The sequence below is a fragment of the Natrix helvetica genome, assembly GCF_964273705.1.
Source record: "Natrix helvetica genome assembly, chromosome: 3".
In the NCBI taxonomy this organism is placed as follows: domain Eukaryota; kingdom Metazoa; phylum Chordata; class Lepidosauria; order Squamata; family Natricidae; genus Natrix; species Natrix helvetica.
In genome coordinates, this window is record NC_138549.1 from 161,041,254 (window position 1) to 161,185,432 (window position 144,179).

At 42.9% G+C, this 144,179-nt stretch overlaps 2 protein-coding genes across 2 annotated transcripts; both read left to right on the top strand.

The window, feature by feature from the left end:
* Window positions 1-207: 207 nt before the first annotated feature.
* On the top strand, window positions 208-5,120 carry LOC309388567 (uncharacterized protein). Its single transcript, XM_081945975.1, has 2 exons — window positions 208-322; window positions 3,849-5,120. The coding sequence occupies exons 1-2, from the start codon at window positions 232-234 to the stop codon at window positions 5,018-5,020; spliced, it is 1,263 nt and encodes a 420-aa protein (XP_081802101.1). The 5' UTR covers window positions 208-231; the 3' UTR covers window positions 5,021-5,120.
* Window positions 5,121-18,322: 13,202 nt separating this feature from the next.
* Window positions 18,323-68,713, top strand: RBM38 (RNA binding motif protein 38). Its single transcript, XM_081946544.1, has 4 exons — window positions 18,323-18,930; window positions 30,228-30,351; window positions 40,148-40,202; window positions 67,232-68,713. Exons 1-4 carry the CDS (start codon window positions 18,763-18,765, stop codon window positions 67,530-67,532), a joined length of 648 nt encoding a protein of 215 aa, XP_081802670.1. The 5' UTR covers window positions 18,323-18,762; the 3' UTR covers window positions 67,533-68,713.
* The last annotated feature ends 75,466 nt before the right edge of the window (window positions 68,714-144,179 follow it).

Here is a 144,179-nt window from a genome sequence, read left to right on the forward strand (position 1 = left end):
CTCTGGGCTGCCCAATCTTCCTATTCCAGCTAATTCTTATGTTATAATTGCAGGAGTTCTGGGCAGTCACCTAGATGGAAAATAACCACAGCATCATCTCATATAGTTTGACTTAAGTTCTTCCAATTTTACTCAAGAGCACCAGAAAACTTGGTTGGGGGTCTGATGAGCAATGAAACATTGGGAAAAGCCCGAAATATTTCAGTATGTTAAGTTACTTAATTTAATGCCATGCTTTCTCTCTCTCTCTCTCTCTCTCTTCAGTTATGGATTACCTTTCCCCCATTCCTGAGGAAAATATATGACTCTTTCTTCAAGAAAGGTATTTTATAGATGCATAAAAAGTAGTAGGGAAGCAACCAAATTCCCTTTTCTTTTCCCCCAGCCAATCTTTTCTCTTCAGCCCTCAAAAATCATCAGCTAAACTCACATATGACACCAAGTTGTAATGAGCTCTTGTGGGTTTTGCTTTAACATGCTGCACAAAATCACACAACCGTAGCTTATTCAATACAGCATTCAGTAAACGTGGCTTAATACAAGCTATGAACTAGGTCACAGAAAACGGGGGCAATTCATAATCAAAAATACCAAAGATCCTAGTCAAAGAAACAGCTGAGGAGTGAAGAGTCTCAGTAAATTGTGCATTACTTCACAGGGGTTCAGGAGAACCTCTAGCTAAGATTCTTTGCAATTCGGAGAACCCCCAAATCCCACTCCTGGCTGCCTGCCAACCCCGCCCCTCCCAGGAGTCTCTACGTCGCCCGTTTTGGATGCAGGTAAGTGCAGGGCGCGCAAAGAGGCTTGGGGAGGGCAAAAAACGGGCCTACTGGAAGTTCGGGGAGAGGGCCTCCAGAATCTGGAGAGGCTGTTTTCACCTTCCCAGAGGCTTGAGGAAAGCTTCCGGAGTCTCGGGAGGGTAAAAGTGCCACACACACACCGCCGTGGTGCAGGAGGCCGACTAGGCCACACCCACTCAGCAACCCTTGCTAAAAAATTTGAAGCCCACCCGATTTTAACCATGGCTAAAGCTAAGGAAAACCCAAGGTGAGGGGTCCTTGGTGCTTTGAACTTGGTTGTTTTCTTGCAGACATTTCGTTACCCAAAATGTTAATCAGAGCTAGCAGTCCAGCCATCCACTCTCCACTGCAGAACACAGAATTCCACAGAAAGGCCTCCACTACAGAGGTGATGTCAATGACCTGAAATTCTTGGCAGCCTTAGAAGGAGCATTTAAAACTGCTAAACTTCCCAGAGGCCCAAGAAAGCATCAGACAAACCAGAGGTGGGCTTCTGCCGGTTCAGACCGGTTCAGCCGAGTAGGTAATAACTTGGCCTGCCACGTCCCCAAACTGGCCTATGGCGCTACCATCTTGGTTTTTGCTTCTGCGCATGCGCAGAAGCTGTTTTTTTTTAGTACTGAGCATGAGCAGTACTAAAGCAGTGTAAGCGCACCCAATGCACAGCGCATCTCTGAGCGAACCGGCAGTAGCAGCAGCCGGAACTCACCCCTGAAACAAACCATCATTCCACAGACCAGAAAGATGACGAGAACTGGATCAGTTTACAGCAGAGGATAGAGCAGCCCTCACAAGCAAAAAGAAAAAAAAGGGAGGGGGACAGACCACCATCATCCTACTAGCAAAGGCTGAACCACGGTAATTGTGGACAGATCACAATACCTACAAAAAACCAAACGAATTAAGACTGCTATCACTGGCGCTGTTACCTAGTTTGGGTGATGAAATATCTGCAAGAAAACAACCGAGGTCAGAGACAGCAGCCTCATTTCACCCCTGAACTGAAAATATTTCCCTTTAATGAAAACCCAAAACTATCTTATCTCATCCTTGAACTGGGAACAAAATTGAGGCATCGTGGGGAACTCGGCAGAAAGCAATTGCCCAACGCATGCTTGTGTCACCACGAGGTGTAATGCATTAGGGAAAATGACCCGTGGGCCTTTCTCTACTGCTGATACAAAGGGCTGTTGCTTGAAATGGCAAAAAAATAAATAAAAATTAGGCAGTTACCCCTATTGCAGATCCCTATCCTGCCTCTGCCTTGACTCACTGCTGAACTGTGCCATCCTGATTTTGTCTCTGTGTGTGATAAGCAGCAAGTGGTTAATTCCTCGGGCTTTGCTCTTCTCCTCCTGCTTACATCCGCCAATCATGGGGCTGCAGTAGAACAGGAGAAATGTCTGTGGCTGCAGGACCCTGTCATCTTCCGTCTCCCCTTCACTCCATTCGGATAAAGTTGACTTGTTTGAAAGAACGAGAAAAATAGGTCAGAGTAATGAAGGCAGCTGAGTCATAGGGACGCTTATTTAGAATACTTCAGTTCTATTCAATTCACACCCAAACACACACCTTTCTTCATATAGGCAACCAATGTCAAATTCATGGGTATTTTGGCAATGGGGAGGTGAGGGTCAGGAGGGTTTGGTCCCATCATTCCACTCTTACTATTTTAGCTATGTCCTTTAAAGCAAGGGTCTCCAATCTTGGCAACTTTAAGCCTGGAGGACTTCAACTCCCAGAATTCCCCAGCTTAAACTTGTCAAGGTTGGAGACCCCTGCCTTAAAGCACTTATCACACAGCCAGCTGAACAATGTAATGCTACTAGCATCATAATGTTTCTACTCTTTGGAAGTAGAATAACGGGGCAGATGAGATTGGTCAAGGAGTGGTGGGGGGGGGGGGGAGAGAGTTTCCCCTATTAGCCTGAAAGAATAAAGTTTAATTCCAACTCCACCCACAGTTGTTCACCTTGGACCATGATTGGTGACGAAGCGTAATAGATCATGCACAACTTCTATCTGAATAGGGGAAATAACTATTCACCGCACAGTTAAGGATGGCACACAGCTGTCCCACTCAGGAGTGAGGGAGAAGATTGGAAAAGTTTTAGGGGACAAAGCCAGGGGGAGGGTGGGGGGAAGGATGCTTGACAATGGTGGCATTGTGGTTAGGTGCAAATGGGAAATGGCCTTAAGATTAGATTGTGAGCTAATCGTTAAGATCCACTTTTGCCACACGGATGCCTTGCAGATGCTTAGACTACAATGCCCATCACATCCTAGCCAGCTGACTGGTTAGAACAATGGAACGAGCACATGAGTGATTCAGAGAGTGTGAATAAGGAAGTATCTACATTGTACTTGCTAATTTCCAATGGTGGCTCATGGCCATTTTCCACAGTCAGCAATTAGCCCCACAGCTAGGGGTCATCAGTATAGTAGGTGGCTTAGCACATGATCCCCCCCCCCCAGGTCCAGGGAGATCACCCTGCTGAGCCTATGGATCAACTGTGGGTTTGTTTCACGTTCTCTTCACTGCTCTTCCAGAGAATTCTAGGAAGAACGATCTTTCCTGTCCCACCAATCTCACATTCATTGCTTTCCATAATAGGCAAAATAATATGACTAGCTCTTGACTGTCAAAAATTCAATAAATTGTGGGTACACAGCTCTATCAGGCAAGTTCCCAGAGATGCTGGGAGAGGTAACTCAGCAAGGATATTGCTGAATTACACCTCTAGCTGTTCCAAAGGTACCTCTTATTTTTTTTCCAAGAGACAACCGGATTTTCTGGTTTTCCTATGAAGACGTTTCCCTTCTCATCCAAGCATCTTCAGCTCTGACATCCATTCCCCACTATCCTGTCAGAACTGAAGAAGTGTCTTGGATGAGAAGCGAAACGCCTTCAAAGAAAAACCAGGAAGTCCAGTTGCCTCTTGAAAAAGCCCCTTTGGGACAGCCATACACCTCTATCTGTGAGACGCCTTTCGTGATTTTCTTGCCCGTTTTCGAGGTTTTTTTAGGCTGCTTCTCCTTGGTTCGCAGGCAGCCGACTGCTCAAAACCATGAAGATTCTCTCCAGCAGCAAGAGGCTATGGAAAGAATCGGCTCTTTTCAGGAGCCAGAAAAAGCCCTCAACCCTGCGCTTCCGTTGCATTGTAGATCCTGTGAAAGTGACTGTGAAAATCGGCAACCCCCACGAGTCCAAAGCCTTCTGCACTCAGCTGGGCAGGAAAAACAAGGCCTACTATTCTGGGGAATGGTCAAGCCACCATGACACAGATGACAAGAAAGCCAGTTGGCACAAGAACCAACAACACATCCACGACAGCCAAGGAAGCTCCCACCTGTCTGACCCCGAGACTCCCCAGCCAGCATGTCCCGTGGGATCGGTGGCTTCCTGGGTCCGCTTCAGCTTCAGCTCACCAGTACGCACCCCTGACACGGTAAACAGTTCGGCCAACTATGGCGTTTTGGCAAGGGGTCACCAAAGGGCCACAGGCGATAAGCTACAGAGTTCAGAAGTGACGGGAGGTAGTTCCCACGGGCAACGCTTCTTGACTCGCTCGGTGGGCCTAAACACAGACGGGCCTGCTCCCCACCACTTGACTCAACCCCATGAGCCCTTTCATCATCCAACTAGCGAGACCAATTTCATCCCCAGCCCAATCTTACCTGGTCCCCGGCGGGTGCTGTATTCTACCTTTGCTCCAGATATGGCATCTAGAACCCACCTCAATGCTGAGGAATATGTCTACCCACATTCTCCCAGAGGTCATCAACCTCGTCTTGGCCTAGAGTGGCATCAGCACTTGCCAGCAGCGCAGCAGGCAGAGGTCTATGTCTATCTGGTCAGTCCACCCCACCCTAGAGCAGAACACCGTCCTGAGCAACCCAACCCAGCCTTTCCAACCTCTCAGACCATCTCCAGGAAGGAAATGCTGGAGAACAAAATCTCCCTTAACCAGAGCAGGGGCGGCAGTAATCAAGGCCCTGCAGTCCACGGGGGCAGCGATTCCAATAAGCCGCGCAAAAGCATCTGGGAGAGGAAGCGCCAGAGAAGATCACTGCAACCAACCTCAGACCATGAGAAGTTAGTAGGAGGCAACGGTGGAGTCAACGCTGGGACCCATGAGCCGTTTTCTCATAGCCCATCTCTCTTAGTCGATAGAGGGAAGGAAAGTCATGATGCAACTCCACCCAACATTGCCAGCTGAAGATATTTGATGGTCCTTTTAGGCTCCGGAAATCAGGTGGAGTTCTTGAGAAAGGAAGAAAGAGTCAGTCTTGCTGCTTCCCTCAACACTTTGGTGCATATCTGGGGTCATTAAAATAAAGGCAAAGCACAAAGCATTTACAGAGCGTAATTAACAAAGCACCATATTGGTGTGGCAAAGGTACAGAACCTGTCCCATTGATAGGCTAATCCCCAATGATAGCCCAGATCCTCAGCAACTAGGTCCCAAAGGAGCTTTTTTTCCCTCCCAGGACGCAACTGGACTTTGCTTTTCTTTGAAGACGTTTTATCATCAACTGACGACATCATTATCTCCAGTCTACAACGCAGTCCTTTCAACAGTTCCAAGAAGGCTCCACGCCCTTTTGCATCACTCAGGTGTCCTTAATGACACAGATAAACCTCCAGGTAGCCTTAATGACTTGACTCGCTAAAAGAATGCAAAAATGGTCAATTGTCTGCAAGGAGTATAAATCCTTCCATTCCCCACCATCCAGTCAGTGCTGAAGAAGCTTCTTGGATGAGAAGCGAAACTTCTTCAAAGAAAAACCAGAAAGTCCAGTTGCCTCTTGGGGGGAAAAAAAAAGCACCTTTGGGACAACCATGACTTGGATGACTGAGAATCTCCATAGACATTCAGCAATGAGGTCCTTTGTTGCAGAAGTTATCTGAAGGGAAAGGAGACTCTGAAGCTTTTAAAGAAGAAATAATAATCATCTCACCTCCAACTTGTAAGAACACACGGAGTCCTGCTGTGTTAGGCTAACAGACAATCTAACTCAGCATTGTGTCTCACACTAGTCAGCTAGATGCTTTCAGAAAGCTCACAAATATAGGCAGGAGGGTTAAAAACTCCTCTTCCAGGGGTTCTTCACAGCTGTTGGTGTTCCAGGAATGCCTATTTTTCTCATGATAAGAAAGAGTTGTCAAGATCAATAGCTACATGCAGCCCCATCTCACTTTGAAGTCAGCAGATTCCACTTGACCATAGAATTTTAACTTCTCTTTATTGATCGTACAACCAGTGACGTGCGGTGAGGTTTATGGCTGGTGAGGCACTGACACAGTGGTGGGTTTCAAATATTTTTAGACTTGTGGACTTCAACTCGCAGAATTCCACAGCCAGGCATGCTCAGTTCCGATTTAAAACGACAGCATTTGTTTTTATCCTTTGCAAAATAAGTTTCCTTTTTTTCATTTTCTTTTTCTTCTCCCTTCCCCTCCTCCCTCTCTCTCTCCCTTCCCCCCCCCCTCTCTCACACACACAGAAGTTGGATTGGACTATCTCTCCTACCCCCTTCCCTCTCTCACTCACTCTCAAACAAACACACACACACACACACACACACACACACACACAAGTTGGATTAGATATCTTTTCCAGTGGCTTGAAAGCAGCTCCTCTGCCACCCCCACCCCCCCCATTCCCCTGCTGCCTTTCCCAAACACCTCCACCATTGCAAATGCAGCCTGCTGTCTGGGTAGGATAATAATAATAATAATAATAATAATAATAATAATAATAATAATAATAATAATAATAAATTTGAATTTATTAGCCGCTCCCTTTCCAGACAGGACTCGGGGCGGCGTACAATAGAACATATAAAATATAAAACATATGTACAAACACATAAACATACATAAATACAAGGACATACATGCACGGAGGAGGTAACAAATTACATCACATGTAGACAGTTAAAAATCACCGTTAAATACCCCAGTTATAATAACACAATTTAAAATTTAAAAAATTTAAAAGGACTGTCAGGAGGAATAAGAAAAAATTTACGGTTGAGCCAGGCCAGATAATTGAAAGAGGTGGGTCTTCAGCTGTACACGGAAGGAGCGGAGATCGGAAATAATCCTGATGTCACGGGGGAGGTCATTCCACAGGGCTGGGCCCATCACAGAGAAGGCTCTGCTCCTGGGTGTCGCCCCCCGACACTGTTTAGCGGACGGCACCCGGAGAAGTCCCTCTGTGTGTGAGCGGATTGGTCGTAGGGATGTATGGGGCAGGATGCGATCCTGCATGTAACTAGGTCCTGTGCCATGAAGCGCTTTAAAGATCATAATCAAAACCTTGAAACGCACTCGGTAGACTACAGGAAGCCAGTGCAGCTCGCGCAGGAGAGGTGTTACAGGGGAGTATCTAGTCCTCCCCATAATCACCCGCGCGGCCGCGTTCTGGACCAACTGCAGTCTCCGAGTGCATCTCGAGGGAAGCCCCATGTAGAGAGCATTGCAGTAGTCCAGGCGAGACGTCACTAGCGCATGGGTGACTGTGCGTAGGGCATCCCGGTCCAATAAGGGGCGCAACTGGCGCATCAGGCGAACCTGATGGAACGCCCCCCTTGCCACGGCTGTTACATGGTCATCCATGGACAGCCGGGCATCCAGGAGGACGCCCAAATTGCGCACCTGTTCCATGGGGGCCAGTTGCACGCCCCCAATGGCCAGAGATGGAAGCAACTGGTTGAACCGGGAGGCCGGAAGCCACAGCCACTCCGTCTTGGAAGGGTTGAGTTTTAGTCGGTTGCCATCCATCCAGACCCGTACGGCCTCCAAACACCGGGACATCATTTCAACGGCCTCATTGGGGTGGTTCGGAATAAAACCCACCCACTCACCTCCTGCTGGCAGGCTGGGGTGAGAGGAGAGGCAGAGAAGCCGCAGGGGAGCTTATCCGAGCCTTCCAAAAGAAAGAGGCTGGGGGAAAGTGTGTGTGCTACAGCATGGCTCTTTGCCTGGCTTTCGTGGATGACTCTGCTTCACTGTTTTAACAAAGCCTCTTAAAAACCGCCCTCTACTATGAGGCAGGAGAACTGCTGCCTCAACTATGTCAGGAATTTTTAGGCTTTTAACCCTTGCTTAACTCTGCTCAAGTGATCATAAAACGCCTAAAGTTAGACTAGAGGAGGCATGCAGTCCTCCAGCCTCATAGTAGAGGGCGCTTTTTTAGAGGCTTTTTTAAACAGTTAAGCAGAGTCATCCACGGAGAGGCAGCAACTTGCTCAGCTTTTTCCTTTTACATTTTTTTTCTTTTCATGATGAGAGCGGTGAGGCTCTGCCTCACTTGCCTCACCTGACTGCACGTCACTGTGTACAACCGTCCACACCGACAACTAACCCTAACTTCTAACTTTGTGAGTGGGGCGGATTCCATCCACGTTTTCCATAGCACGGGCAATTTTGTCCTACCTGATATAGAGCTTCTCACATCACCAAATATACCGTATTTTTCGGAGTATGAGATGCACCTCCACCCCCACCCCCCCAAAAGAGTGCGGAAATGCATCTTGGTGCATCTTATACACCGAATACAGCCATTTTTGGCCTCCCGAAGCCCTGCCCTTGCATCCCATTTTTGCAAAAAACAGACAAAAAACGGAGGCATTTTTGCCTTCCCCCAGCCCCCAGCAGCACTCTGCAGGCTTCAGCAGGGCTGGGGAAAGGCAAAAACACCTACGTTTTTGCAAAAAACAACCTGAATTTTGCAGTTGCAAAATGAGGTTGGGGGATGAAGCCAAGGAGATTCTCAGCTAGATACTCCTAAGTTAATTGTTTCTTCATAGTGAACTGGTGAAATCTACTGCTTCCCTCACATTAAGCAGAGCAAAGAAACCACAGGGGTCTCTGATTTTCAAACAAAAACATCTCAAATTGCAGGAACCATTAAGGGTCCTCCGTGAAATGGCCTTGGTGGCATGTTCCCATTCAGATAACAACAGACATGAGCAGAGGTGGTATTCAGACGGTTCTGACTGGTTTTCGCGAACCGGTAGCGGAAATTTTGAGTAGTTCGGAGAACTGGCAAATACCACCTCTGGCTGGCCCCGCCCCCATCTATTCTCTGCCTCCCGAGTCCCAGCTGATCAGCTGAGTCTTCTTTTGTTGCCCTGCAGCTTTTGTTGTCCTGAGCTGGAAAACAGGTTAGTAGGCTGAAGAGGGAATGGGGATTTTGCAGTATTCTTCCCAAGGAGTGGGGAGGGAATGAAGATTTTGCACTATTCTGCCACGCCCACCAAGCCACACCCACCACACTATGCCTACCAAGCCACACCCACAGAACTAATAGTAAAAAAAATTGAATCCCACCCCTGGACATGAGTTATAGAATTCAAAAGTTCTGGTTTGTCATGCTACCCCCACATACTCCCATACCCAAACATCTATACTCATATTCTACTACACCTGCTCATCTGTCTTAATTCTAGGTAAGTAGACATACCCAACTAAGCAGTAGATTGTATCCATTCATCTTTTTTATTTATTCAGAAACCTTATGAAATTCACCTTTCTTTTCATATACAGGTAGTCCTCGACTTACCACCACAATTAAGCCCCAAATGTTTGTTGCTAAGTGAGGCATTTGCTAAGTGAATTTTGCTCCATTTTACGACCTTTCTTGTCACAGTTGTTAAGTGAAACTGGCTTTCCCCTTTGACTTTGCTTGTCAGAAGGTCACATAAGGGGATCACAGCTTCTTGGCACACTGCAACCATCATAATAAATATGAGTCAATTGCCAAGTATCTTGAATTTTGATCGCGAGAGTATAGGGATGCTGCAAAAGTCATAAGTGTGAAAAAATGGTCACAAGCCACTTTTTTCAGTGTTGTTGTAACTTCGAACAGTCACTAAATGAACTGTTGTAAGTTGAAGATGACCTGTACAACTCAAGGTGGTGAATATACCTAATACTCCTTCCTCTCCTATTTCCCAACAGCAATCCTGTGAGATAAATTAGGCTGAGAGAATGACTGGCTCAAAGTCATCCAGATGGTTTTTCATGCTAGGCTGGGATCTTAAACCACTATATCAAACTCAGGGGTGAAATGCTACTGGTTTAGACCGGTTCGCCCAAACTACTAGTAAAAATGCTACCGGTTCACCTGAACCGGCAGTAAAAAAAATATGGTTCAGGCGGACCAGTATTTCCAATGATCAGCTGTGATGCGCAATTTGTATTAGCTAGAATGTTGGATTTCCTGCTTTCTAGCTAATTTAAATTGCATGTCACAGCTGATCGTCAGAAATCGAAGGTCCTGCACATGCGCAGAGGTGGGGACATAGGAAAGGAAGGAGTATTTGCTTGCTCATATTGCCCGAACCGGTAGCAAAGGTAAGTTGATTTCACCCCTGACCAAACCGACTCTCATTTTGCAGCATGCCAGCTTGTCAATTTGTTAATTAAAATAATTTAAAGAAGTAAAAAAAGTAGCAAACGAGCTATTAAAAAATAGCAAAAAATAGCGAACGGGTCCCACGGAGATACTGGGATACCACACATAACCAGTCAGATCTTCCGTATGTTCAGTATGGTTTATTTTTCCTAATGTCTTTCCTCCATCTTTAGAGGACTTCTCCAAGAATCTACAAGGAAGCTTCACATGTTCACAGCCCCAAATTCTAACGCTAAATCTCTTTCCTAAAAAGGAATGTAAGACTATAATGATGTAATAACCCCAGGGGCAGCAGTTATGAACTCCACTACGAGATTTAGTGGGAAGAACACGAGATCTAGATGGATGTTAGTCTCCATGCTATCAGGCATCTTGAAAAAAGGTACTCTAAATCCTTTTCAGTTTGAAGCAGCAGCCTTTGCTGTATCCAAGGGGTTTTTCTTTTTGTCTCTGCTTTTCTGATCGCCTTGAATGCACTATGCCCTTTGAAATCTCAATGCTGCTGCTATAAATAATGATGCGGGGGGGGGGGGGGGAATCTGGTTTGTGAACTAGAAAGATGAAAAAAAAACATTAAAGCGATCTTAACTTGATTCAGCTATTCTTCTTCTGAAGAAACTGGTTTCTTCATCCAGTCATTTCAGGCTATAAATCCCAGGAAGGCAGATTTAAATGAAGAATTATAAAGATTTGCAGCCAGGAATGTAAGTAAATTATAAGCACTCTTTTTCTGCTGAGCCCAAAGTCTTAGATTTCTGCTACGCAAACCATGCATTATGCAGATGTGTAAAACTAAGAACTATAGCAATTTCACATAAAGGTAAAGGTCCCCCTCGCACATATGTGCTAGTCGTTCCTGACTCCAGGGGGCGGTGCTCATCTCTGTTTCAAAGCCGAAGAACCAGCGCTATCCGAAGACGTCTCCGTGGTCATGTGGCTGGCATGACTATATGCCAAAGGTAGTCCCTATTTTTCTACTTGCATTTTTTACATGCTTTTGAACTGCGAGATTGGCAGAAGCTGGGACAAGTAACAGGAGCTCACTCCATTACGCAGCGCTAGGGATTCAAACTGCCAAACTTTCTGGTTGACAAGCTCAGCATCTTAGCCACTGAGTCACCGCATCCCTCAATTTCACATAGCCTGTCTCAAACGTCTTTGGCAAGCAAATTATTTAGATCTCCAATTAAACATTGGAGCCTGTCCCTCCCATGGCAGAGGAAGAAAAAATAAAGCCCCTTTCTATCAAGCTACATATGACCCTTCCATTTTGGGATCTTGGCAAAATAGAGAAATTGTTTGTTATTTTCTTCTAAGATGTTCCCCCATCCACCCAGGTCCAGTTTACCTAATGATGTCCCATATCCAAGTTCTAATCAAGATTTGAAGCTGTGCCTGATGTTTACTTAGGTTTCATCCATGTCCCAATTTCGTAACATGCATAAGAGCAGGATCCCATTCCTGCTTGCAAATTAGATTTTTTAAAATAAGTCGTGCAAGGCAATAATTAACCAAACCCTCCATATTAAGTTAGTTGGATAGTTAGGTGCTCTAAGTCTGTTCCATCAATGCCTGATGGCTGCAACTTTTCTTCAAGCTAGACAAAAGAAAGAAGTTTGAAAATTATCTCCCACAAACTAGTGCAAATGGAAGTTAAAACCCACCCTTCTCCTAAAAAATGAAATATCCTGGGAAATATTGAAAAGGCAGAATTTTATATTTGTCTGGATAAGAAATGAAGAAACAAGTTTTTAGACAGGAAGCAGACTCACTCTTAATAGCCCCCACTGTAACCCTAGTCTTGGCTTGGCAATGTATATAAGCCATGATTGTAACAAATGTATCTGTTACTTTAAATGCTAGAGAGATGTAATTGGATGCTAATTGCTTTAAGCAGCCATATAAGGAGGAAGGAACTATTATGGTTTCCTCTCCGTATAGCTACTGATGTTCCTGATGTTACTGTATGAGCTTTGCATTAGAGAGAAGACCTTGGATTGGATGGTGGCTAGTCTGTAACTAATCAAGGAGAGAAGCAACTTAGAACTGAGGAGAAACTTCCTGACAGTTAGAACAATTAATCAGTGGAACAGCTTGCTTCCAGAAGTTGTGAATGCCCCAACACTGGAAGTCTTTAAGAAGATGTTGGATAGCTATCTGTCTGAAACAGTATAGGGTCTCCTGCCTAGGCAGGGGGTTGGACTAGAAGACCTCCAAGGTCCCTTCCAACTCTACTATTGAATTGAATTGTAAGTTACCTGTCTACATGGTGAATTGTGAGTTGTGATAGACTTCACAGGCCCTTTGTTAATGGGCCATTAAAAGGCCTGAGGCAGTCTATTCTACATAACAAAGATCTTCCCCCTTCCTAGGGTGATGGGATTAAGGCATGATAGTATTACCCATCTCACCACAGGGCACCTGGGAAGAAGCAATGCTCAACCAAACTTGGACTCAAAACACAGCCTAGAGAGTTGTCCCTGCATGGCCCCATGGGAGTCCGAAAACAATCAGAATACAAGATCAAGATCAAAGGTCAGAAAGGGCATAAAACCAGGAATTTTCAGCATTTCGCCCTCTCTTCTTCACCCAACATCTGGAAGGATGTGACCCTGTCCACCATCAAACCATCTTTCCAAACAGCCTCTATATTTCTAGTGTCTTTTTCCCACTTGGAGCTGAACCCAGGACATTTATTCCAACAGGTTCAAGGCAGTAAGTCATGTATCACACTAGCCCTGGGGTCTTAATCATAGGTTCGAATTAAGCAAAAATGAGTTGACACAAACCACTGAGAGCACCATGTGAACCCAAAGAAAATTAAGAGGAAGTGTTAATTCTCTTAAAATAACTTTGGTGTTGTTTTTTTCCCTCGGTGTTTTTGTGTGTTTCTTAAAAGTCCACGTGCTGTTGTACCATATAGCAAGTTTATAAATTGCAGCTCTTTAATACCAAGCCCTGTAGGAAAAATACGCTTTGGGCAGCCCCCCCCCACTTTTCTCTCTTGCCTTTGTAATTAATTTAGAATTTTTAAAAAAGGAGGGGGAGAAGGCGGCCTCTCCTCGCGATCCCCGTCCCGCCAAAATCTCCCTTTGACCTTCTCCAAATATTATGCAAATATTGGGCATCGCGATTTCCGCAAAATTTCCCCTTTATCCCAAAAAAACCAACAAAACGATTTCAAACAATGCCTCTCCTAAAGCGGTTTCCACCGGCGGGCTTCTAGACCAAAAAAACAAACAAAAACACACAATTTGCTTTGCAAAAGGTACATTTCTTAGTCAAATTAGGCGCTCCTTCCCCACCTCCTCTTCCCCCGCCTTCTTGCAAATTGCTCGGTTGATTTTTCTGCTTGCAAAGCGACGTTTCATATTCGCCAAGTGGGGGGGGGGGGGGAAGGAGACGAGCCGCTCTCGCAGTGGTTGCTGGGGAATGTAGTTTCAACGGGAGAGTCCATGATCCGCAGGCGCGAAAGTCCAACAGTTCAAACCGCTTTCCGTTTTAAGCTGTAAATTGGAGAATGCCCCACCACTGTTCAACGCGCGGGTGATCTGGCTTGCATACAAAGCCAATTGTCTCCCATTCTCTCCACCTCCCCATGTTCACATAAACATTCGTTCCACAAAAGGGGGCTCTTTAATTGTAATTGTGTTTAAAAATTAATACAATTGAGCAAGTCCAGATATGTTTCAGGAAAAGTCCTCCACTCCTCTGTTCGCAACAGAATCCTTTATGCCACCAGGCTTGGGATTTTGGACTTAGACAACAGAACTTCACCGTTTTCGATCCGACCTAAGCGTAGTACCTAAAACTATCTTCTGCAATGTCCTACCTATCAATGACTACTTCAGCTTCAACCACAACAAGAGCTCACAATAGATAAAACCTTAAGGTAAACCGCTCCAAACTTGATTGCAGAAAATTCGACTTCAGTAACAGAGTTGTCAATGCCTGGAATGCTCTACCTGACTCTGTGGTTTCTTCCCCAAACCCCCAAAACTTTAACCTTAGACCAGGGGTGTCCAAACTTGGGAACTTGGGAAGCATGGCTGGCTGGGGAATTCTGGGAGTTGAAGTCCACAAGTCTTAAAGTTCCCAAGTTTGGACACCCCTGCCTTAGACCGTCTACTGTTGACCTCACCCCATTCCTCAGAGGTCTTTAAGGGCATAAGCGCACCAATGTGCCTACCGTCCTTATCCTAATATTCCCTTGTATTCGTATTCATTTCATGCATTCATAATCATGTTTATACTTATATCTGCTATCTTATATTTGCTTGACAAATAATAAATAAAAATAAATAAGTAAAACCTGATGAAATGTAGCTACACGTGTCTGCTCAGGTTTTCTTATGACCATTTCCTGCGCCATCTCCTTACCCTATCTTGTGAAGTAGGCAAGGATCAACTAGCACAGAGGGGGGCTTGGGGACGATAGAGAGGGGAACTGTGTCAAACGACCAAACGTGGCTTCATTTTTCAGGGTTCCTCCACCCGTTTTATTTTTCTTCCATTTTTTTCCTGCATCAGTTCTATTTTAGAGCATACAGTTTGATTTACCAAGGAACCTCTGCTTCAGGTTCAGTGATCCAATTTGTGCCCCTCACTGAAACACATCAGTAGAAGTTTTTGTGTCATCCAGGTGGAGTTGTCTAAAGTTGAGTCATAGTGACTGAGCTTTTCCTTTTTGGTTTGAAACATTTCCTGCTTATCCGAGTAGCTTCTTCAGTCTGTTTAGGGCCACCCTGTGTGAATCCTTAATTTCCCGCCTAATCCGAATAGGCTTGCTAGGAGAGTAGGCAGAGAGTCATTAAGAGTCTGCTAAATCCTTCATCCTAGGTGGATGGTTAGGTGTGTCCTCTCTGGTAAACCTGTTGTGGGAAGCCACCCACTGCCCTAGAAGAATGAAATATCTTGAGAAATATTTTAAAAGCAGAATATTATATTTCCCTGAATGAGAAATGGAGCAGATGTCAGCACTTAAGAGATAGATAGCTCTATTCATAAGCAAATACCCTCAGCCAAGATCCAACACAGGAAAAAGTCATTAAGCCACAATAGGAATTACATAACACCCTTTCAAAACACAAGCCTCTTCACTGTATCACCCTCAGAAACCTCAATCAAACCTGGGTGCTCAGACAAACTCCTAGGATTTGTACTTTAACCTATACGAGCCAGCTATAACCCCTACATGGCGCCATAGGAGTCTGACAACCAATAGAATACATGTTCTTGCACAGGAACAGGAAGCTCAAGTGCAAAGCCCAAGAGAAGGTATAAAAATCCTTCACTCTCAACTCCATGTGGTCAGTTGCTCAGAACCCATGTGGTTTTGCTTCATCAATAAATGGACCCTCTTTCCAATCAGCTTCCAGCCTCCATTTTGTCTCCAGTGCCTTTCTCCCAGCTTGGAACTGAACCAGATGGATATTTCTTCCTACAGCATGAAGTCGTCTTAATTTTCCCAGGGAATGATGAAAAAACAGCATTAAAAAGGGACAGGTTGAGTCTGAGGCCTCCACCTCTATTAAGTGAATGATTTTCTACTTGGCATCAGTAGATTCCTTCACTCATCTTTTAAGCCATCTGTCTTCTGTGTCCAAAATATGGACTTTATTGTCCTCAAAAGAGTGTCCTTTTCTTTAAATGAAGGTATACTGCTGATTCTGGTCCTATGGTGTTCCTTCCCTAACACACCTAGGAGAAAGGAGTTAGGAGCAATGACTCTCTGCCTACTCACCTAATGGGCCATTTCAAATTAAGTGAGAAATGAAACCATGGGGGGGGGGATGTAATGGAGTTCTCCTAACCAACTTGCGCAGACTGAAGAAGCTACTTGGATAAGCAGCAAAAAGTTTCAAACAAGTCCACTTGTTATAGACTCAACTACATTGAAAGACAGGCACGTGAATAAGGTGTTTTGCCCATCAGACTAAGCCAATGTTTCTCAACCTTGAGAGATTTAAGATAGGTGGACTTCAATTCCCAGAATTCCCCAGCCAGCATGTTACGTATTAGACCAGTATCTTTCAACATTAGCCATTTTAAGATGGGTGGACCTCAATTCCCCAGCCAGCTTGAAGCCCACCCATCTTAAAGTTGCCAAGGATAACAAGACGCTGCCTCTTATGCAGCACTGCAGCTGTGAGGAACGTACAGGTAGTCCTCAACTTACAACAGTTCATTTAATGACCGTTCAAAGTTACAGCAGCACAGAAAAAAGTGACGTATGCCCATTTTTCACTCTTAACAACCCTTGCAGCACGCGCATGGTCAAAATTCAGATCCTTAGCAACTGACTCACATTGATGACAGTTGCAGTGTTCCAGCGTCATGCGATCCCTTGGGGTCTATGGGGTCGCGATGGGTCGGACGCAACTTCACAACTAACAACAACAACAACCTGTACTTAGCCAGAAACAATTGTCCCTCCCCTTAGATGAGAACCCTAGCAACTCCCTTGGAAAGTTCATTTAAGGTTTCTGAGAATTCAAACGGGGAACAAGAGATGGCCGAGTCAGGTTGGGGAACCCCACGGGAAGGAATAGGGCTGCTGTCAAGGACGGTTCCCTGAAGTCTGAAAGGATGCCGCTCCTATGCTGCTCCAGAAAGACCTTGACAAACTTGAACAATGGGCCCTATCCAGCAAAATGAATTTCAATGTGGAGAAAAGCACAGTTTCACATGTAGGCAGGAAAAACCAAAGGTATAAGTACAGATTAGGCGAGATCTGGCTCAAAAACAGTAACTGTGAGAGGGACTTTGGGGTCCTAATGGATGATCACTTGAATATGAACCAGCAGTGTGCAGCCGCCGCCAAAAAAGCTAATACAATCCTGGGTTATAAAGAGGCATAGAATCGAGATAAGTGAAATATTAGTACCGCTTTATAAAACCCTAGTAAGACCACACCTGGAATACTGCAACCAATTTTGGTCACTATACTACAAAAAAGATAGACAGAGCAACTAAGATGATTAAAGGCCTGGAGACTAAACCATATGAAGAACGGCTGCAGGATTTGGATTTTGTTAGTCTAAAGCAGTGTTTCTCAACCTTGCTGACTTTAAGTCTTGTGGACTTCAACTCCCAGAATTCCCCAGCCAGCTGTGCTGGCTGGGGGATTCTGGGAGTTGAAGTCTACAGGACTTAAAGTCGCAAAGGTTGAGAAACACTGGTCTAAAGAAAAGAAGAATTAAGGTAAGTAAAGGTTCCCCTCACACATATGTGCTAGTCATTCCCGACTCTAGGGGGCGGTACTCATCTCTGTTTTAAAGCCAAAGAGCCAGCGCTGTCCAAAGACGTCTCCGTGGTCATGTGGCCGGCATGACTAACCGCCAAAGGCCCACGGAACACTGTTACCTTCCCACTAAAGTGGTCCCTATTTTTCTACTTGCATTTTTATGTGCTTTCGAACTGGTAGGTTGGCAGAAGCTGGGACAAGTAATGGAAGCTCACTCTGTTATACAGGCTAGGGATTCAAACCGCCAAACTGCTGACCTTTTCTGATCGACAAGCTCAGCGTCTTAGCCACTGAGCCACTGCGTCCCCTAAAAGAAGAATTAGGGGTGACATAATAGCAGTGTTCCAGTATTTGAGGGGCCGTCCCAAAGAAGGGGGGGTGTGTCAAATTATTCTGCAAAGCACCAGAGAGCAGGACAAGAAACAATGGCTGGAAACTAATCAAAGGGAGAAGCAACCTGGAATTAAGGAGAAACTTCCAAACAGTGAGAACAATTAACCCGTGGAACAGCTTGCCTTCAGAAGTTGTGGGTGCTTCAACACCGGAGGTTTTTAAGAAGAGACTGGACAGCCACTTGTCTGAAATGGCATGCTTGAGCAGGAGGCTGGACTAGAAGACCTCCAAGATCCCTTCTAGCTCTTATTCATTCTAGCCTAGCTCGGCCAGAAGCATTTTAAGAGTCCCCTGCCCGTCGCCCTTGATCGAGAGCGGCGAAAACTACGAAACCCAGAGTCCTCTGCGGTGCGGTTCTCCCTCCCTCCCTCCCTCCCTCTCCCCCCCCCCCTCGGCCAGAGCCCGGGGAGGCGTGGTTGGATCTTAGGTGGAAGCGGGCGGAGGGGCGGGGGGAGAAAGAAGGATGGGTACAAAGCCCGCTGGTTGCATCTGCCAGAAATTACTTTCGTCCTCGGCGGCTCGGGGAGGCGATCTGGGCGGGCGGGCGAGCGGTGCGCTTTTGCCAAGGGCGCCGATGCTGCTGCTGTTGCCGCCGCCGCCGCCGGTGCATGGGACGCGGGGCTGCAGGTCCGCTCCGTAAGCCTTGCGCCCGATCCCCCGGGGGAGCAGGTTTGCCTTCCCCACCGTGGCCGAGAGCCAGGAGCCCGGCTGCGTAGCGCCTTTCCTCCACCCTGGAACTTTTCCCTGGCGTTTCGGCTTCCCCGCGCCTCATTTGGATGCTTTTGCCAGCCTCTCTTCTTCTCCACCACCACCCGCCGCCGCCGGCGCTTTCTCCTCCCGGAGCCACAGCCTTCGCTGCTCCAGCCGCCGGGCTTGCTCCGCCCGAGGCAGCGCCATGCACACGGTGCAAAAGGACACTACTTTCACCAAGATCTTCGTCGGGGGGCTGCCCTACCACACCACCGACTCCTCGCTGAGGAAGTACTTCGAGGTCTTCGGGGACATCGACGAAGCCGTGGTCATTACCGACCGGCAGACGGGCAAATCCCGAGGATATGGCTTTGTAAGTGCGCGGGGCGGAGGGTGGAGCGGCACATCGCTCGCCGGGAATCTTTTCCCCCTCCCGGGAGTCCCCGGAACCGTCGGGACCGGCCCCGCAATCGCCAAACGCTTGTTAACAAAGGCTGGGAGAGCCTGGGACGACGTTACTGAGTCGCCTTTTCCCTGCCGGGTCCTGTACGGATGATTTGGGCTATATAACCCATCATCCCCAGCTGGGCATATCGGGCTCGCTCCCTTTTGCACATCTGTACCACCTGCCCTTGGCGGGGGGGGGGGGGGGAGAGAAACAGTTGAAAGATTTGTCCAGAACATCGCAGAAAATGCGCCTCTGAATCTCCTCTTCAGCTCCCCTCTGGCTTTAAGCAACCATTTGCTCTATCATCTATCTATCTATCTATCTATCTATCTATCTATCTATCTATCTATCTATCTATCTATCTATCTATCTATCTATCATCATCTATCTATCTATCTATCTATCTATCTATCAATCATCTATCATATTTCTATTTATTTATTTATTTCGTCAAGCATGAATTAGATAACAGATATAAGTATGAACATGATTATGAATACATGAAATTGATAAAAATACATGGGGACAGTAGGACAGGGATGGTAGGCACATCGGTGTGCTTATGCACGCCCCTTACAGACCTCTGTATGGAATGGGGTGAGGTTGACAGGAGACAGTCTAAGGTTAAAGTTTTGGGGGTTTCGGGGAAAAAAACCACAGAGTCAGCTATTTGGCTTTCCTGTTTGCACAATTTGGGAAAACCTAACTCCTTTCTTCTTCTCCTTCCTCCATCCTGGATTGGAAACGAACGGCATTTTCATTGTGAGAGGCTTTTCCAAGTGACCCCTCGCTCCTTTTGCACAGCTCTGCTTAACTGAATCGCATTTTCAGCCCAATTAATGCTAACTTTGCTCAGTTTAGCTGTGGCTTAGTGGTGCGTTTCTTTGTGGCTTAGTTTTGTGAAACCACCTCATCTAGTTATAACATCTAAGATGTTATAATGAACTCAGACAATGAAGGAAATCTGTACAGATAGTCCTCAACGTACGACCGCAATTGAGCCCAAAATTTATGTTGCTAATTGAGACGCGTTAAGTGAGTTTTGTCCCATGGTACGACTTTTCTCGCCACATTTGTTCAGTGAGTCGCTGTAGTTGTTAAATTAGTAACACCGTTGTTAAGTGAATCTGGTTTCCCATCGGCTTTGCTTGTCAGAAGGTTGTAAAAGGAGAATCATGTGACCCCAGGACACTGCAACCGTCATAAATATGAGTCAGTTGTCAAGCATCCAAATGTAAATCACGTGACCATGGGGATGCTACAACGATCGTAACGGTGAGAAACGGTCATAAATCACATTTTTCAGTGCCGTTGTATCTTTGAATGGTCCCTAAACAAACTGTTGTAAGTTGAAGACTATCTTCACTTACATTAAACTTGTGGTCTGAACATGGACTCATTCCAGTTCATGTTTGTGCGCCCCGACTGGATTGTGTTTCTTGTTCTGAACTGTAAGCAGATAGGAAGCAACTGGGGAGGGAGGAAGGGAATGTAAAACATGAGAAGGAATACATTGTGCATTAAGCATCCCCAGAGCTGCAACCATCCTTTTCAAGTTTTCTGAAACGGATTGAGATGTGTCTCTAGAGAATGAGTTTCAGAAGTGCCGGTGGTTGGCATAACAGAGGTAAGATGAATCATTGATGCCGGGTGGGGTAGAGGAGAGGCAAAGATAGTTGGCTGCCAATTTTAAACAGAATAGAAAGTGAACAGTTGGGTTCAGTGGTTGCTGCTCTGGAAGATTCTTTGGAGATCAGAAGCAGCTCCCTAGATCTAAAGAGTTGAGTTCAAAAAGGCCGTTTATAGTCTCACCGGGTTCCATTTAATTGTAGATCAGGATTATTGTCCACAATAATAGAAAGGAGACTTAGAATAGAATAGAATAACAGAGTTGGAAGGGATCTTGGAGGTCTTCTAGTTCAACCACCTGCTTAGTCAGGAAACCCTACACCACTTCAGACAAATGGTTCTGCAACATCTTCTTAAAAACTTCCTGTGTTGGAGCATTCACAACTTCTGGAGGCAAGCTATTCCACTGATTAATTGTTCTAACAGTTAGGAAATTTCTCCTTAGTTCTAAGTTGCTTCTCTTCTTGATTAGTTTCCACCCATTGCTTCTTGGTCTACCATCAGGTGCCTTGGAGAATAGCTTAACTCCCTCTTCTTTGTGGCAGCCCCTGAGATATTGGAACACTGCTATCATGTCTCCCCTAGGTCTTCTTTTCATTAAACTAGAATGAAAAGAACTTAATGACAGCGTAGGGCAGTTTGCTGATCTAGTAAGTTTCAGAATAAATAGGAATGGTTGGCTCATTGCTGTATCACCTAATATCTGTATAAGCAGCCTTGGGAGCACGGTCTGTCTTCTGTCGGAAAGTTGTCTTCTGAAATATAGAAACCCCTTCTAATGTTTCCAGATAGCAACTGAACTCATTTTGCAGAACATTGGAATGATGGATGATGGGCCTTAAAACTGGACAAAGAGATGGGATAACACCAAATGTGGATTCTTTGTAATGCTATTCTCTTGGAAATTGGTACATTCTTTGTCTTGAAAACTAGAGATGTAACTGCAAATTGGTGGTTGCTTTCCTTGATCTCTGAACAATTGAAAGATGTGTTTGTGAGACAGGGTGACTTTATATCCTCCTTGATGCAGTTGTACTCCAGTTTTGTAAACATTGGTAGTGGTGTTCTTCCATATCTCACAACTGTCCATTCTAAGCCAGGAAGTTTTTGTAATACAACACTATACTGAATATAGGTTCCTTGCCTGTAGTGGCTCTTAACCATTTTCCACTACCGTTTCAAAAAAAATTACAGGATAGGAAACAAAAACTTTCTCCGAAGTGAGTTGCGGATCATTCAAAATGGTGGAGAGATTGGATTGCAACTGCTTATATATTACTGTTCTGTCTCTACATTGTTGAGCTTCCAAGGAATTAATATCAGGAAAGTATTTTAGACACTATGGTGAGTGGGAAACTCTGTATGCCATGAGATGTTAATTTGGGGATGGAGATATGCCTGTCCTTTCAAGTAATAAGCAAATACAGGAAATCTTACTTGAATAAAGTTTGTTTGGGGGCTAGAGAGATACTCCTATTGCTACTTTCTAGGATGTATTTTCACCTTTTCGAAAAATCTACAGCTTGGAGATTCACTATCAGTCTCCCACCCAAGTACTATCTGACTCTCCTTAGCTTTTTAATGTTGGCCAAAATAGCAAGATATTCTCACCTTCTTGTTGTTAGTTACGAAGTTGTGTTCGACCCCTCGCCACCCCATGGACAACTTTCCTCCAGGACTTCCTGTCCTCTATCATCCTCTGGAATCCATTTAAGCTCACGCCTACTCCTTCGATGACTCCATCCAGCCACCTCATTCTTTGTTGTCCCCTTCTTCTTTTGTCCTCCATCTTTCCCAGCATTAGGCTCTTCTCCAGTGAGTCCTTCCTTCTCATTAGGTGGCCAAAGTATTTGAGTTTCATCTTCAGGATCTGGCCTTCTAAAGAGCAGTCAGGGTTGAGTTTTTTAAATATTTATTTCTTAGCCGCACCCTCTCCCGAAGGACTCGGGGCGGCGTACAATGAAACTCAGGTTGAGTTCCTCTAGGACTGGCCGGTTTGATCGCCTGGCAGTCCAAGGGACTCGCAGGAGTCTTCTCCAGCACCAGAGTTCAAAGGCTTCAATTCTTTGGTGCTGGGCTTTTCTTATGGTCCAACTTTCACAGCCATATGTTGCAATTGGGAAAACCATTTGCAATGTATGGCTGTGAAAGTTGGACCATAAGGCTCAGCGCCAAAGAATTCTCACCTAGCTGAACAATAAGAAGAATGGACACTTAATAGTATTAGAACAAAAGTTTCTATCGGAGGTTTTTCTCCTTTTCTCCCTGGGAAGAAGGAAACAAAAATAGCCAACCATCAGAAGGGAGGAAGATGCTAAATCTGATTATTGGAGAAGGGAGGAAGTGTAGGAAGCCATGAACAGCCAGTAACAAAGGTTGGCTACAGAGGAAGGAACATATACCATACTTCAGTTTAATTCCAAAGAAGCGGTTGCAATAAAAATTGTTGACTATTTTTTGATAATTAAAGCATGACTAAGGAAGCACTGAGATATCATAAAATCAATTTGCAGATTAAAATGCATTACAAAGAGGCACAAACACATGCAGAACACGTTTAAGCTCTTTTTTCCCTTAAATGCACTATGTAAAACAATTGCAGTCAGCCAACACAAATACTGTCACTTGCTTTTGATCCAATCCAGGGCAGTAGTATGAAATCTGTTAGTGGGTTTAACCATATAGAGAAACTGAATGAAAAGTAGCCATATTACAAACATCGGCCTCTAGTATCTTTATTTAAAAGAGTGCCTCTGGATTTCCCCTAAGCATTCATAGAAAAAAAAAATTAAAAGTTAGGTTTTCTTTGCCCTGTGATTATTTTGGAAGGGTGCCATGTAGCAAATTCTCTTTACTCTCTAATTGTACGTTGATCTTTTTTGCCAAGCAAAGATCAATGTAAGATTAGATAGTAAAGAGAGTGCCAAGGAGTAATTCTGGCAGTTTACCTTCCTGGTAAATCAGTGTTTTGTGACTGGACATGTCTACCTTGATATTCATGTTTTAAACAAGCAGCCCTCACTCCCTGAAGCAGCCATTTTATGAATACACCTGTGACATTCCCTCAAACTTCCAAATCTGCCTATAGAAATGGCCATGAAGTCTACCTTTTCCTTCTTCCTTGATCAGCTGTAAGTCTATAACGTCACCTACCTCATCCTCAACATAATAACACCTGAAACCTCAGATATTATATGATATTACTGTCATTATGTTGTTGTTGTTAGTCGTGAAGTCGTGTCTGACCCATCACGACCCCATGGACAACGTTCCTCCAGGCCTTCTTGTCCTCTACCATCTCCCGAAGTCCATTTAACCTTACGCCTACTCCTTCAGTAACTCCATCCAGCCACCTCATTCTCTGTCGTCCCATTCTTTTTTTTTTTTTGCCCTCAATCTTTCCCAGCATGAGGCTCTTCTCCAGTGAGTCCTTCCTTCTCATTAAGTGGCCAAAGTATCTGAGTTTCATCTTCAGGATCTGGCCTTCTAAAGAGCATTCAGGGTTGATCTCCTCTAGGACTGACCGGTTTGATCATCTTGCAATCCAAGGGACTCACAGGGGTCTTCTCCAGCACCATAGTTCAAAGGTCTCCATTCTTTGGCACTCAGCCTTTCTTATGGTCCAACTTTCACAGCCATATATTGCAACTGGGACAACCATAGCCTTGACTATACACACTTTTGTTGGCAGGGTGATGTCTCTGCTTTTTAGTATGCTGTCTAGATTTGCCATATCTTTCCTCCCCAAGAGCAAGTGTCTTTTAATTTCTTGGCTCTAGTCCTCATGTGCGGTGATCTTGGAGCCCAGGAAAATAATATATATTTCCAAATAATTATTAGCAATGACCAACCTTTGCTTTATTGTGAGTATTGTAGCCAAAGGCCAAGCAAAACAGTGTCTTATCGATAGAGTTGCTGGAATGTGGAATACAAGAATTAAATTCTCCAAAACATGGAGCTTGATAGGAGATCTAAATTTTTCAGTGATGTTAAATGCACTGACTGCTGGGTGAGTTTCTGGGGGAAAACTCAAAAGCATAAAGGCATGAAATGTGTGATGACATGGAATATCCTAGGATAGAACAACAATGTTTTGCAAGCAGCACTTGCAAATAATGTGCTCCACTATGCTGTGTTGTGACTGTCCCTGGAATCTTTTTATACAGCAAATGCTCTCAGCCAGTCATCGGTATCAAAGGGCAAGAGATTGGTTCTTCCATGCATGATGAGGGTACAAATTGTGGTGATGTATTATCCCAGGTTCAGAAATAGTACATCTGTAGGCATGAGTCGTTTAGAACGTGCAGAAGGGAACAAAATGGATGTTGCTCTTGGGCTTCTCAGAGAGTTATTATTACTGGAAAGAAGGTGTAGTTAGAAGAGTCTCGTTCAAGGAAGCATGCCGAATTAGGAAGGTAGAGCAGACTGCAACATCCTTGTTGACCAGTGCCCCATGTTGTTCTATATTTTCTCTGGGGACCTTGTCCTCATAGTATGCAACCTGGTCAAATGTCATAGTTCTGTAGCTTATAGCCCCAGTAACTGGGTCAAAAGTTGATATAGTGCAGGGCAGTGATGGGATTCAAAAATTCTACTACGGTTCTGTGGGTGTGGCTTGGTGGGCCTGGCAGGGAAAGGATACTGTAAAATCTCCATTCCTTCCCATCTCCAAGGGAAGGTTACTGCAAAATCCCCATTCCCTCCTGATCAGCTGGGACTCGGGAGGCAGAGAATAGAGCGGGGCGGGGACAATTAGGGTTCTCCGAACTACTCAAAATTTCTGCTACAGGTTCTCCAGAACTGGTCAGAACCTGCTGAATACCACCTCTGGTGCAGGGATGTCAGATCCGGCCCACGGGACTGTCATGGTGTACCTAATGCAAAGAGGAAAGATCAGACCAGTGTGGCTTCGGCCCAGTCTACCCAATGCAAAGAGGAAACATGCCAGCAGTTTGGGGAGTGGTGTCAAGCTGGCCACACCCACCAAGTTGGCCACGCCAAACCCCCCTCCCGAGGTCAACCACAGCCTTGATACCCCCCTCAGTGAAATGGAGTTTGACACCCAATATAATGGGACTACAGAGCCCTCGTTTGCTTTATTCAGGAAATGCCTGCTCACTCCTCCAATGTTGTGCTTGTTCATTATTGGCAAAATTTTATTACTCCTCATGAAACGGCCCCTTCCCAATAGGCATGGCTTGACCATGACCGTTGAGTGAATTGGTGCTTGAGAGAGGTGGCCCCTGGCTGATCTCTGGTTTTAACAGAAAGTTCAGTAACAGAAAAGCTCCTTTGTGTTCAGCCAGTACATATTGCCAACGCTTTTTTCTTATCACAGTGTTTTTCAACCTTGGCAACTTTTAAGATGCGTAGACTTCAACTCCCAGGATTCCCCAGCCAGCATGCTGTCTTAGCAGAATAACTCGATAAGGGTTGGAAAATAGCCCACTTTTGATCAAGCAATAATGTTCACAACAATGTAACTGACCAGATGAATGTAGCTTCACCCTGAAAAACTCAAGGCTGTTGGGATATTAAAATAAACTCTCTCCCACCCCACTGCTGACTGAGGTTCGGGTGATGGTGTGACTCATCCTGCAACTGATTTGATTTAAGTGTGTTGTGCAGAGAAAGCCAGTTTGCTAGGAATTCAAAAAGGAACACATACACACACCCCTTCTTAAAGATGCTGGGGATTGCAGCTAAAGGCTTTTTGTACACTTCATCCCTTTCTCTTGTTCTGGTTGTTTTCTTAAAACCCCTGACCCCCCCCCCCAAAAAAAAAAGATTGTGAAGAGGAAATCTGTTGTTAAGAGCAACAGGTGAGGCTCAGTTTCCTGACCAGCAAATGAACTCTTGCCTCACCCCATGCAACTGTAAAGTTCCAACGAATAAAGTTTCACTTTCTTGTCCTGCTGGGGGAAACACGAATGAATAATGAAGCCATTTGCTGTTCTTCAAACCCACCCAGTGGAGGATACTTAATCTACTACAATGGGGGAGGGACGTGTGCTCCGAGTCTGTGTTGACTCCTAGTGACTTTCCTGGGCCACTATTCTTGGCAAGATTTTTAGCAGTGATTTTCCCTTCCTTTCTTCTTTGTGAGGCTGTGAGAGGGGGACTGAGTGAGGTCATCCAGCTGGCTTTGTCACTAAGGTGGGACTAGAATTCACGGTCTCCTGGTTTCAAACTTTGCGTCTTAACTACTACACCAAATGGGCTGCCATACCTAAATAGCACTAGCAAGAGCTCTTAGACTTACATACTACTTTACAGTGCTTTACAGCCCTCTTTACAGAGTCAGCACATTGCCCCCATCAATCTGGGTCCTCATTTTAACCAACCTCAGAAGGATGGAAGGCTGAGTCAACCTTGAGCCAGTCAGGATTGAACTTCTGGTAGTGAGCAGGGTCAGCACTCCATACTGCATCCTAACCACTGGACCACCAGGGTTCTTCTAACCATCAGTGTTTTATTGATTTAATTTGCATTTCAACAAGTGCTTTTGTCTTGTTTGTGCAGGTCTAGCCATAAATCATGGTTTATAAATGTAATGGTTAAGTTATCCATTGTGCTTAGCTCAGATCAGTGATGCACACACTAGAGCAGGGGTGTCCAAACTTGAGAACTTTAAGACTTGTGGACTTCAACTCCCAGAATTCCCCAGCCAGCTGGCTGGGGAATTCTGGGAGTTGAAGTCCACAAGTCTTAAAGTTCCCAAGTTTGGACACCCCTGCACTAGAGCAATTTGGAGCCCAGGCAACATATTGTGCTTTAAATGTCCTTTTTAAATTCCAGTTTTAGGAGCAGGCCAGATGGTTTTAACTTCCAATGTATTCAAATTTGACTTGGGTTTCTCAAAAACAATTTTTACCAGACTTCCCTTATTTGCCTCGTCAGAATCTTTATTTGTTGTTAGTTGCGAAGTCGTGTCCGACCCATCACGACCCCATGGACAATGTTCCTCCATGCCTTCCTGTCCTCTACCATCCCTCAGAGTCCATTTAAGCTCACACCGACTGTTTCAGTGACTCCATCCAGCCCCCTCATTCTGTCGTCCCCTTCTTCTTTTGCCCTCCATCTTTCCCAGCATGAGGCTCTTCTCCAGTGACTCCTTCCTTCTCATTAGGTGGCCAAAGTATTTGAGTTTCATCTTCAGGATCTGGCCTTCTAAAGAGCAGTCAGGGTTGATCTCCTCTAGGACTGACCGCCTGGCGGTCCAAAAGACTCGCAAGAGTCTTCTCCAGCACCAGAGTTCATAGGCCTCAATTCTTTATTTAGCATATTATAATAATCTTATAGACATAGTATATTTGATTTCCACAGACTATTTGACAAAGTAACTCGTGACATTCTGTTAGCAATCCAGCTAAATTGTGGGCTGAATGGATTAATCCTGGGGTGTCAAACTCACATTAGCACAGTGGTGTCACATGATGTATTGCGACTTTTCTCCCCTTTGCTAAACTGGGTGTGTGACGCAACTGGCCCGTGGGCTGGAGGTTGACAGCCCTGGCTTAACCAATAGAGGGATATATACTTGGCTTTAAAAGCATATTCAGAGAGAACTCATAAATAGTTCCTCATCAAACCGGACTATAATATTGACTAATGTCACAAGATACTAATCAGGTTTCACTCTGATTTAGCTTTTTCAGATCAGCCAAATCAGGCTCGAAATAAGCTTTTAAGATATATTTGAATTGTTTTAGTAAATCATAGTTTAGTCACCACAGTTTATGGTTTGAAAATTATTTTGAGCTGAGTCATAAATTATGCTGGGCAAACCACAATACAGGTGGTCCTCAATTTAGGGCTGTTACTGAGCCCGGAATTACTGGCAATAAGTCATTGTGAGCATAAGTCAAAACATCACATGAATGGATCCAATTTTTTTGACATTTTTTGGTGGTGGTTAAGCAAATGCCATAGTCGTTAAGTGATTCAGTTTTACATAATGGGCGTTTTTTGTTGGAAACTAGAAATAAATGCCGGAAACCAACCTGCTATCATGTCACTCCTAATTTTTATTTTCTCTAGACTAGCCAAACCCAAATCAACCGTTCTTCATGTGTTTTAGTTTCCAGGCCTTTGATGATCTTAGTTGCTCTTCTCTGTACTTTCAATATGTTGTTTGTAGTGTGGTGACCAAAATTGGTTGCGGTATTCCAGGTGTGGTGTTACTAGAGTTTTATAAAGTGGTACTAATACTTAACGTGATTTTGATTCTATGCCTCTGTTTATACAACCCAGGGTTGTATTAGCTTTTTTGTGTGCTGCCACACACTGCTGGTTCATATTGAAGTGAACATTAGGACTCCAAGGTCCCTCTCGCGGTTACTGTTTTTGAGCCAGGTCTTGCCTAATCTGTACTTACACCTTTGATTTTTTCTGCCTACATGTAAAACTTTGCTTTTCTCCACATTGAAATTCATTTTGTTGAATAGGGGCCCATTGTTCAAGTCTGTCAAGATCTTTTTGGATCCTGAACTTGTCTTCTGGGGTGTTGGCCAGGGGTGGGATTCAGCCAGTTTGGAACGATTTGGAACTGGTAGTTGCAAGGACTAGCTGGCCCCGCCCCTTCCAGGAGTCTCCACGCGGCCCATTCATGATGCCAGTAAATGCAGGGCCCACGCAGAGGCTCTGGGAGGGCAAAAAACAGGCCTCCTAGAACTTCCGGAAGTCCAGAAACGGCCCTGTTTCCGGTGTCCAGAGCTTTGGGGAGGCCATTTTCGCCCTCCCAGAGACTCGAGGAAAGCCTCCGGAGCCTGGGGAGGGCAAAAATGCTCCCCCTCATGGTGCAGGAGGCTGAGTAGGCCACACAGCAAGCGGGCAGAGAACCAGTTGCTTACATTTTTCAATCCCACCCCTGGTGTTGGCTATTCCTGCCAGATGATTACTGATAAACAGCATCCAAACCAAGCCAATATTTACATGCACGGAGGATAATCAGGTTAAGATATATTTTTTTAAAAAATGCCAAAGTGGGATGGGTATATGAAGACCTCTCTGGTTACAATACTGTAATCTGTCAAAATGGACGGTTGTGTTGCCTGCCTTTGATCTTTGCATGGTTTTTTGAAATTGACTCATTGCCATGACACTTACAGTTAACAGATAAGTATGGGTCTTATCTGCAAATTTTTTATCAGGGACGATCTGTGGAGGTCTGAAATAAATCAGGGTGGTGGGTATAAAAATGGGCCAGGGCTTTGATCATGCAGTAGCACCCGTCACTTTGGCTTTAATTTTATTTTTATTTTGTCATGTATGACTGTATAATTTACAAGAATACCTGCCAAGCATACCCAGAGACAAGTCTTATGGGCTCTCTGATTCCATCTTATTTGATGGGAGCTACACCTGTGCCATGCTAACGCCCTACGTGGGGGGGAAATGTAAAATTTAAATTTATCTAACGTAAAACTGGTTATGCTTTAATTTTAAGGTTTGCTTTTCCTACATCTTATTTTTAATTGTTGCATCCATCCCTTGTCCCATCCATTGGGAGGGAAGCTGTGCTACGCCTTTCTAAAACAAAATCTGTGCTTGATCTGTATTTCTACAAAGGGAAATTGTCTGCTTCTTTCCAGGTCACCATGACTGACAGAGCTGCAGCTGAAAGAGCCTGCAAAGATCCCAATCCCATCATTGATGGGCGGAAAGCAAACGTCAACCTAGCCTATCTGGGAGCAAAGCCAAGGAGTATTCAAACCGGTGAGACCAACAACTCTTCTCTTACCGTCACTTAAGTTATTTCACCTTCCATGCCAGCGTTTCTCAACCTTGGCAGCTTTAAGATGGGTGAACTTCAACTCCCAGAATTCCCCATCTTAAAGCCTGCCAAACTTGAGAAACACTGTTTAATATGGACTTCTGTAGAGATAATCCAGTATAGAGCTCTAGCCCGCTTTTCTCAAAAGGCACCTGGGCTTTCTGGGTTTTTTTTTTCTTTGAAGACGTTTTGTTTCTCATCCAAGAAGCTTCTTCAGCTCTGACTTGGATGGTGGGGAATGGAAGGATTTATATTTCTTGCAGACAGCTGGTCATTCGCATTCTTTCAGAGAGTCGTTGAGGCCGCTTGGAGGTTTATCTGTGTCCATAGTCATCTGAGTAGTGCAAATGGGTGTGGAGCCTTCTTGGAATTGCTGAACGGACTGTGTTGCAGACTGGAGATAGATGATGCCGTATCCCTTTCCCTCTGTTGAGAGAGGGCTGTTCAATGTTATTCCACTCTCATGCTTTACGCAGCGTTCAAGTAAATCCTGCAGTCTTTTCTTACTTGTTTTCTACTGCCAAGCTTGCCGTATCCAAAGCCACAAACAGACTCCCTGTCCATCAGTGGAGGTGCTATTATGCAGGAGCACTGCAGGAGAAGCCCCAATAAATAGCCACAGATTAGGTTCAGACATTGCACTCAGCCGTTGTTTCTCAACCCCAGCAGCTTTAAGCCATGTGGCCTTCCTAGAATCCCCCACCAGTAGAGCAATAGCTCTTAGACTTATATACCACTTTACAGTGCTTTACAGATCTCTCTGAGTGGTTTTTATCACCCCCAACAATCTGGCTCCTCATTTTACCTATCTCAGAAGGACGGAAGGCTGAGTCAATCTTGAGCCTGGTGAGATTTGAACTGCCAAATTGCAGTCAGCCAGCAGTCAGCAGAAGTAGCCTGCAGTTCTGCACTCTAACCACTGCGCCACCATGGCTCATCGGTATGCGTTCAATACAGCTTAAAGTTGCTGAGGTGGGAAACTCTGCACTAAGTCAGAGGGCTCCAACCCACAGGTCATGGACTGGTGCTGGTCCATGGCTTGTTAGGAATTGGGCTGTAGAGGTCGAGGTGAGCAGTGAGCGAACAAGCGACAGTTCATCTGTCTTTGCTGCCATCCCCCAGTGCTAGCCTCACCGCCTCGTCTCCACTCAACAAATCAACAGACTAGTTCCTCCTAGGAGCGTGAATCCTACTGTTAACTGTGCATACTAAGGAAATAGGTTGGGTCCTCCCCCCCTCCCTGGTCCTCCTCCCACTCCACCCTCCCTGGTCCATGGAAAAAATTGTCTTCCACAATACCAGTCCCTGGTGCCATAAAGGTTGGGGCTGCTACACTAAATCATTATGGAGTTTCCCTGTTTTCTGGCCTAGCTTTATTGATTTATTCAAATATTTATAACCTGTCATTCTGTGTAAGAAGTTTTAAAGTGATGTACCAGAGGATTCAAATGCAACCTTTATCTGCAACCATAATTTGCCAAATGCAGCCTATATAATTGAAAGATGTATTAATTTGTATGAAACAGACCACTGTGGGTTGTTCAATAAGCGTGGTTAATAATCTTGGTTTAGTGTTTTGCATTACTGACTGGGTCTACACCCTGTCCTAAACCATGGTTTAAGTAATCCAAAGTAGCTGGATGTACATATGTATATACATACCTATTGTACTGTTCCTTGCGGGGCATGGACCAGATGTGTCACATGCTGGCCACACCCACACCCGGTTTAGTGAAGGGGGGGAAGTCCCGATATGTCACGTGACACTGCCATGACAATGAGAGTTTGACACCCCTGCTTTAGGGCATAAGTAACATTATTCCATGCATAGGGGGGGGGGAAGTAAAAAGTAATAAACCAACAGAAATTAAAGACAAAAATAAAGGAAAAAGTAACCAAATCTAGATTATACCTTTATATTTTTCTAGTCTTGCAAACCATCCTTATACCCATCACATGTATATATTGATTCAAACATTCACTTTTGTTCCTCAAACGCCTCGCTTCTATGTTTTTGAGGATCTCAGCAGCTCCATCCCATTACACAAGTTTCTCCATCTTCCCTTTCATCTTGACTCATTAATTCTTCCTACACTTGTTTTGCAATTGGATTATTAGAGGACCTGACATGGGGCGCTCACATTGCAGCACTGGTCAAAAGGGCCCAGCAGAGATTATACTAGCTGAGACTTCTCAGGAAACATGAAAGACTGCTGGTGACCTACTGCTGCACCATAGAGAGTATTTTAACTTACTGCACTTATGTATGATTTGCCAATTGCACAGTGGCAGATAGGACAGCTCTCCACAGGGTCAACGTCATTGCCCAGAGGATGATTGGTTGCCCTCTCCCCTCTTTGGAAGAGCTTTATAGCTCCCGCTGCCTTAAGAAAGTTCAAAACATTCTTAAAGATCCATCTCATCCTGGGCACCTTTTTTTAAAAACTATTACCATCTGGCAGACAGTACAGGATAATAAAAAACAAGGACAAATAGGCTGAAAAACCGCTTCTATCCCAGGGCTGTAACTATATCTTATTGCATTCTTTGACAAAGTGACAAAATTAGTGGACCAGAGGAATGCCGTCAATATAGTTTATTTGGACTTCAGTAAGGCATTTGATAAGGTAGACCATAACCTACTACTAGATAAAGTAGAGGAATGTGGGTTAGACAGCATCACCACCAGATGGATTCGTAACTGGCTGACCAACCGCACTCAACGTGTAGTCCTCAATGGAACTGCATCTACATGGAGGGAAGTATGCAGTGGAGTACCCCAAGGCTCTGTTTTAGGCCCAGTACTCTTCAACATCTTCATCAATGATTTGGATGAGGGAATAAATGGGGAGCTCATCAAATTTGCAGATGACACCAAGCTGGCAGGAATAGCCAACACTCCAGAAGATAGGCTAAAGATACAGAAGGATCTTGACAAACCTGAACATTGGGCACTATGAAATTCAATGGTGAAAAAGAGTAAGGTTCTACATTTAGGCAAGAAAAACGAAATGCACAGGTACAGTATAGGTGGTACCTTGCTCAATAGTAGTAACTGAGAGGTATCTTGGAGTCCTAGTGGACAACCATTTAAATATGAGCCAGCAGTGTGCAGCAGCTGCCAAAGAGGCCAACACAGTTCTAGGCTATATAAACAGAGGGATAGAATCAAGATTATGTGAAGTGTTAATAACACTTTATAATGCCTTGGTAAGGCCACACTTGGAATACTGCATTCAGTTTTGGTCACCACGATGTAGAAAAGATGTGGAGACTCTAGAAAGAGTGCAGAGAAGAGCAACAAAGATGATTAAGGGACTGGAGGCTAAAATATATGAAGAACGGTTGCAGGAACTGGGTATGTCTAGTTTAATGAAAAGAAGGACTAGGGGAGACATGATAGCAGTGTTTCAATATCTCAGGGGTTGCCACAAAGAAGAGGGAGTCAAACTATTCTCCAAGGCACCTGAGGGTAGAACAAGAAGCGATGGGTGGAAACTGATCAAGGAGAGAAGCAACTTAGAACTGAGGAGAAACTTTCTGACAGTTAGAACAATTAATCAGTGGAACAGCTTGCCTCCAGAAGTTGTGAATGCCCCAACACTGGAAGTCTTTAAGAAGATGTTGATTAGCCATTTGTCTGAAACGGTATAGGATTTCCTGCCTAGGCAGGAGGTGGGACTAGAAGGCCTCCAAGGTCTCTTCCAACTCTGCTATTGTATTAATTAATTGTATTATATTGAATTCTACTGTATAGTTCAATATTAATGCAATATCAGGTTTTCAATTTCAATTATATAGCATGTGATGGATGAGTGTTTGTGTTTTTATTTTTTCAGTTATAATGTACACCAAAGATGGCATTTAATTTCATTGTACGATGTGCAATGACAATAAAGTAAACTAAACTATGCATTTTTTCCTGCAATGCCATATTTCACGCCCTTCATGACGAGACATATGCAACAGTCCATTGGCTTGTAAGATAGACTGCAGGTTAGAGATTCTAGCATGCTCGGGATAAAACAACATTGTTTTCACTTGTACAACTTGCACTTGTTCACCATCCAGAGTCACTGGATTGAGATGGGCAGCTATAGAGATGAAGTTTAAATAAAATACTTCGCAAAATCGACATGCGCTGTCCTTACTGTTAGTAGGGAATGTTGCCTAAGGAATGAAGCTGGTATGGCTGAAACATTTCTCAGATGATAACAGAAGATCAGGATCTTCCAAGCAATGAAGAGAATAGGCAGTATCTTTTGAATCATAAAGTTTGGAGTGAAAACCCTAGAATTTTAATCCAGGAGCATAAGATGTATACATGTTTATTGATTTCTGAGTCCTGAAATGAACATATATTTTGTTTATATGTGACTTTCTTCTTATTGAAAAAAAGAAGAAGAAGCTAGTTCAATCAAACCATCTTAATGCTGAGTAAATTGTTTCCTGAATAAGGTGTAATCTGTCTGGAGAGCTGAGTTTTATAGTTGAGTCTGACATGAAGCTTAACAGACATAGGACAATGATTAAGGTTATGTATCTTTTTCTCTGTCTTTCTAACAAGTGTTATATGAAAGCTCAGTTGACCAAACTCATGATGGGGAAACGAAAAATGTTCACAAAACCAATGTCCGGAATTTATACTTAAATAGCAAAGCGTGGCAGCCTTTTCTAGCAGTTGACCAGTGTCCGATGGTAGAATGGGGTGTGAATGTTCCCTTTTTCATTTTTGTCCAAACTTTATCCTTTTTTTGTTTGCTTCAATCAGAATTGGTTGTACCATCCAAAATGGGCACATTTGAAGCAAAGCAGGAATTGGAATTAATCCATCGTCCTCATGATCTCACAAGGGACGCAGTGGCTCAGTGGCTAAGACGCTGAGCTTGTCGATCACAAAGATCGGCAGTTTGGCGATTCAAATCCCTAGCACCGGGTAACGTAGTGGGCTCCCGTTATTTGTCCCAGCTTCTGCCAACTTAGCAGTTTGAAAGCATGTAAAAATGCAAGTAGAAAAATAGGGACCACCTTTGGTGAGAAGGCAACAGCGTTCTGTGCTCCTTCAGCGTTTAGACATGCTGGTCACATGACCACGGAGAAATCTTCGGACAGCGCTGGCTCTTCGGCTTTGAAACGGAGACAAGCACCGCCCCCTAGAGTCAGGAACAGCTAGCACATATGTGTGAGGGGAAGCTTTACCTTTACCTCATCATCTCATTAATTTGATGCTTTAAAATTACTCGCCTTTAGATAAAGTTTTCTTGCTAAGTATAAGCAAACATTTCAAATTTAAATCTCTCTCTCACTCTCTCTCTCTCTCTCTCTCTCTCTCTCTCTCTCTCTCTCTCTCTCTCTCTCTCTCTCTCTCTCTCTCTTTCTCTTTTAAGTACAAACCAGTTGTTTCAGGTTTGACACAAAACTGGTTTTTGAGCCCTTTCAACAGGCATCAAGATTGACTGTTCTGAGCATGAAACTCTCAATGGCAAACTTGAAATGTTTCCAAAACACTTAAAAGGTCTGTTTTGTGCTCAGAATAGAGTGTTTTGAATTTGGGACAGTTCAGTTTGCAACGCTTTGCCCATCCTTCATTTGCTGTTCAAGAGAAATTTAAAACCCGGCAAAATTCCATTGAGATGCGTATTTTAGAATATGCACATCTAATTGATTTTCCACATCTTGCAGAGTTAATGTGCAAATTTGAACTGGTGAGAGCATGTCACAAGCACTTTCATGTCACAAGCACCTACACAAAATGGCGGCCACAATGAGTGGAACCAATCACCTATCACTCATTTCTTGGAAGGCAAGCTGTCTGGATTGCTTCTACCAATTTATGTCATTTCCCAGAATCCTCTGCACCACTTCTCTTCCATCTTCTTTCTCCTGGTGGGGGGAGAGTAGGCACACTTCCAAAGAGAAGACAGCCTAAAAGTCCTGTCAGTGTATTTTCCGAGAAAGCTTCTGAGCCCAGAAACGTTCCTGGAAATGATGATAATGCTTGAGTTGGCACTTTGCTTTGATGCATGTTAGCTTCTCATTTAATTTCTTAAATTTAAAACTATCTGACCTTTGACTTTCCCCCCAATAGTAGATGAAGACACTTCCTAGGACAATTTTGGGCTGCAACCATCTTAATTTCTTGAAATGCCCCTTAAGGCATTTGGGCTCTGGTCAAAAAATTGAGAAAATGCCTAATTTGACAGTCCAATCTTGCATTACATAAAGAAATGTCAAGTAATTACAAAAATGAAATACAAGCAAAATAAAGACCAGAGACCATGCAAAAAGTACACCCCATTCCCGTGTGGTCCCTACAGCCTCCAAAAATTGTGTTGAGAACCAGGCATGCTTCTGAAAATAATTGTTGGGTGTTGGGGATTGCTGGTTCACCATCATTGGCCTAGCAACATTAAGGTGAGAACCCATGGGCACCAATAGGGCGATTGAAGGAACTGAGTATGTTTAACCTCAAGAGTGAAGGGGGATATACTAATGCATTCTTCAAACATCTCTGCTAGACAGAAGAACATCAGAACTTTTTGGTTGTTTCAGATGCAGGACACAGAATCTATCTAAACAAAAATGGCTCTGTGTGTGTTTGTGTTCCAGCATAACTCTGGAACGCCTCGAGCAATTTCAACCAAATTTGGTACAAGATGACTTACTCTCTGGAAAAAAATACTGTGGGGATAAGGCACCCCTAACACCCCTCGGGTTGTGTGTTCTGTTAAGATTCAGCCTGTTGGGCCTTAAAATGGCTTCTACTGTACTGCCGTAAAATGGCTTCTAATGTACAGCGCAGTGCAGTTGCCATGGTAAGGGCTTCACAGTATTCCACAAGGGGGCTCCCTCTGGTAAGGGGGAAAATCCAACATTAGAAATTATGTTTGGCCCAGACATTTTCCCCCTATAAATAAATGCCGGTTTATCAGCTAGTAATAAATTTAAATTTCAGAGGTATCAAATGAAGGTTAGAAATATCTTCCTTGGAGAAATGCAGGGAACCCAGAGAGGTGCTGACTTTCTCTTTCTTGGTGTGATCTTGAAGGAGACTTTAATTTGGATTCTTGCATGAAGGTGAGGGTGGAATTTTGTGGATTCATTAGCCCATCCCCTTCCAGCTCTGTGTTTCTATGTCCCATAGGGTATATGCAGCTGAATCACTGCTTCATTAACAAAAAGTTCCCTCCTATGTAGAAAGCTAAATTGTGAGGTTTCTGAAAACAAGAGGATTGCTGGAAATTTCACATTTGTAAATAAAGGCAAAACGAGGTGAAACTATAGAAGTTCACACCTGCAGATGGGAAATCAGCAAGAGAAATCTTGAGCCCTGCACTTCAATTTAGATTCTGTTTCCTCCGTTTCTAGCATTGTGTAAGACATGAAATAGAAACTGCAAAGATATAAGCTGAAGATCTTAATTGTTTTTTTTAAAAAAGAAAACAGAAAGTATATTCAAGTATATTTTAGTGCGTGGAGTATATTTGAATATATATCTGCAATTTTGAATATGCATTAAAAATAAATGTATTGTAAAAACAGAAAGAAATGGCTGTAGAAAGAGGGAAATGATTTCAATTTGTATACAGAGTTGAAAAACTACAGCCAAATATTTTCCAATTAGGTAGGAGTGATTTTGTATAAATCAGGTTCACGTCAATGCTGCATTTAAGGAAAGGGTCATTTGTCTGAATAATACTCTATTCTGCACAATTTCTTCTTTAATCATCTTTTTTTTAAAAACATACAGAATAGGCAGATTATGAATATGGTTTTCTGCAATGCATGGATTTTTCTACAAAGCATAACCAGCTCTTCCCATGGTATACGTTAGTTAAGTTCACAAAACATACTAAACCTAATTACTGAATTAATTTTGTTTTAGACAAAGTTTTTTTTGTTACATATTTTAACTTCTTTTATAAACAAAGTGTTGCCTGGATTTTCCCCCGTTACATCTTCTCTTGTGCACAGTTCATTTTACATCATATTTCCATTTCAAATTTCAGCCATCTTATTTTCTTTCCATATTTTCCAACTTAACTTTAATTTCTTTTTAATATATAAACAACATCATTATTTGCCCCTACAAGTTAATCAAATTTAACATTTCATTTCCATCTATTATTCTATTTTACTATCAATAACATATATCCTCAAATTTAATTTTGTATAGTAAACATTTCACTTAATTAATTATCCACAATTAATAATATTAATATTAATCTATTTCCCACACATCCTATTAGCTATATAGCATTGACAATATTACCATATTTCATTCTATTCTACTAGTAAATCCTTTTCCTCCTTTCAACCATTTTCTCTTATTCTCCAGGAACTCCTCTTATATTCTTTTCTTTCCACGCATTTGCCCAGCTTCTTCTTTTTCTTGTTTTTGTAGTTTCTATATTTTTTCTTCACACTCTTTTTTCTCCCTTTTAGTTCTATTGTTTTCGTAATTTTCCCTAGTTTTTCCCCCAGTCTTTCCCTATTATTCCCACCTTTGCTGTTTAAGGGGGAAAGTGGCCCCCCAAAAGAGAAAACTAAACAAATTAAACTGAATTAAATTATTTTTGTTGGTGTGCACAGTTTACAGAACTATGAATTAACACAGTGGATGGAGTTCATAGCATAGTAAATAATTAAGGAAAACCTAATTAAGATGGATGCCAATAAAGCTTAGGCTGTGATTTAAGTACATCTCCGCAGTATGTACTATTTCACCCCGGGGGCAATATTTTTGAAACTTTCTTTGCCAAAAATAGAAAAGAGCAAGGAGAGACCCTATTTTGAGTTAAAACACTTCCACAGTTCATACTGAAGTTATTTTAAATGTTTATTACTCTGCTTCCAGAAGGTGTACCACAAGGAAACAAAGATGTAAATGCAATGCAATCTCAAGGTGAACATTAAGAGAATTGAATTTAATCACAATCTAAATAAATAAATAAGCTGGAGGCACTTGAGTAGAAAGTAATAAAAGATGCAAATATGAACATCAATCTAGACCAGCGATGGGGAACCTTTTTTGGCTCGCCTGCCACAAGTGGGGGGAGAGCAGGGGGGTCGTGTGCGGGCGTGCCGCACCCATAATGCAACGTGCAACCCCCCCAGTGTGCATGCGCACACAACGCGCGACCACCCCATTTTTACATGCTTTTTTCGCCCTCCCCAGGCTCCAGAGGCTTTATAGGAGCCTGGGGAGGGCGAAAAGAGCCTCCCCCGCCCCCCCGGAGGTCACTTCCGGTTTGCTCGGAGGGTGGTTTTAAGCATTCCGAAGGCTTCAGGGAAGCCTCCGGACGGTCCCTGAAGCCTCCGGAGGGCCTCTGGGGGGGGGGCGGGGAGGCTCTTTTCGTCATCCCCAGGCTCCTATAAAGCCTCTGGAGCCTGGGGAGGGCGAAAAATGGCTTTTAAAAAGGTGACAAATGGCTACGCGTGCCACTTGTGGCACACGTGCCATAGGTTCGCCATCACGGATCTAGACATTTGGGGAGGATTGATCAACTGCAGTACCATTATTCTACTCAAGTCATGTTGTGTAAGAAAGGATGGAGTTTTAAAGAAAGGGAAGACGTGCATATACATCTTTCTAGCACAATCCAAAACAGCTTAGTGCATATTAACAAGTGCAATATGAAAGCGATAAGATGCATATCCTTTAGTTGGGTTTCACTGTTGAAGAAGCCAACAAGTTGCATGATTTAGTTTAACTTTCCTTCAACCATTTTTCCCTAGGTTTTACCTTAGGGGTGCAGCAGCTACATCCAGCTCTGATTCAGAGACCCTATGGGTAAGTGGAACGTTTCTTTTTTAATTGGGTTAACAACCAATCTGGGTATGAATTCATAAAGCATCAAAGACAGAGGAAGCAAGCTCTAGGTTACAAAACTTAGTATGGCTACAGTATCTCAAACAAGAATTCTTGGTCCTCACTTAGGATATGAAGCAAACCTTTTGAAAACTTGCTTAGATTGGGGAATTTATTTGTTTGTTTGTTTGTTTGTTCATCTGTTCATTCTATTTGTATGGCCAACTATGTCAGCAATTGACTATAGGCAGCGGATAATCTTAAAATACATTAAAAACAAGTTTCCTTCCTGATATAGTTCACCATTTCTATTTCTCTGGTCCTCTTCATTATGTCTTGTGTATGTCTCGGTATATGTCTCTGTTATATGTTTGTTTTGTCCATATTTATTTCATATGTTTCATTGTACGCCGCCCCGAGTCCTTCGGGAGAGGGTGCGGCTAAGAAATAAATATTTATTATTATTTATTATTATTATGTCCCAGAATTGTTACAGGGATTGATCATCTGTAAGCTCATTCCATGATCTCCACCAGAAGTGGTATTCAGCAGGTTCTGACCAGTTCTGAAGAACCAGTAGTGGAAATTTTGAGTAGTTCGGAGAACTGGTAAATACCACCTCTGACTGGACCTGCCCCCATCTATTCTCTATCTCCTGAGTCCCAGCTGATCGGGAGGAAATGGGGATTTTGTAGTACCTTCCCCTGGAGTGGGGAGGGAATGGAGATTTTACAGTATCCTTCCCCTACCACGCCCACCAAGCCACGCCCACCAAGTCATGCCAATCCTGCCAAGCCACACCTACAGAACCTGTAGTAAAAAAAATTTGAATCCCACCACTGATCTCCACTTTTGGTAAATAGAGCTGAGGTGGTGCAGTGGTTAGAGTGCAGTACTGCAAGCTACTTCAGCTGACTGTTAGCTGCAGTTTGGCAGTTCAAATCTCACCAACTCAAGGTTGTCTCAGCCTCCCATCCTTCCGAGGTGAGTAAAATGGGGATTCAGATTGTTGGGGGCAATAGGCTGACTCTGTAAAGCCCTAAGTGCTAAATTGAATTCCTCTATTTCATGATCATAGGTGATGAAACAGAATGGAGGTTCTTACCCTATTCTGGGAAGCAGAGCAGCTAGATTCATACATTTTTATTTATTTAATCAAATTTATTGGTCACCTATCTTACTACAGGGTAACGCTATATATACATACGTACACTATGCTAAGTTCAAATGGGATTGAGTGATCTTTAAATGTTTTGAAAGTTAGACCATGATATTAAGCTTTAATATATTCTGTTATTTACTTAGGTAGAATGTGTAATGTATACCCAGTGGTTGTGTGACTTATGCTTAAGATTTAATGGGTTGTGTGTACCCATCCAGTCTTCCCATAATGCTTCCCCCACGGCGAGATTGGGTTTGATCAGAGCCTTAAAGTCATAGTTTAATTATTGTTTATTTGAACAAACCACGGTTGACTGGATTTATAGACGAAAAAATAAATAAAGCCATTCACATTATGACTTAGCTTTTATGCTTACATATCTCATGCAAAATGATTGCATTCCCATAAAATGCTAGCCCTTAATGTGGCTTAGTCTACTTTAGCCTAACATGCTACATCCTCCCAACATGAAAAACTCAACAGATATTTTTAATTTGGGAATTTCTAGGTCATTATTTTAACTTTAACTTTTTGGAGTATTTTTAGGGTTATTTTAATTGCTTTACTTTAAGATACAGTTTTTTATAGCCTCCTCGTCTAAGTATTTAAGGATCTGTGTATTTATATATCTATTCTTATGTATTCTTTGTGTTTTAATTTGACTGTACACCGCCCCGAGTCCCTTTCGGGAGAGGGGGCGGTCTAGAAATTTAAAATAAAATGGATGTTTTTTCAGCCAACTCATTGCTTAACCTGACATGTGAACTCATGCATTTGAACTATCTTATTCTTATCCCTGGAGTTGAAAGGATCCTTCATATGATTCTCTGAGATTGTGTTTCTTATGGGCGACAATGTCAGGCCTGGAAGCCATCATTTACATTGGGCCATCAGGCCTGCCACATTTTCGACTGTGGGAAAATGGGAGGGGGGATTATATAGAGTAGGAGAGATATATAGTCTAAATAATATTCCTTTCTCAGAGAGTCAAGGTCATCTTGCCCTGCACCTGGAGTGGCGTGACTGGGAGGCATCTCTGGTTGGGACGGTGCCTGATTGGACCATGTGAGGGACATGTGGGTGCTGGGCAGAGGCTTGAACTTTCACTCGGGTGGCGAAAACCTGGAAGCTTTCAGATTAAGGTTTTCCCCCATGTGCCATCATGACATCTCTAATAAAATGGAACTTTGAGGAACTTCAAGCCTTGGACCCTTCTTTCATTGGGGATGTTACTTGAACCTTAGGCAGGTCTCTTTCCTGAGGTCCTTGTCCCATAGGACTGTGGCCTCCCTGCGTTTGAGGCACCCAAAGGCCTCTTATGAGGAGGACATGCCGTGTGAGTTTTATAAAATCCAACAAAAGCTTTGTTGTTTGTTTGTTTGAGTCCTAATTTAAATGGTGCCGATGCAGGAGGCCTTGGCAGTGGGTTGCCTCTCGTTGCTTTGGGCCCCACGCGGCAATTCCAGGCCAGAGAATAAATTGCATTCAGATAGTAAATCTAATATTCAGTGAAAAGAAACATTAGGTCAAAAATTGATTCTGGACAGATGTTATACAGGACTTGAGGAGTTTGTAGAAATCGGCTATTGTCTCCCCTTTTCAATAGAATAACAGCTCTCTTTGGCCTAAAGCATCCTCTTTTTATACATCTAATAGGATCTGGCAGCTGCTTTGGAAAAGCCAAGAGTGCTTAGAGACAACAATAGCGACTGTCATCCTAACTTCATTTAACTGTTTAATGATTGATGTAATTTTCCGAATCGCTCTCTTTCGCTCTCCAGCACTGCTTTCTGAAAATGGGAATTTGTGGGTATGTCTGTGTCTTTTAATGAATTTGGGGAAGTTCGCTTCTCTTGGGGAGGGGGAGGGGCAGAAAAAACTTTGGAAGGCTGATGGTTTAAGAAACAATGGACCATTTTTTCCTTTGCCAAGAGGAATTAATATTTAATCTCCTCTGTGTCTCTCCCCCGTCTCCCCCCACCAGAAACCCACACATAGACTGTCTTTCTTTAGAGCTTCCCTCTCCAACTTTCCTGCTTTGGATAATTCAACTCTTCTGAGTTTATGATTCCAGTGGTGGTGGTGTTTTTTTTGTTTTTCCTCTTGCTGCTCTGGTGGCATCATAATAGGGAATTAATAGGGAGCCATGGTGGCCCAGTGTTTGCAGGCTAACTCTGCTCACAGCCAGGAGTTTGACCGGCTCAAGGTTGACTCAGCCTTCCCTCCTTCCTAAGTTGGTAAAATGAGGAACCATATTGTTGGGGGCAATGTGCTGACTCTGTAGAGAGGGCTGTAAGACACGATGAAGCGGTATACAAGTCTAAGGGCTGTTGCTATTGCTAATATCTGTATGGTTTGTATAGAGCAGTGGTGGTGAACCTTTTAGACGCCAAGTGCCAAACAGCTCGTGCGGGCATGCCCAAACTGAAAAGTGCATGCGAGCGAACATGGACATGTGCATGCACGGACATGTGCATGCGCAGCAGAGATTCGAAGACCAGCTGGCTGGCAGGAGGCAGGGCATCCCAATACTGGCAGCACATCAAGCGGTAAGATCTTTTTCTTTTGTGAGCTTCTGTTTCGTCGTTTGCAGAGAAACAAGCTCACGAAAAAAAAGCCATGGAGATCTGACCTGGGGCAACTGTGCACGTGCTAGCAGAGAGGGCTCTGCGTGCCACCTCTGGCACACTTGCCATAGGTTTCCCATCACGGGTATAGAGGGTTCAAATAAGTTTTTCCACAGCATTCCTAACGCTAATTTTGGAATGTTCATTTTATTCTGGAGGAAAAGTTACTCTTAATAGCCAAGTGGAAAGATACTCAAATTTCCAATGTGTTTTCTGTTTGTCATCAGCAACAGAGCAGCATTTTCATTCAGTAAAGTCTGTTACAACCTAGAACTAAGGAGAAATTTCCTGACAGTAAAAAGAATTAATCAGTGGAACAACTTGCTCCCAATCTGGAGGTTTTAAAGAAGTGATTGGACAAACATTTGTCTGAAATGGTGTAGGGTTTCCTGCTTGAGCAGGGGGTTGGACTAGAAGACCTCCAAGGTCCCTTCCAACTCTGTTATGTTCTGTTATGGTGAAAAGGTTGTTCAAATTTATAACAAGAACCCAGTTCAATTCACTTGGTGCTTTCTGTAGCTGCTTTTTTTTATAGCCACATTTCTCAATTGTTGATGTTTCCTAATTCTGCAGTTCCTCAAAAGAAGCCCCGATAGGCAGGCATTTGCACAATGACTTTGAGATGTTGAATCCTGACCTGTCTATGAATATGTGCTTTACATTTACAGTGCCCAGGAAAAAAGAGGAACAGTCAGAGGCCATGAATATGAATCCTGCATTTGTTTAAGACTTTTTTTTATGAAGAAGCTTTTTATGGCATGTTTGATGCTACGTAATAAGAATTGGCTCAGTCCCAATTTTTATGGCTTTGGTTATTATAGCTGATGAAGCCACAGTGGCAAGAAGGACATGCAGAGTAAGAATTGTAGGAGGAGGAGAAAATGCAGGTCAAAAGTCACTGTCATTTCCAGCCCACTCTGAAATTGTCTAGAAATCAGGTGCTGCAGGTGGATTTGTTGATGGGCAAACGGAGAAGAGGAGAGAAGTGTTTGATGGTGGTGAGAAGAGTGCTTATACAGGTAGCTTGCATGACTGTGAAAACTTAGGGAATATTTTAGAGGACCTAAACTCTAAGGTTTAATGAAAATAGTGCAAACCTCCTATCCCTGACAAGACTAGCAAGAATGTTCAAGAACAAATAGGAAAAGTGTTGGAAATGTCATCAAACACCCGGTTCATATTACCATATGTGGTGGACTTGCATAGAAGCTAAAAGATATTGGACTAAAATCCACACTTGGTTGGAAAAAATGATACAAAAACACATAGACTTTAAACCAGAGATTTTTTTATTGGGAATTATAACAGTTGTTAAGTGAGTTTTGCCCTGTTTTGCAAGGTTGTTTTTTTTTGCCATAATCGTTAAGTGAACCACTGCAGTTGTTGAACTAGTGAGAGTGTTGTTAAGTGAATATGGCTTCCCCATTGACTTTGCTTGTCAGAAAGTCGCAAAAGGTGATCACATGACCCCGGGACCCTGCAGCCGTCATAAATACATGCCAGTTGCCCAATGTTTGATTTTGATCATGTGACCATGGGAATGCTTAAGTGTGAAAACAGTTGTAAGTGCCTTTTTTCAGTACTGTTGTAATTTCAGACGCTCATTAAATGAATGGTTGTAGGACAAGGGCTATCTGCATATATTTTAGCAACTGAACCCAGGATACATTTAGTTAAAGAGTCTGCATTTTGCTTCTTCCATCAGGTCTTAGGAAAATAGCACTGTGCTTGGTTACAACAAGAGAGTACGTAGCTTGATCTGTATGTTCTTTGAACTGGGATCTTCCATGTATTTTGTAGCGTATCATACACATCAATTCCAGGATAGACATCCATATTATATACTACCACTTTAAAGTCATTTGTGAGAGTCTGAGAAGAAGAGCATCTTTCTAGCAAGATTCCATATTTGACTGTGTTGCATACAAGCGACGACTGAATGGACTACGTGGTGAATAGCTGTGACACTGTTCCTTGTTTCTAGTGATTAATGGTATGACAGTGTGATAAGGGTGACTCTGAGCAAAGAGCAGGTGTAACCATTGTGTAACCATAACAGTCCTTTCCTTTAATAGCAGCTTTCATTAATTCCAACGTATACTTTGAACTTAAATGAATAAAGCATAATCAAGCTTTCTTTACAACACTCTGCAGAACAGAATCGGGCAGTCATGCAAATCCTGTCCCACCGGCTGAATGAATCCCAGTAAACCCATTCATAACTGGTCTTCCAGCATACTGCAGAAAGTTGGACAGGGTGATTGTTGTGGCTCCTTTCATTTCTAGGACTGTGTGCATCTTCAAAGATGCCAAGAGTGACTTGAATTTAATTTGTCACATTTCTAGGTCACTCAACTCTCAAACAGTTCTTTCCTTGAAGCTTTCAAAGCACAGACTCCTATATGCTAGTTATTGTAACCCCCCCCCCCCCAAAGGATTAAATAACAGGGCAGCCAAACCGAGCTATTCTTTCAGAAGGCATCTTGCCATGGACTTCCAAGGAGGACAGGGAGAAAAGGGATTGAGGAGGATGAAGACTTTGGAAAAATAGCCGAGTTGAATTCCTGCAGATTGGCTGGGCTGTCCCGACAGATGGCTTTAAGATAAGAAGAGCCATTTTAGCTGAGGGCAGAAAAGGAACAGAGGAGTGGAAGCACTTACATAAGAAAAACGTGACAAGTAACTACCAATAGCCGTATTTCCCCCAAAATGTGTGTTATTCCTTTTTTAAAGCTGTCCTACTGTTTTAAGAACCATATATAGTACTAAATAGATTGTGCGGTGCTTCAGATTAGTTTCCCAAAAGGTGCTTTAGAGCAGGGCTCTCCAATCTTGGCAACTTTAAGCTTTGCTGGCTGAGGAATTCTGGGAGTTGAAGTCCACAGGTCTTAAGGTTGCCAAGGTTTGAGATCCCTGCTTTGCAGCATACATGGCCCAAACACAGCACCTGTCTGCATCTTCTTAAGTCAGCTGTAGGATTGTACAGCTGCCAGGTGATTCCAGGAAAAAAAAGCACAGCTCCTGTAACAAGTTGCAGACCGATACGACATCTGCATTCCTGTGGGATCGAGTCTGAAAAGCCACAGTAGCAAATTCTTCTTCTTGTTGTGCCATATCCGTTGGCGATCATGTTGGCGATCCTAGTTTTATCAACCCCCGCATGAAAAAGTTTTGTTGAGTTTTGTCCAAACCAGTCCCTTAGGTTTTGAAGCCATGTTGTTCTTTTTCTGCCTGGATCTCCTTTGCCTTCAATCTTTCCCCGGAGGATTAAGTGAAGTATGCCGTATTTTTCCGAGTGTCTCATCACACGCCCAAAATATTCTAACTTGCTTTTTTATGGTTTTGATTATTTCCCTTGGCTTTCCCAGGCAGCTTATCACCTCCTCATTTCTGTTTTTGTCAGCCCAACTCATACGTAACAGCTGCCTGTAAATCTACGTTTCAAATGCTTCTCGTCTCTTCAAGTGGCTTTCTGTCAGAGACCAACTCTCCACTCTGTAGAGCAGGATAGAAAAGATGTAGCATCTGACAAGCCTCATTTTCAATCTTAGGCTAAGGTCAGCGATGGCGAACCTTTTTTAGCTCACGTGCCACAAGTGGGGGGAGCGCGGGGGGGTCGTGTGCAGGCGTGCCGCACCCATAATGCAACGCGCGATCCCCCAGTGCGCATGCGCGCACAACGCGCCCCCCCCCCCATTTTTACATGCTTTTTTCACCCTCCCCAGGCTCCAGAGGCTTTATAGGTGCCTGGGGAGGGCGAAAAGAGCCTCCCCTGCCCCCCCCCCCCGGAGGCCCTCCGGAGGCTTCAGGGACCATCCGGAGGCTTCCCTGAAGCCTTCGGAACGCTTAAAACCACCCTCCGAGCAAACCGGAAGTGACTTCTGGGTTGCTCGGAGGGTGGTTTTAAGCACTCCGAAGGCGTCAGAGAAGCCTCCGGATGGTCCCTGAAGCCTTTTTCATTTTGAAGAATGCTGTTTGAGCTTTCTCTATCCTTTTTTTTACATCAGTGGTCATGTTCCAGCTTTCATGTAAATTAGAACCGAGGTATGTGATCCTTTCAACTTTTTCTAGTGGTATTCCTTCCAAAGTTATCTATGGTAAATTAATAGGTTGTTTGCTGACAACCACGATCTTGGTTTTTGAGGAGTAGTAGTAGTAGTAGTAACAGCAGCAGCAGCAAATACCATAATGTATTTATTCACTATAAAAAAGCTGCTCCACCCTTCACTTCACTGGATGACACAGGATGGCAATTCATCACTTGATAGTTTTTTTAAAATTGCAGCCAACTACAATACACTTACCATAGCAGAAATTGCATCTGTCCCTTGATCTTTTTTTCTCCCAGTTGCTTTTTCATCTCTTGGTCTCTACTTCCAAGCACCACTTGGCTTCGAGTGCAAGTAGACCCAGCTAAAGCAGCTGCCAGGATACCATTTGCACATGGTTGCACAGATTGTTCAGTGTGGAACAACAGTCAGCCTAAATAAGGCAATCCTAGAACATGCCGAGAATTCATACGTGGTGTCAGGGTTCCAAAAAACACCCCCAACGAAATAAAACTCCGAGGCTTGTGTTTCCTCAAAGTTCCACTTTATTAGAGATGTCATGTTAGCACATCTGGGAAAATCCGAATCCGAAAGCTTCCAGGTTTTCCCACCCAGTTGAAAGTTCAAGATCCTGTCCCAACACCCACAAGTTCATCACATGGTCCAATCTTCCAGTGCCACGAAGACAGATTCCACCCATCCAGTTCGGGCCAGGTGCAGAGACAAAGGATGACCTTGATTTTCTAAGAAGAATGTTGTTATGGCTACATATCATCCAATTCCATATAATCCCCCCCCTCCCATTTTCCCACAGTAGAAAGTGTGGCAGGCCTGAAGTCCAAAAAGGAAAGATGGCTTGCTTGCAGGCATGACACGTGGTTGTGAACAGATCTCTGCCCCCAGAACTTTCTGCTCACAGGTTCAAGATTAGGGATTCAAAAAAGCAACAAAGGCCCTTTGAAGGAAAAGTGCACCAGTCTTCACATGGAGTGTATCACCTGTGGATAGGCTTGGACATATAGGTAGACCTCAACGTACAATCACAATTGAGCCCAAAAATGTTTTTTTTTCCAAAAAAAAAGCAACTGGACTTTGTTGGAAAAATAAAGTCCAGTTGCTATGAAGGTTCTCAGTCATGCAGGTTGTCCAAAAAATGCTTTTTCCAGAGCTGGACTTCCCTTTTTTCTTTGAAGACATTTTCGCTTTTCATCCAACAAGCTTCTTCAGCACTGAAGAAACTTGTTGGATGAAAATCTTGGATGAGAAGCGAAACGTCTTCAAAGAAAAAACGGAAAGTCCAGTTGCCTCTGGAAAAAACACCTTTGGGACAAAGCTAAGTGGCCTTTTGAAGAAAAATATCACAGTTGAGATAACCATGACCTGGATAACTGAGAATCTCCATAGACAATTGAGCTCAATATTTCTGTGGCTACACAAGACAGTGAAGTGCGTTTTGCCTTATTTTGCAACCATTCTTGCCATAGTTGTTAAATGAATCACTGCAGTTAAGTTAGTACGATGGTTATCTGGCTTCCCCATTGACTTTGCTTGTCAGAAGGTCGCAAACAGGCGATCACATCAGTGGTGGGTTCCGGATCTCGTTGCAACCGGTACGGTGCAATGGGACCCGGCATCCCCTATATGCACGCGCATAGCACAAGTGTGCAGCTTGCACATGTGTCCTTACCTCCACGACGCCTCTGCGACACTCCAGCTGCTCGGCGGAGCATTGCATAGGCGCCGTACGCTGCGTGCGCAGAAGTGCCAAAGAGCTCAAATACAGGTAAGGAGCTCGGGCGGGCGGATGGGCCCTCCGGAGCACTGTACCGGAACGGTACCCAGTGCTCCCAGCAGGCACTGGTACGCCTGTACCGGGGCATACCGCGTGCAACCCACCACTGGATCACATAAACCTGTCATAAATGCATGCCAGGGACCAGGCATCCAAATTTTGATCATGTGATTATGGGGATGCTTCAGTGACCATAAGTGAGGAAATTGTTTAAAAATTTTTTTTACAGTGCCGTTGTAACTTTGAACAGTCACTAAACGAATGATTGTAAGTTGAGAAGTACCTACATTCTTGTGAGGGAGCTTGGCATGTTCTGGAAATGATTTGTGACTTCCTTCTTGGATGTGTTTTGACTTTCCAGTTGAGCCAACAAGCTTGGAGTTCCCAGGCAATCTTCTTTTCAAGTACTAACGGCTTTTTTCTTCTTCTTAAACTGCTCCTTATTTCAGCCAACATTGGCTAAATGTGGCCACGTTCTCAAGTACATTTGTCCATATATACACTTATAAGTTTAACAGATTAACAGAGTTGGAAGGGACCTCACAGGTCATCTAGTCCAACCCCCCGCTCAAGCAGGAGACCCCACACCATTTCTGACAAATGGCAGTCCAATCTCTTCTTGAAAGTCTCAAGTGATGAAGCCCCCCAACTTCTTAAAGCAACTTCTGTTCCATTGGTTGATTGTTCTCACTATCAGAAAGTTCCTCCTTATTTCTAGGTTGAATCCTTGGTTAGTTTCCATCCATTATTCCTTGTCTGATCTTTGGGTGCTTTGGAAAATAGTTCGATCCCTTCCTCTCTGTGGCAGCCGCTCAAATATTAGAACACTGCTATCATGTCTCCCCTGGTCCTTCTCTTCACTAGACTAGCCATGCCCAGTTCCTGCAACTGTTCATCGTATGTTTTAGCCTCCAGTCCCCTCATTATCTTGGTTGATCGTCTCTGCACTTTTTCTAGACTCTCAACATCTTTTTAATAGTGTGGTGACCAAAACTGGGTGCTGTACTCTATATGTGGTCTCACTAGGGTTTTATAGAGTGGTATTAGTACCTCTCTTGATCTTGATTGTATCCCTCTCCAACATGTAATTAAGGATTTTTGCAACTTGTTTTCTATTCCTGTATGCAGAAAACTTAAGTGCATGAATAAGAATTGTTCAGGCATGTATTTATGTCTGTATAAGAGTCATAAATACCCATACCTATGCCTTTAGCAATTTACCTTTCTAGATTTTAGACAACCACTTCCCCAATCAAAACCATCCCAGCTGCCCCTTGGGCCACTTGGACAGTGTTTGTTATCAATTATTTATTGGTTGCTGAGAGATGAATTGAGGCAAGAAAGCAGGGGATGTATTGTTAGTATATTTCATTTGGATCAGTAAACAAGAATTTCACCACATTCTGTTCCAGCAGTGGTTTAATTGTGAGAAATGCAGATTGGCAAGGCCCCGTGCCATTTGCTTGAGCAATCTCGGTTACTATGGTGCCTTTTTTCCTAGCAAAGCATCAAACATTCCCCTAGCAACATAGGCTTGGCCACTGGCTCTATTCTTGTCCAGTTGAGACAATTGGTAATACATAGTCTTCAACATTAAACCAACATTCCTTGAACACTCAAGGCTTCTTCAATCTAGGGGGGGGGGGAGATCCAAATTTCTAAGCATTGTATGGTTACACATCTTTTAAAACAACTGTTAAAACAAATTTGCTAAAGGGTTAGAGTTAAGGATGCTTCTTTTGTTTAAATAAGGAAGGCAAAAAGGAACCAAATTTTGTCTTTTTGGAGCCTACTTAATGATCCCATTGTTGTTGCTGTTAGTTGCAAAGTCATTTCCGACCCATCGTGACCCCATGGACAACATTCCTCCAGGCCTTCCTATCCTCTACCATCCTCTCGAGTCCATTTAAGCTTATGCCGACTGCTTCAGTGACTTCATCCACACCCCTCATTCTCTGTCATCCCCTTCTTCTTTTGCCCTCCATCTTTCCCAGCATTAGGCTCTTCTCCAGTGAGTCCTTCTTTCTCATTAGATGGCCAAAGTATTTGAGTTTCATCTTCAGGATCTGACCTTCTAAAGAACAATCAGGGTTGATCTTCTCTAGGACTGACTGGTTTGATCGCCTTGCAGTCCAAGGGACTTGCAGGAGTCTTCTCCAACACCACAGTTCAAAGGACTCAATTCTTTGGCGCTCAGCCTTTGATCCCATTAAACTGAAATAACTCTTTTTTGGAAGTCCCTCCGACGCTTGTTTTAAAACAAGGGCTCAGCACATTCACGATTCCAAAGAAATACAAATGAGTGTATGAAGGCGGAGAGCTTAGTCGACAGATTAGGCTGGTTGCAATGGCTGGATCTTTTTTGCCAGTTGGTAGATTTATTTACTGCATAAAGTGATATTGTTGCAATTGTTTTATCACTAACCAGTAGGAAATAGAGATCCTGGAAATGGAGCTCTTAACTAGGTGATCTTAATTCTGAGGAGAGTAGAAAGTTGATCCTGTGGCAGTTTTCAATCACTTATTAGCTGCTAGTAGATTCTGCTTACATGTTAGGAAGAAACTTACTTAAGATTATGTGTGATGATGAAGCCAATTACTAACAATCTTTCTTAACATTAGATATCTTCAAACAAAGACTGTACAATCATTTTCCAGAAATGCTTTCATTTGGATTCTTATAGTGATCAGGGACTTGGGTTTGATGAAGTTGCTACCTTATTCCAGCTATGTGTTCTGACCTAGGCTTCCTGATAAAGCATAAATCACATGCTTAGTCCCCAAAACCCTCTTTTATTTAAACAGCTGTGAAGTATGGTCATTCACACCCCCTAATGATTCACAAACAGTCTGTGAAGAGTCCGACAGATGTCTGCCACAGTCTTTCATGGTAATGCTGATAAGCATCAACCTTTATCTCCCTTGAATCGCTGCCAGAGACCTAATTGCCAATGAGTTTAGCAAGGTCAAACTGAGCTTCTCAGAGTTTGAACCAACAAAAATGAACAAAATTGCTTCCTGCAAAGGCTCACATCCGTTTGCTCCTCTTTTATGTCTTTTTTTTTTGGGGGGGGAACATCTCCAAGCCTTACTCCCGAGTTACCCCTTTTGTCTTAACTGTTCTTGCCTTCTGGCAGCTCTGCGCATGTGCACACTGGGAACAGGCTCACACTGTTCTTTTGCCTCGCTGATGTCAGACTCCAGAGGCTCCGGAGGCAGCACATCGCTACCAGATGGCCTTGGCCCTCTCTCGGCCTCCGATGCAGAGCCCTTGTCCGAGCCTTTCCCAGACTCCAGGACTGACCCATGTTCCTCCTCAACCTTCTCACTGTCCGACTCTGCTGCCAGCTCCGGCAGACCACAACACTATGATTCCACAAAAGACAACTACAGCATTTTATGTTGCTTTTCCCAATCTCCACATGTGTTGGGCTCTATCATCCCATTTTCCTTGCTAGAGTATTGACCGGTTGTGTTTCTTGAGAAATTTTGAGCGTTGTTGTCCAATACTTTAGAAATGGTTAATGTAGTTTTTCTGGACAGCATTACTCATAATGGTAACTTCTTAGTGCTGCAGGTTCAAATGTAAGCTTGCTACCAACATTTTTGATTGAACTCTGTGGTTACGAGATTCTCAGTCATCCAGGTCATGGTTGTCCCAAAGGTGCTTTTTCAAGAGGCAACTGGATTGTCTGTTTTTTCTTTGAAGGCGTTTCGCTTCTCATCTAATAAGCTTCTTCAGTTCTGACTGAATGATGTAGAAGGTGTTGTTGCTCTGTGGCATGTGTAAAATAATAGATTAAGAATTCTAGGAAGTAGTATGAGATCATGAAGCTGGTGGGCACATTTGAATTTTTCAGAAAATATTGTAGATACATTCATAAAACGATTGTTGTAGATGGCTTGCCTCTGTATAAAATGACTGCATATAGCTCTGATTCATATTCCAATCCTTATTCTTATATCTAAAAGCAGTACAAGACCACCAAAACATCCAGAGACATAGGTTAGGCTATGGGAGAGTGACTGACCAAGATAAGAGAGAAACGATATTAAGCTAAAAGAAAATCAATTTTCTAGGACCTAAGCACAACATCTTCAAAATGTGAAATAATCCTTTTGATCTCTTAGGCCTCCTTTTGCTCTTCAGTTTCAAGAAGAGAGACTAATTCTCAGAGGTTCAGAGTGAGTTCAAGAAACAGCCACAAATACCAACAGTTTGCTGAACAAATCCCTCATTTCCCAGAAAATGGGAAAATACTAAAAATATTCTTAAAATGCACATGTACACATATGTGCACAAGTTCTCCACTCCTCTAATTCTCTCCTTAGGAAGATTCAGTCCATGAATCTAAAAGAGAAGATTTGCTGGTGATAATAAGTGTATTTATACCAGGAGTGTCAAACTCGATTTCATTGAGGGCCGCAGCAGAGTTGTGTTTGACCTCAGGGGGCCGGGTTGGGTGTGGTGATAGCAGGCGTGGCCTGCTCGATGTCACTTATGTTGTGGGAGCCTATGGCGGCCCGAGTGCTCTGCCAGCAAAAACGGGCTTCCGAGCTCCGTTTCTGGCTGGGACGGCTCCTGCAACCCTCTGCCAGTGAAAATGGAGCTCCGTTTTTGCTGGCAGAGGGTTGCAGGAAGTCATTGCAGCTGGAAATGGAGTTTGGGAGCCCATTTTCACTGGCAGAGGCACCATGGGCTGGTCCCTCACTATTTCCAGGGTGACGCCGCAGGCCAGATCTAAGCACCCACGGGCCTTGAGTTTGACATCCGTGATCTATACCAAAGTAGAGGGGCCACTAAGTGTCTTGTTTCAACTAAAGCCTTTAATTGATATTTTACACATGCATATTTTGAAGATGTTCCATGTGAATGAATATATATGTATGATTTGGCGAATGGATGGATAGATGATAGATGATAGATAGATAGATAGATAGATAGATAGATAGATAGATAGATAGATGAAAAAATAGATAGATAGATAGATAGATAGATAGATAGATAGATAGATAGATAGATAGATAGATAGATAGATGGATGATAGGCCAAATCATGTTACTTCTTCCCATTCCTTTAAGATGGAAGAATCACATAATCTTGCCCTCCTAATGTATAGCCATATAACTGATCACATGGAAAACATGTTCATACTTGCCCTGGAGACTCTGTGTACCCAGGTGGACAGAAGAAGCACCATCTTCTTAGAGAATAATGCATGCCAAGAAGCAGCTAGAAACCATTATGACGTTGTAGATAAATTTGGTGCAGTTGGAGGAGTCCTCTCCAATTAGCCTTCCATTTTTTTAAGTCTATGACTTCACTGAAATTCCCATACCCTCTTGCTGTCTGGCTTGTTTTATTGGGTTTAAGGATTATAGTAAATAATTTAGAAAAGGGGTGGAGTAACAACTGTATAAAATAAAAGTAATTAAGTCTTAGTCTTGGCACTTTGCAAAGTGCTTTGTGACTCAGAGAAAATATCTTGTGACATTTCATACCACTAAGAGAAGTGATGAAAGCTCAGTCTTACTGTACTAGGGATATAGCATTAGCCAATAGCCAGGCTGTTTATTAAAAATGAGCCACAAAACTGGTGGCATAATAAAGCATTGGAAGCTTAAGATAAGATGAATGGTATGAGCATATGGTTGGACCCATCTTCTATATATTAAAAAAATTGTGCGTGTGTGTGTGTACGTTCCAGCATAACTCTGGAACGCCTTGAGCAATTTCAACCAAACTTGGTACACAGATGACTTACTCTCTGGAAACAAATACCGTGGTGGTAAGATACCCCCAACACCCCTGGTGTGTGTGTGTGTGTGTGTGTGTGTTCCAGCTTGGGCCGCTGAAATGAAAAGGACTGAATTATATCTATAGTGTCAAGTCACAGTACTTTTGACAGTGGTAGTGTGCATTTTGGATTTAAGTTCTGTTAAGATACAGCCTGTTGTGCCTTAAAATGACTTCTACTGTACATCACAGTGGAGTTACCATGGTAACAGCTTCGCAGTACTCCACAAGGGGGCTCCCTCTAATACAGGATTGGGATAAATAGATACTCAGGCTACACCAGGTTATCAGCTACTCGGCTTATAAAGAAACTTGGAGGAAAGGGGAAGGAAAGTATCCTCAGGAAGATCCATTGGTATCTGTCAGGCAATGTGACCTACATTATTTAAAGTGTTTTAGATGTTTCTTGAAGTTAATGAAATAAATAAAGTAGAAACTGGAAGGCTACAGAGTGCTAGCGCCACTCTTACTTTCATAAATATATCTTAGCCTTAAGACTAAACTATTTTAAACCAATAGTTTTAAGGTCATTTCAACAAATAGTATTCTTCATGCAATTGTGCTTATGTGTAACGATTCGGATGGCTGAAACAATTACTTGTTGCCGTCCCTGGTAAATGGAGCCTTTTATTTAGTTTGCCATTCCAAGTTGCTCAGGCTTAAACTGAAGGAGTCAAATTTTCTTCCGTTGCATTGCCATCAAACGTGCTCTTGGTTCAACGTTATTTATTTTCATGTCATTGAAAGAAAGATTGGAGCTGATTGTCTTAACGCAAGACTGCTTTGTAATGGCCAACATCCAGAGTTGTGTGATCAGTACATTCTGCATTGCACGTGCTAATTGGGAAGCCTTTTGCAGAACTTTCCAGACGGAGATATCTGGATCAAGCTGAAAATTCAACTGGTCAATGATCAGTCAGATGCTCCAGACGTTGACAAAACCGAAAGCCCAGCTCCATAGCTCGGAGTTCCATATTCCAATATCTTGAAGGAAGAAGGAAAAATGGAATTTAAAAAGGAAGGAAATAAATTACGATTAACCCCAATTAGATGTTTTGTTTGGAAGTGTGCCTATTTGCTTACTCTTCAAGTAAAAGGATTGTAGGAGAAGAACTTTACCTATTTGTCTTCTAACAAATAGATATTGTGTCCACATATATGCCTCATTGCCCAGAAAAGGTACACCATTTGAACAGATACTTTTTCTCTCACATCCACACCAGAGATGGTTTTCAGCCGGTTCGGACCAGTTCAGGCGAACTGGTAGCGGACATTTTGAGTACTTTGGAGAACCGGAAAATACCACCTCTAGTTGGCCCCGGCCTCCCACCCCTGTCATTCCCTCTCTTATATTCCCTTGTTTTTTACCTCAGCTGATTCCTGCGGCAGCTCATCTCACCAGCGCTCACACAGCGCGCACAAAGCGTGAGTGTGTGCACAAAACGTGCTCTCATAGAACCAGTAGGATAAGATTTAGAATCCCACCACCGATCCACACGAACCATTTTGTTACAGAACAGATAACGTGCTCTCAAGAGTCAAAAAAAAAGGATTGTTGCTTTGTTAGAAAATCCAGTGGTACTAATAGAACCCAGCCTTAGAAATGGACGTTGGGATTGTACCACACGCACGAGTTGTTTTGGAAGAAGCTATAGCAACCATCAAGATAATGTACAACGAACCCACGTAAAAACATCATAAAACCTAAAAAAAAAAACGTGCTAGCCAGCCAACATAAAATATTAAAATGGCAATCAAGCCACTAAAAGCTATTAAAAGCAGATTCCTAATAGCCTTTCTGAAAACTAAGGAAAAGTCTTTCCGGGGCAGACTTCTCAGGAGTTCTCATTTTCAAAGCTGTAATATAGATATTGAGATGGGAAGACGAGATGGGAACTATGAGAGAGAAAATAAAGCGTTGTGGGATTGAAAGAATTGGTTCAGACTGAGCATGTATTAAATCAGTGATGGCAAACCTTTTCGGCATCGAATGTCCTAACCGGAATGCATGTGCATGCATGCACGCCCACCAGAGCACCAGACACCCAAAGATCAGCTGGCCGGTGCGCATGCACACGCCGGCCACCTGGTCTTTGGGTTTCTGGCATGCGCATGTGCGCCGGCCAACTGGTCTTTGTCCACGCTGGAGCGCATGCACACCAGCTAGTTGGTCTCCGGGTTTCCGGCACTCCTGAAGAGCAGCTGGCGACGGCACCCATGCCCACAGAGATGGCTTGCCATAGGTTCACTATGACACTTGCCAAAGGTTCGCCATCACAGTATTAGATCTTCTGTCAGAATGGCCAATTGCTGAAATGTTTAAAGCTACTATGATAAATCTTGAGCTCGCCGGGTTTTTTTAGGAAACTGAATTTAGCTGAACCAAATCACTTCTACAACTTATACAGGAGCTCTCTGAAGGACAGAGATTGACACGGAGACCTCATAAATCAGAGTATACAACATTTTGTCAGACTTCAGTGTCCTACCTGGCATTCAGGGCCACACCTAGGTTAGTACAGCAAAGCAGAAGTAGGTTCAGAATGAACAAGTGGGAGTAGCCAGAGCACATACTAGCTTTAATTCTGCAATGCAGATCAAATTATTTAGTAATTTTCTACCTCTAGCTCACGAAAAATGAAATAGTAATGACAGCTTTTGGAGGGCGATTGGTGACCGTTCCAAAGCGTTGGGCGGGGCCACACGTACCCAAAGTCTGCACACAACAAGCAGATGCCCTACTATTAAGATACTCACTCCTAATCAACTAATCAGCCCATTGTTACAGGCCCACTCAATCTTCATTTGTGTGAAAAGAAATTCAGTTAACCAAAAAAAGCAGATGGGACATAGAAACTGGAGCTAGGCAAGGGAAGTACTTGGCAAGAGCCAAGTTAGTGAAACAAATTGTAATTTTGTTTATGAGTTCCTGTGTTTGTGGGAGGGTTCTTTTTCCATGCATACACGAGTGAGTGTGTGTGTGTGTGTCAAAAAAAGTCAGAATGGTTACTAAAATCACAAAACCAAAACCACCAACTTGACTGTTTGATGTACCACCTCCTCACCCCCACCGACAGTCCAGATTGCACAGGTCAGTTTTGTAACTTGAGCGTTGGAGTAGAAGGAGTGGTGATGATAATGCTACTATTGACAGACATGGAAGTGAAAAACGTTTTCATCTGTTTGTTCTCCCCTCTCCTTTCTCTCTCTCCCGTGTTGTAACCTTGGCTTTGTTGCAGTGTTACAAGATCCACTTCCTCCCTTGGTATGATGTTTTCTCTCCAACTCTCCTTTGCTACGCCCCCATCTACTTCCTGTTTAAGTTTACCTTCAAAAATAATAATAATAATAAGCTCCAGCTATGATTAAAGTGGAAGGTTTAAAGTCACGGGCAACTCATTTTCAGAGGAGTTGTAATCAACCATTAAATAGCCACAGAGAAATGGATGGTTCTTCCACTAGTATCAACTATGAAAACGTCTGGTTTCGTAACTATCTTCTTAATTCTATGGTGGTGTCCACATTTGAAAATTATTTTTTCTGTCTCTACAGACTGGAAGAGTCAACTCTATTTATTTATTCTCTTCCTTCTTAGAAAAGAGGACAAATGCCCTTCCTTCCTTCCTTCTTCCCTCCCTCCCTCCCTCCATCCCTCCCTTCCTTCCTTCCTTCCTTCCTTCCTTCCACTTGGCTGACAAACTGTCTCTGCCTTTGTATTTTGTTGTTTCATGCCTATTGTACCTTCCCTTTGGTTGCTTAACAACCTTTTATAAACTTCCTAGAATCATTTCTAATTCTTCCAGCCTTTAATGTGGCTCACTGTTGCAGCGGATAACATGGATCTAGAAAGGAAACGTTGAAATGTCTGGCTGGAGGGGAGGGAACGCATTTACTGTATTGATGAACTGACCTTTTAAATATGTATTATAGCCCTTCCCGTTGGCGTAGCCTTGCACATGTTGAATTTCTAAGAAAAAGCTGAGCATGTGTTTGGAAAGGTTTCAGTGGTTAAAGATTGGAGAAAAGGGAGATGTTTCTAGGATTGAAAGGATGGCAGAAGAAGAATGAACGTGAAGAAAAATGAGAACTTGGAAACTGCACAAATCGTATGATGCCCTCATGAGACACACACACACTTCAGGGCCCTGTTATGGGCCAATGAAAGAACCAAAGCTGGACACAAATCAAGGCCTTAGAGCCAGGATGGCGAACCTATGGCATGCGTGCCACAGGTGGCACGCGGAGCCATTTGTCAGGGCACGTGAGATGTTGCCTGGCCAGTGTGCATGTGTGTGCTGGCCAACTGAGTTCAGCCTTTTTTAAAGCCATTTTTCCCCCTCCCCAGGCTCCAAAGGCTTTATAGGAGCCTGGGGAGGGTGAAAACAGCCTCACTTCCCAGAGGCCCTCCGGAGGCTTCAGGAGCTTCCCTGAAGCCTCCGGAGCGCAAAAAAAACGGCCTTTAGGCAAACCAGAAGTTCAGGAACGGACTTCCAGTTTGCTCGTACGGCCGGTTTAAGCCCTCCAGAGCCTTCAGGGGCCTTCAGGAGGCTTCCTTGAAGGCTCCAGAGGACTAAAAACAACCCTATGAGCAAACCGGAAGTCAGCAGAGCTGGCAGCAGATTCGGACAGTGAGGAGATTGGGGAGGAACATGGGCCAATCCTGGAGCCTGGGGAAGGCTCTGTTGAGGGCTCTGTGTCGGAGGCAGGAAGAGGGCCAGAGCCATATGCCAGTTATCAGCTGCCTTCAGAGTCAGACACCAGGAGCCTCTTCCTAGTGTGCGCATGTGCAGAATTGCCAGACAAAGGGAACAGGTAAAGAACAGGGTCAACTTGGGAGTAAGGCCATAGGAAGGAAGGAAGGAAGGAAGGAAGGAAGGAAGGAAGGAAGGAAGGAAGGAAGGAAGGAAGGAAGGAAGGAAGGAAGGAAGGAAGGAGATAAAACATCCCAGAATTCCTTGCATATTCCACTTCTTCAGTTAGATGCTTGGAGAGTATATGTACTAGCTATTTTAGAAATGGAATTAAATTTTCTATAAAATTAACTGATCTTAAGTTAAAACTAGGTATGTCTTATTTTTACAGGTATTACAAATTTCCTGTAAATGTGTATGTCCTGTTTTTGTGTCTTGATGTTTTGTGCATCATCCAGGCCTGCAACTCCTGTCTCACCTTGATTGTGGCCATATGCTGCCTTCCTCGTCTTGTTCTCCTGGTAGCAAGAGAAACCTGGCATGAGTCTCTACCACGAACTTCAATGGTTCTAATTTTAGGTTTGAGTATGTTTCTTGGTATGTGCTCGAACTGTTTGTGGTCTTGGCCAGCAGTTAATCAGTAACGCTGTGAAAAGCTCCCAAGCTCCCATTCAGAGGGAAGATCTGATGTGGGTTGATGGCTTCAAGATGGATGTTTTTCATAATTGCATTTCAGATGAAATGTTCTTCTGGCATTTAGAGTTGTTATCTTGGGCTCTCTTGGATTCCCCCACGTTTCGAACAGAATTGCAAAACACAGGAAGCTCATACTTTCATTTTCAAAACATGAAAAATGAAACCTTTTCAGGTTTCACTCTTGTGCTTTTAACACATTATGATGCATCTTTAATAATTTAGCCGGAAGATAATTTCATCACAAAATTGGTGTGTTCTTTGGTCAGAAAGAAAAGTACAACTCAATCAACTTAGCATATCAATGTATTTTCTTTCACCCAAACATTTAATCCAGACTTTAATTCAAATAATTGCTCTTATTCTAGGGGATGTTTAGGTTGCCATTTCTGTTTGATAATTTGTTTTCTCCAGTTTAAGGCTTCCATCAACTCGCTGTTAAATCAAGAAAGGTTTGGGATTTGGGTCACATTAAATTAATAACTATGCTTGGTGTAAGAAGAATTGTAAGATTTGTTCTAAGCATAGGCACTGGAGATAACATCCATTATTCCTAAGAAGCATAGCTAGTGGTAAGAGATGCCAGGGGTTGTAATACAGTAACACTTGAAGTGCTGCGAATTATTTAACTTGGTTAAGACGTTTGCTTGATTAGGGAAAAAGATATGCAATCACGTTAGAGCAGTACGTGAATTGCTATGGTTAGGAATGTAGAGCAGAAGCTAGTCCAGGGGTTCTCAACCTTCCCAATGCCGCAACCCTTTAATACAGTTCCTCATGTTGTGGTGACCCCCCAACCATAAAATTAGTGTCTCGGTTCCTAAGACCATCGAAGATATGTGTTTTCCAATGGTATTAGGTGACCCCTGTGAAAGGGTCGTTCGACCCCCAAAAGGGTCCCGAACCACAGGTTGAGAACTACTGAGCTAGACTCAAATTGTCAAAACAAAACGGAGATCCTACACATCTAAGAAAAAGGAGGTGCGGAAACTTTCAGACGCATAAAAATATATTTATTATGTGGAATGTAATTCTAAAGAAATTACGGAGACATCCCTGGGCACAAATAGCTTCTACCTTTGGCTCTTCTCTGCCTCCTCTATTCCTGCAGCAGGCTAAATATAAATTTGTTTAAAGTGCAATCCATATGAAACCGGCTGTCTCTTACAGATGAATAAAGGAATTGTTTCTCTGTCTGGTCTAAATTAAGACTCCCACTATCCCATTCCTTAACAGTATTTATGGCTTAGTTGCCAACATTGGTTATTATTAATGGCTAAGGGTTGCTACTAAATAAGAGATGGAAACCACTTTTGAAGCTACTGTACTTAACAGAATAACAGAGTTGGAAGGGACTTTGGAGGTCTTCTAGTCCAACACCCTGTTCGAGCAGGAGACTTTATAACAGTGATGGCTAACCTTTTCGGCACAGAGTTCCGAAAGCGTGTGTATGCGCGCACACTCATAAGGCAATGTGCGTGTTCCCCCCCCGTGTGGCCTGCCCCCGTGCATGCGCGCACGATCCCCCACACACTCCCCGCCCCACACACATGCACGCACAACCCCCCATGTGTGCCCCCCCACAGGCATGCGTGACCCCCATGTGTGCACCCTGCCTCCACGCATGCATGCATGTCTGCCACATGCGCCCCGGCCCCCTGTAGGCATGGCAGAGATCCAAAAGCCAGCTGGCTGGTGGGAGGCGCATGCACTGCGGAGCTGAGCTGGGGGGATGGCTCGTGTGCCATACATTCACCATCACAACCCTATAACATTTCAGAGAAATGGTTGGCCAATCTCTTCTTAGAAACCTCCAGTGTTGGAGAATCCACAACTTATGAAGGCAACTTTACAGCAAATCTAGGTCATTCTTTTCTATCATTTAGGACAGTGGCAGAATCAATTTCAGATTTTTTGCGAGGAGGGTTGTATGTGTATGGAGAAATATTATGATTGAGTAGTATAGTTGCAATCAGTTGACTATGATGAAAAAAACTAAACTGGCCTACCAAATTCTGGGTGTCCACCAGATGTCAGGTATTAGAAGCTTCTCTTGGGCAGTCCCAAATCCTTGAGAAAAACCTTTTATACGAAAATCCACAGAACTGCAAAAATGTATTCCCTGATCTTATGATTTTGAGCGCTATGGCATTCACTGTGTGACCATAGCTGACAACTCCAGACATCAGAATAGCACTTACATTGGAACATCTTTCGTAGAAGATCCATATACAAACTGGCACCTTCTAAAATCTTTTGCCACTCATTTCCAATCATTTTCCTCTTTTCTCCTGCTTTCTGGAAAGTTTGGAAGTTGTAGCCCTAATACTTTTGGATGGTGCCATATTAGGAATGGTTGACCCTCAAAGATGCGTGCAACAGATAATAAACTGCTCAGAATCATAAGAACAGGGGACAGGCCTTGTGCAGATCTATGAGCTCCCATATCAATTTTTCCCAAGGATGTGAGATGGCCCAAGAAACCTGTGTGATCAATGCCAAATTGGTACAGATGAAAAAATATTTCTGCCTCATCAAAGGATTCTTGCCCATTGAGAGGTGTGTGTGTGTGTGTGTGTGTGTGTGTGTGATGTAGAATGTAATAGGTTGTACATATTATTATATATTGTACGCAGATACCAAAAAAGCCAATACAGTACCAGGCTGCCTCAATAGAGGGGTAGCATCAAGATTACATGAAGTGTTAGTGCTGTTTCATACTGCTTTGGAAAGATGATACTTGGAATACTGCATCTAGTTTTGGTCACCGTGATACAAAAATACGTTGAGATTCTAGAAAAAGTGCAGAGAAGAGCAACTAATATGATATGGGGTCTAGAGCAGGGGTGGGCATTACTGCTGGTTCGGTGCAAAAAAAATTTATGCACGCCAAACGTGTGCTCTGTGCGTGTGCGTATAGGCAGAACGTTAGAAAATGGGGGGAATACATTTCTGCAATGGACATTATTCTGCATATGTACAGAACCAAAAATCAAGATGGCACCACTGACAATAGAACCAGTTTGGGTGTGTGGGTGGCCGAGTTACTATCTACTGGGCCGAACTGGTCCGAACCAGTAGGAACCCACCTCTGGACTAGAGGCTAAAACATATGAAGAAACTTTGCAGGAATTGGGTTAGTCTAGTTTAATAAAAAGAAGGACTAGAGGAGACATGATAGCAGTGTTCCAATATCTCAGGGGCTGCCACAAAGAAGAGGGAATCAAACTATTCTCCAAGGCACCTGAGGGTAGAACAAGAAGTAACAGATGGAAGATTATCAAAGAGGGATCAGGTCTAGAATTAAGGAGCCATTTCCTGAGAATGAGAACAATTAACAGTTAACCAGTGGAGCAGCTTGCCTCCAGAAGTTGTGAGTGCTCCATCACTGGAGATTTTTAAGAAGACATTGGACAGCCATTTGTCCAGATTGGTACAAGCAGGCGTTGAACTAGAAGACCTCCAAGGACTCTGTTATTCTGTGTTATCACTTTGGTCATCAAATACTGAAGAAGCAGATAGGCCTTCAGACAACTGAAGTACTATGTTAAGGTCTGTGCAATAATTGCATGAGCGATACAAAGAGTTTGGCACAGATAAGCACCACTTAATGCCATCCGGAAATCTGAAAGTAGATGGGCCTTACCCTCAGAATGGAATCTTGGAGAGAAGAGCTGCTAAATCAGTTAAAATATACCATTTAACCAGAAAACCTAGTAGTGAAGATGTTCTCTGCCATCCCTTCTAGACCCCACCTCCTCCAGTCTATTTTTAGCCATTTCTTCTGAAATAGAATTAATAGAGCATAGCGTGAAATGCTTAGCTACACTCGGTTACATTTCTCTCTCTCTCTCTCTCTCTCTCTCTCTCTCTCTCTCTCTCTCTTTGGTGCCCTTTCAGCTGAAACCTGTACAGGTCTCAGCCTGTAGAGGAAGTAAGAAGGGTGCTTGCTTGGTGATTTCATGAAAATAGGAATAGGGAGGCACGAGGAAGAAAATTGAATAGAATAAGCATTTCATGCTTGACAACAGATGACCCCTGAAGTCACTGCTGTCCTGCAAAAAAAAGCCTTCAGCATTGCGCCAGTACATGTCTAAACATGCAACAGCCTGACGTTTCAAGTTATATAAACTTGAAAAAGGCACCTCCTATCATTCAAGGCAGAGTAAATTAATCTGTGACTATCAGACTGTATCATCATAGGTATTGCAAAGAGGAAAATAGAAGAGACCATTTGGATGGAAACCTCAATCTCAACACCTAATGCTACACAAACATACATACATACCGTATTTTTCAGACTATAAGACACACCAGTGTATAAGACGCACCAAGATTTCGAAGAGGTAAGAAAAAAAAGTTTCTGCCTTCCCTCAACCCCCTGCAGCCTCTGCAGGCTTCAGCAGGGCTGGGGCAAGAAAACGGCCTGTTTTCCCGCAAAAATAGGATGTGGGGGTGGGGCTTCGGGAGGCCAAAAATGGCTGTATTCGGTGTATAAGACGCACCAACATTTCCACACTCTTGGGGGGGGGAGGTGCATCTTGTACTCCAAAAAATACGTTGTGTACATGTACACACACACACACACATAGACATGCACACATACACACTATTGGGAAATAATTTATACAGGATTAAAAACTATCAAATCAAAAGTGAAAATTCAGAATAGAATAGAATAGAATAGAATAGAATAGAATAGAATTCGTGATTGGCCAAGTGTGATTGGACACATAAGGAAGTTGTCTTTGGTGCATATGGTCTCTGTGTATATAAGGAGAATAAAATACATCTATCAAGAATAAAAAGGCACAACACTTAGTGATAGTCAAGGTTACTAATAAGCTATCAAATCATAATAGGAAACAATAAAAACAATATAAGTTGAAAGATACAAGCATCACGGTTATAGTCATAAGTGGGGAGAGATAGATACTAGGAAGGAAGAGAAGAAGAATACATTCTTGGTAAATTATTTGACAGTATTGTTGTGCGAATTAGTTGTTAAGCAGAGTGATGGCATGTGGGAAAAAACTGTCCTTGTGTCTAGTTGTTCTGGTGTGCAGTGCTCTATAGCATCGTTTTGAGGGTAGAAGTTGAAGCAATTTATGTCCAGGATGTGAAGGGTCTGTATTTTCTCAGCCCTCTTTTTGACTCATGCAGTGTACAGGTCCTCTGTGGCAGGCAGATTGGTAGAATTTTTCTTTTTAGAAAAAGAACTACGAAAACAGAAAAGAAAAGTAATAAGTTGTAAAAAAATCAAAGAAGAGAATGAAACAACCAGAAATATAAAATATCTAAGGAAGCTATTTCCAACCTGCTTCGCAGCAGTTGCAAATGTACTGGGTGGAGTGCTTGGCGCTGTCTGAGTTTGGTTGTTTTCTTCCACGTGTTTCATCATCCAACCTCATCGGTGTTAGTGAGTGTGGGGTTTGTTTGACTGACCTAAGATGAAGGAATGAAACAGGCTGAAGGAAACATCAAGGTTTAAAGGAATCCATGTGGTATTCCTGTTAAAGAGTAGTCTCTTTTGGTGAACATGTGAGGAATACCATGTCTGTCTGTCATCTATCTATCCATCCATCCATCCATCCATCCATCCATCATCTCTTGCCAAGGCAAGAGATGTGGGCTAACTGTCCTGCAGTTATAATACCATTTAAAACATTAAAATATTAACACAATAAATATGAACATACATTTAAACATTCAGGCAAAGGAACTTTACTGACTTTCACGAATGTCGCAAAAGTGAGTGTCCTAGAATACTTCCGAAGCCGTTGGCTGATTGTAAGTGTGAACAGGAGCTTCTGCGTTGCATTATCCATGGCCCATGTCTTCCCAAGAATCTATCAAGTCAACCATTCCGTGATTTCAGTCATCCTTATTTCTTATTTAAACCTCAGCTGTGTAGTAACAGGAAGGAAATGCAGAAGGGAGAATTATAAAAGCTAGGCAGGAGAGCCGATATTGAAAGCTGTAAAATTACTCTATATTGTTATGTATGTTCCGTGTTTTGTTTTATTGTGTTTTTTTTTCCTTGTTGTGTCTTTTTTACTGTTTTTAAAGATTAAAACATTCAATAAAAATTATAAAAAAATAAAAATAAACCTCAGCTGTGTTGTTACTTTCCCAGTTATGATTTGACTTAATGTTTAGAAAAACAATCTGATTATACCTCTTTCTCTCTCCTCTTACAGGCTTGCCCACCACTTTATCTACCCTCAAGCAATTGTTCAGCCCAGCATGGTCATTCCGACTCCTGTCCAGTCCATCACTTCTTACATAGACTACACAACGGCGAGCCAGGCCTACTCGCAGTTCACCGCTGCTGCCTACGACCAGTATCCCTATGCTCCTTCTCCTGCTGCTGGCTTTGTGGGATACGGGTACACGGGCGCCCTTCCTCAACCTACCACAGCTGCCGGTCTACCGATAGCGGCACCCACAACTTTTGTGCAGTATCCAGGGACACAGCTGCAACCAGACCGTATGCAATAGAAACCCATCTTCGGAAAGACCTTTCTGGCTACGAAGGACGTGGAAGGGGGCCGAGAAAACAAAGGAGAAAACAATAATTTATTATTTTTTTTAAAAAAAAATCAAGCTTTTGTAAAAAAGTAAAAAACAGAAAAGAAAAATTGATCCTATTAGGAAGGATGCATATCTATACCTAAGCTATTTATAGTGTTACAGACTTTTAAAAACATCATTGCAAAAAAAAAAAAAGACTTCTTACAACGAACGTTGGAAAAATCTCTTTTTCCATCTTTCCCTCTCTTCCTTTTTATCGAGACAGATATTATTGCAAAGATGGACTAAAATGACATACATCCCCCCCCACCCGCGTGCTTATAAGTGAAAACTGCAAACTGTTGAACACTTCCTGGCAGTTTCATTTCATCACCAGCCATTTTCTGCTTTATTACTTAAGTTGCTTATGCGCCATCCGACTCTTGCCACCTGTTATTTAGCCTTGTTGCAAAAGGTATTTGGAGAATATAATAAATGAGGGGGGGGAGGGGAAGGAGCAAATTTTGGGGGTCAAGGGGTGGGAGGATCCTTCCATTAAAAACTTTGTAATACTCAAATGCCTTACAAGAAAGAAAAAAGAGAGAGCCTATTTTAATATTTATTGTGATCTCTCCTTATTCACAGGAGCTGTGAATTGCAGGTGAAAAATATAGTAATATCTGCCTTGTCTAATACTCACACCTAAATTATTTGTGTGTTGGGGAGTTCTAAATTGCTTTCGACATGCAAAAGTAATATTGGCTTTAAGGACGGTGCAATATTCAAGTCGATGCACTGTATTTTTTTCTTATTTGTAATTGTTACTCTTAAGATTATCTCAAAGTTTTAGGTATATTTTTAAAAGCAAGAAAAGCGAGAAAAAAAATTATTGAACACATTGTCTACTTTAATAGATCTTTTGTTTATGATGCTGCAGATCTAGAGAAATTTCACAGTATTTATATAAAAACTAAGCGTGGTCCTCGACCAGCACTGTTTAGGTGAATGTCAGGGATAAATCTGAGCTCTATTATGGTGTTACACACTTGAATAAGAGAGTTGAAAAAGTTACGTTTTGACACCCAGTGGTACAAAGTGCTGAATAGGTAAAAGACAGTGTAAGAAGTGCATTTTTACAAAGAAGAGCAATAAACTATTTTGAATTTTAAGATTGTGCTGTGCTTTGGCTACCTTATGAGAAACTGGGAGATATCGATGGGTACCTCACTGGACTGTACAGTAGTACAGGTTTGATGGCTAATAACACTTCCTTTTTCGGAGAGTAGTATCATACAATTATATATAAATGGAAAGATAATTTAATCAAGAACTTTAATCAAGAAGTAATGCAATAACTTTTATGAAAGAATTGCTATTAGAATAGCAGTCATAAAGAAGAAAAGTGAAACAGGTAGAAAAAAACGAGATATATAAAATTTATCACCATAGAAAAAATGAGATATACAAAAATTATCACCATGTCAGTTAATACTTAGCTGGGTAACCTTTAGCATGAATTACGGCCTTGCAACGTCTTCCCGTTGAGTGAACCAAGTCTTTTAGTTCGGCAGCTATTATAATGTGAAACCAAGATTGAATGATTGCTTCTATTAATTGGGTTTTATTGCTGGATCGCTTCTGATCTATAACTTTTCATAGAACACAGACAATTGAACAAAATTTGTTGCATCACATTCTTAATTAAATTATCTTTCCATTGATATATAATTTTATGGTACTACTGCAAAAAAAGTGGTGTTGTTAGCCATCAAACCTCAAAAATACACTTTCCCTCCCAAAAGGTTGGCCACTACTATATATCTGATCCTGTATATCCTATATATCTTGGTTTAGAGCGTCCATGGAGATTCTCAATCATCTGGGTCATGATTGTCTCAAAGGTGCTTTTCAAAAGGCAACTGGACTCAGAACTGAAGAAGCTTTTTGGATGACAAGCGAAATGTTTTCAAGAAAAAAAAAACCAAGAAAGTCCAGTTGCCTTTTGAAAAACACCTTTAGGATTTGAATTAGAGTGCTCTGATTTGTGCGTTCCATATTGTGTTAGATGCTAAAGTAGAAAACTTTACTGAAGGTCAGCCTTTGTGGATCCTGTTGGATGTAGCAATGACGCTATTCACATGTTTCCTCATTTTACATGGAGATGGAGGGGAGATGGCCTTTAGCAAAAGAAGTTGCAGTAGACCTATCTAAAGCCTAACACACCTCCCCTGTTTATCCATAATAAAGACAGACCAACCAAGGAAAGTCAGAAAAGCACCTGCCTCCATTACAAAAATTCTCCAAGAATTGAAAAAGATCCATTTTACCTGCCTAAGCAGGGGGTTGGACTAGAAGACCTCCAAGGTCCCTTCCAATTTCTGTTATTCTATTCTATTACCTCATTTATATCCCAAATACATGATCACCGAACTGGTTGTTAAACCGGCAGAATCCCACCACTGAGGATGGGCTGAGAGAAAAAAGAAAGGAAAACAGCAACTTATCCAGAGAGCTTCCATGGCTGAGAATCTACTTGCACTTGAGTTTTCCCAGACTCAGTCCAATATCTTAACAATGACATGAATGAATGAATGAATGAATGAATGAATGAATGAATGAATGAGGGGAAAAGTTTCCCTTTCCTTTCAGACAAGTAGAAGAAAACTGAACAAGGTAAATGTATTTTTGCATTCTGCCACCGGGTTTCTATTGCATTTATGGGATTGCTGTAGTGGCAGGAAGGCAGAGAAGAAACCATGAATTGGTGTAATATGTGAGTCAATTTAGGATATAAGCAGATTGGCCTCAGGTAATAGGCAACAAGCTGTTCATGGCTGCCAGAGAATGCAAACAATATATTAATGATAGATAAGATGTCCTTGGCTGAGCCAGGAAGAAATTCCTTGCAGTCTTGCTTGGGTTTCAAACATTGCAGAAAGCCATAATGTGGTTTTACCTTAGAGTGTTATATGAAACTAGTCACAGTCAATGCGTGGCACTAGCTATGATATATGGTTTTGTCCAGAAAAGCACAATTGGAGGACCCAGACGGGTGTCTGCTTGGTGGTGGATACCATCTTAGCATTTTTTGAAGTCCACCTTACAGACAGCCCTGGTCCCCAGGCTTCATATTGTTCTGACTTAGGCTTCCCAAGAGCATGAAGCAAACTCCTTGAAGTCTTTCAAGGGAGGATTTACAGTCAAAGACCTTATCTGGTTTGGAGAGCTGACAGGCCGATATCTGCAAAACCTGGCGAGTCTTGGAGAGTCATGAACCAATTAAATGAATTAATTGTCTCCTACAAACTCCACTCCCCTTTTGCTCCTCATTTATTTCCTCTGGGAGGCGCCATCCACCTGTGGCCTTACTCCCAAGTCGACCCCTGTTCTTTAACTGTTCCCTTCATCTGGCAACTCTGCGCATGTGCACACTGGGAACAGGCTCCAGCTGTTCATCTGCCTCACTGATGTCTGACTCTGAAGGCAGCTGATAACTGGCATATGGCTCTGGCCTCCTCTCTGCCTCATCAGAGTCTTTTCCAGACTCCAGGACTGGCCCATGTTCCTCCCCAACCTCCTCGCTGTCCAAATCTGCTGCCAGCTCCACTGGCTGCTGGCGGGCCACAACACATATATCCATTCCCCAGTTATTCAACTGTAATTTGCCAATATGACAGAAGATGAACATGGTTAAATACCCAAGTGCAGAGTAATCATATCAATATATTAAATTTTAAATCAGCAGACTCAAATTTATTTTTTTTGTTGACTGGTCTCTTGCTTTTGGAAACCTGTTTCTTAGTACATCATACCAAACCTTAACTTAGAAAAAGTTGATGACTTCTGATTTAGGGCATAACATAAATTCTGCTAATGATTTGTTGTTTGGTGTCCTTGGTTGCTGGCTAACTCATCGCAACCCAATTTCTGAGGATGTGCTTTATGTTCCCTTCAGCTACTTGGCAGAGGGGACAGGCTACAAACCAGGGAGCCACATGGACATTATTTCCTGGCATTGGAGAGTCCAAATATTCACACACACACACACACACACACACCCAATGTTTGAGCAGAAAAATCCTGTAAAATAGATCGGGGCAAGAGAAAGCAACAGTAGCCCAAAATGCTCGCTCGGTTTCTGGGGCCCAACTTGGATTTGAATATGGGCCTTCCCAATCCTGGGTGGGCGTAGTGGCTCAGCGGTTAAGATGCTGGAAAGTTGGTAGCCCAGGTTTGAGACCCCAACAGGGTGAACTCCTATCTTCACCCCAGCTCCTGCCAACTTAGCAGTTCGAAAGTATGCAAATGTGAATAGATAAATAGGTACCACTTTTGGCAGTGATTTGCTCTCCAAGCTTGTTTCGATTTAGTTTCTGAACGTTTCGTTACCAGACTAGGTAACGCCATCAGCAGGATTTTCTTGTCCTAAAATGTCTTGTGTACCACTTCGTTGGGAAGGTAACGATGCTCCATGACATCATGCTGGCCACATGACTGTGGAAATGTCTTCAGACAGTGCTGTCTCAATGGCCTTTAAAAGGAGATGAGCACCAACCCCTAGAGTCAGCAACGACTGGTGGAGTAAAATCCACAAGGATTCCTTTACCTTTTATTCCCCAATCCTAATCTATTTGGCCATTACAAGTAGTCCTTGTCTTATAACCATTTAGTGATTGTTTGAAGTTATAACTGACTTATCACCAGTGCTCATACCTACAGCCATTGCAGCATCCCCTCAATCGTGTGATCTAAATTCAAGCATTTGGCAACTGGCATGTACTTAAGACAGTTGCACTATCCCGGGGTCATGTGATCGCCACATGTAACCTTCCCTGCTGGTTTCCAACAAACAAAGTCAAAGGGTAAAGCTAGATTTACCTAACAACCACATAATTCACTTAACAACTTCAGTGATTTGCTTAACGACTGTGGCAAAAGGATTGTAAAATGGGGGAATACTCAACAATCTTGCTTAGCAACACAAAGTTTGGACTCAATTGTAGTTGTAAGTAGGATGCTATTCCAGTTCATATTCCAGTTCATATATATATACTAGCTGATACTCGTACTTTGCAACGAAACTATGTGATCGGGCAATGCAGGAGAAATTTGGTTCACTCCAGTTCAATACGTTGGCTCAGTGGTGGTTGGTAATTGAAACACATAATGGAATCATCGCTCCTGCCGTCTTGAGTCCAGAAGCAGTTCCATAGGTGGAAGGCGTAGACATTTTGGTGAGTTACCGACTTTAAGTACTGTAAGGGGCCCCAGACCTCTCCTGAATGAAAGAGTGGAATGTCTGCCAGTTTGAACTAACGTAAAAGAATGTGAGACAACTGGCAGTTGGAACAGAGTTATTTTCAGGTGGGGAGGGGGAGTAGAATGTCTTAACTCCTTAGCATCAGAGCATGTTAATATAAAGCAACTGGCAATTAGAACAGAGTTCTTTTAACATGGGGAAGGGGAGTAGAACTCCTTAGCATCAGAGCATGTTAATTACTGTATAGGAAATACTAATAATCTGATTGTCATTTTGAAAAATATTTTCTTAGCGAGCACCTAGAAGCCAAGAGGAACATACGTGCCAAAATTCAAGTTTTTAGGCTTTACAGTTCTGGAGATTTCGGGATGAGTGAGGGGTATTTGGATTAGATAGATGATGATAGATAGATAGATAGATAGATAGATAGATAGATAGATAGATAGATAGATAGATAGATAGATAGATGATAGATAGATAGATAGATGATAGATATAGATAGATAGGTAGATAGGTAGATAGGTAGATAGGTAGATAGGTAGATAGATGATAGATAGATACCACTGTTTTTTTTCAGATCCAACCAGCCTCTTCAATCTGTTGCAGAAATAGACCAACAGTTAGAACAGAGCCTCAGTTACAGGCTGTAAAGTTCACGCCATCTATAATAAACATTTTTTTAAAAAAAAATCTCCATAGCTTGGTTGGGGTTCGGTGAATTTTGGGGAAGGCAGTTTTTGCAACAGGAGAGCAGCGAAGAGGGAAATTTCTCCATGCGTTTTGTTGCCGGGATATTTTGATGGATGGGATTGTCCAAAGACCATTCATGATGAACAGGAGGAAGATTATGCTGGAATGAAGAGAACAATATAGAAGGAATGCTTATTAGGCAGTAACAGGGCATTCTGGCAAGGGCGACTCTAGGCTCAGATAGTTGGCAAGCGAGCCAACTGTTGATCAGCATAGCTTCAAGTCATAACTTTTCAACAATTCTCCGGAATGGAAACTCCCAGCACAGCCTGGGCTGGCAAATAAAATGTGCTTTCATTTTTACATTAATCAAGATAAAGAAGTCTCCAAATCATGTTCAACTCTTGGAGACTTCAAAGGCACAATCCTGCAACTTTCTTCCAGATTTCTCATGACTATGTTTCTCAGCCTGCGGTCCTGGGATTTCCTAATAAGTTTTTCAATCGAGTACCAATCCTGGTTACTTCTAAGTTCATTCAAGGTTGTGTAGATCCTGCTGCTTGATGAGACAACAATGTTTTATAGTGGGTCTTTAAAATGAACACTAATAGATTTGTTTAATTGACACAAAGGGGAGGCGGGGGGGGGGGGGGAGAAATTGCTAATACTTCAGAAGAGATGCTTAAGATTCAAAGGAATCTTGATAGACTTGAACATTTGGCCCTATTGAATAAAAGGTGGGGAGAAATGTAAGTTCTGCACTGTAGGAAGTTAAAACCCACACTTCTGCTAGAAAAATGAAATGCCCTGGGAAATATTAAGAAGGCAGAATATTATATTTCCCCGGATAAGAAATGGAGAAATATGTTTTTAGGCAGGAAACAGACTCACTCTTAATAGCCCCCACCTATAATAATACTTTATTTACAGTCACAGACCAAAACACGACCACTACAAAAGAGACACAGCAGCCAGTCACCAAAAGCCCAACTAAGGGAGGTTACAGCTCTCTCCTCTAATGGTCACAGCTCTCAAGAAAAACCTGGAAACCTGAGAGGTGATGTACGAGGAGACATTCCCAAGGCAATGCACAAACAAATCACAGCCATCAGGTCCAGAAGGGACGATTTCAGGAAGAGACAGTAACCATAGGCCCCACCTTTGTCAATGGGCATTTAAAATGCCTGAGCCCATCTATTCTACATAACAAAGATCTCCCCCTTCAGCTCCAGGGTGGTGGGATTAAGGCATGATAGTATTAGCCCTTTACCCATCTCACCACAGGGCACCTGGGAACATAACCAAGCTTGGGACTCAAAAGACACACAACCTACAAAGTTAGCCAAGACACACACACCCGCCCATGGGAGTCTGACAACCAATCAGAACACATTTCGTACACAGGAACAGGAAACAGAGAGGTGGGGCCGAACAGGGGTGGATTTTAACATCCTACAGCACTTTGGCAGGAAAAAAATACCCAGAGGAACAGGTACCAAGTATTACCTTGTTTAGGAGCAGCATTTGTGATCTGTATTTTTGAACAGTATAACAGAATTGGAAGGGACCTTGGAGGTCATCTTGTCCAACCCCCTGCTCACACAGGAAACCCTATACAATTCCAGATAAGCTGTCCAGTCTCTTAAAAGCTTCCAGTGATGGAGCACCCATAACTTCTGAAGGCAAGCAGTTCCACTGGTTATTTGTACTTACTGTAAGGAAATTTCACCTTAGTTCTAGGTTGCTACTCTATTTGTTTAGTTTCCATCCATTGTTTCTTGTCTTGTCTTCTGGTGCTTTGGAAAACGGGCTGACAGCTTCTTGCATCCCCTCAAATATTAGAATGCTGTTCCTCCTAATTTGTGGTCTTGATAGACCACAAATTAGGATGAGCCAGCATAGTGAGGCTGTCAGCGTTCCTGAAGGACCCAACTCCAATTAAAAACTCAGAGACAGGCATTTTCTCAAAATTCCCATTTATTATTTTAGGCACATCTGGGAAAATTCGAATCTGAGAGATCCGGGTTTTTCCTCAGTAAGTCAAAAGTCCAAACCCAGCCCCTGCACCCATCAGTCCATCACATGGTCCAATCGAGGGGTGAAATCCAGCAGGTTCTGACAGGTTCTGGAGAACCGGTAGCTGAAATTTTGAGTAGTTCGGAGAACCGGTAGCAGAAATTTTGAGTAGTTCGGAGAACCGGAAGTGGAAATTTTGAGTAGTTCGGAGAACCGGTAGCAGAAATTTTGAGTAGTTCGGAGAACCGGAAGTAGAAATTTTGAGTAGTTCGGAGAACCGGAAGTGGAAATTTTGAGTAGTTCAGAGAACCGGAAGCGGAAATTTTGAGTAGTTCGGAGAACCGGTAGCAGAAATTTTGAGTAGTTCGGAGAACCGGAAGTAGAAATTTTGAGTAGTTCGGAGAACCGGAAGTGGAAATTTTGAGTAGTTCGGAGAACCGGAAGTGGAAATTTTGAGTAGTTTGGAGAACCGGCAAATGCCACCTCTGGCTGGCCCCAGAGAGGGGTGGGAATGGAGATTTTGCAGTATCCTTCCTCTGCCATGCCCACCAAGCCACACCCACCAAGCCACACCATGCCCACCGAGCCACGCCCACAGAACCAGTAGTAAAAAAAAAATTGAATTTCACCACTGGTCTAATCCCAATCCATCCCAACTTGAGACATCGCTTCAACCATTCCTCATCCAGGTGCAGGAATACCATGACCTTGACCGAAAAGAAGAATGCTATTATGTCTAACTACATTCCCTCTACTAAATCCCCCCTCCTAATTTCCCAAGCACAGGAATGCGGCAACGTGGAAGCTTCTGCTGACAGACACAGCTGTATGAGTTTGCATTAGTAGAGATATAGTATCAATTTCATGCGAAATGATAGCATGGTTCGACGCTGCACTGGTCAAAGCACACCTAGAATGTTGTTTCTAATTCTGCCACCACAATGCCAAAAGGACAATGAGGAACTGGAAAGACTGCGGGGAACATTGAAAAGACGGTAAGAGGTTTGGAGGCTAAATCCTACAAAGAGCAATGGAAGCAACTTGGCATGTTTAGCCTAAAGAAGAGAAGGGTGACGTGATAGCGTACTCCCCACAGATGATGGGATTTCATAGGGAAGGTGTGAATTTATCCCCCATAGTGTGGGAGGCATAAGCAAGAAGTAGTTGGAAGCTCTACAGTAAGCGATCCAACCTTGAAATAAGAAGGAATTTCTTGTCTATTAAGCAATGGAACAGGCTGTCTCCTGATGTTGCGGCTGATCCATCAATGGAGATTCTCCAGAGAAAACTGGAGAGAACCAGATCTCTGGGATGGTATGAAGATACCTGCATGGGGCTGGGTTGGACTAAAACACCCCCAAGATCGCTTCCGACCCAGATAATTTAATGATTCCATGAGTTATGACTACCTTGTAAATAAAAGTGCATTCATCAGGAGGATTGTTATTCAATTTCTCCTTGGTTGTGAAGGAATGTTTGAAGTCTGCTCTCTGCCATCCACCAAATGTGATGTTGTTTAAAAGAAATGCAGAAGAATCTCCATGACCAGCACCAACCCTTGTGTTACCAGAGAGAAAATGCTAACGAAACTCCCTCCTTACTTCTCTACCCTATTTGTATCCCGTATACTTTATCGCCAACTAAGCGATTTGCTCTGAGGGCTTAGAAGCAAATGCAAGACTGGTTTCTTTGTTACTGAAGATCCTTGACGATTACTACTACTACTACTACTACTACTACTACTACTACTACTACTACTACTACTACTACAACATCTCCTCCTCCTCCTCCTTTTCTCCCTCCCCCTCCTCCTGCCATTTGTCAGAAATGGTGCAGGGTCTCCTGCTTGGGTGGGTGGACTAGGTGACTTACAAGGTCCCTTCCAACTCTGTTAATTTCTTAGTTAAAGTGTATTATGCAGCTACCAGCCACCGATAGGTTATAGATAGCTACCACATGATAAAAAGAGATGTTCTCAGAAGAAAAGGCAATGTTGAATCTCCTCTTACCACTACCCCAAAAACCCCAAACCAAAAGAAGAGAAGATTTTTTTCCAGTTCAAGAAATAGATTTTATTTCCCTTTCCAATTTCCCCTTGCGATACTTTCATCAGGCAGGGGAGGTTGGGGAAAAAAAAACCCTCCTATTTAGCAAAAGAGGAAAATTGGTAGAGAAAGAAACAGCAGTGCTATAAATCTCCCCTGCCCTGACTGCCTGCAAGGTACCGTAAAAAAAAAAGAAAGGTCCAGATGGAAGTCACTGAATCTTCACCAGTTCTTACGTGTGTGTCATTTGAAATGAAATGAAATGCTACTACGAATTTTACTACCGATAAATAATAATGGATTTGCAGTGTTTCAGATGTGATTTAGGAAAGGGTGTTTGGGAACCTGCAGGACTTAATGAGTAGTTCATTAAAGCAGCTGTTCTTTATGCTGGGATTCTGCATTGCAAAAATCAGTACAACCACTAGATGGCAACCTAGTGATCAGAGTATTCTGAATGTATTTGCTGCCACTAGTAGTCGCATTGGTTTTCTGCAGCCCAGATCTTGTAGCCCAAATATACCTGGCTCTGCTTATTCCTTTCTCATACTATTCTCATATTATTTAAATTAAATATTCATATTATTTAAAGTGCGTGCTCTCTTCCCTTCCACTTCTTAACCATGAGTGAGTAAATGCGTAATCTGTTTTTAAAGACAAGGCAAATAGCTGTTGTCATTGTCCATTCTTGTCACATTACCAGAAAATTCCTAAACCCCTACTTCTACTCCAAATAGAGAGAACATTGAGAAGCCAATTCAATGTTAAAATAAAGACAAATATTTAAGAAATTAGTTTTTCTGGCTTTCCCCCCCTCCCTTTTATTACTTGAAATTCATCGGGTAGCCTAGCTCATGAAACGCTAGGCCTCCAAAGCCCACAATTAGCTTTAGGGTAAGGTGACCAACTGTCCTCCTTTAGGGAGGACAGTCCTTCTTTTGTAAGTTCTGTCCTCCCTCGAAAAGTGTCCTCCTACATGTCCTCCTTTTTGATATTTGAAGGCTAATCTGTTGCGCGTTATGTGACGTATTTTATTAAACAGTTTTTAATGGGTTTTTTTTTTACTTCATCGCAAGTATATTGAACAGATATTGAATCTTGTGTTGAATTTTTATCTAAAGAAATTCTAGACATTAAAATAGACGGCAATAGTCTCTTTGAAGAAATTAGAAGACTGAATGTATATTTAAATTCTGAAAAATTAATACAATGGGAAAATCAACATATTGAAATTGATAAAAGATGGGTGGATATTTTCAGCCATTTCAAAAATGAACATATTCCATGTGAACATTTATTTATACTTGTTCAATTTACGTTGTGCTGCCCTGGAACTAATGCAGCAGTTGAAAGAGTTTTTTTCAATTGCCAATGATTTTTCGACAAGTGAGAAATCGAGATTGAATGTTGATACTCTAGCTGCAGCACTTGCCGTAAAATTCAATATGAAGGATATTTCTTGTTCAGATATTTCCAATATATTGTTAGAAGATGATACATTGACAAAAAATATTAATTCAATGGAAAAGTACTCATTTAAATAATAATTAACAGGCATGTAAGCATAATTACAATATAAAATGTTGCAAATATTTTATTATGCATATATCATATTTTAGTGTATTATTGTTGCAATGAATAAAATATTTCTTTTATTTACGATATATTTTTTCCAATTTATTTGTCCTCCTTTTCATTGTAAAAAAGTTGGTCACCTTATTTAGGGCTTTTCTAGAAACTGAGTTTTAATTTGCATGTCATTCGGCAAATGTTTTCGTGAATAAGGCCTGAAGAAGAGAAGCAGCTTTTTCCATCTGTCTCTCCAATGGTAGTGGACAACCATTTAAATATGCAAAAGAAGATTTTTTTATTTATTTATTTGCAAGATTTACATCATTTTTTGAGTAGAAGCACAATGTGGAAATTTGCCCCAGAACCCTCAAATATAGCCAGTATTGGAGGAAATGTCCATCTGAGTTCAGCTCCAAGTGAGGAAAAAGACACTGGAAACATGGAGACTGTTTGGAAAGATGGTTTGATGGTGGACAGGACCACATGGCTTGGAGCTCCTGGGTGAAAAAGGGCAGAGATGCTGAAAGTTCCTGGGTTTTATGCCCTCTCTGGCCTTTGAACTTCCTGGGGCACAGGAAGAGTATCCTGATTGGTTGCTGTCAGAGGTCATATCTAGTTTTGAAGGTTGTATGTGTGCTAGGTTTGGTTGAAACTTGGTGGGTGGTGCAATGAAGGGCAATGAAATGGCTCTGCCTGAAAGGGGTAGATCTTTGTTATGTAGAATAGACTGGCCCAGGCCTAACTGCCCCATTGATAAAGGTGGGAGGGGGCTATTAAGAGTGAGTCTGTTTCCTGCCTAAAAACATGTTTCTCCATTTCTCATCCAGGGAAATGTAATATTCTGCCTTTTTAATATTTCCTAGGATATTTCATTTTTCTAGTAGAGGGGTAGGTGCTAACTTCCTTCACCAGCAAGATTTAGTAACTGGATTCACACATTGCACTAACCCATTGTTTGCTGAACCATAGTATACCAAAGGCACCACAACTCACAAAGCCCGCTTGAAAGGAACTGCTAAACATGCCAAGTTGCTTCCATTGCTCTTTGTAGGATTTAGCCTCCAAACCCCTTACCGTCAGGAATAGCCAACACTCCAGAAGATAGGCTTAAGATACAGAAGGATCTTGACAAACTTGAACATTGGGCACTATCTAATAAAATGAAATTCAATGGTGAAAAGAGTAAGGTTCTACATTTAGGCAACAAAAACGAAATGCACAGGTACAGTATAGGTGGTACCTTGCTCAACAGTAGTAACTGTGACAGGGATCTTGGAGTCCTAGTGGACAACCATTTAAATATGAGCCAGCAGTGTGCAGCAGCTGCCAAAAAAGCCAACACAGTTCTAGGCTGGATAAACAGAGGTATAGAATCAAGATCACATGAAGTGTTAATACCACTTTAAAATGCCTTGGTAAGGCCACACTTGGAATACTACATTCAGTTTTAGTCACCACGATGTAGAAAAGATGTGGAGACTCTAGAAAGAGTGCAGAGAAGAGCAACAAAGATGATTAGGGGACTGGAGGCTAAAATATATGAAGAACGGTTGCAGGAACTGGGTATGTCTAGTTTAATAGAAAGAAGGACTAGGAGAGACATGATAGCATTGTTCCAATATCTCAGGGGTTGCCACAAAGAAGGGGGAGTCAAACTATTCTCCAAGGCACCTGAGGGTAGAACAAGAAGCAATGGGTGGAAACTAATCAAGGAGAGAAGCAACTTAGAACTGAGGAGAAATTTCCTGACAGTTAGAACAATTAATCAGTGGAACAGCTTGCCTCCAGAAGTTGTGAATGCCCCAACACTGGAAGTCTTTAAGAAGATGTTGGATAGCCATTTGTCTGAAATGGTATAGGGTTTCCTGCCTAGGCAGCGGGTTGGACTAGAAGACCTCCAAGGTCCCTTCCAACTCTACTATTGTATTGTATTGTATTATATCACATGAACCCAATCTAAGTTTTGGCCAACAGCTGAGGGAGACAGGCTGTTTATGCTCTGTTTTAGATAAGGAAATAAAAATATAAATATATATTGGACTGATGATACATCTAATACCGTTCTTTCCTTCCTTTGTTGAATGTTGAAAGAGAAGAGCAACAAGAATGATTAAAGGACTGGAGGCTAAAACATACAAAGAATGGTTACAGGGATTTGGTGTGTCTAGTCCAATGAAAAAAAGGACTACGGGTGCCATGATGGCAGTGTTCCAATATTTGAGGGGCTCCTACGATAGTGAGCATGCACACAATTTTGGCACCCCTTTAGAACAAGGTTAGCCGCCACTGTTCTAGAATGTTATGTTTGCAAGAAGACATTCACAAGAAAGTGTTGGATTTGACCTCCAAGCTTGCCAGGTGAAAACACAGATAGATCACGCAGAACAACATTTTTGGTCCTGAATGCCAAGCAGAGCCCAGGGCTGGCATTTGCAACAAAGAAATTAAACCTCTCGGCCAATGTCGTTTGGCTACTTTCACCCAAAAAGGACAAAGCTGTTGAAAGGAAAAGCAACTCTGGCTGAAAGGAGAAAGCCCAGGGCTGGGGGCGGGGGGGGGGGGGGGGAGGCGGAGGAACAGAAAGAAACAACATTTAAGAAGAGAAAACATTTTTGCAAAACCTAAAGCCGCCCCCTTTTTCCCCTCTGTTTTATGTATCGCCATGCTGACACTCTCTTAGCAACTATGCCTTTTGTTTGCTAGGATGAATTGCACAAGTTTTGCAAGGGCACATCAGACACTGTATGCTGGCTTAGAAGATTGCCGGGGTGGGTGGGGGGTGGGGGGTGAGGGATCCAGTCTCTGTTATGAAAGGCCATTTCAGTTTGCTTGGAGTATGCAGCCTAATTTTTAACTCCTCCTTCGCTGGCTGTGAAAGGGCCACAATTTCTTGTTTTATACATACAGTAGTTGATTTCTTTCTTTGGGAAAGAAAATACCCAGCTTGCCCCAAGAATGAGACAGAGAGCTGCAAAACGGACAGGGTGCTACTTAGGAGCAGGGCTGGATATTTAAGGAGCATTTAATAGAGGGAATTCTGGTTTGGTTTTGTTTTAAATCGAGCTCAGGTTTTTTTCCCACTTACCTTCCCTACCGGTTCGCGAATGTGTGTGCCCATGCATGCACACGGCCTCCCACGCGTGTGCTTTGCTCAAAAAACGTTCCTAAATAGGATGAAACAGAGCAGTGGGTCTCAACCTTCCTAATGCCGCGATCTTTTAATACAGTTCCTCATGTTGTGGTGACCCCCAACCATAAAATTATTTTATGTTTCAGTATTTTTTCAAAAATATGTGTTTTCCGATGGTCTAAGGCAGGGGTGTCCAAACTTGGGAACTTTAAGACTTGTGGACTTCAACTCCCAGAATTCCCCAGCCAGCATGGCTGGCTGGGGAATTCTGGGAGTTGAAGTCCACAAGTCTTAAAGTTCCCAAGTTTGGACACCCTTGGTCTAAGGCAACCTCTGTGAAAGGGTCGTTCGACCCCCCAAAGGGGTCCCGACCCACAGGTTGAGAACCACTGAAATAGAGCCAGGGAGGGTGACAGTGGTTAGAGTGCAGTATTGCAAGCTACTTCTGCTGACTGCTAGCTGCAGTTCGGCAGTTTAAATCTCACCAGGCTCAAGGTTGACTCAGCCTTCCATCTGGGTGTGTGTGTGTGTGTGTGTTCCTACCAGCATTACTACCAGTTTGGTGCCCAAACATTTTTGCACGCACACACCCATTTGCACTTAAAAAGGTCTGTACATGCGCACACCATTTAAAAAGGAAAACCTTTTACATTTTTTAAATGAAGATTGTTCTTCGCATGTGCACAACATAAAATAAATATGGCAGCGCCCAGGATAGAACTGGTGTGGTCACGTGTCCGGCTAAGCTACTACCTATTCGGCCGAACCAGTAGGAACCCACTTCTGCTTCCATCCATCCAAGCAGTGGTAGGTTCCTACCGGTTCGGACCAGTTCAGCCCAATTTGCTCATAGGGCCGATTTTAGCCCTCCGGAGCTTTCAGGGGCCTTCCGTAGGCTTCCCTGAAGACGCTGGAGGGCAAAAAACGACCCTACGAGCAAACAGGAAGTCACTTCCAGTTTGCTCATAGGGCTGATTTTAGCCCTCTGGAGCTTTCAGGGGCCTTCCGAAGGCCCTATGAGCAAACTGGAAGTCCTCCGGTTTGCCCGTAGGGCCGTTTTTTTGCGTGCCGAAGGCTTCAGGGAAGCTCCTGAAGCCTCTGGAGGGACTCCAGGGGGGTGGGGGAGGCTGTTTTCGCCCTCCCCAGTCTCCTATAAAGACTTTGGCACCTGGGAAGGGCGAAAAGTGGCCTCAAAAAAAGGCTGAAGTCAGCTGGTCAGCGCGCCATCCCGGCCCTAGCCTAATGTTTTATGTATTTGGTTTTTTTCTTTTAAGTATTTTGAATGCAACCCATCAAAACTGAGTTTTCCCATTGATCATTTGATAGCCATTTAAAAAAAAACCTAATAAAGTAGTACAAATGTGAAAAAGTGGATAAAGGAGTTACTCTCCAGTTAGTGTGCGTTATATTGTTGACAAGAAGTTAACCATAAGAACCAAAATCAGTGACGTGCAGTCAGGTGAGGCAAGTGAGGCACAGCTTCACCACTCTCATCATGAAAGAAAAAAAGTAAAAGGAAAAAGCTGAGCTAGTTGCTGCCTCACCGTGGATGACTCTGCTTAACCTCACTGGTGCTCTCCCTCCCCAAGTGTAGTGACTTCCTCCCCAGGCCCCCATTCATTTCTCTCTCACACACACACAGCTGGATAAAACTATATAAAAATCTAGCCCAGCTTCACTGATTACAAGTTTGAAAAGGCAACGTGGCTCCACCTGCAATCAAACTACACTTGGGGAGGGAGAGCACAAGCGAGCACTGAGGAGACCACAGGAGGAGGCAGGAAGCCAGGCAAAGAGCCATGCTGTAGTACACACACTTCCCCCCAGCCTCTTTCTTTTGGAAGGCTCGGCTCGGCTCCCCTCTGGCTTCTCTGCCTCTCCTCTCATCCCAGCCTGCCAGCAGGAGGTGGTGGGTGGGCTTTATTGTGTTCCAGGCATTTCCCACCCAGACAGCAGGCTGCATTTGCAATGGTGGAGGTGTTTGGGAAAGGCAGCAGGGGAATGGGGGGGGGGGGGGGATGGCAGAGGAGCTGCTTTCAAGCCACTGGAAAAGATATCCAATCCAACTTTTGTGTGTGTGGGGGTTTGTTTGAGAGTGAGTGAGAGAGGGAAGGGGTAGGAGAGATAGTCCAATCCAACTTCTGTGTGTGTGTGTGTGTGTGTGTGTGTGTGTGTGTGTGTGTTTGAGAGAGGGGGAGGAAGGGAGAGAGGGAGGAAGGAGGGGAAGGAGAAGAAAAAAAAAGAAGAAGCAAAGGAGAAAAACAAATGCTGTCGCTTTAAATTGGAACTGAGCATGCCTGGCTGTGGAATTCTGGGAATTGAAGTCCACAAGTCTAAAAATATTTGAAACCCAGCACTGTGTCAGTGCCTCACCAGTCATAAACCTCACCGCACGTCACTGACCAAAATACATTGAATTATTTTAAGACAATGTGAATCTCTCAGCTAACTGGCTTTCATAGCTAAAGTGGGACTAGAACTCACATTCTACCAATTTCTAATCTGGCATCTGAAACACAACATTAGACTGGCTTTCTACAATATTTATACACATTACGTATTTGTGTGTGTTTCTGATTTCAGTTCTTTAGTCAGTTCTTCTTCCCTTTATAAAACTGTTTTCTAAATCCTTGCATTTGCCTTGCTATATAATATACAGTATGTGTGAAACCTATTCTTGCTTAAATTTGGTTTAAAAGTCTGTTGTGAATATATACTGTTTATTGTGTCATTACTACATGTTCTCTAAATTGAAGTTCCCAGTTTCGTTTCTTTGGTAATGTATCTTTTTTCCAGTGTTGTGCTAAATTTATCATTGCAGTTATAAACATGAAGTATAGTAAACTGTGATATTTTTTGTTAACAGATTTTGGAATTATGCCTAGGAAGAAGAATTATGTTTCATTTTAAGTTTCATTTCTAAAATATTCTGAGCAAGTATATTTCCCCACTTTTTTAATGTGTCCATCTCCTACAGTAAAAGGTTCCTTCTGGCTGATGACATTTTGACACATCCTATTCTCTTTTTTAAAATAATTTTTAATTATGCTTTTCCCTTTGTTCTACATCACATTTCCAGTTTTGCAACAATAGTGTCCTGGCTGTATAAAATCCTTTTTATTTATCCTTTATTTATCCTTTTATATACATAGTATTATCAGTGGTGGATTCCGGATCCCGTTGCAACCGGTATGGTGCAACAGGGCCAGGCATCCACCACATGAACGCGCGCAGCGTGTGTGCACACCCGCACAGTGCGCGCATACGTACTTACCACCCCCAATGCTCCATGACGCCTCCGTGACGCTCCAGCTGCTCGGTGGAGTGTTGTGCAGGCACCGTATGCTCCATGCGCTTATGCAGAAGCCCCTAAAATCTCAAATACCAGTAAGGAGCGTGGGCGAGTGGGTGGTCCCTCTGGAGCACTGTACCGGAATGGTACCTGGTGCTCCCAGCAGGTATTGGTACGCCTATACTGGGGCATACTGCCTGCAACCCACCACTGGATCACAGAAACCCGTACCGGGGCATACCGCCTGCAACCCACCACTGGATCACAGAAACCCGTACCGGGGCATACCGCCTGCAACCCACCACTGGATCACAGAAACCCGTACCGGGGCATACCGCCTGCAACCCACCACTGGATCACAGAAACCCGTACCGGGGCATACCGCCTGCAACCCACCACTGGATCACAGAAACCCGTACCGGGGCATACCGCCTGCAACCCACCACTGGATCACAGAAACCCGTACCGGGGCATACCGCCTGCAACCCACCACTGGATCACAGAAACCCGTACCGTGGCATACCGCCTGCAACCCATCACTGGATCACAGAAACCCGTACCGGGGCGTACAGCCTGCAACCCACCACTGGATCACAGAAACCCGTACCAGGGCGTACCGCCTGCAACCCACCACTGGATCACAGAAACCCGTACCAGGGCGTACCGCCTGCAAACCACCACTGGATCACAGAAACCCGTACCGGGGCGTACCGCCTGCAACCCACCACTGGATCACAGAAACCCGTACCGGGGCATATCGCCTGCAACCCACCACTGAGTATTATACACCCTGCTCATAGGACACATCCCATTCTCATGTCGCCTCCGTAGCCTCTGTAAATCATGCAACAACAGTTGTTAGATGTTGGGGAATGTTGATGTGTCACTAAAAATGTCGTGGCATGTTACTTTTGATATGCGTGTCATACGTTGCCATCATTGGTCTACACCATTAGATATAATTGTTTCAGGGACATCTGTGGAAAGGGGATGGCACTAGCGGACAACCCGGTATTGCCCGGGTATTTATTTATCCTAATCCTGTATTAGACAGGGAAAACCCTGATTTCAGTGACAATTAAATTAGTCACAAATGTTTTCCCTGTGCCCCCAGAAACATCAAGGAAAGTGATACTACCTTGTTGTTTTGGTAGCTGATCCATGATCATATGGTATGTTTTTTTTCTGATCTTGATTTAGAAGTGGCTTCTTGTCCACGATGTTTGCACTAAGCTGTTCGACATTGTAGTTCTTTTCTAGTATGTAATCTGTTTGAAGTATGTTGTGCTGGTCTCATAGTACTGCAGGCAGGCCGTGTTGCAGTAATGTTTTATTGATCATGGCCGTATATTTGACCTCAAAATAATCAAAGCAAATGTAATTTCTAGTGTTGGATTTTCCCCCTTACCAGAGGAAGCCCCCTTGTGGAGAACTGTAAATTACCATGGCAACTCCACTGCGCTGCACAGTAGAAGCCATTTTACGGCAGGACGGTAGAAGCCATTTGAACGCACAACAGGCTGTACACAACAGAACACCCCCCAATGGGTGTTAGGAGTGTCTTACCCCCACAGTATTTGTTTCCATAGAGAAAGTCATCTGTGTACCAAGTTTGGTTGAAATTGGTTGAGGCATTCCAGAGTTATGCTGGAACATACACACACAGAGACAGCCGTTTATATCTCCTCCTTATCAGCTGAGCCAGGGAAATAAGTATGTATTTGTGTTACAACCCCTGGTATGCCCAAATATGGGAGGGAGCTCTGTGGAGAGGAGAGCCTGTGGCTTAGTGGCTAACAAATCTGCCTAATATGTAACACAGCCCAGGTTCAAATCCCAGTAAGGGTATGGCTAGCTGATGAGAGCTAAATAGCTTGAAATAGATCTATACTAGTCTCCCTTTACTTATTTATCAGCACAAATACAACACAAATATAAAAAGGCAACATTAAAAATAAAAAATATGTTTTTCTGCCCCGATGGTCCTCTGTAATGAGCCGAAGGACAGAAAGGGGGAGTAGTGAGCTCCCTCCCATATTTGGCATACCAGGGGTTATAACACAAATACATACATATATACATACACACACACACACACATCCATCCATCCATCCATCCCCTGGTATGCCCAAATGTGGTGGTGGGGGGGAGCATACTGCTTCCATTTTCTGTCTTTTGGCTCACCCTAGGAGCCATCCAGGCAGAAAGCCATTCTAACCTTATAGAAGTTGGAAGTTGGAAGGAGCTATTTAGATCTTCTGTTCCCTACAGAAATCTAGAATGAAGCATCCCAACAGACAGAGGTTCAACCCAGGGGTGGGTTCCTGCCAGTTCTAACCTCTTCCATAGAAGAGGTTCCACAAATCTACAGTGCCGGTTAGAGCTGGTTCCAGCTCCCTCCCCCTGCCTGTCCGCACATCAAGATGAAGAGCGAGAGGAGGAATTCTGGGAGTTGAAGTCCACAGGTCTTAAAGCTGTCAAGTTTGAACACCCCTGGGTTTTTTTTCTAAAGGGTTGGGGGTGCAAAGGTCTTGGAACTTGACAGCTTTAAGACTTGCACACTTCAATTCCAGAGTTTCTGAGCCAACATTTTGGTTGCTAAGCAAGAGCGTTGTTAAGTTAGTTTCACCACATTTTACAAGTTGGCCACGCCACACAGTCACATGACTGCCAAGCCACTCCCACAAAGCAGGCTCTAAAAATTTTTGAACCCCACCACTGGTTCAACCTCTCCTTGAAACTTCGAGAGAAAATAATTCCACCTTTTCGCTGGATAATTTTATCCTATTGCCCAATATAATACATACCATTATGCTATAGAATAAATTCCATTAGAAAAAATGATAGAACAATACTTTTCTGGCCACTGCTATTACATTGCTAGAATAGCACTGATCAGAATATGATAACTTAAAAAAAAAAGTCAGAAAAAGCTCTATGGTATAGAGTGGTATTCCATTAAAGGGAATTAAACTTTTTTAAAATAGCAAGAAAAGCACTTTAGCGTTGATTAAAAGGACTGTTGGTATGATGAGTTGATGTACTGGCACTCACTATGAAGATCGTATTGTAAGTCACTGTAAATCTACCTGTCCATTATGATGTGGGATTTATTTGAACGGGAAAAAGACCAAACCTTAGCCTGTACTTCTCAATAAATATGCATTGGACTAAAATGCACTGCAGTCGTTTTTCCTCCCTTTTTTTCTCTGCACATTGATCATCTTTGTTACTTTACGACATGTAATATATATTGAAATATTTTAGCTTTCTTTGTTTGTTACCAATGTTCTTTGTTTGTCACCAACTATAAAACATTTAATCCCCCCTCCCCCACAAAAAAAATCACATAAATCTCCAAGATTACTCATATCCTTTAGAAAACGAGAGTTGACATGAACTCTGTGGATTCTAGTCCTTGTACAATTTTTCATGCTTTTTATTTTTTGGAAAGGTTCTGCAAAATATGAAGGGTTAAAAAAATTATATTTTCATTCCATTGCTTGGCAATAAGGCTAGAAGTAGTCCATGGCTGCAAAAACAGAAGGAAACAATTTTTTAAAAGGTGGGTTAAAAACAGAGGTGGAATTCAAATAATTTAACAACTGGTTCTCTTCCCTAATGATTTCTTCCAACAACCAGCTCACTAAACTGCTCTCCCGAAGTGGTGCGAACTGGCTGAATTCTACGATTAAAAGGTAAAAGTAAAGTTTTCCCCTGCACATATGTGCTAATCGTTCCCAACTCTAGGGAGCGGTGCTCATCTCTGTTTCAAAGCTAAAGAGCCAGCACTGTCCGAGGACGTCTCCGTGGTCATGTGGCCGGCATGACTAAACAGCGAAGGTGCCCAGAAAGCTGTTACCTTCCCACCAAAGTGGTCCCTATATTTCTACTTGCATTTTTATGTGCTTTCGAACTGCTAGGTTGGCAGAAGCTGGGACAAGTAATGGGAGCTCACTCCATTACGCGGCAGTAGGGATTCAAACCGCCGTACTGCCGACCTTTCTGATCGACAAGCTCAGTGTCTTAGCCACTGAGCCACCGTGTCCCTATGTGGAAGTGGGTTACAAGGTTACAAATTCATTGCCACAAACTGAAGTCTCAAAATGAGGAGGAAAGATTGTGAAGAGAGCCATTGCTTTCCCTTGCTGATGTGCTAAAGTTTGCTAAAATTCCCATATATGTTGAAACCATATACTTCAGCGATGGACTTTGCAGATGTTTCGTTTATGAATAAAACTGATATCCAAACATTTCCCATCATTGATTGTTTGGAATTCTTTCAGTTGGGATCCTTTCCTGGAATTATGATGGACTATAATTTGCTTTTAATGATCTTTTTACCTGTGAGCTTTTGATCGTTTCATTTTGGCAATTGCAACCCAGTCTTTAACTTAAAAGTATAGTACACAAAGAAAGAGGGGTCAACCTATTTTCCAAAGCACCAAAAGGCAAGACAGAAAGGAATGGGTGGAAACTAATCAAGGAGAGAAGCAACCTAGAACTAAGGAGAAACTTCCTAACAGTGAGAACAATTAACCAGTGGAATGGCTAGCCTTCAGAAGCTGTGGATCCCCCAACACGGGAGGTTTTTAAGAAGAGATTGGACAGACGCTTATTCAAATGGTATAGGATCTACTGCTTGAGCAGGGGGCAGTGGTGGGTTCTGGCCAGTATGCCCTGGTATGGGCATACTGGTGCCTGCTGGGAGCAGCAGACACCCTTTTGCTAGGGTACTTTGGAGGGCCTGCCCGCCCATCCGCGTTCCTTACCTGTATTTGACCCAACCGGGCCATTTGCGCACATGCACGGAGCGTACTGCGCCTGCGCGATTCTCCGCCGAGCATCTGGAGCATCGCAGGCTGTGGGTGTGCATGGACAAGCAAGCTAAATGGAGCCTTTACCTTGTAAAACCCTTTAGCTTAGGTTACGCAGTAGTCACAGCCAGTCTCCATCTGGTTTTGAGCAGTAGATAATTCCCTTGACCTAAAACTTTCTTTTTCTCCCTGAAAAACTTCCACTTCCTCTTGATCTGACCAGTAATTTATTTTTGCAGTGAAATGGCCAAATATAGACATACAGGGAAAGAAGCTTTTATTCTTCTTCTGACTCTGATTCCAAAGAGTTTAGATTTATGACATCAGGAGCTCACCATCTCCCTGCCTCTCTTCTTGAAAAGTCTGCTTGGGCCTTGCAAACTAAAGGTGGAAGTTTACTAGTGTCTCTCAGCCAATGTGTGCTCTCTAAAACAATGATTCCCAACCTTGGCAACTTGAAGGTCTGTGGACTTCAACTCGCAGAATCTCCAGCCAGAAATGGAATTCAAGAAAATGGGGAACGCTGCTCAGACTTATCTGAGAATTTCTCCACTCCTCTGCTCACAATAGAATCCCTTACGCCACCAGGCTCGAAATTTTGGGCTTGGACAACCTGGAACTATGCTGCCTACGGTCTGACCTAAGCGTAGTACACAAAATTGTCTGCTACAACGTCCTACCTGTCAACGACTACTTCAGCTTCAACCTCAATGATACATGGGCAAGCAATAGATACAAACTCAAGGTTAACCACTCCAAACTCGTTTGCAGAAAATACGACTTCAGCAACAAAGTGGTCAATGCCTGGAATGCTCTACCTGACTTCATTGTTACATCCTCAAACCCCCACAGCTTCAACCTTAAGCTGTCTACCGTGGACCTCACCCCATTTCTAAGAGGTTCGTAAAGGGGGCATGCATAAGCGCACCAGTGTGCCTACCATCCCTGTCCTACTGTCCCCATTTATTTGTACACATTTCCTTTGTCCATGTCTATGTTTATACTTATCCCTGTTACCTTATACATGTTTGACAAACTAACTAGATAAAATAAATTTGAAGATGTGCTTGTGTTCTCTAAAGCAGTGTTTCCCAAACGTGGCACAACTTGAAAATGTATGGAGTTTAATTACGAGAATTCCCAGCCAGCCAAGGAATTCTGGGAGCTGAGAAACACTACTCTAGACAGATTTATCTGAAAATGGTTTAGCCCACTTGTTTCAAAAATGTGTATTTTGGAAAAGTCTCTGTATACGCCATAGAGTCCAAAATCCCTTTTCCATTAGGTCCAAAGCATCAATGCAACAGCATTGTTACAGGAATTAACCAATTACCAATTCAGCAACTCTTTCTTTTTTCATATGTGGCTTTTCTTCTTTATAAGCCTAAAACTGGTTCACAAAGTGAATTTAGGAGCAAATTGGGCAGAAGCTGCTTTCAGAGCATAATATGTTTTTCTCTCTTGTATTGAAAAAAATATGTGGGACTAAAAGACTCCTGTAAAATTCCCCCCTCCTCCATAGCACTTGTGGTTTCTTTCCTTGGGGTTGAGTAACATCCTTTTTTAAAGAGGAGGAATCCACCCCATTTGCAACCAATCCCCCTCCCCCCACAATACTTAATAGATAAATAGAATAGAATAGAATAGCAGAGTTGGAAGGGACTTTGGAGGTCTTCTAGTCCAACCCACTGCAGGAAACCCTATACCATTTCAGACAAATGGTTGTCCAACATCATCTTAAAAACTTCCAGTGTTGGAGCATTCACAAATTCTGGAGGCAGTTATAAAAATAGCATTTGTCTTTCCCCTGTCCAGTTGTGTCCAAATTTAAGGGGTGATGGTCATCTCCTTTTGTTAACTGAGGGAGCCAGTGTTGTCTAAAAATACTTCCATGGCCAAGTAGTTGAAGTCAAGTAGTTTTCATGCCTGAGCACCTGAATTTTTTTCACAGATGTCACCTAAGACAACAACGAAATCAGTATTATTTGAAACTCAAAGTTATGTTTCTTCAAGGTACCCGCTTAATTCAAACTGTTATATAATATCAGTATCACTTAACAACGCTCCTGCTTAGAAACCAAAATGTTGGCTCAGGAACTCTGGCATTTGAAGCATGGAAGTCTTAAAGCTGTCAAGTTACAAGACCCTTCCACCCCTAACCCTTTAGAAAAAAAAACGCAGAGGTCTTCAAACCTGACAGCTTTAAGACTTGTGGACTTAAACTCCCAGAATTCCTCCACCAGTCATGTTGCAGCGACGTCATCTGTGTGGATCTGCTCCATCTTCGGCTTTTTTCACTGGGGGCAGGGCTGCTGTTGAAGATGCCGACGAGCTGCTACCTCCTCCTCCAACAGCACCACCACATTTGCACCTGAGCTCAGCGCTGCTGCGTTACCCCTGCCCCCTCCTCCTCCGCCGCCGTGCTTTTGAGGAGCCATGAGGCTTTTCCCCCCCGTTCCCCCCCGCCTTCCTACTGGCTCCCGCAGCCTCATGGCTCCTCAAAAAGCACGGCAGAGGAGGAGGAGGGGGCAGGGGTAACACGGCAGCGCTGAGCTCAGGTGCTCCGAGCGGAGGGGAGGCGGCGCTGCCACGCGCGGGGATGCCGGCTGGAGGTTTGCTGGCTTCAATTTAGCCACAGCGCCGGGCGCCAAATCCGGCAGTGCTGTTAAGAGGAGGAGGAGGTGGCAGTAGTTCTTCCGGTGGCGGCGGGGGCTTTGGGGCTTCACAACTAGCCTCAGTCGCCCCATGCTCCTCAAAGCAAGTCTGGGGAAGTCCTTTGCGGGCGGCCTGTTCTAGCTGCCTGCAAAGGACCTCCCCAGCTTCTGGAGCCTGTGGCAATAGAAATCACTGCGCGGCAGTTGAAAACTGCTGAGCGGTGTTTTTTTGCCACGTGCGCGCCAGCGCAGCCGCGCACCTTAGAGGGAACATTGTGGACAACCCCCCCCCCGGCCAGGCATAGCACCGCTCACCGACCTAGCGGTATCCCAAAGGTGCTAAGCCGTGGGAGCCGGGGGGAAAGGCGCTCACGTTGCTTGGTGCCTTTGGGATACTGCTAGTTGGGGAGTGGTGTTCTGCCTGGCTGGAGGGGGTACCCCGAATGTGCCAAGCCGTGGGAACTGAGGGGCAGGCAGAGCGCCACGTGGCTTGGCGCCTTAGGGATACCCCTAGGTCAGCTGGAGAGGAGGTTTGCCAGGCGGCTGCTCATGAGCATGGTCACCTTATGGTTGCTTCACCCCTGAGGCTGTGTCCGGCTCTTCGGGAGCCTGCTCACAAGGGAACCGGAAACCCCAAAACAATAAGCCCTCCCCTGATATAAGGCCCAAACCATATTTTGTGGGTCAAAAGAAAATAAGACCCTGTCTTATTTTCAGGGAAACATGGTATTTACCTATTTGCATTTGCAGGCTTTCAAACTGCTAGCTAGGCAGGAGCTGGGATAAGTAACAGGAGCTCACCCCGTCACACGGCACTCAGGTTTTGAACCCCTGCTGTCAGCTTTCCAGCTAACAAGCACAATGTCTTTAACCACTGAACCATTGTACCACCCATGGGAGCAAATAAAATGGCATTTACTTGTCTGGAAGAGAAAGTGGTTTAATGCCTTTCTCCCTCACCCCTGAAATTTGCTGCCACCCCAGAAAAACACCTTAATGTCACAGAATAGCATCTTTGTAGGCACCAAGGCAGCGCCTATATTCCTATCCTAATTCTGGTTTCACAAGTATGTGTATCAGATACACATCTGCTGTTGTTGCACCACAAGCCTATATAACTGCCATGTCCTCTCTCAATATTCATCTGCTGAACCGATCAAGTTTATGAGCCATCAGGTTCACCTATCCTCCCCCAACTTGATGCCTTCCAGATACGTTGGCCTTCACTTCTTAATACTCCGCCAAAGGCAATAAAGACTGAAAACTGTGAAAACTGTCATTTAAACACATTTGAAGGTTAGCATATCAGAGGGGGTTAATCTACAGCAGGGGTGTCAAACTCGCAGCCCACAGACTGGATGAGTCCTGCACTGGCCACGCCCATCCCCATTTTAGCGAAGGGGGGGGGAAGTTGAGACACATCAAGTGACAACAATGTGTTGTCAGATGTGCCTCTTTCAAAATCCAAGAAAGAAAACCTCCCCCACTCCATTGTTTTAGAGAAAAGGTACTTTTACTGGCTATAAACTGATAGCATTGAAAGTAAAGCAAGATCTGAGGCTAAAGGCGCGAAATTGTCCATCTCAAAAGTTTACCCAACTGCCTCCCCCCAACAACCCCAAGCTGAATGTCCAATCTCCAGCCCCCAAGGGTGTCATGTGGGTGCATCTTCAGGTGGCTTCATCCATCTGGTATGCAGAGATGGTTGACCTTGACCAAACCTAAACAAGTCCTTTCAGCAGGCGCAGAAGATGGTGAGAACAAAACTCCCTCTTCATCCCGAGACATCTCCAGCACGATTCCCCTTCCAAATACCCCTCCCCCTGTTACTATAAGAAGCAAGCGATATAGAGGCTGACAGTGAGTTTGACACCCCTGATCTACAGGAACAATGAAGGTGAATCTGCCCCTCCAACGAGACTGGGGAGAAAAGGTTTGCTAAGGTCCCACCTGCAAGACAATTCCATCTCCAGGGATCCTGTAACAAAGCCTTCTCAGTGGTGGTCCCCTCCTATGGAATAAATTGAAATATCTTGGAGCCTTACCTCCTTTGTGGAGTCCTGTTAAAATAAGTGGCTTTGACAGAACAGGGAGGTTTAAGTTATCTCTGACGGAGGGAGTTGATACTGCTGTTTAAAGTTTATGTGACTGCTATTCTGTTGGGTCCTTAATTCCTTTTCTGGTTATTGTATGCTGCTCTAGGGCTGCAGAAATAGATCAGCATAGGGAAAATTATAGCAGAGAGAGGGGAGGGAGGGAGGGAGGGAGGGAGGGAGGGAGGAAGGAAGGAAGGAAGGAAGGAAGGAAGGAAGGATGGAAGGAGAGAGAGAAAGAGAGAAAGAAAGAGAGAGAAGGAAAGAGAAAGGAAATAAAGAAAGAGAGAGAAAGAAGAAAAGAAAGAAAGAAAGGCAACGAGAGAAAGAAGGAGGTAGAAGGAGAGAGAAAGAGAAAGAAAGAAAGAAAGAAAGAAAGAAAGAAAGAAAGAAAGAAAGAAAGAAAGAATCTTTTTGTAGATCCTGCAGGAATCCTGGGGCAGATCTGGGATCATTTTATGAGCCTAGAGAGAGCAGAATGGAACTGAGTACCTCAGTTTACTAAACCTTCCTTGTTTAAGTGTTCTAATTTCATATGCCGCCTACCCTTAGTCATGTGAAGGTCTGCCAGTAAAGCAAAAAGATCACCAGATATTTAGATTGGGGCTGTTTTTTTCAGTACTATTTTTGTAACAATGCTAAGATTAGGCAACTGGGCAGAGAAACTTTTAAAAAATATATTAAGCTGTGCCATCTGCTATCATTTTGACATCCATGGAATTCTCCAATGATCTTACTGGGAAACACCATCCTCTCTCTCCCCCCTCCTTCTCCTTTCCTCTCCCCTTCTCTCCCTCTCTCTCGTTCTTTCTCCCTCTCTCCCTCTCCGCCTCTCTCTCATTCTTTCTCCCTCCCTCCCTCTCCCCCTCTCTCATTCTCCCTCCCTCTCCGCCTCTCTCTCATTCTTTCTCTTCCTTCCTCTCTCTCTCTCTTTCTCTCTCCTCTCGTGTGTTTGTGTGTGTGTGTGTCTGTGTGATGGGAAAGTTAACGAGGCACACTAACTGAGGCCACAGAACCACTGAATCTACCTCTGGGTTATAATGAATGCATCCAAGCCAGAGCCTCCCTCCTCGAACATCTCCAGTGAACATCTCAGGCCCTCTCTGGGTCATGAATACATTTTCTCATCCTGCACATGTTTTTTTTCTAGATTGGGATAGGCAACTCTTCACCTCCTTAGGGTGGGGTGGGGGTAGGCACACCAGTGTTTGCTGTGTTTGTGGTATAAAGAACCCTGCAACAGACGAGGCAACGACAGAACTAGAACAAAGATTATGGGATTTTTCTTTTCTGTTTTGGCTTGGCTTTTAATAGAAAGGGTTGGGAAGGACCACTGAAAACACGAGAATCCAACTCCCTGCTCAGCGGAGAAATCTAAAAACAAATAATCCTTGATTATGATCACAGTTGGGACCAGAACTTCACTTCACTTCCATCCAATTCGATTTAAAAAGGGGTTTATTAAGTACGTTGCAGACAATGTTATGAACTGTTTTGCTACCGTTGTTAAGACATTAAGGGAATTTGACTTTCCCAATTTGTGTGTCGGAAGCCAGCTGGGAAGTTCACAAATGGAAATCATATGCCCAGAGGTGGTATTCAGCCGGTTCTCTCCGGTTCGGGCAAACTGGTAACGGCAGCTGCGGGAGGCTCCTCCCCCCCCCCGCCTCGACATAGTGCACGAGCTCACATTTGCTCACTGGTAGGGAAGGTAAGTGAATCCCAGCTCTGCAATATGACTTTGGGACACTGCACCTGTCACAAATGCAAGCTAGTTGCCAAGCACCTGAATTTTGATCACATGACCGTGAGGATGCCATGATGGTTCTAAGGGCAAGGACTGGACCATCGTTAACTTCGGAGAGTCACTAAACAAATAGTCATAGCTGAGGATGGCCCATAAAACATCTCAGATAAATGGTTGCCTACGTCTAACTTCCCAGGGAAGTTTAACCACACATAGGGATGCAAAAGGGACGCAGTGACTGAGTGGCTAAGACGCTGACCTTATCAATCAGAAAGATCGGCAGTTCGGCGGTTCGAATCCCTAGCGCTGTGTAAAGGAGTGAGCTCCCGTTACGTGTCCCAGCTTCTGCCAACCTAGCAGTTCGAAAGCATGTAAAAATGCAAGTAGAAAAATAGGAACCACCTTTGGTGGGAAGGTAACATGCGTTCCGTGCACCTTTGGCATTTAGTCATGCTGGCCCTATGACCACGGAGACATCTTTGGAAGTGGTGGCTCTTCGGCTTTGAAGCGGAGGTGAGCACCACCCCCTAGAGTCGGGAACGACTAGGATATATGTGAGAGGGGAACCTTTACCTTAGGAATGCAAAGTGCAGTTCCTGATTTGGAAAGTAAGATTGTGGGTCACTGACACTTAACCGTAGCCCAAATATGCTGGGGACAAATCTTCTTTCTGTCAAGTTCCAGAACTCTGCAGACGTCTCCATGCTGTTCATTTCATTTTCTGTCCATGAGCAACACAGGCTTAAGTTGAGAAGGTGGTTTCTCTCCCTTATTCCAACACATCCAGGACAGTGTCAAAATAGGTAAGGTCTGTCAGGCTTTGTTACTTGTTAGTAACCTATTAGTAACTACTAGTTTGAAGGAAAATTACCCCCCCCCCCCATCAATCTCTAGCTACGGAGGCAATAGAGGCAGGAAAAGGATTCACATCGTGAACAGCATATTTTTTTGTGGAATAGTTTTCTGCCAACTCGGAGATTGATGGAGAAGTTAAAGATGGATGGAGAACACTTTGACTTTGCAGAGGATGGGGGAAAAGCTCTTAATAAAAGTTACAGTCAGCAAACCGAGCAAACTTTAGCTTCGGGTGTTTTTATATAAGCCTATAGCAACTTGATTGGGGGGGGGGGATGCTCACCGTTTTGAGAATGACAATCTGCAAAAACAGTAGTGTGAAACCTTTAATAGACGTGAGATAAGAGAAAAAACACTTGACATGTCCACATGTTTCTCAACCTTAGTAGCTTGAAGAGGTGTGAATTTCCATTCCCAAAATTCAACTGAGGTCCACACAGCTTCAAGCTGCTAAAGTTGTTTGTTCTGACCTATATTCTGCATTCTAGGTCTACTGGATCTGGGCTGTCAATATCTACACGACCACAAGAGGACAGCAAAGTGATAGTGACAACTCCTAATCTTTACCACCCTCTATGGGCTGCCTGGATCTTTGCAACTCACGTCCTGCAGCTTTAAAGTCCTCCCACAATCAGGGGAAGGGATTGGCAACAAGGGCTGCATTCATGCAACCAAACAAAGACACAGCCTGCATTTACTAAACTTGGTTGCCTAAAAGTCTGTAGAGATTCTCATAGTCATGGTTGTGTTGGAAGAAATGTCCATCTGGTCCATCAGTTCCAAGTGGAGAAAACAGACGGGAAACATGGAGACTGCTTGGAAAGATGGTTTAATGGTGGACAGGATCACCTGTCTTGAGCTCCTGAACAGAAAAGGGGGATCACATGCTTCCAGGTGAAGAAGAAAAGAGAGAAAAGAGAGCTTGCAGAGAGTTCCTGGGTTTTTTATACTCAGTCCAGTCCCACCTCTCTGTTTCCTGTTCCTGTGTAAGAAATGTATTCTGATTGATTGTCAGACTCCCATGGGGCCATTCAGTGGCAGCTCTGTAGGCTGTGTTTTAAATTCAAGCTTAGTTGAGTTTCCAAATGCCATGTGGTGAGTTTCTGTAGAAGGCTAATCCTACCTTTATTATGTAGAATAGACCAGCTCACGGCCCCTAATGACCCATTGACAAAGGTGGGGGCTATTAAGAGTGAGTCTGTTTCCTGACTAAAAACATGTTTCTCCATTTCTTATCCAGGGAAATATAATATTCTGCCTTTTCAATATTTCCTAGGATATTTCATTCTTCTAGGAGAGGGTTGGGTGCTAACTTCCTACAGCTGTCCCAAAGGTGCTTTTTCAGGAGGCAACTGGACTGTTTTGTTTTTTTCTTAGTTGCCTATGGTATGTCTGTACGTGTTGGGCAAAGTCATTCAGCTTGGTTTGTTTAGCATAGTGTGGAAGTAGAAAACAAACAAGTTGGATAAACAAGTTTTGTTTGTTGTGTAAAAACAGTAGCTGCATTTAGAGTGAAACTAGTCAGGTTTGTCTGGGGTGGTGGGGGCAGGGAGTGGGTTGGGCTAGATGATCTCAAGAGATGTGTTTCAAAGCCATACATGACCATGTTGACTTCCAACACAGCCCTGCCTCTTAATTGAAGATAGTCCTCAAGTTCATGATGAGAATTGTGAAGAGAAGGGACCACCTCTACATCTGAACTCCTAAACATGTGATCAACAAAAATAATCAATACCATTTTAACAGATGCCATTCACAAAATATTTGCAGGTGATCACAAAAAAAAGCCCCAACCCTATTCTGGTCCACTGAGTAGTTACATTTAAGTAGTTCCCTTCCCTCAGTCTTAACATATATTTTTTTTCACAGAGAGGGAGACCTGGTTGCCATTAGTAATACATACTGTAGCCTGTCTTTTGAACTGACGGAAGACATAAATATTTTCCTCTCTATATTTAGAGATTTGCTTTGACCGCCTGGCCCTGGGGAGTTTGTGCAACCATCATAGATGCAGCACTGCGCTCCGCTCCACTCTGATTATCAGCTTCTCACCGCAAGTCTCTGGGCTCCGTTGCCAACACAGCCGAGGGCTTTTGGGGAAAGGATGTTCCCCCTGCTGTTGGCTCCGACTAACTGAGCAGAAACCGAGCAGCAGAGCAGAAAAAGATAAAAAGGAGGGGAGTGCAAGACGAATGCCATCTTTTGCGGGGTGGAGAGGAGGCTGTCAACGTATTTTTTTTTTAAAAAAAGAATCATTTTTGTATTTTAGATCTGACAAACAAAGTGGCTGCAAATGGTCAAGAGGGTGATGTTATCTAAAACAGGATGTTCCATCTTGTCAGCTTTAAGACCTGTGGACTTCAACTCCCATGCTGCCTGGGGAGTTGAGTAGAATAGAGTAGAGCAGAGCAGAGCAGAGCAGAGCAGAACAGAACAGAATAGAATAGAATAGAATAGAATAGAAGCTGGAAGGGACCTTAGAGGTTTTCTAGTCAACTCCCTGCTCAAGCAGGAGAACCTATATACCATTTCAGACAAGTGATTGTCCAGTCTCTTCTTAAAAAGTCTCCAATGATGGAGCACCCACTGCTTCTGGAGGCAAGCTGTTCCACTGGTTAATTCTCCTCACTGTTAGGAAGTTTCTCCTTAATTCCAGGTTGCTTCTCTCTTTGATTCTGGGAGTTGAAGTCCAAAAGTCTTAAAGTTGCCAAGGTTGGACGTCCCTGACCTAAAATGTCCACACCCCACCTTCACGGCTGGTGGCCTGCAAAAGGGTTGGACTTCAGTTCCCATTAAAACAAATCGCACTGTACTTATCCTGATACCTTTCTTTCTTTTCTTTCTTTTTGGCAGGTTGTAGATAACCAAGGGGACCGTTTAGTATAATAACCATTTAAAGGAATATTGCCGATGGGTTGAGTAGTTCCTCTGAAGCTTTTTCTTTCCATTTGAATGGCTGTTGCACCCCCTAATAAACCTGGCACCTGCATTTCTCCTTGCGTCGAAAGAGATGAATAGAGCACGTTTCCCATGCTTTGTGGACATGTCTCAACCTGCTTCCTCACAATAACACATTTTATTCTGGTGCTTTTACCCACCCAGCTTCTTTTCATGCTGGCTGCGCCTTTGACATTTATTGTTGAGTCTATTTACCCAGAAGTGGAGCCAAAGATTCTCTAAGAGGAACTGAACAATTTGTTAGAGGCTTTAAGTAAGTTAATTGACCCCACTGTGTGGTCTGGGTGATGGATGCCTGGTATGTGTAGTGTGTGGTATTGTATGGTGACTTCCACTTAAGTAGGAATTGGATTCTGCAGAATCCTGTGCAATTTTGAGTACAGGAAGTCCACGACTTGCAACTGTCATACACAACTGGTCCTCACATTTGTTGCAGCATCTCACAGTTACCGGATCCAAGCTTGGTACATGGTAACTGGCATGTATTTATGACAATTGATTTATTGCAATGTCCTGGAGTCATGTCATTGCCATTCGTGAACTTCCCAGCCAGCTTCCACAAGGGGAAAGTTTCAACGGGGAAAGTTGGATTCGCTTAATGACTGTGTGATTCACTTAACAACTTGCAGTGATTTGCTTGACAGCCATGGCAAAAGAGGTCGTTAAATTGGGTGCGACTCACTTCACAACTGCACCAGCGGTGGGATTCAAAATTTCTGTGGGCGTGGCTTTGTGGGTGTGGCTTTGTGGGTGTGGCTTTGTGGGCGTGACAGGGGAAGGATACTGCAAAATCCCCATTCCCTCCCCACCCCACTAACCTGCTTTCCAGCTCCGTTCTCCTGTTCAGGGCAACAAAAGAAGATCGGCTGGGAGGCAGAGGGGGTGGAGCAGCCTATTTGCCGGTTCTCTGAACTACTCAAAATTTTCGCTACCGGTTCTTCAGAACCTGTCAGAACTGGCTGAGTACCACCTCTGAACTGCACTGCTTAGCAGTGGAAATTCTGGACATAAGTTGAAGACTACCTTGTCCTGATTTCATCTCTGCTCCAGAAAACACCATGGCAACAACTATATTTGCAATGTTGGAAAAATATCCTTCCTTATATATATCTGCTCATTTAATTACTTATTTCTCCCCTTATATGAACTCTCACTGTTGAACATTAGCGAACATCTTGGCAGACATTTTTTTGTCATATTTCATATCAACCTGCATAATTTGAAGAACATGTTTAGCTCATATACGTATTCATAAATGGCTGGCCTCATTTGAGTGAGCTTGTTGAGGGCAGGGCTAATTGGAAGACATTTTCATGCTTCTTACGCTTTTGTTTAGGATTACTTCTGGTTTGACTTGGGTCGTCCTGGTTTTGTATTTTAATTAGTTTACAAAAGACCCCATAAAATTGGGCTGCCCTGATCCACAAAGGGGGAGCTTAGCTTTAACCTTTCATTTATAACTTATGTTCTGACCCAGCTCCCCAAACACAACAAACCCTCTGTAGTTAAATCAATAATTCCTTTATTAGGAGCGCTAGTAGCCCCGGCAAAAAGTCTCCCTCACACACAGCAGGCTAACAAGTCTGTCCAGCAGGGAGATGAATAGTTGTCTACCATACCTATTCATCTCCGCCCCCTGCCTTCTATCCCCAGAGCTAGGATAGGGCTTTGCTAGCAGCAGTGGCTCTTTCGTCCCAAGGATTGGCCCATAGATTTCCACTGCTCTCCTCTCCTCTGCCTTCTGCGCATCTATGTGTCAGGCACTGGACCCAGCTGTTCCTCCTCCTCATCAGCTACCTCCAGATCTGGGGGCTGTTGACTCTCCATCTGAGGGCTGATGGAGGCTCCGGATCTCTCTCTCTGACAGTTCCCTTCCCTCTTCTCCCTCAGAGCTCTCAGGCTGCCTTGATGCTAGCCCTGACTCCCACACAGCCTCCTCATCTGATTTGGCTACTGTAGGGGCCCATGGCAAATAGGCCACAACAACTTACTTCAGCTGTATGCAATCAAGGGGTAGTGAGTTTAAATAGTTAAGCATGCCACATCCCTTTGCCTGGAGGAGAAAGGGTTTAGTTATCTGTCAAAACTTCCTCCCCCTGGGCACAGAAAGAAGGAAAGGGGGGTTGAAAGAGTATAATTTTCCCTCCCATTTTCCTCTCCTTGGCAAAAAAATATGATGCTACATTATTTTGGTACTCTTGTTGGTGTATTCATCATTCCTTTCCTTTTTGTGACTTAAAAGTAAAAATAGAAACATTCCACACTGGGTTTCCTTCTTCAAGCTGGCGTTGAACAGGAGTAACGTCATTACTTCAGCCTGTTGTTAAATGCCAACTTGGAGAAAGAAACCTAATGCTGCTCACTGTTCTACGTTTCATCAGTTGGCGTCAAGGTAATAGAATTGGTTTTAAAACATTTACAATTTATATGGGAACCCTTAAATCAAACTTAATTAAATGGACTATTTTGTTCAGTTTGATGCTCTTGCAAAGAAACGGTGCCCTGGTTTATACAGGCACAGGTTTCAAACAGGATCCTGGGCCCACCTTCTTGGATAAAGTGAAAACATTATTCTATGCAAATGTGACCACTGTTGAATGTAACGGTATGTGGGAATGGCCTTGAGAGACAGGAGGAAGGACTAAAGCCAGGGGAATAGTTAGATAACAGAACAGAATAACAGAGTTGGAAGGGACCTTGGAGATCTTGTAGTACAACCCCCTGCTAAGGCAGGAAACCTTATACATGTGGTGGCGAACCTATGAGATGCGTGGCCGAAGTGGCACGCGGAGCCATGTCTCCTGGCATGTGCAGTGTTGCCGTTCCTGTTCCAGATTTCTGGCGTGCATGTGCATGCAATGATCAGCTGGCCTTTGTGAGTGCCACAGTGCCAGAAACTGGAAGAGCTGGTCTTCTGTTTGCCAGTGTGAGCATGCATGCTGGCCAGCTGATTGGTGCCTGTGCATGCGCATCAGTAACTGGAAGTACATTTCCGGAGAACAGAAGTACTCCTCTTCCAGGGTTGCAGCCCAGATGCCAAAAAGGGCTCTCTTTTCTCCGTGCTGCCCATGCGCGCTCCCCTTTCGGCACTCGGTGCTGAAAAGGTTCCCTATCACTGCCCTATATACCATTTCAGACAAACGGATATCCAATCTCTTCTTAAAAACCTACAGTCATGGAGCTCCCACAACTTCTGAAGGACAGCTGTACCACTGTTTAATTGTTCTTACTGTCAGGAAAGTTCTAGACCGTTTCCCTCCTTGATTAGTTCCCATCCATTGCTTCTTGTTCTGCCTTCAGGTGCTTTGGAGAGTAGGTTGATTCCCTCTTCTTTGTGACAACCCACAAAATATATCAATAGCTTCCGTAGTTGAAAGGAGTGGGGTTTGCTCTCTATTTTTATACAATGACTTGCCCTCTCCATGTTGTTGGGAGTGTTGCTTTCTTTTTGATAGTTCCTTGATTTGGTTGGTGTTTACTGTTTGATTGTTTTGAGTTGTTAGTTACTAGATTGGGATATTCTTCACTTCTGGTCTAGTATTAATCTTAATTCCTGCTTATCCGGATGTTGGTTGCTGGCAGGAAGGTGAACAATAAAATTATTAATAAGTTGTTCAAGATGGTGTTTGTAGTTAGCTTTAGCTTCTGGCAACTGCAGTTTTATTGGCAAGATTTCAGAAGTGGTGTGCTATTGCCTCCTTTCTAGAGCCTTGAGAAAGTGATTGTCCCAAGGTCACCCAGTTGACTTTGTGTCCAGAGGGGAAGAGGAAGAGAGGAATAGGGGAGAGGAAAAGGAAGAAGGAAAGGAAAGGAGAGGAGGAAGGAAGGAAGTAGAGAAGGGAGGGACGGAGAAAAGAGAGGGAAAAGAAGATGGTGTCAAAACGGAAAGGGATGGTAAACAAAGCAACCCAAATGGTGTATTATAACCCTGTAAATGGAATGATAAATGTTTAAGAATGACGGATGTAAAAAAGAATAATAACTATGTGAATGTATACCTATAATTGTATTTAGAGAACAAAAAATAAAAAAAACCTTTTCCAGACTTTGTGTCCAGGATGAGACTAGAACTCCCGCTCTCCTAGTTTCTAGTGCAATGTCTGAACTTTGATATCAAACTAAATGAAAAGAGCCTCAGGTCCTTAAAACAGTTCAAAAGGAATAAAATTCTGTGTGTGGTGTCCCAAAGCATGCTTTGAATAAAACGAAGGGGAAGCTGCATAATACCGTAAATTCAGGGGATCAGGAAAGCCTCAATCTGCACCCATCACGTGCTGTCCCCAAAGAGATGCTACTGTCAGTAGGAGAATACAGCCACCGATCAACATTGAATTTCAAAAAAACGGAAGTGCACTAAGATGCCACACGTTTGTTCTTCTTTTTCTTCTGTGCCACATGGCCGTATTGCTTCACACAGTTGCCTAGCACAGTTTGAGAAAGCAAGTGAAGGCTTTTAAGACAAGCTGTTATTCAGCAGATGACATCTATGTAGATAAGGTTGGGAGCAAGTGGTAGAAATCTTCCCATCTTGATTGTAAGAACGGCAGTAGCTTATAATCAACATTCCCAGCAACTATTATTTTATGAACAGGCCGGTTCCTCAGGGCAGCCATTTTATGAGAGTGTTTACAACATGTGTTTAATTTCCAGTTCAGCCCAAATGAACAGGGCACCCGACATAAGTGACGGCAGAAGTCCAGGAATATTCAACATGCTGTTTTTACTGTAAACTAACAGGATACGTCAAATAGATACAGATGGTAGACCCAAACTCAGAATTTGTATTACATACAACAGAAGATTTAAAGTTAACAGTTTGCACATACAGATGGGTTTACAAAAGGATATTATTCAAACATAACTGTGACAGTGACGTGTGGTGAGGTTTATGGCTGGTGAGGCTGGTGATGTCATCAGGAAGGCGGGGAATGGGACCACGTGTGCAGGAGACTGAGGCTGCCTCAGCCTCCTGCACACGTGGTCCCATTCCCCGCCTTCCTGAGTCAACATGAAGGGGACCGCGGAGCTCGAGCCGCAGTCCCCTTCATGTTGACTCAGGAAGGCAGGGAATCGGACCATGTGAGCCTTTTCCCTTTCCCCCTTTTTTTTCTTTTCATGATGAGAGCGGTGAGGCTCTGCCTCCCCTGCCTCCCCTGACCGCACGTCCCTGAACTGTGACAATATTAATCTAGGATAGGGATGGCAAATCTGCAGATTATGGCTTGAGTGTAGTCTCCAAGCCCCAAGAGATTTCAAGAGATTGTACCACTGAAGTTCAATAAGAGGTTGATTCTCATTTTTTGCTATGCTTCAGTTTTATTCATTTATGCACATGTAGTCCAATTCCACTACAATTAACGCCCTCCCCCCCCAAACATAACTCAGTTAATACTACTAGATGGGATTATACAAGTTAAAACCACCCATAGAAGAATTTGAGAGAAAATGCACAAAATGGCAAAACAACAATGGTTCAGCCCAAAGTTTGGACAAACATTTGCGACTTAGAGAGGGGTGGGCTTCAAAAAATTTAGCAAGGGGTTCTTTGTCTGCTTGCTGAGTAGGTGTGGCCATGGTGGGCATGGCCTAGTCGGCCTCCTGCACCATGGGTGTGTGTGTGTTTTTGCCCTCCTGAAACTCTGGAGGATTTCCTCGAGCCTCCGGGAGGGCGAAAATGGGCTCCCCAGGCTCCGGAAGCCCTCTGGAGGCCAGAAATGGGGCCGTTTCCAGCCTTCTGAACTTCCAGTAGGCCCGTTTTTTGCCCTTCCCGAGCCTCCAGGCATGGCAGGGGGGGGGGGCAGCCAGTAGTGGGATTTTGGGGTTTTCTGAACTGCACAGAATCTTAGCTAGAGGTTCTCCAAACCCCTGTGAACCCCCAGCAGTCCACCCCCTCCCTCTTAGATGATGCTGAAGACTATGAATGTTGGTTCATTTGACATCTAAAAAAACAAGGACTTAAATACGTATATTATCTGTTGAAGAGGGTAAATCCCTTACCGGGGCCAATAAGGGGTTGACTCTGGATGATCTGATGACTTCATTGAGTCGTATGCCTACAGTACTGCAGTGCCCGGAGGCCTAAAAATAATTACAAAATAAAATGTTCCCTGCAAAAAGGGGGAAAAAAAACCTGCTTCAAACATCAACATTAGTGCTTCCATATGAGTCAAGCTGGAGGACGCAGTTAAGCCTGCACCTAGTTATTAGCTAGGTGGTCTTTCTTATCTGCAGAGATGATTTGGCAACAAGAACAGATCTTCAGGGTAAGACTTATGCAATATTTTGCATCAACCCTACAGGAATTTGGTTGTTCTGCCATTATTCAACATGGAAAAAGAACTGCAGACGTAGGACATAGGGTACTGGAATAGAAATATACTCAAAGCAAGAGCCAGCATTGCAACTAGAGACTCTTGATCTAATTCCAGTCCATATTTAGGCAGCCTGTGTTAATTGATTGAAAAGCTACAGTGAACTCAGGGACGTCTGCAGAAGGATGAGACTCGAAAAGTCAAAAGAGCCTCTGTGGCCACATGATCAAAGCACACACATCCCTTTGGTGTTTTTTAAACAGATGACCCCGAATGCAACCCCAAACACAGACTAAATTCAATAAATATTAATAATCTCTCTCGTTGCAGTAACAGCTAGTTATATTAGTGGCGCAGCAGTTAGCATAAACAGAAATGTTCTCCAGATTCCATTAGGCAGAGGTGGGGAGTTCAGAAAGAGGAATCAGAAGAGTAGACCGGGCAACTTAGGCTGAAAAATATGGGTTTGTTTGCTCTTTGCTCAGCATTGCAACTTGGCACAAAGCTTGAACAAGCTTCTTTTTGTTGCTTCTTGGGATTTGGGGAAAGCCAAAGTATTTACAGTGAAAAGATAACTATCCTAGTCATTTGTTTCTCCTCCTCCTCCTCCTCCTCCCCCGCCCCCTCCTTCTCCTCAAGACTTGTTGACAAAGAATTCCAGAATTTCTCAACAACCAGCATGGGATTTGAAGTTCACAAGTCTTGTCGCCAAAGTTGGAACAAGAACACAATAACAGAGTTGGAAGGGACCTTGGAGGTCTTCTAGTCCAACCTCCTCTTCTTTGTGACAGACCCTCAAATACTCACTGCTATCATATAGACCTTAAGCCTCCTTTTCACTAGACTAGACATACTCATTTCCTGCAGCCCTTCTTCTTAGGTTGGACCCCCTTGCTGTAAATTATCATGTTTTAAAATTTAAGTCTATTCGTAATATCAATTGGTATGGATTATCGAAGTGCTCTCTTGCATAATCAGTTTATCAAATTAACAACTACTGGTCATACCCATTTCTTATGTGTTGAAACTAACTAGCTAATAACTTGTTAAAGTTTACTCTTAATTATATTCTCATAATATATAATGCTATGTTAAACATTACTATTATTTGTAATGTAATTTTTGTTAGACACATCTCTGCCCCAACTCACAGCTCACAGCTCACAGTCAGTTGCCTCTTGAAAAAAGCACCGCTGGGATATCCCTGAATCATATATCTCTATATGATACAGAAAGTTGGAATCTAACCTGGCCTTTGAGACTCCATGCTGGTCCACAAAAGTTTTATTTGAAACTTAGGCCTCTCTACCTTGCTGCAGGCGTGGTCTGCTACGTTTTCCCCAGGTTCGGGAGAACCAGTAGCTAACGTTATGGCCATGTCGGAGAGCCTCCAAATCTCACCCCTGGATGAGATTTCCCACTTTTAGTGGGAAATTGCCCAAAAGTGTTACCAATATGTTACCAATATATTATTAAAGATATAGTTAGCTGGGGTTTGGCTTCTTTATTGCTTTATTGGCTTGCAGTTGGCAGCCATAAAGATGTAATTACACATTAAAAAATGGGTGCAGTTTCATACTTGACTTTTTTGCCCATACAACAACAACTGCTGCTGCTGCTCCTGCTCCTACTACCACTGCTGCTGCTGCTGCTATTACAACTACTACTACTACTACTACTACTACTACTACTACTACTACTTCCCCTTCCTCTTCCTCTTCCTCCTTCATAAGACATCTACCATCAAACCATACGAAACCACTGGGAATAGTATAAACAGGTTGTATGTGTGAATAGGTAAGGGTGTTTAACACAAGTAAAACAGGGGCAGGACTTCAATCATTCCATCACAGCTGCCCTCTTGACTTTTGTGACTCTTGTCTCCTTACTGCAGAGTTTCTACATCATGGGGCGTATGTAGGCCATTCTCAATAGTTGCCCGAAGCCAGTTTGATCCTTAGCTCAAAATATGGTTCCTTCTGGCTCAGTCTCTTTTATCATCACACTTCGGTTTTCCTCCCACATCATCTCATTTGAGATCTTGCAACATTATAATATTGTCAGCCAAAATTACTTAAGAACTCTTGATGTTTCTTCGCATTCTGAAGAAGTAATACACTACAATAGCAGAGTTGGAAAGGACCTTGGAGGTCTTCTAGTCCAACCCCCTGCCTAGGCAGGAAACCCTATACCATTTCAGACAAATGGCTATCCAACATCTTCTTAAAGACTTCCAGTGTTGGGGCATTCACAACTTCTGGAGGCAAGCTGTTCCACTGATTAATTGTTCTAACTGTCAGGAAATTTCTCCTCAGTTCTAGGTTGCTTCTCTCCTTGATTAGTTTCCACCCATTGCTTCTTGTTCTACCCTCGGGTGCCTTGGAGAATAGTTTGACTCCCTCTTCTTTGTGGCAACTCCTGAGGTATTGGAACACTGCTATCATGTCTCCCCTAGTCCTTCTTTTCATTAAACTAGACATACCCAGTTCCTGCAACCATTCCTCATATGTTTTAGCCTCCAGTCCCCTAATCATCTTTGTTGCTCTTCTCTGCACTCTTTCTAGAGTCTCCACATCTTTTTTTTACATCGTGGTGACCAGAACTGAATGCAGTATTCCAAGTATGGCCTTACCAAGTCCTTATAAAGTGGTATTAACACTTCACGTGATCTTGATTCTATCCCTCTTTTGATGCAGCCTAGGACTGTGTTGGCTTTTTTGGCAAGTAAGTAATCATTTGTAAGATCCCCCCCCCAAAAAACACAGAGCAATTTCCCCCCAGAAACCAAGAATGGATATGGACTCTATGCACCCTCACTTAATTTTTTCCAACCACGATTATTATGGAAGGAGGAAGAAACAAATCAAACCAACTGGATCCTACACCTGTTAGATAAATCAAGCAAGAAGGTGAAGCAGCAGGTGCTTCTTGCCCTCTTGCAAAATGATGAAGCCTCGCGCCCTTTTTTGCCGCCTTGCCTGGCTGTTGGTTAGGTGTGCAAACAATTCTTTGGGACTCTGAACAGGTGCTGTTTGTCCTTTCTTTTGAGGGCTTGTTCCTTAGTAAATCCGTTAACAAAGCCTCCAGAGTTAGTTGCTATATTTATTTAGTGTAACCTTGGCTTGCTTTGTTAATGCTGACCAAGTGGGCAGGTGGTTTTTTTTCCTTCTGATCGTTTTGTCAAAGGAGACGTTAGTTGTTTGCCTACCACATTTCAGATCGGTTTCATTGCATAATCAGGAGTCAAATGGAGTGTGCCAACTCCCTCAATTTTTTCCTCTGTAGAATTTATTCCCATCTTTTGATCTTAAAGTCTTTACTCTACTTGTTGGTTTAGCTTTAGTTTTACTGCTTCTCTAATTTAATTTCCTAAATTTCTTTGGCTTAATTCCAACCAAAGCAGAAGAATTTTGATTGCTTTATCTCCAAGAAAAGGGATTTTATGGAATGGTGATCGAATCTAGTGGTTTAATTTTTAATAAAAATAGTCAGAAGGATTGAGGATTGAGACTTTTGGAAGGCTGGTTAACACTATTCAGAATATGTCATCAAAGACAATTTATACTATTCATTCCAAGGATCAATCAATTAAACAGGCAGATATTTTGATTTTTCCTTGATGGATCATTAGAATGAATGTGTAGCATGTTTTTAAGATGGAATAAAAATATTTAAGTGTAATATAGGTAGTCCTCTAGTTACAACTGTAATGGAGCCTGCCCATAATGTTCTTAATGGTCACATGACCAGCTGATTTTATAGAATATGTGTTTGGGCATGTCTAGTTTAATGAAAATAAGGACTATGGATGACATGATAGCAATGTTCCAATATTTGAGGAACTGCTACAAAGAAGAGGGAATCAAGCTATTCTCTAAAGCACCTGAGGACAAGAAGCAACGGGTGGAAACTAATCAAGGAGAGAAGCAACCTAGAACCAAGGAGAAATTTCATGAGAGCTAGAACAATTAATCAGTGGAACAGCTTGCCTCCAGAAGTTGTGAATGTTCCAACACTGGAAATTTTAAGAAGAGATTGGACAACCATTTGTCTGAAATGATATGGGGTTTCCTGCTTAAGCAGGGGATTGGATTAGAAGACCTCCAAGGTCCCTTCCAACTCTGTTATTCTGTTATTTTTTTCCCTGTTCCCTTTCTATGACTACATCTGAAGAAGCCTCTTCTCTGATTTTTGCGTCCTATATTAACTTCAACTCATTTTGAACATTTTCTGAGCTCAAACAATTCATACTAATAAGTTTCAGAATGCTTGGAGTGAGCCACAGCAATGCCAGAAACTGTGCAGACAAGTCAAACCCCATCCATGGGATGCAGGCAGAACATGAAACCAGGCCCCCTCTGGTCTGTGGAAAAACCGCTCTCAGTGGAACCGGTCCCCGGTGCCAGAGGTAGTATTCAGCCGGTTCTGACAGGTTGTGGAGAACCGGTAGTGGAAATTTTGAGTAGTTCGGAGAACTGGCAAATACCATCACTGGCTGGCCCCGCCCCATCTATTCTCTGCCTCCCGAGTCCCAGCTGATCGGCTGGGTCTTCTGTTGTTGCCCTGGACAGGAGAACGGAGCTGGAAAGCAGGTTAGTGAGGTGGGGAGGGAATGGGGATTTTGCAGTATCCTTCCCCTGCCACACCCACCAAGCCACACCCACCAAGCCACACCCACAAAACCAGCAGTAATTTTTTTTTAATTCTACCACTGTCCAGTGCCCAAAAGTTTGGGGACCACTGCTATGTTAGTTTTTCCAAACTTTAAAGCATGTTTTAGAACAGGGGTGTTCTTCCTAAATTTTCTATGGCTGGCTGGGAATTCTGGAAATTGAAACCCACAGTATTTCCAAGGTTGGAGAACCCTGTTTTAGAGCTTATTCTAGAGTTGTGTGTTGTCTACATCTGAATAATGGGATACAATGGCCTTGATATTGGCGTGGGGAGGGAATGGAGATTTTGCAGTATCCTTCCTCTGCCAACGCCCACCAAGCCACGCCCATCACACACACCAAGCCACACCATGCCCACCAAGCCACACCCACAGAACTGGTAGTAGAAATGTTTGAATTTCACCACTGGTACAGACCAGTAATGATATCCTCTTTTCTTCACTATCACGCTGCGTTCGCAGGCAGCACATCTGGGCATGTGCAGAACCTTCTGGGTGGGTGGGCAGAGCCTTGCAGTACCGCCACTACCAGTTCCCTTGAACCGGTGCAAACTGGCAGAATACCACTTCTGGTACAGACATGGAAAACCTTGTCTATAACCCATATTACAAGGCTGTGGGAATGATATAAGTTAGATGACAGTATTTTTTTACGCAGAATCGGTTGCACAAACACTAGGACTTTAAAGGTGAGGGTGTGTTCTTCAGATCGGTTGCACCTGCCACTTCGGAACATTAAACCAGGATGAACCGTGTTGGCCTGCAGCCTGTGAATTACACTGAATCCTCTGGGCATTGAATGATGGGCAATGCAAAACCACCTTGGCACAAAAAAAAAAAAAAACCAGCCAAGAGGTCATGCGTAGGGCTGAGAAAGAGGAAAGTGAAAGAAATGCCATTTAGAAGAAGCACTGTTAGGAGGGAGGCGGGTGGGTATCTCCAAAAGGGAAGAACCCAGGACTGCCTGGGGAGGGTGTGGTGGAACCGGGAAATTCCTTGCCTGAAAGGAAATTGGAAAAGGCACTTAAACCACAGAAACTTTGCCTTTGCTTTTTTTCTTTGCCACTCCTTCAAACGCCACTAATGCAGCTGTTGGTCTAGCAAACAGACCTTTTCTCTTCCTCTCTGGTGACGAAAACCAGAGTGGCTCTAACTTGGCCTTTGGGCTTCCCCAACTACCCCAAAAATGTTTGTTTTCTTTCTTTCTTTCTTTCTTTCTTTCTTTCTTTCTTTCTTTCTTTCTTTCTTTCTTTCTTTCTGTCTGTCTGTCATTCTCTTTCTCTCTCTCTCTTTCTTTCTCTTTCTTTCCTTTCCTTCTTTCTTTTTTTCTTTCTTTCTTTCTTTCTTTCTTTCTTTCTTTCTTTCTTTCTTTCTTTCTTTCTTTCTTTCTCTTTCTCTCTCTCTCTCTCTTTCCTTCATTCCTTCCTTTCCTTCCCTATGTCCTTCCTTCCTTCTTCTTTCCTTCCATATCTTTCCTTCCTTCCTTCCCTTCCTTCCTTCCTTCCTTCCTTCCTATCTCTCTTTCTTTTCTTCCTTCCTTTCTCTTTCCTTCTTTCTTTCTTTCAACTCTCTCTCTCTCTCTTTTATTTCTTCCTTTCATATCTCTTTCCTTTCTTCCTCCCTCCCTCCCTCCCTCCGTGTGCGTGTGTGTGTGCGTGTGTGTGTGTTCTGGCTCCCGCTACTAAGGGGACAGCATGCAGGGGTCCTTTGGCAAGGCTGTTGGGTTCAGTATTGGTCTGGGCTGTTCTTCTCCCTGAAATTTGAGCTGTACCTTCAGTGCCTGCGTTGCAATAAGATACCGTGTCCATTGGGAGAGAGTTGTGCCATGTGTACAACAGCTGGGTTGCTACAGATTCTGCCGAGAGTCTGTGCTCAGCCATCGGGTGACTGTCTCCCCAGCAAAGGGAATCCCCTGTCTTTTGCCTATATATGGTCTGCAAGCAACTAACTCTATGACTACCATGGAGTGTTTGCGATCCTTCATTCAGCATTGTTTAAAGAGAGTGTTTGGCATTGGGCATTGTGTGAGATTCTTGTTAAAAACCTGGCACCATTGTTTGACAGCGTTCGACATACCAAAGTCTTTACAAGAAGCCCAGGGGTGGGATGATGGAGAGAAGCAGAAAAGGGACGGTGGTGTGTGCATTGTATGTGTGCCGTCCCATTTGCTCAGGGAGACAATGCAACATTTAAAAGGATAGGCATCTTATTATGTAATCAGAAGATACTGTACCGAGCTGCAGCTTCAAATAACAGGGCAATTAAGCCAAAATGGACATGACCATTTCCTCCCTGTTCACCCCGTCTTCATTTCCTGCTCCTATTTCAATTGCTTTTGTGGTGAGCATTTTTCCACTATAAAGCTCTAAGGGGAAACTGGCTATTTAGAAAACGTCGTATGCTCTTAGCAGAAGTTGCATGATAACCACCCCACAATAACAACAACAGTAGTAGCAACAATAATCCCAGAATTGTATGTTTTGAGAATTCCAGGGGTTCTTCAGTTCAACTGAAATGGGAATGCCAGATGGTGGACTTCAGGAGGTGTTGGGCAGCAAGTCTTGAATGCTGGATGATGTGCGTTCTCCTAAAATTTCTAGTAAATATTTCCAAGGAAAGGGCCCCATGATAAACATGCACTCTTTATTTTAGTTGTCTGCACCCATGTTTAATCTGGTTATGTAGTGAGCCATTTTTCTTCATTTGCAGAATACACTAACCAAGTCAACTGAATTCTCAGAACAGAATAACCAATCTTAGCATGTTGGTCAAATGCAGACAATGCAGCAGGCAGATTAAATGTATTGCGTGAACACAGCCAATGAGTCACACTGTTTTTTTTTTCAACTTTGCACAGATCTGCTTCTGAAGGAAGAAAGGTCTTCCTTTGTGAAAGCCGCAGACTTGCATACACCGTGTGGCTGAAGCAGGTGTTGGCGATGGGAGCCTACGGTACGCGAATCCGGGGCCTTTGCGAAGGAAAGCCTTCCTTCGCCAAGGCTGCGGCCTCGCGTATACCGTGTGGCTGAAAGTAGGTGGGGGGTGGGCGGCGGCAGGAAGTCAGCTGGAGTGGCCTGCCGCGGCTCTGCGTTCTGGGGGAGTCCGGGGATCCTTTGGGGCCTTCGTTTCAGCCAATCCCCAAGCTCGTTTAGACCGCAAGCCCAAGTGGCGCTCGGCTGAGGCCTTTCTTGCAACCCCCTGCTCCCCACCCAGTCTCCAGTCTCGCCTGGCTGGCTAAGCCTGCCAGGCGGTCCCCGTGTCCCTCCAGTCCAGTTTACTTGCTGCCTGTCGCCTGCCTGCTGCCTGCATCCATCTCATCGGAGAGCTGCTGATTCTGCCTGCTGGTAAGTGAGGTTTTTTTCTTTATGCTTTTAATGTTTTTTTTAAAGGATATTTTATTTATTGTTTTTATATATATATTTTAATGGCTTTTAGGGAGGAAATGGTATTTTTAATTATTGTTTATATATGGTTTTTTAAAATGGTTTTTAAGGAATTATTATTATTATTATTATTATTATTATTATTATTATTATATCTTTTAAAATATTTTTAGGGAATTTTTATTTATTTATTGTTTATAGAATATGTTTATTACAAGAAATGTTATTCCTTTTTCCAAATGTTTTATTTGTGATGTAATATGTTGCTTTTAAGTATGCAGGTTGGTGCATGGTTTATGTGTCTCAAAGTGGCTGCTTTTCTATGGGCAGGACAGGCTGGTGCAGGGCAGCTTTGCCAGATTTTGTGTGTTTCTGTGTGATACCTGGTTGTTTAGGTAATTGTGAGGCAGTTGCTGGTTCTGTGAGCTTCCTGGCACTGTCCTTTATAATTTCCATTGCCTTGATGGTTTTTATTCCAGTGGCTTTGTCTTTCTTGTCCTTAGGGTTAGGGAAAAAACTGGTTTCATCTGCAGCCTTTTGGGGGGAAACTTATTATTTTGGTGTTTTCCTGGCGCTGTCATAGTTTGTGTATTTGTGTGTGTTTAATGTCCTGCAGTTATCTACACTTTAATAATGATCAAGTACTAATAATGTTTCCTTATACATTTTAGTGACCATTCCTTACATAATTGGTGTTTTCTTTCATACTTTTAGATTTCTAATTTCTGTTTCTGTTAGTTAGCAACTGATAAAACAAATCCCACATGAAAAATTATTCGAAGCCTTCTTGATTTTAATTGTCAATTTATTCATTCCTGCACATTCTAATATTTATTCATTTTCATATCTTTGTTATTCCACTGTTGTGCAAACACAATTCCAGCAACTGTTAACATGTGTAAAATTAAATATGTATTGTATTCCCTTTGAAACGCCCAACAAAATATTACTGGTTTTAAATCCATATCTTGCTTTACCATTGCTTCTAACCATGACACCACTAACTCTTGAATAGCTACTTGGTCTGTCCTAAGTACTGAACCTAATTCATATATTCCTGTTTTTTGAACTGAGGAATAAATTTCAGAAAAAGAAATCTGTATTGCTCTGTGAATCTACCTATGACATTCATTCTTGATCTAACTTCTTGGATGAAAGACTATATCTTTCCTGTTTGTTGGGGGACATCCTTCCTGAAAGACTGTACATTGTTGGTGAAAACAGAAGTCCCTTCTGTTACCTGTAGTGTAGTCCTCAGCTTACAACCACAATCGAATCCAATATTGTTTTATTTCTTTTGCAGTTAGTATTATTTAACAGGATGAAGAGGCAACAGTGTATGACCGCTAGGACAGTCATATTTCCTATGTAAGTAGCTGTTTTCAATAATACAACAGTAGAGTTGGAAGGGACCTTGGAGGTCTTCTAGTCCAACCCCCTGCCTAGGCAGGAAACCCTATACCGTTTCCGACAAATGGCTATCCAACATCTTATTTATTTATTTATTGTTTTTATTTTTATTTTTTAAGTTTTATTGCTTTGTGTGCTGGTTTCATCCTTAATGTGGTAGTGCAGCGATGGCGAACCTGTTTAGGCTCGCGTGCCAAAAGTGGGGGGAGCACAGGGGGGTTGTGTGCGGGCGTGCTGCACCCATAATGCAATGCACGACCCCCAGAGTGCATGCGTGCATGACAGACGCAACCCCTACATTTTTTGCATGCTTTTTTTGCCCAGGGTCTAGAGGCTTTATAGGAGCCTGGGGAGTGCAAAAAACTGGCCCTATGGGCAAACCGGAAGTTCAGGAACAGACTTCTGGTTTGCTTGTAGGGCCGGTTTAAGCCCTCCGGAGCCTTGAGGGGCATTCCGGAGGCTTCCCTGAAGGCTCTGGAGGACCAAAAACAACCCTACGAGCAAACCGGAAGTCCATTTTTAGTCCTCCGGAGCCTTCAGGGAAGCCTCCGGGAGGCTCCTGAAGGCTCCGGAGGGCTTAAACTGACCCTACGAGCAAACTGGAAGTCCGTTCCTGAACTTCTGGTTTGCCCATAGGGCCGTTTTTTTGCACTCCAGAGGCTTCAGGGAAGCTCCTGAAGCCTCCGGAGGGCCTCCGGGGGGGGGCTATTTTTGCCCTCCCCAGGCTCCTATAAAGCCTCTGGAGCCTGGGGAGGGTGAAAAATGGCTTCAAAAAAAGGCTAAAGTCAGTTGGCCAGCGCGCGCATGCATGCTGGCCAGCTGACAGGGCAATGCCTCACGTGCCCTGGCAAATGGCTCTGCATGCCACCTGTGGCACGTGTGCCATAGGTTCACCATCCTGGTGGTAGTGCATATGTCTCTTTGTGCAGGCCATTCATTGGAGTAAGGTGGTCAGTGATTTTGAAGACTGGCAAGGACAGTCATCTGTCTTCTGTAAGTAGCTCTTTTATTGTTTTGTGTGCTGGTTTCATCCTAATGTAGTGCATGCAAATTGAAGAGTACATTTCTTCTTTGTGCAGGCCATTCACTGGAGCAAGTGTGGTCAGTGATGTAGAAGACTGGCAAGGCAGTCATCTTCCCTCTGTAAGTAGCAATTTTATTGTTTTGTGTGCTGGTTTCATCCTAATGCGGTGCATGCAAATTGAAGAGTTCATTTGTGTGTCTCGTCTTTGTGCAGGCCATTCACTGGAGCAAGTATGGTCAGTGATGTAGAAGACCGGCAAGGACAGTCATCTTCCTTCTGTAAATAGCTCTTTTATTGTTTTGGGTACTTATTTTAATTTAATTTAACTAGTAACTGCACAAAATAATAAATTTCCTTCTTTATATCTTCTTTTTGTAGATCATTCATTGGGGCAAAGAATTCAGTGACATCGTCTTGGCCACTCCCACCCGGTCATATGACTACCAAGCCACTCTCTCCCGGTCACATGACTGCCAAGCCACTCCCACCCAGTCACATAGCCAGCAAGCCACTCCCACAAACAGGCCACACCTACAGAAGCGGTTCTAAAAAAATTTGAAACCCACCACCGACTCTCTTGTAAATCTTTCTACTGCAGAATTCTGCAGCACACTGCCCACTTCGAGTCTACATTGCTGATGAACTCCAGCAATCAGTGCTGTTCTTTGTGGCATGTGCATTCACAGTGCAATTAAAATTGTTCTGTACATGCGCAGAACTAAAAAAAAAAAACACGGCGGCACCCACAGAACTGGTTCGGTTTCTTTTCAGAGCTCAGAGCTTATTACAGCTAAGCCACACCCAGACTTCATAGTTAAGTTTCTTTTATTGTTTCCAAATAAGCCTCATTGTCTGACCTTTGTTACCATTCCAGCCAGTCCCCAATGGCTGACCTGTTGCAATGTCCTATTCCAGTTCATGAATATTCTGACAGGGCAAAAAACCTCCATGGCAAACAGATTTACTATCTGTTTCTTCTCTTTCAGGCAGCTCAGCATAATGGGCAAAAGGGTAACGTCTTCTCTGGAGAGAGGCAACTATAGAAGGTTCAACATTTCAGTCCTGATGTATTTCAAACCAGAGACCTAATTTCCTGTAAAGGGTAGCCACTAGATCAAATCAAACAGTCTGTCACTCATACACTCTCCTAAAGATCATAAGTAGTGACGGCAGAGGATAATTTTTGAATGCAAACGCACCTAATTCTGCATTTTTCAAACCAATGCAAACTGAAACTTTGTTATCCATAAACATTTCTAGTTCTCTGGATCTTGCAATGCAACTTGCCAATGGCTTTAAAAAAAACCCTCAATATTAGCAAAAATTGACTGCAGCTCGAATCCTTCATGGGCAGAAATGGAACGTTATGTTAATCCCCACAATGGAAGAATGGATGGAAAAAGTGATGGAAGTCAATGCTTTTTTCTTCCCTTTGTCAGACCTGCAAGCCATCTTTTTACCTTTGGGACTTCAGGCCTGCCACATTTTCTACTGGGGGAAAATAGGAGGGTTTATACAGAGAGTGGGTGATATATAGTCAAAGTAACATTCTTTCTCAGAAAGTCAAGGCCATCTAGTCCTGCAGCTGCGATGAGGTGACTGGGAGGCATCTGGGAGGTATGGATGGTGCCTGATTGGACCATGTGATGGACATGTGGGTGCTGGGCAAGGACATGAACTTTCACTTGGGTGGGGAGAACCTGGAAATTTTCAGATATGGGTTTTCCTAGATGTGCCAATATGACATCTCTAATAAAATGGAACTTTGAGGAATCTCAAGCCTCGGAGTCTTCTTTCATTGGGGGTATTACTTGGACCCCTGATGCCCTTCCCCTTTATCCCACACCTCTCTTTCCCTTTTTTCTTTTCTTTCCATATTTTCCTACTATTTTTCTTTGCATTTGTACTCTATATAGATTGATCATCTCAATAAAAGTTACATTTCAAAGAAAGAAAAAAAGTTGACAAACTTGCTTATAGTCCTGAAAGTAATCTGAGAACATGCATCATTTACAAAAGAACGGGGGAAGACTTGATAACATGGTATAGTTTGTGTCCTATTAAATAAATGATTGTGACTAGTTATGATCACAATGGTTTTTCCCTTTGAGATGCACAACCATTTTGTGAGAGTAGGAAGCAGATGTTCTCTAAATACCAAAAAGAATTTAGGGTCTTTGGCTCATGCAATGATTTTTTTACTACGAGAAACTTTTGAAACTCTCGTTAAAACACTTTTGCTCTTATTGTTGTTGTTAGCTGCAAAGTTGTGTCCGAGCCATCGCGACCCCATGGACAAAACATTCCTCCAGGCCTTCCTGTCCTCTACCATTCTCTGGAGTCCATTTAAGCTCATGCAGACTGCTTTGGTGATTCCATCCAGCCACCTCATTCTCTGTCATCCCCTTCTTCTTTTGCCCTCAATTATTCCCAGCATTAGGCTCTTCTCCAGTGAGTCCTTCCTTCTCATTTGGTGACCAAAGTATTTGAATTTCATCTTCAGGATCTGGCCTTCTACTATTTGACTACTAATGTAGTCAGCAGATCATCAACAGGAGTGGTCTTACTCAGAGATCTCAAGAATTATTTATTTATTTATTTATTTGACTTATCAGTCGCCCCCTCTCCGCAAAGGGACTCGGGGCAACGTACAATCAAAACAAATATACAGATGTGGCATGGAGGAGGTGACATCAATGCTTAACAAATAAGATTCCAATAAAAAGCCACTAGGTTAAAATAAATAACAATAAATTAAAACAGTTAAAATAATTTAAAACCCCAAAATTTACATTTACCGTAATTACAATTGCCAGGGAGGTTAGAAAGTTCTAGTTTAAGCCAGGCCGGCTAGTTGGAACAGGTGGGTCTTGAATTAAAGCTGGGACCCTTAGCATGTAACCACTGGGCTACTACACATCTGTAGAAAATTTTGATAGTGTTGAAGGATTAGATGGTTTCTCCATATATGCATTGAGGAATGGAACTATCTCTACCCATTGCCATTACACTTCATTCTTTAAAAAAAGAACCTGAATTTCAAAACTGCCTGGGAAAATAATCTATTTAGATATTAGATCACAACTAAAGGTTGAATATATACAAACTTTAGTTGTGATCTTTGAAAGCAAGATCTCATACATTAATTTACTTGCTAGAAATTCCAAAGTTTTCTAATATCTACAGCTCAAAGGCATTAAAATAAAATACTCAAAAACCACTCGCAATTTTTTAAGCTATGGTCAGATTCAAAAACCATGTATTGGATGTAACCCAGAATTTAGTTCCAGAAACTAATCCCAGGACATGGTGCATATTAATTATAAAGCAGCTTGGTGCTAAAAATACATACTTGCTGAAAAAAGGACTTTGATTTGCTAATTACTACTGCTTGGGGAACATACAGGGTAATTTATTATTATACATATGGCAGAAAAATCCTCAGCACCTGTTATTTTATCAGTGCAAGACCAGGAGAATTTCTCACATATTGCAGAGTTCCATGAAGCTATTATGGTTGAAATGAAGATGTTACTTGGTGCATCAAATACTACAAAAGATACTCTTGGCTCCAATCTCTGTGTACAGGAGAGATCAACTAAATCAGGAATGCCATCCAAATTAGGAAGGCAAGTAGGTGGATGTTTGCAAGTGGTGCTGGAATTTGGTGAGACAAGATTTTTCAGGGCCTGAAAAAATAAATGGCTCCTAAGGTTGAGAAATTATATTCCAACTGCTGGAAGAAATGTCCATCTGGGTTCAGTTCCAAGTGGGGAAAAAGACACTGGATTCATGGAAGTTGTTTGGAAAGAAGGTTTTAATGGTGGACAGGATGACATGCCTTGAAGATGTTGGGTGAAGGAGAAAAAAAAAGGCGAGATGCTAAGAGTGCCTGTGTTTTATACCCTCTCTGGGCTTTTGAATTTGAGCTTGGTTGTCAGACTCCCATTGGGCCATGCAGGGGCAACTCTGTAGGCTCTCCTGAGTCCCATGCTTGATTGAACCTTGCTGGATGATGTAATCTTTCCAGGTGCCATGTGGTGAGATGGGTAGAGGGCTAATCCTATCATGTCCTGAGGGGCCATGTCTTTATCCCATCATCCTGGAGCTGAAGGGGGTGGGGGGAGGAGCTGCAGGGATCTGCTTTGTCTTTAAAACATCTTTCTCCTTTTTTCATCCAGGGAAACATAACATCCTGCCTTTTTAATATTTTCTAGAATATTTCACTTTTCTAGGAGAGGGGTGGGTGCTAACCTCCTACGCAACCTTCATACATAGGCGTTCTACAGATATGCTGGACTTCAACTTCAGAGTATGAGGCTAGTTGAGAGGTCTCATGGTTGAAGTCCAACATCTCTGATGGCTGTTAAACTATAGTCTCCATTGACAGTTTGAAGCCAAGTTGATTCAGATTTTAATCAAATCTGGCTATGTGGAGATGGGGAAGGAGAGCCAGTTTGGTCTACTGGTTAAGACTCCAGGCTAAAAACCAGGAGATTGTGAATTCTAGTCCAGCCTTAGACATGAGAAATCGGCTGGTGACCTTGGGCCACTCACTCTCTCTCAGCCCAAATCACCTTGCAGGGTTGTTGATGGAAAATAAGGAGGAATTAGCATCAGATAATAATGTTCCCCACCTTGAGTTATTTATATAAAAATGATAAAGAATAGAATAGAATAACAGAATTGTAAGGGACCTTGGAGGTCTTCTAGTCCAACCCCCTGCCTAGGCAGGAAACCCTACACCACTTCACACAAATACAGTAGATAGCCAACATCTTCTTAAAAACTTCCAGTGTTGGAGCATTCACAACTTCTGGAGGCAAGATGTCCCACTTATTAATTGTTCGGTCAGGAAGTTTCTCCTAAGTTATAATTTGCTTCTCCCCTTGATTAGTTTCCACCCATTGCTTCTTGTTCTACCTTCGGGTGCTTTGGAGAATAGCTTGACTCCCTCTTCTTTGAGGCAACCCCTGAAATATTGGAACATTGCCTCGTACTTCTTTTCATTAAACTAGACATACCGAATTCCTGCAGCTGTTCTTCATATATTTTAGCCTTCAGTCCCATAAAGGTGGGATAAAAAATATTTAACAGATCTAAAAAAAACTCCACTGAAATGATACTGTTTTGTAGCTGTCCGAATTCTCCTTAGAATCTTAAGAGGCTGGTAAGAATTGCTACAGACATTTTATTTTCCTACTACTAACAACTAGATAGAATCATGGAAAGATCTAACTTTCCCCCACACTTGGAACAATGTGCTCGGTACAGCATTGATCTCAAATGTAATCTGTTTTGTGCTCTGCCTTTCTATGGCTTTGAGCCTCTTTTTCTGCTCAGCCAAGTTTCAAACACATTGGATTAATTTGAGCCTGGCTCCTGATGACTTCATACACATGACCCTATTGTTTTCTTGTCAGTTACATCAATATGTCTGCCAGTGTTTTTCCCCAGGAAGGTTTTTTTCTCCCAACTTTCCAGTCTCCTATATTTTCTGGAGAGCTTCCATCCAAATACCCACTAAGTCCAAGTACTAACCCAGTTAAGCATTTGATAATCAAGTTCAGCCTGGGTCAGGGATGGCAAAGGGTTTTCTGCTCGGGTGCCAAATGGGTGCGCGTGCAATAGCGCGCGTATGCATGTCCATACCCATAATACAATGTCCTCCCATGCATGTACAACCCCCCCCTGCGCTCCCTCCCGTGCATGCACACAGGCCTCACTGAAGCCTCCGGACTTCTGGTAGGCCCATTGGGCCATTTTTCGCCCTCACCAGACTTCAAAAAAGCCTCCAGAGCCTGTGGACGGCGAAAAATGGGGCCCAATGGGTCTACCAGAAGTTTGGAATCATTTCTGAACTTCTGGTAGGCCTGTTGGGCCTGTTTTTCACCATCTACAGGTTCTGGAGGCTTTCCTGAAAGCCAGGGAGGGTGAAAACGGCTTCTGCCGCCCTCCGGAAGGCTGAAAATCAGCTGACATGCGCGCTGGAGCTGACATACGGCAATGCCTCATGTGCCCTCATATATGGCTCCGCATGCCATCTGTGGCACACGTGCCATAGTTTTGCCATCATGGCCCTAGGTCATCTACTGATACTGTATATGAATTATATGGTATACTGCAAATTATTTACTCTCAATATCTGGAATATGCTAATAATTGACTTGCCTTACAGCAAGGGTGTCAAACTCAATTTCATTGAGGGATGCATCCAGGTTGTGTTTGTTCTGGGGGAGCAGGGGTTGGCCTGGCCAGATCGACATCACTCATATCGGGAGCATCTGTGGTGGCCCGAGCACTCTGCCAGCGAAAATGGGCTCCCGAGCTCCATTTTCAACTGTCACGGCCTCCTGCAACCCTCTGCCTTTGAAAACAGAGCTTGAGAGGGCTGCCCTGTTGTTTTCACTGGCAGAGGGTTGCAGGAGGATGCGGCAGCCGAAAATGGGAGCTCGGGAGTCTATTTTCGCTGGCAGAAGCACTGCAGGCCAGTCCTTCACTGTTTCCAGGGTAGCCCCATGTGCCAGATCTAAGTATCCCGCAGGCCAGATCTGACCACCGGGCCTCGAGTTTAACACCCCTGTCTTACAGAGTTGTAGCAATGATTAATGTTAATATTTATGAAGAATTAGGACAGGATGACAGCTTACCCAATGCTTTTTTTTAAAAAAATGATGCTATTAATGCACATAACATTCACATCTGCTAATTTTGATTAGGCATGTTTAGAAATAAATTGCTATAATTATAAAACAGAAAGACATCGTAATGGGCATGTTGGTGATTATTTGCTCCCTCTGCTGTTGATGGGCAGTTTCAGACTTTTTGAATGTTGGCTATTTACTCAAGGTTTGGAGTATGGTGGATGGGGCAGATGCGAAGTAGGATGGATGGATGGCTGAAGTGGGTCTAATTCAAGTTTCCAGCTGTCGTCGTAATAATATTGTATAGTTAGACATCATTTCACACCCCAAGTTTTTAGTTCTCTCTTTATAGTCTCAGATATTTTTCTCATTAAGAATACATTTCAAATTCTCCCCCCATTTCCCCCCATGTCATTACTCATTTGGTACTTATCCTATCTATATCCAAATATTCACTTCTCTCTCATCTGTTAGTGCCTATCAAATACTATACTATTTCATTCAAATATATTAGCTTACATTTAATTATCTTTTAGTTGAAATCCTTGCTATTCATTGTTTATTACAATTCCATTAATCTGTTACATAACATGACAGGCAAGATAGACCTCACTTATATTCATCTTCCAAAAAGTTCTAGATGTACTTATTTGCATATGAAATAATAAGGATGATAATGAAAATATAATTAAAGTTAAAATATTTGTCTGCTTTGTTGTCAGTCTGCCAGCCTATAATTATTTTGTAGCTATATTTTGTACTAGTTCTGTGTTTTTAATTTTTTGGTTTCTATGTTCTGGTATGGTTTTGAGGCTCCCAGATTTGTTTGGAGTCAAACAGTAATCCAGATTAAATCAAATTAAAAAAGTTTCTTATCTTTAAACGTCTATGGAGATTCTCAGTCATCCAGGTCATGGTTGTCCCAAAGGGACTTTTTTTTTTTCAAGAAGCAACTGGACTTTGTTGTTTTCCTTTGAAGATGTTTTGCTTCTCATCCAAGAATCTCATCTCATTCAGAGCTGAAAGAGCTTCTTGGATGAGAAGCGAAATATCTTCAAAGAAGAAACAGAAAGTCCAGTTGCCTCTTGAAAAAAGCACCTTTGGGACATCTTATATGTCAGACCTGGAAGCCATCGTTTGCATTGGGCCTTCAGGCCTGCCACATTTTCTACTGTGGGAAAATGGGAGGGGGGATTATGTGGAGTATGGGAGATATGTAGTCTAAATAACATTCCTTTCTCAGAGAGTCAAGGACATTTTGCCCTGCAGCTGTGAGGGTGTGACTGGGAGGCATCTCCAGTTTTGGATGGTGCCTGATTGGACCATGTGATGGACATGTGGGTGCTGGGCAATGGCTTGAACTTTCATTTGGGTAGGGAAAACCTGAAAGCTTTCAGATTTGGGTTTTCCCAGATGCGCCAATATGACATCTCCAATAAAATGGAACTTTGAGAAACTTCAAGCCTCGGAGTCTTCTTTCATTGGAGGTGTTACTTGGAACCCTAACATTAACTCGAATCTGACATTATCTTTAAAATGAAATATATTAATAGGTAGGCCTTTAAAGAGGAGACTGTCATCTGTGAAGGAGAATAAATCATCCTTGTGGGTGGACATGAATTATCTAAACTGGGGATGATCAAGCTGAATTGCTCCATTCTTCCTTTCTTTTTTTTCTTGTTTTTTTGGTTAACCAACATGGCATCTATGCTGAATGGCAAGTCACAAATAATTGTGGAAAGTTGTGACCAGGGAAAGGGAAAGTGGGGGAGGGATGCTCAACTCAACCACGTTCCTCAACCTGCCACCTTTCAGCATATGACATTCCAACTATTTGGATTTTTGATCAACACAAGTGAAGAGTTTTTGTTTAGGAATGAACAGAAGAAATCATACAGATTTGGAGGGAAAGCATTATCATTATTATTTTGTGTAAACATAATGGTATAAGTTAGGAGATGAAGTTATAAGAAACACCTAGAAAAGCCTCCATTCTGGCAGGGATATAATAGCAATAGCACTTAGACTTATATACCACTTTATAGTGCTTTACAGGCCCTCTCTAAGTGGTTTACACAGTCAGCATATTGACCCCAAACAATCTGGGTCTTCCTTTTACCGATCTCAGAAGGATGGAAGGCTGAATCAACCTTGAGCCGGTGAGGATCGAACTCCTGGCAGTGGGCAGAGCCAACCTGCAATACTACATTCTAACCACTGCACCACCACGGCTCTTATCTATCCTTGTCTACAATCTACTCGTATCATCTTTCCATCCATTTTTATGATTAGCACATAGCTGACTTTCACTAGGAGGATTAATAACTACAAACTGTTTCAGTCCTGGAGTTTTCCCTTATGATCCTCAGGCATCATTCATAACAGCAGGTTTATGGACTCTACAGAACAAGCGACACCAACTGGGCTTCCGGTTCCGGCGGCTGACGGCGACGGGCAGAGACTGCTCGCCCCGCGCATCCCCGGTGGGCTCCCCACTCCTTGGGGGGCACAGGATGCCCCGGAGAGGCGTTCTGCCGGAGGAGCGGCGCGGCGGGAGGACCCCTGCATTGGCGGCGGCTGTCAGGGGGCTCCCGCTTCGCTCCAGGCACCGAGGAGCGCGAAGGGGAGGCGCCCTGAAGCGTCTTCGTTGTGAGGCTGTCCGGAAGAAAAAAAGGCAGTTGAAGGATGCAGCGGCAGTGCGGTGAGGTGTAGACTCCCTTCACCTTTACCAACTCTAAAACTTGTCAGTTGTGTTAATTGGAACTTTTGGCTAACTTGGAGAAGTGCGGCTGGAGGGGAGGGGGATTTCCCCCCCCCTTGGACAAGCGGCTAGAAACAAATGTGCTCGTAGCCCCAGGGAAGGAGGAGGGGGAGAGCCAAACCAAAGAGGTCACACTCCAACTAAATGGATCTTCAGATCTAAACCTTTAGGCCTCAAGAAAATGTGATCTGGAAGCCTTGGGAACTTTGAATTTTGAAAACTTTATTTGTTGCCTCAGTACCCGAAGTTGGCAGGGCAAGATGGCACACTTCCGTTGTCTTCATGAAAGGTGAACTTGACTCCACCTCTTAGCTTCAGGCTTCCAGTCTTTGTCTCCGTGTTATTTGGATAACTCTCTTGTGGATTGTTTGCTTTTGAACTTTTTGGAGTGAAAAACGTCTGTTCCCTGCCAGGGTGATTAGAGAGTTCCCTTGTGCCTGGTCTCTCTACCCCCCCGGACTCCCTTGGCTGCTCTACCACTCTGACTGATTCTTCTCTATACTGACTGAACTCTTTATTACTAACAATGACATCTAAAAGACCACCTCCTGGAAAGTCTGGCTTTGCTGCCTCTGCCCCGACATCTGCAGCCTCAAGTCCGAGCACACAATCAACATTGACAGCCTTTAAACAAGTTAAAACTACGGACTTGGAGTTCCATCAAATGTTTCAGCAAATTCTACAGGGATAAGAGGAAATAAAGAAACAACTGAAGGACATGAAGGAAGAAATTAGAGGCAACCAGGAAAAAATTAATAAGAACTCAGAGACTGGATCTCTTGGAGCAGGGGGCGGCTGAGATGAGGGGGGGGGGGTGGAGGGCCTGCAAAAGGGAAACAAAGAGCTTGACACCCAACAAATGAAAATAGAGTTTGAGAGAATGTCCTTCTATCTTAGGTTTCAGAATGTGATGGAGACAGATGATGAAAACATTAGGGACATCATGACAACTATCTTGGCTGAGTATACTCAGAAAGAAAAACAACAGATGGGGTGGGAAATAGACCTGGTTTATAGAGTGAACTCCGCATATGCTAGAACACACAATGTCCCCAGGGAGGTACACATTAAATTTCTTAGGAAAAGCACAAGAGATGAAATTCTGAATACACAAAGGGGACAAGCCCTGATACACAAAGATAAGGAGATAACCATACTGAAACAGATCCCCAAGAAAGTGAGGGAGAAAAGAAAATATTATTCGCAACTGGCGAATAAATTATACCAGAAGGGGGTGTAGTTTCGTTGGTTGCTGCCTGAAGGTATGTTAATATTCTGGGAGGAGACAAGGGTCAGAATTAATACACCCATAGAGGCGCAGGCCTTTATGGAAAAAAATAAATTACTCCTAGAAAAACCAGAAGACATCCCAGTAGATGCACAAGACACGGGAGGGGCCGGAGCACTGCCAACAGGGGGAGATGGGGCGACATCAAGAAAGCTCAGATCACACAAATAAGTGAAAATCCACATGACATAAATTGATTGAAATTACTAATGAATCTACCACACTGACTATATGTTATTATATAATATTTGAATGCTATGCAAATGTACACCATGAGTCTGGAGGGGGGGTATACCTACCGCAGTTTGCGGCTGCCACAATTTGTAACTTTCCCCATACCTTTTCCTTTTGTAAAACACCAAAAAACCAATAAAACTTTGTTTAAAAAAAAAAAGCGACACCAACTGCACGGTAAGCCCCCTTCTCTTTCATGTCTTTTCATATATATATATTGTAACAAATGCATTAGAAAGGCAATCTTCCTAGGGCGACCATGAGAAGAATCTCGCCATGCAGGGATGATTCATGCTTCTCCAGTGCAATTATCCTTCTAATGAATATTGCATCTGACACATTCTTGGGCCGAGCTAAAATTTCCCAGATGCAATGCAAGTCATGAAGAAAGAAAAAGGAACAAAAACTATACCAAGGCTGGAGACGTTTTGTGTCTGAGATCTGCACTTTTAAATAATACATAGCAATGCCTCCACTTTCCAGATGCCAAAGTACAATTTTCCAATTTTCCTCCCAATATTTGTAAAATTATATTGCTGATTCTCCAAAGTTTCTGGTAAATTTCAACAGTAGCAGAGAAGCAGCAAACAGTGATTTTGGTGGAAAAGGAAAAAAGGAGGTTGGGATAAGCAGCATATAAGCGGTAATTTGCCAGTTGACCAACAGTTTTACTGAGTGTGGACATTCCTGGTCCAAATACCTCCTTTCAATCTTTGTCCAGGCAAGGTCTCAGAATTCTTCCACCTTCCTACATTAACCTTGGCACTAAAAAGTCTGGCATTTTATAGAAACATCTAAAAGGTATTGCACCTCCTTTATGTCTTTTTAAAAAACAAATTAACAGATTAACAGAGTTGGAAGGGACCTTGTAGATCATCTAGTACACCCCGCCACCCAAGCAGGAGACCGAACACCATCCCTGACAAATGGCAGTCCAATCTCCCCTTGAAAGACTTCAGTGATGAAGCTCCCACAACTTCCAAAGGCAACTTCTGTTCCATTGGTTGATTGCTCTCGCTGTCAGAAAAGTTCCTCCTTATTTCTAGGTTGAATCTAGTTTGATCAGTTTCCATCCATTATTCCTTGTCTGGCTTTCATGCGCTTTGGAGAATAGCTTGACCCCCTCCTCTCTGTGGCAGCCCCTCAAATACTGGAACACTGCAATCATGTCTTCCCTGGTCCTTCTCTTCACTAGCATAGCCATGTTTTAAATTAAGGAAACTAGAAGGTGCTTTTTGTGGAATTTTTATTAATTTAATCCACTGTTGGTAGCTGTTCCGGCTGGCACAAGCTCTTAAACCAATTTTGTTGTATTTAAGTACAATGACAATAAAGATTATATTAAAGGTCTTCCTCCTGCCCATCCCATCCCAGACTCCTATAAATAAGACTACTATAAAGTCTGCAATGTAGGCAGAAATGTTTTCAAGGTATTGCTTCTCCCGAAAAGGACTGCAATGATGCAATCAATGGTGCAATCCCATTTTATAGGTGCATCATGAAAGTACAATGAGATACGGGATGAATTTGCTTTAATAAATGGATACCTCCAGAAACCAAACCTCTAAACTAATTGGAAAGCACATTTTAGGTCCTTAAGTGATGGCTTATTTTTGGGTTTTCAAAGCTTTAATTTAAAGAGCAATCAAATCATATCTTCAAAAGTAATCTTCAAATCACATTCTTGTATCAATCTGATGCATCAGATTAAATCAGTTGACTTTAAATGATTCCAAAGATTTAGTGACTTTGAATGCATACACACGCACGCACATTTTATTGAAATAAATTGAATCAATTATTTGAATTGCAATTTTAACTTAAATTAGTTTTAATCTTTGAATCAAATCACAAATTGGAACTCTTTTAACTGAATTGTGGGTTCAAATTGTATCTTGGCACACCACTGGCCTATTCTCTCCTTTCAATGTTTCCTAAATCAATTTTGATTTCAACTTTCAGTGAGTCAAAATCACAGTCTTAATTCTCCCGCAATTCACTTTTCACTTTTAGAGATTCAAGCAGACACTTTTATCATTTGAGACGATCCACTTCTTTGGATGCCTGAACCACCTCTCTCTTCTATTCATCCTGATAGGCCTACTATCAGTTGCTCCTACTAAAAGAATTAGGGGGGAAAGTATCATTCTAGCAATGCAACTTGGAATTGAAAACAGAATAACAATATTTATGTCATGAAATTAGGATATAATATACTTTCTGAAGACTAAACATATTCATTCCTCGTCTTTCACAAACTTTTTATTAAAGGGGGAAGATTGGAAACATACACATGCTTGATCCTTCTTGGGTATCAGAATAGCTCTAATAAAGGATCGGATCAGATTCCCCCCACTCCTCTATATAATTAGCCTTGCTAACCACCCTTGGAATGGTGAATTCAGTTTTGGTCGCCACAATATAAAAAAGATGTGGAGACTCTAGAAAGAGTGCAGAGAAGAGCAACCAAGATGATTAGGGGACTGGAGGCTAAAGCAAATGAAGAAGGGTTGCAGGAGCTGGGCATGACTAGTCTAGTAAAAAGAAGGACCAGGGGAGACATGATAGCAGTGTTCCAGTATTTGAGGGGCTGCCACAGAGAGGAAGGGGTCAAACTATTTTCCAAAGCACCTGTGGGTAGAACAAGAAGCAATGGGTGGAAACTAATCAAGGAGAGAAGGAACTTAGAACTAAGGAGACATTTCCTGACAGTTAGGACAATTAATCAGTGGAACAGCTTGCCTCCAGAAGTTGTGGGTGCCCCAACACTAGATGCATTTAAGAAGATGTTGGACAACCATTTGTCTGAAATGGTGTAGGGTTTCCTGCTTAGGCAGGGGGTTGGACTAGAAGACCTCCAAGGTACCTTCCAACTCTGCTATCTGCCGAAGGCCAGATAAGGAATAATAGATGGAAACTAATAAAGGAGAGAAGCAACTTAGAACTAAGGAGAAATTTCATGACAGTTACAGCAATTGATCAGTGGAACAACTTGCCTCCGGAAGTTGTAAATGCTCCAACACTGGAAGTTTTTTTAAAAATTTTATTGGTTTTTACAAATATTTTGGGGAAAAGGGTACATAAGTATGGAGAAAATTTTTGACAGCTACATCATACGGAAGATGGTGCTTCCCCGGGATCTTACATCTTTCTCTCATTTTATACATATCAAAATATCCTTATTACATACATATTAGCAGTTTAGATTTCAAATTCTTTAACATCTTCAATCATTTACTTTACATCACTTCTAACCATTTCATTGTATTAACAATTGCAATGTACTTTTAATTCATTTCTGTGACCTGAGCCTCATTGCTGCCTCCTCTCCCCTGTCTGTTGGCCGAGCCATGGCCCCTCCCTCTTTCATATCTTGCACACTGTCTCCTGTTCCGTCTAGAAGAGTCTTGTGTTTTTCCATGAAGGCTTCCGCCTCCACCACTGTATTAATTCTCACTCTACCACCCTCCCAGAAAATTAACAACCCTTCTAGAATTAGCCATCTAAACCAGATATTTTTTTCATACAATTTTTTGGTTAAAGAGTAGAATTTCTTCCTCTTATCTCTTATTTTTTTTGGTATCTGTTTTAAAATGGTTATTTCTTTATCCTTATATCTTAAAGGTTCCCCCCTTTGAACCCTTAGAATCTCATCTCTTGTAGTCTTTCTAAAAAATTTAACGTGAACTTCCCTTGGGACATTGTGTGTTCTAGCATATGCTGAGTTAATTCTATATATCAAGTCAATATCCCACCCTAGCTGTTGTTTATCTCTTTTAATATAGTCTGCTAACATTGTTGTCATAGTCTCCCTCAAATCTTCACCCTCCGCTTCCGGTATATTTTGAAATCTAAGAAAGAAGGACATCCTTTCAAAGTCCATTTTTTCCATATAGCTTTCAATTCCAGCATTTTGTTTTTGTAGTGCCTTCACCTCTTCTCTCATCCCCACAGCACCCTCCTCCAGGACGTCTATTTTCTGTCTATTTTGTGAAGTTTGTTGTTGATTTTCTCTGAGTTGTTCCTTTAAATCCACCAGCTGCTTTTTAATTTCGTCCTGTCCCTTTATAAGCATCTGGAACATTTGTTGAAACATTTCTTGAGACAGCTGTTCCTCCTCAGAAGCTTTAGGTTGTAAAAAAGAAGATAATTGTGTTTGTTGGGGAACAGGGCTTGAAACAGAGGATGTTGGAGCCGACGCCGGTTTAGGGGGGGGCTTCTTCGCAGGCATTGCGAAACTCGGAGAAAGTTATAAGTCTAGACAAAAATATGGCGTCTGTAGAAGTGCACCGTCAGGCGAGATCCACAGGCAGGCAAAGTCCAATGTGGGATATTAGTCTTTCAATACAGCTCCCCACCAGTTAAAATCAATTTTTTCCAGTCCAAGGAAGATTATACGAAGAGATGCCTCTAGGATTCACTGGGGTATAGTAATTCTAACCCAGAAAATTTTTCAGAAGAGACAGTTCATTTGTAAAGGCAGTAGGAAAGGGGGAAGAAACGCCATTTTGGCTCAGCCCTCCCAGAGGATCAGAGAGCAACAGTTCAGAAAGTTTCCATACATAGTTTATAAAGTCAGCTCACATTCTTTCTTTCGCAATTGTTCTAAAAGTCCTTGCCCCATTGCTTGAAAGAAGTATCAAAAGAGTTTTTTTTCCAATTCTCTCTCTCTCCTCCGAGAGTGAGATTGTATAAAGCCGCTTTTCCGAGAGGGGGGGGGGAAATCCCCCCTCTCCAATCTTAACACTTTTCCAGGATCGAAGAGTCTTAGGAAAACTGCTAATCCTTATTTACAAGTTTATTCAAAAAAGAAAAAGGGAGACCCCGGGGGAACTCTCCTCTCACCGCATTTCAGCTGTTGCCTTCACGTATAGCGTTTCTTCCGATCTCCTCAGGATGAAGGTGCGCGTGGCATTGCGCACCCCCTATGCCTCTCGGTGCCTAGGTCAATGCTGGCAGCCCCCCAGCGGCCGCCGCCGCTCCAGGGGGCTCCAGGAAGCAGCCCCTCCGGCAGGACGCCCCTACAAGGCACCCCGTGCCCCCCCTAAATCAGGGGGAGCCCACCAAGACAGCGAATGGCGGACAGCATGTCCGTTGTCCTCAGAAACCGGAAGCGGAATCCAACACTGGAAGTTTTTAAGAAGAGACTGGACAACCATTTGTCTGAAATGGTATAGGGTTTCCTACCTAAGCAGGGATTTGGATTAGAAGACCTCCAAGGTCCCTTCCAACTCTGTTATTCCGTTCCATTCTATTCTACTCATGTGATCATTTTAATCTTAACTTTCCTGCATAAACTCCACAGTTACTTTACTTACTTACTTAATTACTTACTCCTATTCTATTCTATTCTGTTCTGTTCTATTCTATTCTTTTATTTTATTCTTTTATTTTATTTGTAGTATTTAGATAGCCGCTCCTCTTATAACCCAATTTAGGGAAGTGAAAACAACATAAACAACATATTAAAACTATAGAGCTAAACATGTTAAAAACAACAAAAACCTGGCATCATACAGTCATATAGTCTTCGGAGTTATTCTCAGACACGTCTTGCAACATTGGCAACAGCTTTCTTCAACTGATACCTGCTGTGTGTTAGATTACAATGGGATGAGACTTCAGAGAACACCTCTGCAGGGCTCTGAAAAGGGTTGGAAAAAGATGAGTTGAATTTTCCATATATCCATTGATGTTACGTGGGCTTTTTTGTGTGTGTGATGGTGGAAGGTGATGTGTAACAATTTTTTTCTTAATTTTAAAAAATGAGTTCATTACCAATAAATATCTTCAACGACAATTATGCTTGGAAGAACATGATCAAACCTGAGTCCTACGTTAACTTATGCATCTGGGAAATCCAAGAGTAATTAGTAGAATGAACGGATGATCAATTATGTATTTATTTTAAACATTCATATGGCTGCCTAACTTAAACCAGACACTGGGCAGCTCACAACCAAGGATAAAAACCAATATACAGTATATACCAACGATGAAATTAAAAACAGACAAAAATATTTTTCATGTGCTTGATGCTGTGAATTAATAACTCCATAAAGAATAATTATTACTTGTCTATAATATTAGTACTATTATTAGCTATGAACTTGCAGCTACAGAATCTCCTAAATATTGTTTGTTTGTTTGTCAAACGTGTATAAGATAACAAGCATAGGTATGAACATATACATAAACAAAGGAAGTAAAAACAGATAAATGGGGACAGTAAGACAGTTATGGTAGGCATGCTGGGGCGCTTATGCACGCCCCCTTTACGGACCTCTTAAGAATGGGGTGAGGTCCACAGTAGACAGTTTGAGATTGAAGCTGTGAGGGTTAGAGGCTGTAACAATGGAGTCGGGTAGAGCATTCCAAGCATTGACCACTCTGTTGCTGAAGTCGTATTTTTTGCAATTGAGTTTGAGGTGCTTTACCTTGAATTTCTATTGATAGTTTGCCTGTGTATGATTGTGGTTGAATCTGAAGAAGTTGTTGACAGGCAAGATGTTATAGTAGACAATTTTGTGTACTATGCTTAGATCAAACTGCAAGTGGTGCAGTTCCAGATTGACCAAGCCTAAAATTTCAAACCTGGTGGCATAAGGGATTCTATTGTGAGCAGAGAAGAGTACTCTTCTCATGAAATACCTCTAAACCCGCTCAATCGTGTTAATGTCCGAAATACAGTGTGGGTTCCAAGCAGATGAACTGTATTCAAGAATTGGTTTGGCAAAGGTTTTGTATGCCCTAATTATCAATACAATGTTACCGGAGAAGAAGCTTTGCAAAATTAGGTTAACAACTCTTAACGCCTTTTTGGCAATGCTGTTACAGTGAGCTCTGGGGCTTAGATCATTTGAGATGAGTACTCCAGTGGTGGGTTCTTGCCGGATCGCACCGGATCGCACGCTCCCTTTCGGCGCTGAACCCGGAAGTATGTTCTTGCCCCGCCCCTGGCGACGGGACGACGCTTGCCTGCGCTCTACCAGCTCGGCTGGGACAGGAGTTGTTTCCTCAGTGGAGCGGAGCGCCTGAAAGGGACGCAGGCTCAGCCTGCCAGGCTGCCACCGCTCCACTGAAGACATTGCTGAGCAGAGAAACGTCTCCGGTCCCAGCCGAGCTGGTGGAGCGCAGGCAAGCATCGTCCCGTCGCCAGGGGCGGGGCAAGAACGTACTTCCGGGTTCAGCGCCGAAAGGGAGCGTGCGATCCGGTGCGATCCGGCAGGAACCCACCACTGGAGTACTCCTACGTCCTTGTCAGAGTGAGGGTCATTTACAAGGTCGTTTCCACCCAATTTGTATTTGGTGTTCTGATTTTTATTGCCAATGTGTTTCTGGTTGCTCTCTCTGTACAACAAATTGCAAGGTAGCAAGGGATCCCATTAATTTCATCATTTAATATATTCTAAAACAGATTAATCTGTTCTTAAATGCAGTAAAGCAAACTTTCCTGATCTGATCTCCAATTCTTCTCACCTGCCTAGGAATTCTACTATTTGCTTACTGTAGCTTAATGGTATCAATAGGGAAGACTTCTGTTGTATAGTTGATGGAAGACCTTCCATCCCAGTATTTTTTAACTTCAGCAACTTTAAGATGGGTGGACTTCAGTTCCCGGAATTCTCCAGGGAGCAAATCATCTGGGGAATTCTGGGAGTTGACAAACTGGGCTGAGAAAGATGTGGTTTCTTTTTTAGAAAAATTATATTGCATTGCACCATTTTTCAGGTCTGAAGCAGGGGTGGGATGCTGGGGTTCGCATGGCTTCGCACAATCCTCTAGCTAGGATTTTGCCCAGTTCGGCGAACCCCCAAATGCCAACCCTGGCTGGCCACACCCACACCCACCTTTGCCCTCCCACCCAGTCCCCCGAGATCAAACACAACCATGATGTGGCCCTTAATGAAATTGAGTTTGACACCCCTGACTTAGAAGTTTTGATGTTTAGCGTCAATCAAGTTGGATAAATAAAAAAAGTATTTTAATGTTTGTGTTTTCTTTTGTTACTGCAAATCATTAAAATACTAAAAACCTTAGCTAATGAAGGACTATTGAAAGACACTGAAATGCAAACTATTCTATCCAAAGGATACCATTGTGGAACAGATTCTAATTCTTTTTTGAAGCAATCATAGAATAAACCCAAATGAGGGACTGTAATTCAGTCTAAATGCAAACATTATACATTTTAATCTCTACCCCTTGTTGGAAGAAATATCCATCTGGGTTCAGTTCCAAGTGGGGGAGGGGGGAAAGACACTGGATTCATGGAAGTTGCTTGGAAAGAAGGTTTTAATGGTGGACAGGATCAAATGCCTTGAAGATGTTTGGTTGAAGGGGGAAAAAAAAGGATGGAGATGCTGAAAGTGCCTGAGTTTTATACCCTCTCTGGGCTTTTGAATTTGAGCTTGTATTCTGATTGGTTGTCAGACTCCCAGGGGGCCATGCAGGAGCAGCTCTGTAGGCTGTCTTGAGTCTTAGGCTTGGTTGAACCTTGCTGGATGATGTAATCTTCCCAGGTGGCACGTGGTGAGATGGGTAGAGGGCTAATCCTATCATGTCTTGAGGATTATGTCTTAATCCCATCACCCTGGAGCTGATTGGAGGGGGGGGGGAAGCTGCTGGAAGCTGCTTTGTTTTTAAAACTTTGTCTTTCTCCTTTTCTTTGTCTTTCTCCTTTTCTTATCCAGGGAAATACAAAATTCTGACATATTTCCCAGAATGTTTCATTCTTCTAGGAGAGTGGGTGGATGCTAACTTCCTAAAATCATGGATAGATAGATGATAGATAGATAGATAGATAGATAGATAGATAGATAGATAGGTGTAGATATAGATAGATAGATACCTGTAGATAAAATCATAGATAGATGATAGATAGATAGATAGATAGATAGATAGATGATAGATAGATAGATAGATAGATAGATAGATGTAGATATAGATAGATGTAGATATAGATAGATAGATAGATAGATAGATACCTGTAGATAAAATCATAGATAGATGATAGATGATAGATAGATAGATAGATGATAGATAGATAGATGTAGATATAGATAGATAGATACCTGTAGATAAAATCATAGATAGATGATAGATAGATAGAGAGCGAGAGAGCGAGAGAGCGAGAGAGCGAGATGTAGATATAGATAGATAGATACCTGTAGATAAAATCATAGATAGATAGATAGATAGAGAGCGAGAGAGCGAGAGAGAGAGATGTAGATATAGATAGATAGATACCTGTAGATAGATACATATAGATATATTTATAGATATATTTATAGATATATTTATCTCTCTCTCTCTCTCTCTCTCTCTCTCTCTCTCTCTCTCTCTCTCTCTCTCTCTCTCTCTCTCTATATATATATATATATATATATATATATATATATATATATATATATATATATATATATATATATATATATATATATATATATATATATATAAATGCAAATACATATATCCATTTGCAAAAATTATAAACAAAAAGATGACAGCAGAGTCAGATGAGTTTCATTGCACCAGGCATGGGGCTGGCACTTATGAAATGTTTTTGAATTCTGGCACAAGCGGTGTTCTTTTAATGCATGCTGGCTCTTAAAAGGAGTACAAAGCAAAGAACTTTCATTCCAACTTGACAGGTCCCTGTCTGAAACAAACCTTGCCTGCCATCTGACATTTCCTGACCTTTTTGCAATGTTTTTCGTATAACCTGAATGTGAAAAACTCTTGTTTAGTTGAAAAGCAATAACAAAACAGGCAAACAGAGGTGAGAGGGCAAAAAGTAAGAATGAAGGGGGCCTTTGAAATGGGGGGGGGGGAGTAACTTTTGGGAAGAATGGGTCTCTTGCAGATTGATAAGTGTTGTTCTTACTGATGACATACGGTATCTGTCAAGCCTCCTGGAGGAAAAGAAAATTGTGAGAATGTGCAAAAATCCCTGAACAGAAAGTTCACAATATTGATAAAGGAGAAAGAGGAAGTAGTGAGAAGACTCTGGTTGATGCTTTTCCAGCTACCCGTTAATTGATCTCTTTCCACAAAATTAGTAAAACAGTCTTCCCTTCATTTAGATCAGGAGTGTCCAACCTTGGCAACTTTAAGACCTGTGGACCTAAACACCCAGAATTCCCCAGCCAGCCATGCTTACTATCAGGCTGCCTGGGGAATGCTGGGAGTTGGAGTCCGTGGGTCTTAAAGTTACCAAGGTTCGACATCTTTGATCTACCCCCTTCCAAAAGTGCTAATCTATGAAAGCACAATATTTCCAATTAGCATGACCAAGACCACATCTCTGAGGAGACGAAAGATGACGCAGCCCCTTCGAGGGAGAAGGAAAGACCAACCAGCCCAGGAGCAGAACCAGTGGGTGTGATTCCTGTCCTTTATCCCCCAACCCACCCAACCACCCTGCATGCACAAGCAGAAATGCAACTAAGGGAGGATGAAGGGATTGCTAACCCAACTGCATGGAACTGGACAGGGCCACTGAGAGGATTATTAAGTGCTGGAACAAGACTAATATGGGCCCCCTCACCTACACATGAAATATAAATCAATAATGTCATATTGTACTGCGGGGAGGCCTACTAGGCCCAAAACGGGGTTCATGTGTGCGTGTGTGTGTGTGTGCACCCCCTGCAGTCCAAGTGACTTCCGGTTTCCTCGTAGGGTCCTTTTTAGTCCTCCAGAGGCTTCAGGGAAGCCTCCTGAAGGTCCCTGAAGCCTCCGGATGGCTTAAACCGACCCTACCAGCAAACCGGAAATCCGTTCCCATACTTCCGGTTTGCCCATAGGGCTGGTTTTTTGTGCGCTGGAGGCTTCAGGGAAGCTCTTGAAGCCTCCCAAGGGCCTCCGGAGGGGGGCAGGTGAAGCTCATTTCACCCTCCCCAGGCTCCTATAAAGCCTCTGGAGTCTGGGGAGGGGGAAAATGACTTTAAAAAAGGCTGAACTCAGCTGGCCAGCGCGGGCATGTGTGCTGGCCAGCTGACAGGGCAATGCCTCGGGTGCCCTGACAAATGGCTCAGCGTACCACCTGTGGCACACGTGCCATAGGTTCGCCATCCCAGGTATAGAGTGTGGAGTATATATCCAATATTGTTTTTCTTTTTAAAAAACTGATTTTGTAAGTATTTTTTAAAAAAAAATCACCTTCACGGGCCCCCTTTGAGCTGCCTGGGCCCCGGAACAATGTACTGGCTGCACCCCCCTCTCCTCAGGCCTGGAACTGGACATGTAGACATCAAGAAGGCAGTGCCATGAGGGGTTTAATCTCAGGAAGGAGAGTAGTAGTTTATTGCCAGTATTGTTGTAGATATGAATTAAGTAGCAGAAAGATGGCAAAAGACTTCCATCAGAAGTCCAATTGAGCAAGTGACAAACCACCAAAGTAGCACCGAGAAGCAGGATTTCTTCACCACCACTCCTAGCCTTCTTCCTGCTTCAGCAATCCTGCTTTACCTCTTAGTTGCAACAATATGCAAATGCATATCACTCCACAAGTTTGTGCAAAAACATGTGTGGCTCTCGGGCCCTGAAGTCTGGGGTATAAAGATGTTTGTTTACCCCTGTTTTAGCAGTTGTGGTCACAACATCTTTCCCAAACAGCAGGCTTTTGCATTCACCGTAGAACTGCAAAGATGAGGAAGGAGAAACCAGCCATGTCCTCAGGTCAATTCAAAAGAAGCACAGCTTAATGGTTTAGTTCCTCCACCTGCACAACTGTGCTCAATTCACAGCAGCATGAAGTGACTGAATAAGCAATTGTGCAAAGCTTTGTCGAGATGCAGTTGGGGGCTAGAGTGGAAGGTTGTACAGGGAAATCTTGGTGCAAAATAGCAGAAGTAAAGTGGAGCAGAATTCATCTGGAGATATTTTTTTCCTGTCCCTTTATAGCACTTCACTGGCCAGCAGTGCTATGTATACGGTTCTTCTGATGCATTCATAACTTGTTATTTAGGTTTACTTCAATTGAATTGCCATAGGAGGCCTCCAGGCCAATAATTCCCGAAGGCTATCAACTAAAAAACATTGGTAGACAACCCTTTGTATTTGCTCCTCTTTCAGAGATATTTATCCAACTGTGGAAAAGAGACAACAGTTGCAACTGGAAGATGAAGGGTTATTTTTTTCCCTGGATTCTCCTGTTTATCCACCATAACTCCTGGTTTTCCACAGTAAACTTCTCATGTTGGAAGCATCTTGACATGAACATTGCTGGATTTTGTGATATTAATTAAATCCATGGTTGTTTGCTCCAGGTATTGTAATTATTACAATTGACCACTTGATGGATGTTGGATCAATTGAGCAATGCCTCTCGACCAGGAAAGCAATCCAGGCATCAAGTGGCATCTATGCAAGCTTAGCCAAGAAGTTAGAGAGCTACATTTGAGCTTTAGGTAGAGTGCTGGAGGTCTCAATCTCAAAAATAGGAGGGGCTAATTTTAATTAAAAGTATGCAGTAAATATGATTATTGCTTGTTGGTTCATAATTTTACCATACATTTAGAACTCGGTGGTAGACAGTTTTGAAGATCTGGAGCTCTACCCATGTCATGTCATTTCATTTATTTAGTTTGTCACTCATGTACAAGATAACAGGAATAGCAATAAACATGAATAAGAACACAGGAAATGGGTACAAATAAATGGGGACAGTAGGACAGGCAGGGCCGGATTTAGATGAAAAGAGGCCCTAGGCCAGGGGTGTCCAAACTTGGGAACTTTAAGACTTGTGGACTTCAACTCCCAGAATTCCCCAGCCAGCATGCATAAATACAACATAAATACAACATAATAAAATAACATAATAAAATAAATAAATAAATAAAGTCTTAGGTTAAAATTATGGGGCTTTGGGGATGTAACAACAGAGTCAGGTAGTGCATTCCAGGTATTGACCACTCTGTTGCCGAAGTCGTGTTTTCTGCAATCGAGTTTGGAGCGGTTTACCTTGAGTTTGTATCTATTGTTTGCTCGTGTATTATTGTGGTTGAAGCTGAAGTAGTCATTGACAGGTAGGATGTTGTAGGGGATAATTTTGTGTACTACGCTTAGGTCAGACCGTAGGTGGCGTAGTTCTAGGTTTTCCAACCCGAAAATTTCAAGCCTGGTGGTATAGAGTATTCTGTTATGATTAGAGGAGTGGAGGACTCTTCTCGTGAAATACCTCTGGACTCTCTCAATTGTATTAATATCTGATATACAGTGCAGATTCCAGGCAGACGAGCTGTATTCACGAATTGGTCTAGCAAAGGTTTTGTATGCCTTAGTTAGCAGTACAATATTACCAGAGAAGAAACTTCGCTTCTTTTGGAAGTCGCATGTACTGTAGAAATCTGATGAATTTGCTGCCTATTTGGAGGTCAGGAAGAAGATGCCAAATCATCAAGAGAGCTTTGTAATATCTGGCTTACAATGGTGTATGTCCCACAACCTTATTCCACAAGCAGTTGTGGTTGTTAAAAACCCAACTATTGATTATAAGCTCTGGTTCGCCTTTGTATAATATGTGCAAAGTGTGGTCATCAAAACCTGATAAATGGATAGATATCCTTTAGGCAATTCTGAGCAAAAGGTTAACTATCTCAATAAGACTTTAAGTATTTTCCTTTCAGGATTGGGCCCACCACCAGTACCGAGGTCCTACATAATTACTGGTCCACTGTCCTTTCATTCTCGCTCAGGGCATGCTGATAACTTGGTTAACAATTTGCAGTAATGAGGCACAGATAATAAACTCTGAAGCCAAGCTAATAAAATTAGCTTTGATGTTGCCTTCAAGGTAAATCTCTCTTCTGCTTTACAGATTGAGCAGGTCCTACTAGAACGACATTGCCCTCATCAGGTGGCAATTGCAAATTCAAGGACCCGCCGTCAATAATTTTGTCTGCTCAAAGATCTCTTCCTGAGTTGAGTAGAATTACATAGATGTGAATGGATTGAAGACTGCAGCTCAAAGCAACTGATCTGGTATTCTACAAGGCATACATTTCAATATGAGACAAAGTGAAGATGCTTATTATTGTTTTTAACCAACAAGATGATTAAGGTCAAAACGGGAAATTTTGTAACATATGTTTTATTGGCTCCTTTACATTGCATTACAAAAAAAAAAATAGTGCTTCTTCCTTTTTTCTTTCTTTATTTTTTTATTGGCAGGGGAAAAAAATCTACGCTCGTTTTCATTATAAAAAAGATTAAAACTTTAATGTGATTAAAATGTATTGAAACAATAAATCAAACTTATTGGAAGCAAGAACCCACATCGTAAAAGCAAACTGAAATAAATTTGAAAGCATGCAGATAAAAACGTCAGCCGTGGAACCTTGCCTGTATCTTCTCAAAATTAAGTTCCTGTCAGTTAAGAGAAGGTTATTCTACCAGATTTGAGTTTCAAGAATCCAAATAAGGTAGCAAAAAGATGGGGGGGGGGGTTCCTAATTTTTGCTGTCATGTAATAGTTATCTTATGAGACGTGGTGGCTCCGTGGCTAAGACGCTGAGCTTGTCAATCAGAAGATCGGCAGTTCAGTGGTTTGAATCCTCGTGTAATGGAGTGAACTCCTGTTACTTGTCCCAGCTTCTGCCAACCTAGCAGTTCAAAAGCATGTAAAAATGCAAATAGAAAAATAGGAACCACCTTTGGTGGGAAGGTAACAGCGTTCCGTACGCCTTTGGCATTTAGTCATGCCGGCCACATGACCACGGAGACGTCTTTGGACAGCGCTGGCTCTTTGGCTTTGAAATGGAGTTGAGCACCACCCCCTAGAGTCAAGAAGGATTAGCACATATGTGCAAGGGGAACTTTTACCTTTACTTTATAGGACACTCTGGCCATATATTTCAAGAGATGACCTCATATAAACTGACTTGTTCTTCTATTATTTTAGCCAAAAAAAAAAGGAAGAAGTGAGGAGAGAGATACACAAACTCTGGACAAGTTGTACTGAAGTGGCACATTCTTCACTTTGAAACAATGCACAACCTATTGCTCCTTCAGCTCTGCCCAGTTCATGACAAAAAGACTCGCTGTTTGTAACTTGATGAAACGCTAACCCTGTGCACATATATAAGACATGTCCAAACATATCTGCAAATTGCTAATAAAACTATTGAAAGCTGCCACTTAATGCACATACAAGCAGTGTGTTGCCTTTGCAACATAAACCAGAGTTATTCCTCAGATGTTTTCTTGCTTAGGATCCTTAACAATTCTGAACCTAAGGATTTTAACATTGTGCATCAAAGAAAGAAAGAGATTAAAGCACAACCGACTTCTTAAAAACGGTATGTGATGCCTATCCCCAAAAGAACCTTACAGTAATTTCCTGCAATTTAAAAGTTTTTATTTTTAAAACATCAGCTGCGAACCCCCTTCATCCTCCCCCCACTTTCATACTGAATTTCAGAAACCCAATGCAGTAATTTATTAGGGATCATCTAACTCAACCGCTTATTAAAATGTCTTGGCGTTAAATACTACTCAGATACTCCAGAGCTTTCCTGTATCCTCTAGGCTCTCTCTCTGTAATTAATGCTGCTTCTAGGGGTATCATGCAGATTGCTTAAGCAGGGATCATTAACCCTTTGGGGACTTGGTACAGGGTGCCATCTGGTTAGCAAAGGATAACATTTTGAATGACATTTTTGGGTTGAAATTCCAAAAAGCTATTTCTTCTAGTAGACAAGAATTTAAAAATTGGTGTTTGGACATTCAAAGAACCCTTTCCAAAAACCCATTAAGGTCAGTATGTCTGTTTTGAC

Bases quoted from the DNA above. Each gene is read 5' to 3' on its own strand.
- LOC309388567 (XM_081945975.1), top strand. From the start codon at position 232: ATGCTTTCTCTCTCTCTCTCTCTCTCTCTTCAGTTATGGATTACCTTT. The intron at 323-3,848 runs GTATTTTATAGA...CTTGGTTCGCAG, and splicing joins TGACTCTTTCTTCAAGAAAG to GCAGCCGACTGCTCAAAACC.
- RBM38 (XM_081946544.1), top strand. From the start codon at position 18,763: ATGCACACGGTGCAAAAGGACACTACTTTCACCAAGATCTTCGTCGGG. The intron at 18,931-30,227 runs GTAAGTGCGCGG...GCTTCTTTCCAG, and splicing joins AATCCCGAGGATATGGCTTT to GTCACCATGACTGACAGAGC. The intron at 40,203-67,231 runs GTAAGTGGAACG...CTCCTCTTACAG, and splicing joins CTGATTCAGAGACCCTATGG to GCTTGCCCACCACTTTATCT.